This window comes from Podarcis cretensis (assembly GCF_951804945.1).
Source record: "Podarcis cretensis genome assembly, chromosome: 11".
Classification (NCBI taxonomy): domain Eukaryota; kingdom Metazoa; phylum Chordata; class Lepidosauria; order Squamata; family Lacertidae; genus Podarcis; species Podarcis cretensis.
Window position 1 is genome coordinate 28463141 of NC_137180.1, and position 144179 is coordinate 28607319.

The 144179-nt window shown below is 43.2% G+C and overlaps 2 protein-coding genes across 10 annotated transcripts; one reads left to right on the forward strand and one right to left on the reverse strand.

Moving 5' to 3' along the window:
• Positions 1-20351: 20351 nt before the first annotated feature.
• On the forward strand, positions 20352-42901 carry ERAP1 (endoplasmic reticulum aminopeptidase 1). Of its 3 annotated transcripts, none has more exons than XM_079995413.1 (20): positions 20352-20486; positions 22204-22767; positions 23166-23304; positions 23737-23871; positions 25280-25400; positions 26534-26688; positions 26821-26934; positions 28820-28951; positions 29352-29483; positions 29631-29708; positions 30997-31154; positions 31786-31865; positions 32194-32377; positions 34213-34369; positions 35076-35260; positions 36359-36520; positions 37838-37978; positions 38071-38152; positions 38663-38848; positions 42766-42901. In XM_079995413.1, exons 2-19 carry the CDS (start codon positions 22283-22285, stop codon positions 38822-38824), a joined length of 2802 nt encoding a protein of 933 aa, XP_079851539.1. In that variant the 5' UTR covers positions 20352-20486; positions 22204-22282; the 3' UTR covers positions 38825-38848; positions 42766-42901. The 3 variants fall into 3 exon arrangements, with proteins under 3 accessions (XP_079851539.1, XP_079851538.1, XP_079851540.1); XM_079995412.1 differs by lacking the exon at positions 20352-20486 and adding an exon at positions 20522-20822; XM_079995414.1 differs by lacking the exon at positions 20352-20486 and adding an exon at positions 20542-20781.
• On the reverse strand, positions 39966-101272 carry CAST (calpastatin). 7 transcript variants are annotated; one of them, XM_079995431.1, is made up of 33 exons: positions 101050-101272; positions 88675-88734; positions 83634-83705; positions 72593-72652; positions 67954-68019; positions 66809-66859; positions 65609-65665; positions 65406-65519; positions 64774-64875; positions 64633-64695; positions 64215-64313; positions 62767-62847; positions 62626-62679; positions 61181-61279; positions 60984-61079; positions 59211-59312; positions 57624-57707; positions 56107-56154; positions 54764-54868; positions 54225-54323; positions 52842-52943; positions 51661-51762; positions 51152-51235; positions 50422-50469; positions 50109-50204; positions 49365-49475; positions 48453-48554; positions 47487-47579; positions 46878-46922; positions 46181-46270; positions 44063-44134; positions 42733-42793; positions 39966-41265 (listed from the first exon to the last, which is right to left on the reverse strand). In XM_079995431.1, exons 1-32 carry the CDS (start codon positions 101098-101100, stop codon positions 42743-42745), a joined length of 2559 nt encoding a protein of 852 aa, XP_079851557.1. In that variant the 5' UTR covers positions 101101-101272; the 3' UTR covers positions 39966-41265; positions 42733-42742. The 7 variants fall into 7 exon arrangements, with proteins under 7 accessions (XP_079851557.1, XP_079851556.1, XP_079851555.1 ...); XM_079995430.1 differs by having other exon boundaries at positions 54225-54326; positions 60984-61076; positions 101050-101269; XM_079995429.1 differs by having other exon boundaries at positions 54225-54326; positions 101050-101264.
• Between the last annotated feature and the right edge of the window lie 42907 nt (positions 101273-144179).

The following is a 144179-nucleotide window of genomic DNA, read 5'->3' on the forward strand; positions in this document are numbered from 1 at the left end:
TGTATTTCTAGGGTTTCCAAATCTTCTAACATTTACAGAAGCAGCATCACTACATCAGAATAAGCAGCATGGAGATGAGCTGTCTGCTGGTCCAGGAAAGCTCTTTTCCAGAAAAGTGCTGTCCTGGCATGGCATCCATTCTCAATAAGACCGGTCTCAGAGGTGACTCTAAACCTCAGGATGTGAGTGTGCTTACTACTAAATGTACTTCTTTATTGTAATGTAAGTGAACCCTTGACCTTCTCCTGTGGGCTCCCCCATGGATAATACACAGCCATAATAATATATAATAATAATAATTTATTATTTGTACCCCGCCCATCTGGCTGGGTTTCCCCAGCCACTCTGGGCGGCTTCCAACAGAGATGAAAAATACACTAAAATGTCACATATTAAAAACTTCCCTGAACAGGGCTGCCTTCAGATGTTTTCTGAATGTCAGGTAGTTGTTCATCGCCTTGACATCCGATGGGAGGGCATTCCACAGGGCGGGCGCCACCACCGAGAAGGCCCTCTGCCTGGTTCCCTGCAACTTGGCCTCTCGCAGTGAGGGAACCGCCAGAAGGCCCTCGGAGCTGGACCTCAGTGTCCGGGCAGACTGATGGGGGAGGAGACGCTCCTTCAGATATACTGGACCGAGGCCATTTAGGGCTTTAAAGGTCAGCACCAACACTTTGAATTGTGCTCGGAAACGTACTGGGAGCCAATGTAGGTCTTTCAAGACCGGTGTTATATGGTCTCGGCGGCCGCTCCCAGTCACCAGTCTAGCTGCCGCATTCTGGATTAGTTGTAGTTTCCGGGTCACCTTCAAAGGTAGCCCCACGTAGAGCGCATTGCAGTAGTCCAAGCGGGAGATAACCAGAGCATGTACCACTCTGGCGAGACAGTCTGCAGGCAGATAGGGTCTCAGCCTACGTACCAGATGGAGCTGGTAAACAGCTGCCCTGGATACAGATTTGACCTGTGCCTCCATGGACAGCTGTGAGTCCAAAATGACTCCCAGGCTGCGCACCTGGTCCTTCAGGGGCACAGTTACCCCATTCAGGACCAGGGAATCCTCCACACCTGCCCGCCTCCTGTCCCCCAAAAACAGTACTTCTGTCTTGTCAGGATTCAACCTCAATCTGTTAGCCGCCATCCATCCTCCAACCGCTTCCAGACACTCACACAGGACCTTTACCGCCTTCACTGGTTCTGATTTAAAAGAGAGGTAGAGCTGGGTATCATCTGCATACTGATGAACACCCAGCCCAAACCTCCTGATGATCCCTCCCAGCGGCTGCATGTAGATGTTGAAAAGCATGGGGGAGAGGACAGAACCCTGAGGCACCCCACAAGTGAGAGCCCAGGGGTCTGAACACTCATCCCCCACCACCACTTTCTGAACACGGCCCAGGAGGAAGGAGCGGAACCACTGTATGACAGTGCCCCCAGCTCCCAGCCCCTCAAGACGGTCCAGAAGGATGTCATGGTCGATGGTATCAAACGCCGCTGAGAGATCCAGCAGAACTAGGAAACAGCTCTCACCTTTGTCCCTAGCCTGCCGGAGATCATCAACCAGTGCAACCAAGGCAGTTTCAGTCCCATGATGAGGCCTGAATCCCGACTGGAAGGGATCCAAATGGTCCGCTTCTTCCAGGCGTGCCTGGAGTTGTTCAGCAACCACTCGCTCAATCACCTTGCCCAAGAATGGAAGGTTTGAGACTGGGCGATAATTGGCCATCGTGGCCGCATCTAGAGATGGTTTTTTAAGAAGCGGTTTAATAACCGCCTCTTTCAGCGGGTCTGGGAAGGCTCCCTCACGGAGGGAAGCATTCACCACCCCACGAAGCCCATCGCCCAGTCCTTCCCGGCTAGCTTTTATAAGCCAGGATGGGCAAGGATCCAGGAGACAGGTGGTTGGCTTCACTCGTCCAAGCAGCCTGTCCACATCCTCGGAGGTAACAGATTGGAATTGATCCCACACAACTTGACCAGACAGGACTCTAGCACTCTCCCGCCCCGGCCCTGCTCCCACGGTGGAGTCTACTTCTTCCCGAATCTGAGCGATTTTATCTGCAAAAAAATTTGCAAAATCATTGCAGGAGAACATGTGGCCCGTACTGGGCCCCGATGTTACAGGTGGTTCCGCTAAATTGTGAACCACCTGAAAGAGTCTCCTGCTGTTGTTTTCTGCAGATGCAATAGAGGCGGTGAAGAAAGTCTTCTTCGCCGTCGCTATCGCCACTTGGTAGGCTCGACGTTGAGCTCTAACCTGTGTCCGGTCAGATTCAGAATGGGTTATCCGCCACCGGCGCTCTAGCCGTCTCAACGATTGTTTCATTGCCCTCAGATCTGTGGAAAACCACGGGGCTCTCCGGGCTCCATGCAATCGGAGAGGGCGCTTCGGAGCCAAACAGTCAATAGCCCTGGTTAACTCCACATTCCAGCGGGCCACCAGGGAATCGGCTGAAAGGCCATCAACATGGGATAAAGCATCCCCTACCACTCTCTGGAAACCATTTGGATCCATTAAGTGGCGGGGGCGGACCATCCGAATCGGTCCCACCTCCCTGCAGAGGGGATGGGTCGCAGAGAAGTCCAGTTGCACCAGGAAGTGGTCTGACCATGGCACTTCTTTCGTTTCACTTTTACTTAGTGTCAGATCACCAACATCCGTAGAGGTAAACACCAGGTCCAAGGCATGTCCGCGGCTATGGGTTGGGCCAGACTTATTCAGGGACAGCCCCATGGAGGCCATGCTTTCCACGAAGTCCCGAGCGGCCCCTTGTAAGGTCGTGTCGGCATGGATGTTAAAATCCCCTAGGACGACCAAGCTAGGTGTCTCCAGGAGAACATCCGCCACGACCTGAAGCAGCTCGGGCAGGGAATCCTTGGTGCAGCGGGGAGGTCGGTACACCAAAAGGAATCCTGTACTGCCCCTATTGCCCAACTTCCAGAACATGCACTCAGAAAACTGGGTCTTCCCAATAGGACGCCTGGTGCAAACTAATGACTTCCTAAAAATCACTGCAACCCCCCCTCCCCGCCCACATGACCTGGGTTGCTGTGCGTAAGAGAAACCTGGTGGACAAGCAGCGGCAAGGACAGGCCCATCTGCTTCATCCAACCAAGTCTCTGTTACACATGCCAGGTCAAGTCCTCCATCCATGATCAAGTCATGGATGGCAGTGGTCTTATGAATCATTGACCTGGCATTGCACAGCAACACTTTCAGGTCATGTGGGTATCCCTTGCTGATTCTAGTATTCATCCGGTCAGGGCCAGACCCGGAGGCAGGGATAGTCCTCAGACAACGACTAAACCTGCCTCCTCTGTAATGACATGGTCTGGTCTTAGCGTAACTCCTCCTCCTACCCGTGATCACTGAGATCGGTTGTCCCACTGCATTCCCCCCCGTGAAACATATCCCAGCCATTTTGTGGGCTGGGGCCCATTCCCCGGCAGCCCTGACCCCTCCCCTTAAGAACAAAATAACCCCTTTAAAAAACAACAAAAAAAAACAACAACACAATTAAAACAATACAAACAAAAAACAATAAAAATTATAAAAATTACAAAAACATAAAATCGAACAAATTCCCAGGCCCAATAAACATCCACCCCACCCCACCCCACCCCACATACAAAAAATTCAAAATAAAAATTTTAAAACATTTTAAAAGCACTCTGCACCCCTCCAGCAGTAACAGCAACTGTCCTAGTGAGGCCCGTCAGGCCCTGCCCTGGGCCAGGTGGTAAGTGGCAGGAAGGAGCAGGGCCCTCAGACACCCACACAGGAGAGTCCTCCTGGGCAGCAGAGTCCAGCAGTCCTTTATGAGGCTTCAGGCCCCGCCCCAGGCCAGATGGTGAGTGGCAGGAAGGAGCAGGGCCCTCAGACACCCACACAGGAGAGTCCTCCTGGGCAGCAGAGTCCAGCAGTCCTTTATGAGGCTAGTAGCCATTGATAGCAGTCCTTTATAATAGCTAGTAGCCATTGATAGACTTATCCATGAATCATGATGACTCATGAATCATAACCTTAAGAAGAGCCCTGATGAAGGCCCATCTAGTCTAGCATCCTGTTCTCACAATGGCCAACCAGATGTTCATGTGAAGCCTGGTCACAACAGTACAGTCGTACCTTGGATCCCGAACGCCACAAACCCAGAAGTGATTGTTCCAGTTTGCAAATGTTCTTTTGGAACCCAAACATCCGATGGGGCTTCCATGGCTTCAGCTTGGCTGCAGGAGCTTCCTGCAGCCAATCAGAAGCAGCAATTTGTTTTTCAAAAAATTTGGAAGTTGAATGGACTTCCAGAACGGATTCCGTTCGACTTCCAAGGTATGGTTGTACTCTCCCCATTTGTGTCCCATCAACTGAGAATCATCTACCTTTTATAAGAGCTGTTTAACTGGATCACGAAAATGGCCAGTCCAGTGTAGTAACGTGAGGCTGCTTAAAAAATCATTGTAAACAATTAAAATTATTATTAGGATTGGAATGATGCTTGTAGTTAAAAGTTGGACTATGGTTATATTGAAGATTTAATAGAATTGGATTAACAGAGAAGAGGCAAGAGGAAAAGTTAACATGAGGAACCACAAAAGGGGAGGGAAGTCAAAGGGAACTTCTGGAAATTGTCTTAGTTTGTAAACCTGAAAATCTAAATAAATTTTTAAAAATGAGATGATACACACCAGAACTGGTTAATTGATACCAAATTAGTTTGGTGCTATTGTTTCAAATCTTGTATTATCAGCTGCCAGTTTTTAACTCTGAATTTCTTCAGTACCCCAAGATCACCAGCGACAGACATGGAAACTTTTTATGTAGGTTATAACATGTAACTCACGTTCATGGTAAAAAATATACACAGCGAAACCATGGGCGTAGCTAGAATTTATTTTAGGGCGGGCAGGCTTTATGTTGTGGAGACAGAACCAATTCATCTGTAATGCAATTGGTCAGTTAGTTAAGCGTTTTTATTTATTTACTTCATTTAGGAGGGACAGTTGCTCCCCTTGCAACCCCATGGCTATGCCCATGAGTGAAACAAGCATCTAGTACTAGCACAGTAGAACAAACATTGCAAGGAAGGCAAACAATTTCACCAAGAAGATAGTTAACACAAATACAATAGATAACTAGTTTCACAGTGATCGTGTTTGCTTTACAAACAGGTGAAGATAGCATATTGCAGTGGGGATCCAAAGTCCTTCATGCAGAAACAGGAAACATATCACACATACCTGGGGACAGAAGCAGTATTGTGCCTCACAGGGTGGTCCTCTGGTGCCCTCCTGACCAGAACAGGCTATGAAGGGCTTCTAATAGATAATGGAAGTTGAAGAGAGCTACTGCCATGAGCAGGTTAGAACAGCAAGCATGGCGCTTTGGAGATCGGCCTTAAGAAAGTCACAAACATTTTAGCTGTAGCTAAATATTTGGAAGTAACTACAGTAATGACAATTACTTCTTCATTTATAGCTTCAGGACTGCTTTGGGGGATATTGAGCTTTCGTGGCACTTTGCAGAAATACCGTACTTTGGTCTTGGTTTGGCATTTAGCAATCCAGGAAAGGCAACTGCCAGTTCCAGACACCACCATTCCATCCATGCTTGCAGGATGTTAGAGCAAACAGGATTTTATTCTTCTCTGGGCTGCCCATCTACCTACCGCGTGTGTAGATAATTCTGCCCTGCTTGAACAGAGCACGGAGATGTTAATAGATGTGACGAAAAGCCACAACATCGGAGATTGAGGAGGAAGGAGAAATATTATTCCTATCAAAATAATCTATACCTTTCAGTCTGTAAAGCAATCCCATGCTATCTTCACCATTCTGGAGACTGATTTCACAGGAAATTCATGCTAATATGTGACCCACAGTGCAGACTGGAGCAATTACTGGTGCAGTTGTGAGGTTAGGTTGTACACTATGTCTGGAATGATGTTGGCACCTGCCAGTGCATCCCAACAATATTGTTCCTGATTTAAATTATTTAAGGAGTACAGCAACCCTTCATCCCATATACAACTCCCAGGAAGCACTACTTTATGTCTGTGCACCAGTGTGCATACAATCACACTCTTTCTTGACATCATATTTCCTCTCGTTACACTGACACTAACAGTATCCCTACTAAGCAGTGAGAAAATGGATTATTTAAAACCCAAGAGGGATTTTAGGATGACAGGACAGATAAAATTTTAACACCAAATATTTTATGAAGGCTAAACATTGTGGAATAAAGCGGAGAGAAATTGTCACTTGCTGCAAATCTGCATGCTAACGTTACCAACTGGTAGCAAAACCAGGAAGCGGTTTTTGTAAATATATGGTTAATGGAAATTTAACTGTTACCTATTTAGTGGCCCAATTTATATATGCAGCAGGCTGCAAGGGCAGCAGCTTGTACTGTAGTTCATGTTGGTTTCTGCTCTCTTCACTGTGCAGCGAAGTGCTTGTCACGAGACAGGTGTTTACATTCCACAGTCTGTGCTGTTGGGTTTTCCCACGGGAAAGGGAGACTGGATGTGACGTACACTGGTTTCCTGTTTTTCGCAGTGTTCTCTCCGTGCTTTAGAGGAGAGAGGATGCTTTCTCTGCTCCGGCAGAGGCAAGATGTTTTTCTGTAATCTACCAGCTTTGAAGTGTAAATAAAGTACTATAGAGTATGTGGCACGTACTCCTCATCATTCCGCTGTGCTTGGGACACTGCAAATTCAACATTCCTGGTTATCGGCCCAGAAAGACGCAGTCATCTGAATGCCGGCAAAAGGATCGGAATGCAGAGGGACGGATCGGACGGTATCTGCTCTGCGCGTCAAGATGATTGATGAGGTATGTGCTCATGCTCCGGGCAGCCTACCAGCTTCTAATTAATGGCTTTATGGCTGGACTCTGAACTTTTATGGCCATTTTGCCGGGCACAGGCAAAGGCTCAAAGGCACAAGCTCCTAGGCTTGGGGGAAACCGAAAGTACCTTTTAAAAGTGCCTTTGGAATGAGGTTTTGAAGCAGCAGAGACGCAGCTTGTATAAAGCAGCTTGTTTAAAGCAGCAGAGATGATGCAGAAGGCTAATGCCAGAGTCATGATGGCTAGCTGCAGAAGGCTGGCTGATGCTTGTGGCACTCAGATTGCTGTTCATGATACTGCTCAGCTCACAGTAGCCCATGATACTGCCATGATTCAGAATGAAGCAGACCGCCAGGGTGATAGCTGCATGGGTAAGGGGGAGTCTTCACAGACGTCATCCCAGAGTGCAGTGGAACCACCAGGTGGCGCCAAAGCTTTGAAGGCAGTGAAATGCTACTCGTGTGGACGTCTAGGCCATATGAAGAGGGAATGCAAATATCCCAGGGCCAAGACAGAGCAGCACAGCGAAAGCTCATCGCGTGGAAAAGGCCAGAGCAAAGGCAAAGGTCCGGTGTCCAGGACAACGCAGCACAAGGCAATGGTCTCACGCTTCACTCCAAACGTTGCAAAGGTCCAGAAGACGTCTAGATCTTTCTTCGTTGTTGATTCGGCTGCAACGCACCACATGTGCAACGATAAGCGACTGTTCGTGTCTTTTACACCGAAGGAAGGTGTGATTCACCAGGCGGATGACCACACAATCCCCAGTAAAGGCTACGGAACTGTTGTTCTTCACAGTTTGGACTTATCGATAAAAGATGTACTTTATGTACCAGATGCCAAACATAATCTGCTCAGCGTTGGACAGCTGAATGAGCGGAAAATTGACGTTTCCTTTAAGAACAAAAAGTGCATCATCACAAAGAAAAATGATTATGTATTGCATGCTGAATATGTTGATCGTTTGTATGTTTTGTATTATGATGATGTTGTGCAGGATGACACTTGTTGCATTGCAGGTTCTAACAAAAGTTAACATGCAGAATGTATTCATGATTTTCACCGAAAATTTGGTCATTTGAATTTTGAGGCAGTATCTAAAATGCCTGTCTTGGTTGAAGGTATGACTATTAAACCCTGCAGGTACCACATGAAGTGCAAGGCATGCGCAGCAAACAAGGTGAAAATGGCTGCGAAAGGTAAGGTGTCTAGTAGGCAAGCTACAGAACCATACCAGGTTGTTCATGCTGATTTGGTTAGACCACTAGCGCCCTCTTTGGGTGGAAACAAGTACTTCATGGTTCTCATTGATGCATTTTCCAGGTATATTTATGTGTACAATCTCAAGCAGAAATCAGAGGCTTTTCCAAGGTTCAAGGAATTCTGTGCTTGGTTGAAAAATGTGCATGGTAAGAAGATAAAAATTCTTTTCACTGATCACGGGGGGGAATTCACTTCTCAGCAGTTTGAAGCTTTTCTGACTGAGAAAGGAATTCAACACGATTTGTCTAGTCCTCGCTCGCCATGGCAGAATGGACTTTGCGAGAGGGCAAATCAAACATTGCTTCAAGGGTTAAAAACCTTGCTGCATGATGCCAATCTTCCAGAGAGTTATTGGGCCGAATCTCTCTCGTGTTTTGTTTACAGTTATAATCGCAGGTTATCTTCAGCGATTGGTTGTATTCAAAGTATCCTTTCAGTGGCTTACACCATGCTATTATTAATTGCTTAAACCAAGCTATTTCCAGGTTCAAAATGTAGTCTTTAAGTTGCTTAATTCGTTCAATTAGATGTTTCCCTTAACCCAACACAACAAGCCATTTTCCCAAAGCCGTAGTATGGGGAAATATTTTCCCCAAAGCCTTGGTACAGGGAAATATTTCCCCCAAAATCACCCTAACAAAGTGTATGGAAGAAGAAGAAAATGCACACCACTCAATTTTCCCAAGTCACACCACACATTAGCTAGTTCAACATTTATTATCCTTTGACTCCAGATCGTACATGGGCCCATCCTCAAACTTACTCTCCTGCACTATCAAGTTTAAAATCAGTCTGTTTAACCCATTTTCTGACTATAAGCCATAGAACCTACTGCCCCCACCAATTTCTCATTCTCATGGTGAATTCAGTCAATGGTCTCCCTTCCTTGGAGGTTTATAAGCAGAGTTTGGATGGCTATGTGCCATGGATGCTTCAGATTCCTGCAGGGGGTTGGAATAGATGACCCTTGGGCTCGCTTCCAGCTCTACAATTCTATGATCCTTAATGACTGTTGCCCTATAATATTCTGAAAGTTCCCCCCCCAAAAAAAGCTTCTCTTGAATTCACAGTACCCGAGTTCTGAAAAATAAATCACACCCAATCCATTTAGAATGTTTTCTAAAAACCATTTTGACAAACTGTTTTCTGAAACTATTGTCACCAAACTTAAAAGGGGCATTTTTACCCCCAGCAGCACTTCTACCAGTATAAGTAGTACAATTTTGTTTTGTTTTCTTTTTCTAAGACAACAGGCCTTCGGGGACATGCTTTGACTTGCTGTGTTTTAGTAAAGCATTTGAGTGCTACTGTTCTCGAAGCTACTAACATGAGTTTGACAAAACTGCGGGAGGCAGTGGAAGACAGGAATGCCTGGCATGCTCTGGTCCATGGGGTCACAAAGAGTCAGACACAACTAAACAACAACAACATACAAATAAGTGGGTATGAAAATGAAGAAACAACTTCACTTCAGCCGTGAAATTTATTGCATCTTTATTGTAAACACCCCGGCACAGGAAAGATGTGCAAGGAAATGGTATATAAAAATTAACCTTGCACGGAAATATTATGATGTATCTGCTTATTTTACACTTGCTTCAAATTTTATTAAAAATGCAAATTGAGGATTTAAACATGTGATATGTTTCTGATATGTCGCAGAGCAGTTCCGATTTGAGGTGTCCAAAGTATACATTTTATACTAACCAAAGTTTCCAGATTGTCTGCAGAGCTGCCCTTGAAGACAATTCAGTTGGACATATTTCAGAATATAAACAAGCTGTGGCTAGGGCAAAACTGTCCACAACCACCACTAACACAATGATCTTAACTGGTGAGAAGTACTTCAACGATGCAAGATCTAATTTAAGATGGTAAGATTTTGTTACTTTAGTTTATTGTGCTTCAGAAGCATACAGAATGACTTTCTGTGAATAAGCCGGCTGTTATCTCAGTTACACTGATAGGGGATGAAGGATGAGAGACAGCAAGTCATTCAAGGTTATCAGGCAAGGTTGTGGATGAGGAGGCATTTATAGCATTCTCTCCTAGAACTTGTCTGAGCTGCCACCACTCGCCATTCAGTTAGAAAGGGTTTATTTATTAAATTTATATCCTGCACTCCCTCCCAAAGGGTGGCAAACAACAAGAGTTAAAGCAACAAAAACATCTTAAAAACAATTCCAATACAGATGTAGACTGTACTGGGGAAGATCTCAACTTAAACTGTTTGTTGAAAGATGGATGTATTCAGCAGGAACTGAAAAGAAAAGAGAGATAGTGTCTATCTCTCATATTCAAGTGACAGGAATTCTTCAGGGCAGATTCCACAACATTAAAGCCCTCACCTCCAAAAGAGGTCCAGAGGGTGCTGAACGGGCCTTTTCTGTGGTCGTTCCCCATTTGTGGAATGTTCTCCACAGGGAGGTTTGCCTAATGCCTTCGTTATATCTTTAGGTGCCATCTTAAAACATCCCTCTTTCAACCAGGCCTTTGGCTGTTAATCTGTTGGGGGTATTGAGTCCCCCTCTCTTTTACTATTATGCATTTTGTGTTTTATGTTGCCACCTGCCTTGTGGTCTCTTGAGGAAGGGAGGTATATAAATTTAATAAATAATAAATGCCCAATTCATAGAATCAGAGTTGGAAGGGACTCAAAGTGTCATCTAATCCAACCCACTGCAGTGCAGGAATCTCAACTAAACCATCCATGACAGATGGCCATCCAAACCCTGCTGAAAAACCTCCAGTGATAGAAAGTCCACAATCTCCTGAGGGCCAATGTTCCACTGTCAAACAGCTCCTACTATCAGAAAGTTCCGCCTGATGTTTAATCAGAATCCCTTTTCTTGTAGCTTGAAGCCATTGGTTCAGGTCCTAGCCTCTGGAGCAGGAGAAAACAAGCTTGCTCCATCTTCCACGTGTGAGTCCTTTAGATATTAGAAGATGGCTACCACATCAGCTCTCAGTCTCCTCTTATCTAGGATAAACACACCCAACTCTCTCAACCATTCCTTATAAGGCTTGGTTTTCAGACTCTTGATCATCTTGGATGCCGTAAGCTACAAAAGTTCCAGCTTATCAATATCCTTCTTATATTGTGGCACCCAGAAGTGGATACAGTGCTCCAGGTGTGGTCTAACCATGGCAGAATAAAGTAGTACCGCTACTTCCCTTGATCAGGACACTATACTTCTGTTGATGCAGCCTAGAATATTAGCTTTCTTATTTTTTGCTGCTGCTGCAGCATCATCATACTGTTCATTCATGCTACACTTGAGGTCCACTAAGACCCCATTTCCTTTTCGCATGTACTGCTAGTAAGCCTTACATTTGTTCCCACTGAAATTTGTTCCTACACTCTGCAGAAAGGATATCCTGACCATGCAGAGCACAGTGATCGAGTGAGTATATACATGGTGTGAGATTATCTTTCAGGTATGACCACTTATTTAGGTTCCGAGATAGCATCTGATTTAAAAGCAATTGCAAAAATTCAAGTATTTTTCAAAGCGCTTCCATATAAAGGTTTTATCTGAAGATCCCAGAAACTACAACAGGGCCATGGGCACGGGGCAGTATGCTTACTATCACACTGATGCTATAAAGTTAAAACATTTTAACTAGATTTACAATTTAATAATGCCTTACTGCCACAGAAGCCTTTTTTGATCCTTCCAAATAACCTGTAAGCAGACAGCCAGAGGTGAAAGTATTTAAATCAGTAATCAAGTCCAAATGGCTGCAAGGTTTAACCAAAGGGTACTCTGATTCTACTCATTCCTTTGGAACAATCATAATTGCTTTCAAATGGTGACAGACAGACAGACAGCTCCCAGATGGAAGGGTCTTGAGAGCTCTGAACATATTTTGCCTTCTTCCCTGGAAAAGATTAATGTCAGGTAATTGACAGGCCCACACTATAAAGCTATTTCAGAATAATAATGTTTAATGAAGCCTTGGTGCATGAGTGATCCCCTTTGAAATTCATGAACGTTCTGACCTTCTCACTTCAGGAAATAGTTCTCTGGAAAAGGTACTTTAATCTCTGTACTTCATTGCACACATTTTAAATGAAAAACACCCGTACAGAGAAGACAATATTCCTTGACTTCATAAGAATCTCTGATCTTGGCCTCCCAGAGATGCATACACATTGTACAAATGGATGGAGAATGACGTCTCTTGAAAACAACAAAAACACCAAATGACATATCTTGCCTTGATCTAGAGACCCTTGTGGAAACAGCAGGCTGTGTAACTACTGCTACACGCAAATATATCCCCTGCCACTATCAGCAAAAGCACCAATCATTTGCTTGGCAGGGTGTAGTAGCACTAGAATAACAGAATAGTAAAGTTGGAAGGGACTCCAAGGGTCATCTAGTCCAACCCTCTGCAATACAAGCATCTCAACTAAAGCATCCATACTATACAGGGCAGCATGCATTTTTGCGTGGACAGGCGGAGTCCCCAGGCGCGCCCCCACTCAAAGGTCGCCCTCCGTTTTATGCGGGGAGCGGTCATTGTAGCATAATCTATCCATCCATCCATCCATCTGGTATCAGCCTACTTCAGACACACCAGCTAGTGTCTAAGTCAGGCATAGGCATACTTGGCCCTCCAGATGTTTTGGGACTACAATTCCCACCATCCCTGACCACTGGTTCTGTTGGCTAGGGATAGGAGTTGCAATCCCAAAACATCTGGAGGGCCAAGTTTGCCTATGCCTGGTCTAAGTCACAGTCCTGACCCCCCCCCCACATTCATTAGAAGATTGGATCTTAAGATTACAACTGTAAAATTTAAAATATTTGAACTCTTCCATTCCCCTTTTCTGGTTTCTGATTTAGCACTACGCAGATACTGTATTCCAGCTCAGTTAAAACCAGTTTTAAATTATTCGTGTACCTACCTCATCACCATCACTGCTATCAAACATTTATTTGGTTCCAGAAGTGAGCATTTCGGTTCTCGAATTTTTTTTAGAAGTCAAATGTGTCCTGAGTCCCCAGCTTCAATTTTTAGTGTCGCGCCAGCTGAGCCGCTTTGATGAGAGATCAAGAGAGATTGAAAGATTGCACTGATTGGAGTGGTGGGGGAAGCGTTTTAGGGGTGGTGTTTCAAACAGCCTAGAATGGATTAATCCGTTTTGCATTACTTTCTATGGGAAAGCATGTCTTGGTTTTGGAAGGTTTTGGTTTTGGATCGGACTTCCAGAATGGATTAAGTTCGAGGACCAAGGTAACACTGTACTGTCCTTGCCTGGAAGCCTTATGATGTGTTAGTATTATAGGATAAGAACAGATACTTGGGACGAGGGAAACAACTGTGAACGTAAGAGCCTGTTGTTTCCATTTAATAATTAACTTACTGATACTGCATGAAATATACTCAGAGTCGCAAAGTGATTTCATGCTCTTTATTCAGCTCATAGTGGTGAGGAGGAATGAATGTCCCCTCAAAGTATCTGCTTTATATACATTATTTACACAATGGGCTGGACATGATTGGCTAATTCCGGAATTCTACTGTAAGCCAATCAGGTTGTGGATTCACTTCAATCTGGAGCATGACTGGGTGGTTCCTGCCAACCAATCATACTGCTGCATTGTTCTAGGACCAATCAGACTGCTGCATTCTGAATCCTATTGTTCTAGGACCAATCAGACTGCTGCAGTTTGGATCCTATTTGACTCAGTACATAACACCCCTCCCCTCTAAGTTCCAGTCCTGCCCGGGAGGTCGCATTCATAGTCCTCAAGGTACGCTGGCGGCCTACGTGTGCGTTGCGGCCTGGGGTGTTCCCTGGTCCGGGGTTCAGGTTCTGGCTCGTGTTCCAAGGATGCTGGCTGTGATGGGGCTGTTTGGTCTGGCGCAACCGGCTTGCTCAGTCGTGGTTCTGGTTCCGGTGTCCTTTCAGCCTCACGGGTCCTCTCTGTATTTACTGATTCTGCCTCTCCTGCTGGCCCCTGCTGCTCTATGGGCCTCACTGCCCCACTGTTCCCTTGGGACTCCTCTGACCTGTCCTCCTCCTCCTGGTTTTCTCCCGGGAATCGTCGGCGTATCTGGTCGCAGTGGCGGCGCCAGCATTGCCCCCCATCTGTTAGCACCTCGTACGACACAGGGCCAGTCACCCTGGTGACTGTGGCGGGTACCCATGCAGGGCCTGCCCCAAAATTCTTTGCGTACACTGGGTCCTGGGCCTCGAAGGTCCGGGGGTTCCTGCCTTCCCCCACCACTACCTCATCCTGAGCTCTATCGGGGTGAAGGCGGTCCAATCTGATTGCAAGGCGCCGAGCCATTAGTAGTTCAGCGGGGCTCCTGCCAGTTGTTGAGCTCGGGGTGCTGTGCTGTGCTAGAAGGAATGTGGCAAGGTGGTACTCCCAATCCCCTTGCATCATGCGGCAAAGGGTGTCCTTGGTGGTCCGCACCATGCGTTCTGCTTGGCCATTGGTGGCAGGGTGGAATGGCGCCGAACGGATGTGGCGGATGGCGTTCTGCGCTGTGAAGGTTTGGAATTCTCCTGACGTAAATGCAGTCCCGTTGTCTGAGACGAGAGTGTCAGGGAGCCCGTGGGTAGCAAACAGCCTGCGTAGTACCCGGATGGCTGCGGACGTAGAAGTGGACGGTACCAGTGCGACTTCCAGCCATTTGGTGTAGGAGTCCACCACTATGAAGAATGTTTTCCCCTGAAAGGGGCCAGCGAAGTCCACATGCAGTCGTGACCATGGTGCTCGGGCGGGCTCCCAGGACTGAACTGGGGCCCTTGGGGGATCTGGGCGGGATTCTTGGCAGGCCTGGCAGTGTTTGACCCAGGCCTCTATCTCTCCGTCGATCCCCGGCCACCACACATAACTCCTGGCAAGGGCCTTCATTCTTACTACCCCAGGGTGTGTCTCGTGTAGGGCTGTGAGGACCCTTTTTCGGAGGGGCTGGGGAACAACGACCCTGCTTCCCAATAACAGGCACCCCTTGTGGGCCGACAGTTCATGTTTGCGGGTTGTGTAGCCGGCGAATTCTGGCCCGGGGCTGCTGCTGGGCCATCCCCTCCACACCCAGTCCAGGACCCGGGAGATGACCCTATCTTTCTTGGAATGGTGTGCAACTTCTTGTGCCTGAATGGGGCGGTCAGGAAGCAGCTCCAGGCTCATAACCTCTTGTGCAGGTGCTGGGTCAGGGCCTGTTTCCGGTAGTGGCAGCCTGCTGAGGGCGTCTGCATGGCCCATCGCCTTCTCAGGGCGGTGAATCAGTGCATACTGGTAGCTGGTAAGGAAAATTGACCACCTGAGGACGCGAGGAGACAGCACTTGGGGGGTCTGCTTTTCGGGGGCAAACAAGCCAAGCAACGGTTTGTGGTCAGTCACCACGGTGAAGGGCCGCCCGTACAAGAAATCATGGAATTTTTTAACTCCCTTCACGATTGCCAGTCCCTCCTTGTCGATTTGTGAGTAGTTCCGCTCGGTTGCGTTGAGTGTCTGGGAAAAGTATGCCACCGGTACCTCTCTTCCATCTGGGAGTTGGTGTCCCAGGACAGCGCCAATGCCATAGGGCGAGGCGTCGCATGCTAGCACCACCGGCAGCCTCTCGTCGAAGTGTGCCAAGACCGAGTTTGAGACAAGCAAGTCCTTGACTGCCTGGAATGCGGCCTCCTGGCGCTGGCCCCACACCCAAGGGGCCCGCTTGTCCAGGAGTCTGTGTAGGGGCTCCGCTACCGCCGCCTTGTGGGGAAGGAAGGAATGGTAAAAGTTCAATAGTCCCAAGAAGGCCTGAAGTTCAGTCTTGTTCTTGGGCGCTGGGGCATCACAAATGGCCCGTACCTTGTCCCCAGTCGGGTGGACCCCTTCTGCGTCCACCATAAATCCCAGAAAGTCCACCTGGGGCACTCCTAGTAGACATTTTTCCCGCTTCACCTTGAGACCTGCTGTCTGGAAACGGTGCAGAACGGTGCGGAGGCGGTCCTCAAATTCCTCTGGTGTGGGCCCGGCAATCAACACATCATCAAAGAAGGGGGTGACGCCAGGAATCCCTTTAAGGAGAGAGTCCATTAGATTCTGGAATATGCCTGGTGCCACGCTGACACCGAATTGCAGCCGCTTTACCCTGAATGCTCCTCTGTGCGTCACAATCGTCTGTGCCTCTGCTGTGGCCTCATCTACTGGCAGCTGTTGATATGCTTGGGCCAAGTCCAGCTTGCCAAAAATTTTCGACCCAGCCAGGGTGGCAAGGACATGGCTGACCACTGGCACTGGGTATGCATGGGCCGTGAGGGCCTCGTTTATGGTACATTTGTAGTCTGCGCAGATGCGGACTGAACCATTAGGCTTGACAGGTGTGACGATTGGGGTTTCCCAGGGGGCATTAGGCACCGGTTCCAGCACTCCTTGCTCCATGAGCCGGTCCAATTCCTCGTCTATACGGGGTTTCAGGGCGAACAGGACCCGGCGGGCCTTGAGCCTGACCGGTCGTACTGCGGGGTCAAGCTGTAGAGCAATGGGGGGGGGGGCCGTATACTGTCCCAATTTCCCATCGAAAACCCCCGGAAATTCCTTGCATATGGCGTCCACGTCCACTTGTAAGCTAGTGTGGTTCACCCCGGTGACAGCTAGCCCCAGTGGTCCAAACCATGACAATCCCAGTAGGCTAATGTAGGGGCCCTTGACCACAAGTAAGTCCAGTTGCCGCGTCCGCCCTCGGTATTGCACCCTGAAGGTCCCCACCCCCATTGTGGGGACCTTACGTTTCTGGAAGTCCCGGAGGGTGAATGGGGCCGGCCTGAGTTTGGGACCCCCAGTAGGACACAGTTTCCTTAAGGTCCTTGCCGAGATTATGGATAGAGTTGAACCCGTGTCAAGCTCCATGCGGCATGGGGCCTCCTCTATCTGTACCTCTACATAAATTTTCTCTACATTGGGGTGGGGCAACTGGTATACCTGGAAGTCCGTGAGCTCCGTCGAGTTGCCTTGGTGCGTTGGGCCCTGGGACCTGGGGTTCTTGGATTGGTCATCTGATGCCTGGCGTCGGGTGGGCCGAGCCCGACACACCCGGGCGATGTGTCCCACTTTTCTGCACTGCCTGCACTCTGCGTTGCGGAAACGGCAGGTCCTCCTCTCGTGACTTTCTCCACAGCTTACGCAGTTCCCTCCTTCTCGTCGAGGCAGCTGTGGTATGTGGGCTGCTTGAGTGTGCTGCTGTACTCGGTGCACCTCCTCCCTGTTGGATCCTGAGTCGTCGGTGAGGTCTTCATGGTGGACCCTCGGTTGGGATGGCTGGCTCGGCTGTGCCTCTTGCGTCGACCTCTCGGCAGCTTCCGTTGCCAGGGCCTCCTCCAGAGCGACCTGGAACGTTAAGTCCTTCTTAGCGTAGAGGCGTCGTTGCAGCTTCTCATCCCTCAGGCCACCGACGAGGCGGTCACGAAGCATGTTCTCCAGCTCTGAGAAGTTGCAGAACCGGGCGGCTTGGCGGAGAGAGGTCACAAACCCAGTTATGGTTTCCCCAGGGGCTTGCCGCTTTGCGTAGAAGGCATTTCGACGAGCCACCACTGAGGGCTGCGGCGAAAAGTGCCCCTTCAGCTGTTCCATTATTGTTTTATATGGAACAGTAGCGACGTCTTCAGGCGCAAGGAGAGCCCGGGCGATTTCAAACGTCTCCTCTCCGCAGACGCTGAAGAATATTGCCCTCTTCTTGGCGTCTTCTTCATCGGTGACCCCTTTGGCTTCTAGGAGGAAGGTGAAACGGGAGGCGTATGCTTCCCAGTCTCCAGATGCTGGGTTGAACGGTGAAAAGCTGCTGTTGGTTGCCATTCTGAGTTCCTTGTGTCCCGGAGCTGAAGCCTGGATACACGGTGCGAGGCAGCGGTGCGGCAGGTGGCGGTGCTGCGGTGCTGTGTGTGGCAGTCAGCTCAGCAGGATCCCACCTTCGTCGCCAGTGAAATATACTCAGAGTCGCAAAGTGATTTCATGCTCTTTATTCAGCTCATAGTGGTGAGGAGGAATGAATGTCCCCTCAAAGTATCTGCTTTATATACATTATTTACACAATGGGCTGCACATGATTGGCTAATTCCAGAATTCTACTGTAAGCCAATCAGGTTGTGGATTCACTTCAATCTGGAGCATGACTGGGTGGTTCCTGCCAACCAATCATACTGCTGCATTGTTCTAGGACCAATCAGACTGCTGCATTCTGAATCCTATTGTTCTAGGACCAATCAGACTGCTGCAGTTTGGATCCTATTTGACTCAGTACATAACACTGCAGCATCTTTAATTTTTGAAATCATGCATTTATTTCCTTAACTTGTAATATATGCCTGCCTATTTCAGTTACAATAGCAGGAAGTGAAAGAATAGTTGGCTGTTTTGTTCTTTTACGCTACTGTACATTTTCTTCCTAATTCATTAACTTCATGACTCCATCGTAAGAATAGGAAAAGAGCCACCTCTGGTGGCAACAAGCTGAAAGGTACTATGTGAATATCCTACAATACAGAAACTAATCTGCATGGCTATTCAAATGTACACCTCACTACTATCTCAGAAAGGAATTACAGTACATTACAAAAACATTCCTTTTTTTCCTGACTGTTGTCTAATTAAACAATCTGGGACCTTTTAAACTCTGAATGTGGGAGGTGGGGGCGGGAAAGCTGTATTTGTTTGTTACCATGTTATGTATTTTTGTGTTTTTTATGTTGTAAAGCGCCCTGTGATTCTTGGATGAAGGATGATATAGAAATTTAATAAATAAATAAATAAATTTCTTGTTTGGGTATCTTGTGGAATCCTGACAGATATTTCAACACACAAGAGGGAGTGGTAGAGCTGTGGTTGCTTCCAAATGTCCTATTTATTGAGCATTCATCCCAATTTGTTTGCTCAAAGTTGGCAGGAGTTTTCTATGTTCACTGCTTTTTGAGGATTCATTCTTAACCAAAAATAAAAAAATAAAAATCTGCTTTTGGAGAGCAGATTTGTTGTGCAACAATGTCAAATCCACTTTAAATACTGCCCACAAAATAGTAACAGTCTCAAAGCAGCCTTTGCTGACTTCTCAGCTTCTGAAGAGTTTGCAGTCATGCAAGAAGCTGGAGCATAGGGGTTTATGGCTCTGTACTGCAGATACACCCCATTTCAGCTCCCAGTGCCAGTGAAAAACACTAGGAGGGACGGAGAAGGTTCAAATGCACTTTGTTTCTCTCTCTGCACTCACCCCACCACCTTCAAATGTTGGAATTATTATTATTATTATTATTTCATTATTTATACCCCACCAATCCGGCTGGTTTTCCCCAGCCACTCTTGGTGGCATTAACTTGGTTTGAAGGAAAATAGCAGCCTTTTGCCCATTTGCGGACTCCCTAACATTTTAATTGTGCTAGAGCCAATTTAAAACTAATGGGCGCTAAAGAGCCAGTATGATGTATTAGCTTGTGTCAGAGTAGGACAGTAAAGATCCAGGTTCAAATCCTTACTCGTGAAGCTCCAAGCGACCTGGTCCTAGTTGCGCTATTTCTCAGCATTGGCTGTCACAGGATTATTGTGATAAAATAGGAAGGGGGAGAGCCACGTACAGTCTTGAGCTCATCGGAAGAAAATAGAAATGTGATCAAGAACTACAAAATAGAGTCACCATATCCCATTCACTGCTGGATATTCAGAATAATAGTATCCAGTGCTTTTTCTTATGGGGGTACTCAAGGGTGCAAAGTACCAGCACAGTTTTTTCAAATGTTAGAAGTATGGCACTTACTGACTTTTAGAAGACATCTGAAGGCAGCCCTGTTTGGGGAAGTTATTAATGTTTGATGTTTTATTGTGTTTTTAATATTCTGTTGGGAGCAGCCCAGGGTGGCTGGGAAAACCAACCCATTTAGGCAGGGCATAAATAATAAGTTGTTGTAGTAGTAGTTGTTGTTGTTATAAGTTGTTGTTGTTGTGGTTGTTATATTATGTAACAACTTCATGGTAAGTACCAAAACCTTTCCCTTTTTTCCCTGAAAACACTGCTTATAGCTTACTTTTCTCCCAAATGTATCCAGGGCAAACAGCCTGATCATAAAACCATGCAATACAATTGAACCATTTCAAACTGCTTAAGGAACTGCTTACAGCTTAAGGAACATACTGTACGTCCAACACTGGACCACGACAAAACTAATCATAGGCTCTCTACAAATAAGGGACTATCTTAAGGCTGCAGCTGTGAACGCAAAAAAAAATGGGAGAGAGAGAGAGAGAAAAGCAGCAACAAGCGCTTTGCTTGGGTACATTTCTCCCCCCCCCTTTTTTTTTTTTTTGAAACTCAAAATCTGCTCGAGCAGGAAGCTGATCTTCCGCCAGCCAAGGTTGTAACGTTGGGACGATATGCTTCAGAAGCAGGTGCACCGACGCGGACAAAATAGAATTGCTTCCTCGACGCCGTAGTTAGTAATATATATAAATTAACGGTGTGCAGCGGGGCTTGCAGACGCCGCTTCCTCGCCCTGGTGCAAAGGCTCGTGCCGCTGGGCGCAAAAGGGCGCAAAAGGCGGAGATCCACTCAAGTCCCCGCGACACCGAGACGCGTAGCGAGGGGAGAAATTCGCTTTCGCTTTCGCTCCCGCGGCTCTGAGGGAGAAGAAGAGGCAGGGGTTGCGGCGGCGGAGGCCTCCTCACGCTTCCTTCCTCCGAATAGGTACGGGGGCCGCGCCAGCGCTGCGGGAGCCGGGAGAGTAGGTACCGCTCGCGGGATAAGGGAGGGGAGCGCAGCGGAGGCGGAGGCCTCTCCGCCGAAGGGGCCTAGCTTTGGCGCGCACCTCTTTTCGCAGTAGGAGCAAGAACGCTCCACTGCGCATGCTCACCCTCAGCAGGCCGCCGCCTCGCCCCCTTTTTTGAGGCCCAGGCCGGGTTTGGGGGCAAGGTGTCGGAGGGGCCTGGCCGCGTGCGTCGCCCCTACCCCACCCCTGTACCTTTCGCCGTCATAGTCAGTCCAGGGATTCGCCCGCAGCCCGCAACACATGTTTTCTCCCCAACGGAATCATGGGAATTGTAGTTTGCCCCTTCACAGGGAGCCATGTTTTCCCAGCACCTTGAAACTACAGTTCCCAGGAATCTTGAGGGGGTGGTGAGGGGGAAGCTCAGGCGTTTGAGCTGTGGAATAAGTAGGCAGCCGCAACGACAAAAATGGCCGAAAATTAAAACTCTACCTGGAGTTGAGGAAAAGTTGCTTCTCCTCCACCCCACCCCCCATCGTGCTAAAAGTCCAGCTCGCTTTGGTGGAATTAGTTGGCAGTAAAATGAGGACAGACCAAGAACTACTGGCTTCTAGCCTGCCCCAAGGGGGTTCCATGTGTATCCCTGGGACTGAGTGCTTGGCATATGGGGCTGCAGAAACAAGCCTTAGACTTGTGCACCTACCTGCTGTGCATATTTTATTTATTTCGAAAGTTTTACAGATTAGCACAACGTTTTGTGTGGTCTATGTGAAAATCTGTAAAAACTTTTTTTTAACGAACATAAGATGACTTAGGCTGTGCACACACCAAACTTTGAAAGCAAATTCATAGCCCATGTCTTCCCCCAAAGAATCTTGGGAATTGTTGTTTACCCCTCAAAGCTGCAATTCCCAGCAGCTTAGCAAACTACAGTTCTTAGAATTTGGGGTGCAGTGGTGCTTTCCATTATTGTTTCTTAAATGTACAGTATGGGGTATACACAGTGCTAGTTACATATCTGGGTAGGCTTGCTAAAATGAAAAGTTTTCCGTAGACATCTGAAATAATGTAGCAAAGGCACCTGCCTCTACTATCAATAGGCAGGGAGTATCAAAGTATAGGTGCCACCACACTAGAAGTTCAGTTCCTTGCACATGCAGAACAGACATCATCATGGCATTTGTAGAAGGGCAAGTTCTGCAGATCAGAGCAGTTGAATAAGACATGTATGATGCAATGGAAGTGCTCCTTCAGTCTCCACTTTATAAATCCAAAGTGCATGGAATTCTGCACTGTTGATGTTTTTCTGACACAAAAGATTGCATTGCTAGGGAAAGCCATAGGTGGTAGTCAAAGAGGTTTTAAAAGGTTTTTCTATTAATTTAATAATGTTTCTTTATTAGATTTGTCACTGGATACAATAACAACCTGACACTGAGATTGCTGCTTCCAGATTATACAGTTGCCTTGAAGAAGCTGAAAATGTTTCTATTGCTAGTCATTTTAAGTCTTGTTCCATTTTTGAGCTGTAATCTCAATAGCCAAACAACAGATTCAAGCACTGGAGGTGGAAGTAATCAATTTCCCTGGAATAAAAGTAGGCTTCCCAAGCATGTCGTCCCAGTTCATTATGATCTTCTTATTCATCCAAATCTCACCACTTTAACTTTTACTGGACTGGCCAAAATAGAGATTATGGTAATTGAACAAACTAGCTCAGTCATCCTGCACAGCAAATATCTCCAGATCACCAAAGCTACCATCCAAGGAGCAACAGGATCCCCTGAGGCTGATAAAGAAGTGACTGTTTTAGAATACCCACCATATGAACAGATTGCACTCGTTGCTACTGAACCACTGCAAATTGAGCACAAGTACATTATTAGCATTGAGTATTCTGCTAATCTCTCAGACAGTTTTCATGGATTCTATAAAAGCTCATATAGAACTCCAGAAGGAGACGTAAGGTAAGTCTATTTTCATTTAGATTTGTATGTATCTTTTTGACCTTCCTGTTTCCTATGATTCATTGCTTCTGTGTTTATAAAGTTCGTGTCATATAGAACACACGCAAAAAACTTGCATATGTGAGGAGCTCCAATCCCACCTTAAAAACCTGTCTGGAAGCACCTTTAGGTTGCAGTCATATGCATATTTATATCAAAGTAAATTTCATTAGCATAATGGAATCTGCTTCTTAATACACTGTTAAAAGTTTTTAAAATATCTCTTTCTTCAATGAAGAAATGAAAGCTGATTTCTATTCATTAGGTGAAATGTTCATCTTTGAATATTTTTACTGTACTACTATGTACTGTACTGCTAACAAAACATATATGTCATGTATTCTTTTTCTTAATTCCAGGGTGCTTGCAGCAACACAGTTTGAACCAACAGCTGCACGTATGGCTTTCCCTTGCTTTGATGAGCCTGCATTCAAAGCTAAATTTTCTATTAAGATCATAAGAGAACCGAAACATCTTGCACTATCCAATATGCCCATTGTAGGTGTATACTTTGTATTCTTTGATCTGCCTAGTTGAGCAAGATAAAGCAAAGTAACGTAGAAAACATTACCGTTGTACACTATAAACCACATCTCATAGGAGTTTATGCTCAAGTTGTGTTCACTTTTGGTGCTCACATAAGAAAGCAAAGCAGAATTTAAAAATGAATATATTCATGTGCTGGAAAAGTGTAAATCTGTTGAGTAGGGCTAGAAATAGGGGGCAATTCCCTCCTGCTAGGTTTCCCTTCTTAACTGACCTGTTTCTAGCTTCTTAGATGTAGGTTTGCAACTGTGAAATGGAGAAAGCATTTAAAAGAGCTATGAGGGAGATAATATATAGTGTATGTGTGTGCGCGCGCGCAAGACCAGAAGTAATGAATGTACTTCAGAGCTAGAGCTGAAATGTAATAGTTTTTACATTTTTTAGGTGGAATCCGTAAACATCGGAGGGCAGCTCATTGAAGACCGTTTTGATGTCAGTGTAAAGATGAGCACTTACCTAGTGGCCTTCATTGTTTCAGATTTCAAATCCGTTTCCAAGATGACTTCCCGTGGAATTAAGGTAAACTTTTCATATCAACGGAAGTGTTGTATATTGATATTTTAAAATTGTAGCAGTTTCAATTTTTAAAGTAATTAGAGCCTAGAAAGGTTTTAAAGAAATTATTATGGGTTAGAGCTAGACTTAGTCATACTTAGAGTAGATCCATTGAAATCAATGGTGCTTAAATTGGTTGTGACTAACTCTGGATCCAACCCTATAGAATTTGGAATATTTTTTCAGTAGTTCTCAAAATGTCTATTGCAATGCTATAAGAAGCAAAAGTTTAGACTTGCACTGGTCGTGCTCCATTTGTTAAGCATCAGTTATATGGATAGCAGCCATTTCACAGCTGTTTACATTTGTTGGTAGAAATGTGTACCAGTAATGCTTAATTTTCTAAACTGCTGGGATAAAAATTAAAAAGCTTGAGTACATGCAGTTGCAAAAAAGACTGAGCACCTGGATAATGAGATAATGTGCCTTTAAATTAAAAAATAATAATAAAGGCAGTCACAGGGCACTTCATCTTTCCTAGTTAGACTTTCAGTTTATCTGCGCTAAAACACCATGAGGTAGCTTAGTATGAGATACAAACAGCCACTGCCCCAGGGTAATCCTGTGTACTTCATTTCTAAGCAAACATTTGAACTTGGTCCCTGTCCAAATTCAACTCTACCCACCACAGTGGCTCTTCCCTATAGAATCATGGAATTGTTAATTTGGAAAGTGCCTTGAGGGCATGGGCATAGACAAGAATTTTGTTAGGGAGTGGCACGACTTTGTTAGGGGGGCAGGACTTGGGGGGCAGGTTAGAACCAATATAATTGGTCAGTATTTCTATTGTTTTCCTTGATCTAGGGGAGCCAACTGCTCCTCTGCCCCCACTTGGCCACGGCCATGCCTGAGAGTCATCTAGCTCAACTTTCTGCAGTTGATAGCCACCCAACCTAGGCTTAAAAACCTCTAAGGAAGGAGAGCGCATCACCTCCCGAGGGAGACCATTCCACTGTTGAACAGCTCTTACCGTCAGAAAGTTCTGCCTGATCCTTAGTCAGAATCTCCACAAGCAACCTCCACAAAATAAAATTTTCTTGATTCCAGGGTTTGACAAGGTTAAAAAGGTTATATAAGATATAGATACTTTCACTGCCATTGTTAGTGTATTTTTTGCTAAATTAAGATCCACCTTCGGAGTCCTTTAATTTGAATGGATCAGGACTATGTCTTCCTAAGAAACATATCCTCTGCCATTGGTTTTTACAGGAGTTTACCTATGCACAGAAGGTAGGCAAAGCTAAATCAAATGTTGGATACCTTTCAACTTTACTCTCATTTTAAGGTGTTAACAAATTAATTATCTTTTATATTTTCTTAAGTTGGAGTTCAGAATTCATCAATGTTTGTGTTTTGTTGTTGGTGATTTTAGGTTTCAGTATATGCTGTACCACATGTGATCAACCAACTGGATTATGCCTTGGATGCAGCAGTAAAACTGTTAGACTTCTATGAGGGATATTTTAGCATTCCATATCCTCTGCCTAAGCAAGGTAAACTCGCTACTTTACTTTTGATAGAAATGTTGGTCTAAATTACACATACATGCAAACGAAACCTACCTATGTATACCATATTTTTCGCTCTATAGGACGCACTTTTTCCCCTCCAAAAATGAAGGGGAAATGTGTGTGTGTCCTATGGAGCGAATGCAGGCTCCTTGGCTTCGCCCCGACGCGCCTGTCCTGGAAGCGGAGGAGGAACAGAAGGGTCTCCTGTTCCTCCTCCCGCTTCGCAGCGACGCGCCTGTCAGCGAAGCGGGAGGAGGAACAGAAGGGTCTCCTTCTGTTCTTTCTCCAGCTTCCCTGAAGGGTGCTGCCCCTTCTCCCTCTCTGCGCAGCGCCTCTCCTGTGAAGGAGAGGCGCTGCGCAGAGAGAGAGAGAAGGTGCAGCGCCCCTTGAGCAACGCGCCTATCAAGCGAAGCCAGAGGAGGAACAGAAGGGTCTCCTGTTCCTCCTCCTGCTTCGCAGCGACGCGCCTGTCCTGGAAGCCGGAGGAGGAACAGAAGAGTCTCCTTCTGTTCCTTCTCCAGCTTCGCTGAAGGGCGCTGCCCCTTCTCCCTCTCTGCGCAGTGCCTCTCCTGTGAAGGAGAGGCGCTGCGCAGAGAGAGAGAGAGAAGGCGCAGCGCCCCTTGAGCAACGCGCCTGTCCAGCGAAGCCCGAGGAGGAACAGAAGGAGACCCTTCTCCAGCTTCCCTGAAGGGCGCTACCCCTTCTCCCTCTCTGCGCAGCACCTCTCCTGTGAAGGAGGGGCGCTGCGCAGAGAGAGAGAGAAGGCGCAGTGCCCCTTGAGCAACGCATCTGTCCTGGCTTCTGCTTTAGCCCTGCGCAGCCTCTTTGGGCAGGGGGAGCCTTCATTCCGCTGCCCTGAAGAGGCTTGGCGCGGTTACCCCAGAAGCCAGAACAGCCACACGGTATCCCGGAAGCCAGATCCCTCTTGCTGTTCTGGCTTCTGGGGTTCAGAATATTTTTTTCTTGTTTTCCGTCTCCCAAAACTATGTGCGCCCTATGGTCCGGTGCGCCCTATGGTGCGAAAAATACGGTATGTTTACTTTCAAAGTTGACTTGTGAATTTATAAATGGAGTGAGCAGGTATGAGGGACAACTTTTTCAAAATGTATTTGCAGACCTTGCAGCTATTCCCGATTTTCAGTCTGGTGCAATGGAAAATTGGGGATTGATTACATACAGGGAATCTGCTTTGTTATACGATCCTGAAAAATCCTCAGCGTCAAGTAGACTTGGAATTACCTTGGTTATAGCCCATGAACTTGCTCATCAGGTAAGTTATCACTAATTTTATACATGAACTTGATAGCTGCGCTAGTCAGTGGATTCTTCAGTGTAATGAAGGCACCAGAGGATTAATTTAAAACAGTTGAAAATCTCTGCTATCAGATGTTTTCTCTTGCAGTGGTTTGGAAATCTAGTCACCATGGAATGGTGGAATGATCTCTGGCTCAATGAAGGATTTGCAAATTTTATGGAATTTGTGTCTGTAAATGTTACCCACCCAGAACTGAAAGTTGTGAGTATTAACATTCCAGTTTTTATAATACTAAAATGTTTCTTAAAATCAATGTTGATTGCTCGCTGAAGATTATAGAACAATTATTATTATTATTGGAAATAAGTCAAACCAACAACAATCACCTGAAAAGATTCTTGTCCATAACTCCAGACACCCTGGACCACAAGTCGTATACTGCTATTCATGTATATGGGGTGGGGCATGGGGGCAGCATGAGTTTCAGGGCTGGGAGACTGATAAAGGACATGTCCCTCTTGGGCAAATAAGCATCCTGGCATTGGTAAACTAATTTGAGATAAAAGCTGCTACCTTGTTTCAGGTGACAGGTGAAATAACATTCTTAATAGGGTAGCACTTCAGTCACCAGAATTGAGATAACATGTAATTATCCCACTACAACTGACAATTAGTTTGCCAATGTCAGGATGTGTGTGCTGTCATCAACGCTGATGTGTGAACGGCCTATAATTGTTTAACAAAAATACATCACTTTAATGGTTTTACATCCACTTTAACATAAGTGTCACTGTCAATATTTTTCACATTTCATTTCCCCCTGACTTCACTGCTTACATTTTTCCTCTCTCTATATATATATTACACGTGTATGTGTATATTCCTGCCAATTTAGGATAACACTTCATGCACTTATAAAGCAGGGGTCCTCAAAATATGGTTCGCGGGCCAGATCTGGCTGCCAGGGTCCTGAACCCGGCCCAACCCGGCAGTTACAGAATCCACCGCTGTCTTAACGGATCTATGGCCTCGGAGGGCAGCACCACCACCCCTAGCACAGAGGAGGCGGGGGAAAGGGTGTGAGGGTCTCCTTGGCCCTCCTCCCTGTTCAGCGCTCCCTTACTCGCTCTAGGCCAGGAGCTGGCAAGGCTTACATTGCCTGGGCTGGTTCACTGCCTCAGAGCCCCCTCCGTGGGTTGGATCATTTTCTGCGTCTGAGCAGACTCAATTTTCTGCATCTGTGTCGATATCCATCTAACAACCATCTCATTAGCCAAAGGCAGGCCCATACTTCCCATTGAAATACTTTTAAGTTTATGTTGATTAAAATCACAAATAAAATATGTGCAGTGTGCATAGGAATTCATTCATATTTTTTTCAAACTATAGCCCTCCCCTCAACAGTGTCTGAGGGACCGTGAACTGGCCCCCTGTTTAAAAAGTTTGAGGACCCCGTTATAAAGGGAACTCTAGCACAAAAAAGCCTATGGTATAATAAGTATTAATCTTTAAGGTGCCACAAAACTCCTTCTTTTTTGTGAAACAGACTAACAAATTTACCCCCTCTGAAAATCAGTCAGGTAATTTGGGGGGGGGGGTTCAAAATTTATTTTTCTTTTAATTCACAAACTTGCATGCTTAGGTACATTGTATGTTTCAAAATCAAAAAGCAGTTGCCAAATGATGGAAAGGCAGGATATCAATCTGCTAATTAATTAATAAAGAGTACAAATATTTTTGTCATAGAAATTAAGTAAAAACACTGATAGCTTTTCAGCTATACTTTTAAATGACACACTAAAACAGCTAACACACAAGTTAAGACTTGCAAGAACAGTAAAACACAAGGACACTTGCTAGAGAGTGGTGGAACTTAATTGCCTTTACAAATTCACCAGAAAACAGAAGACCAGTTCCTAAGTCTTTCATGATACCCATTCTCCCTCCACCCCAAATTTATACAAATGACTACCATTATAATGTGTGAATTGTTATTATTACAAAGGTGATGGTATCTCCTGAGTTGATAATTGTAGTTCTTTGGTTTTGTTAACTTTATGTAAAACCTCTGAAAAATGACAATAAGTAATTTTTAAAAGTGACCTTCAAACCCTATTAAACAAGTACTTTGTTTTTCTTTTATTAGGAAGATCATTTTTTAGGCAATTATTTCTCTGCTATGGAGGTAGACGCCTTAAATTCTTCACATCCTATATCGACCCCTGTTGAAAATCCATCTCAGATTCTAGAAATGTTTGATAGTGTTTCCTATGAGAAGGTAAAATTTTTAAAAATTTCTTATTTATGTATTCTTTCCTTAGTTCTGATGAGATTCTTATAAGCTCTCAGGGGCTCCATGTGCCCTAATATTTTGAGGATATCGACCCACCTTTTTGCCCTTATGCACAGTTCATTACACTATTTATTTTATTCTGTGTAAATGCACTCCTTCCCTCAACCATCAAATACATAATGAATATGTTCTGTAGCATTTGTTTTAATTTATATGGACAAAAATCTAATGTAAAAGCCAGAACCCAAAGATGAGAACGTTATGAAAGATTAGGGCTTAGGAGTGTCCTTATCAGAGCACCTGAACATCTTTTTGCTCCAGATGTAGATAAGCAGACATTGAAAAAGCAAGTGTAGAATTTATCGTTTCACTCCCCTCTTTTCAGGGTGCTTGTCTTCTAAATATGCTACTGCATTATATCAGCCCAGAAGTGTTTAGAGCTGGAATTACAAAATATCTGTCACAATTCAGCTATCAGAACACAGAAAACAAAGATTTGTGGAACAGCTTGTCAGGTGTAAGTATTTTTGCACGTTTTCTACCAGAATACCTAGTGAGCAATGTCATAATTATCAAAGCATTGCTAGCCAGAATTGCTCTTTGAGCGGTATTGTTGCACATGTTTTGAAGCCTTAGGTACCTAATTTCTGAGTTTTGTTGCTAGGTTTGCCCTGCAGAAGCAGCAGGTCAAGGACAAAATGATGGGGTTTGTAGCAGAAGCCAGGAGACAGTCTCAACTTCCGTGAGTTTGTGTTTTATTGCGTACTGTATTTCTGTTTAGAAATTTATAAATTTCATACTAAAGAGGGAGTAGCCACCCTTTCCACGAGTGAGGGTGCATAACACTTAACTGATATTCAGAGCCCAAGGAATCTGTTACTTAGGAGAAAGCATCAGCACCTCATGCTCTACATTAATGGTTTCCTTCTACATGAACAAGTTATGATGAGCATCTGGCTCCCTTTCATGCCTATGAGGAAGAGATTGGAATCTTTTTCTGCTGATTTTAAGCAATCTGCAATTCTCAGTTAAATCCAGATACAGTGAGCTGTAGTTTATTTAAACTATGGTTAGGAAGAAGTCATGGTTGAACACTGGTTTGAGATAGGTTGTTCTAAAACTATACTTTAAACCAGTGGTGGCCAAACTTGGCTCTCCAGCTGTTTTGGGACTACAGTTCCCATCATCCCTGACCACTGTTCCTGTTAGCTAGGGATGATGGGAGTTGTAGTCCAAAAACAGCTGGAGGGCCAAGTTTGGCCACTACTGCTTTAAACAAACCACAGTTTGTCAGCTTCAGACGTCATGCAGAACTGCTTAGTTTAAAACCGGAAGTGGGAGTTCTCCATGATCTTGCACATGTGAAAGAAGGGAAAAAAGGATCTCTGCAACTCATAGATATAGCCAGAAACTATGGTTTCTTATCATAGCTGAACCTTGCAATCTTTCTGAATTGTTAGAAACCAGTACTTCAGTGGAAATCAGATCCCACCTCCAACCAACTTTATTCTTTGTGTGGTTAGCATTGATGCAAAATGGAACTGGTTTTTGTCACCATTTTAATGTTACAGGAAACCATATACTTTCATTCTTAAATGTTTCTCTGCCATACGTCAAAAATGTCACCCCGCACTACAGTGGTGCCTCTCAAAACGAAATTAATTCGTTCCGCGAGTCTCTTCGTCTTGCGGTTTTTTCGTCTTGCGAAGCACCCCTATTAGCGGCTTAGCGGATTAGCGCTATTAGCGGCTTAGCGGCTATTAGCGGCTTAGCGGCTTAGAAAAGGGGGGGGGAGGGAAAAAACTCGCAAGACTCGCAAGACGTTTTCGTTTTGCGAAGCAAGCCCATGGGGAAATTCGTCTTGCAAAGCACCTCAAAAGACAGAAAACCCTTTCGTCTAGCGAGTTTTTCGTCTTGCGAGGCATTCGTCTTACTATGGAAAGTAATACAGATAAGATAGATTTGTAATTTTTATCTGCTACTGCCCAATGAGCAGCATCTCAGTTCATATTTTTGTCCCTGATTTATAGCACTGGACCCAAAATGGGCTTCATGATGTGAAGACCATGATGGACACTTGGACACTGCAGAAAGGATTCCCAGTGGTAACTGTGACATTAGAAGGGAAGAAAGTCCACGTAGACCAAGAGCACTATGTGAAGGCTTCTAGTTCTTCTGCACCAACCGGGTAATGGCAAAGGAGCAAGTGAAGCTCCACCACTGGCTAACATTTAATTATAAAAATATATAAATAATGCAGATTGCACTGTGATTTCTTAACTAGTTAGTATTTAGGGAAGTTTTTAATGTCTGACATTTTAATGTATTTTTAAATCTTTGTTGGCTGGGGAAACCCAGCCAGATGGGCAGGGTATAAATTATTATTATTATTTGAAAAATCATATTGAATATTCTTTTACATCATACAAATGAATCAGCTGAGGGCATGCTAGACTTTCTAAATGAGAAAAAGTTACAATCTCTAAACTGGAGACTGGTTTAATTCTGTCCTGTAGGGAATTTCACTTGTTACATTTCTTTGAGAGCACATGTGACTCATGTCAAAGCCTTAAGGAAACAAAAGCATTTTCTTAAAGATAGGTACTCATAGTAGAGAGTTAATATGGCAGGAATCATTAACCATCTCTGGAAATGCAGGTTTGCTTTTAAGTGTGTGAAAACAGACCTTGCAGCCGTAGAACTCTCAACAAGAAACCCCTCTTTACATCCCCCCAGTCATGCAGCTGAGTGGTCAGCTTAGATATGTGCTTATATAGGCTGTTGAAACAATCAGCTAATCATCATTGATTTTACTGTAGGAATCTGTGGCATGTTCCATTAACGTATATTACCAGTAAATGTGCTGAAGTTCAGAAGTTTTTGCTGACAACTAAAACAGGTATGTTTGACTTAATTCAAATGGGTAAGATGCACAATTATGTTTTCAAGTTTAAGTCATTTTATTATGGAAGTTTATAAGAATTAAGAAGATACAGATGTTCCAGGCTATCCTTTCTCTGTGAAAGGGACTAAAGTTTTAAAAGGGACTAAAGGGACACAGAAGTTTTTATCCACAAAGCAACTGTGTAGTAGACATTAAGGCTAGGTTTTTAAGCAATTTTAACTATTACTAATCAGTTATTTATCTGTGGCTGATAACTGTAAATGAAATGAGTCAAGTACTGCTGGGCAGAAAAATACAAGGTTGTGATATATTTTGTCTGTAGATGACATCATTCTCCCAGAAGAAGTGGAGTGGATAAAATTTAATGTTGGAATGAATGGTTATTATATTGTGCACTATGGAGATGACGGATGGGATGCCCTAATTCGTCTTTTGAAAGAAAACCATCAAGCAATTAGCAGCAATGATAGAGCAAGTCTCATCAATAGTGTATTCCAGATGGTGAGGTAAAGTATGATAGTACACACTAAATATCTCTTTGGTCAGCAATGTGCCATTTTTGTTCTATACAACAGTAATACAGATAACACTACTTCATCACATAATAAAATGAGAGAGACACTCCTGTATCATTTGCAAAATTAGAAATCCAGAACTTCCCCAGTGACGTTGCTTAGGCCATTCCTGCATGAATAATGGGAGAGTTGTGGTAGTATTAAGACAGTGAGAGTTAGAAAAGATAAGAGCTTGAGATCTCCCACCAGATGTCAAAGAGAACAACAACTACCAGACTTTTAGAAGACATCTGAAGGCAGCCCTGTTTAGGGAAGCTTTTAATGTTTGATGGATTACAGTATTTTAATATTTTTTTGGAAGCTGCCCAGAGTGGGCGGGGTATAAATATATTATTATTATTATTATTATTATTATTATTATTATTATTATTATTAATAATTTATTTATCATCATCATCATCATCATCTCAGAATTAAATACTGCTTCCTGTTCCAATAAAATATAATAGCTCTCCTAGTTCTTGCCCATTGACACAATGTCGTCTTGAACCAATCTTTTACAGACGTCACTACATTTTTTGCTAGCATAAGGAATGAGCACATACGTGTTTATAGCCTTCTTAGACACAGGCCTTTTCCCTAGAAATTGGCCTCATGATTTTTGGCACAGCCATTACAAGAGATTTATAGGATGTTCCCATCCTACTTAGGGGGAGTATATTGCAGAAATACAGCAAGCTCACAACTTTGGTGGTGGTTACATTCCTAAAGCCGAAATTGTGTGTAGTCAAAATGCATTGGGTTCAATGGCAGGTGGCATTTCCAAAGTCATTTTCCCTGGAGCGCCACCCCTCTTCTAACCCCTTTCTATTTTTTTGCCTTGTGCGTAAAGCTTGAATGCACACAAGTTCAATGTGCACAAGTTGTGGGCTTACTGTATAGATCTTGTAATGAATATGTTGTGTCAGCTAACGTACACAGCTGATGTACGTCTCTGAGACAGCACATGATAATGAACTGCAGCAGGGAAGGTGCCTATTTAGCAAAGTAATTTGGTCCCTGTTCCGGCGGCAGCCCTTGGTTGAGGTCCCAGAGCTGAGGATATATGATATAGCCAACTTGCTTTGCTAAGCAGGGCTGCGTCTAGTCAGTGTCTGGATGGGAGACTGTACTGAGAGCCTTATGTATACCAACTTCAGTTCCATGTTGGAAGAAAAGTGGGGTATAAATGTACTAAAAAAAATACATAGCCAGAGACAGGAACTATTGTTGGTTAAGAAGGGGGCTGGCTTTCATGAGAGAGAGAGAGAGAGAGAGAGAGAGAGAGAGAGAGTGTGCATGCATGCAGATCAGTACTGTTCTGATGACCTGTGGGCAGGATTACAAACCTGGGTTAATTCAGGAAGACCACAAAACCTGGTAAAAAGCACGAATAAATCTAGGATGTATAGGATAGAGTAGGAAGTATGCAAGACAGAGAAGCCTGGCAAGACAGATAATAAGCAACGTTGCTGCTGAAACTGCTGCTGGCAGTTTTAATGTATTATCATATTGCTACACTTTCCTGAACTCAGTGTATATAACACAACATGCGGACAGCTGCAGAAGTTCAACACTCCAAACCATGTTTTGCTTTTGCACAATTTGCCATTGCGGTGGGCAAAAATTCAGGAAGGTTTCATTCATAACATTAGCTGTTAAAAAGGAAAACACTAAGATTAGTGTTGCTAATATGTATTAAAAATGAAAAAACTCTATACACTGAATGATTCAGCCTCTTTAACAAATATTTTAATGTGTTATTACTGACACTTTGTTTCCCACAGTGCTGAAAAGCTGTCGATTACTAAAGCTCTTGATTTAACAATATACCTACAACATGAAACTGAAATTACTCCCGTGCTTGAAGGATTGGATGAGCTGATACCTTTGTACAAACTTACGGAGAAGAGGGACATGAGAGACATAGATAATCAATTAAAGGTAAGAAGGGGAAGACTGAAAAATAGCCGCCAACACTTGCAGGCTGTCAGCTCACATACTGAGGTTATTGGCAATAATTTTATGAATGTATATGTGTTGTACTGTAGAATGAAAGCAAGCTGCTTTATTATTTTGATTCTCACGGGATGCGAGAGTCAGTAGGGGCAGCATCCATCACAATATAGAGTGTACGACCAGCATATCATTAATGGAAAGAAGCCAAACAATAACTGTTAGTATTTAAAGAAACAGCAAACACTACCTGCTTAAAGCAATTGGAAATTAGATAAGGTTAATATGTTATGATTTTATTTTAATATGATGCATGCTTCTTTTTTAAAAGAAAAAGTTCATCATGATGCAAGGGAGCAGGGTTTCCATTTATGTAGGTTGTTGTTTTTCTGGAACATAGATACGAAGCTGCCTTGAAACCATTAGCTCCTGTGTGCATGTGTTTTATAATCAGAATTTCAGGTGGTTAATTATGATACCTACTTAAATCATTTATTGTTCCATTGTGTTTCAGTTTGGTTATTAAACAACTGCTTCCTTCAGCCATGGAAGTACATTTGTGTGTGTGTGTGTGTGTGTGTGTGTGTGTGTAATTGCCTTTCCCATTCTGCTTATATATACAGTTTTTAACAGATTTGGTTAAAAAATTGATTTCACGTGTATGTTTTTTTGTATGTTTGTGAAATCACTCTAGGGATACATAGTCAATCTAATGAAAAATATGATTGACAAACAGTCTTGGGACGATGCTGGGACAGTGTCTGAGCGACTACTTCGGAGCAGTCTTCTGGGGTTTGCTTGCGTACGAAAGTACCAACCGTGTGTGGACAAAGCAAAAGAGTTCTATACAAAGTGGAAGGACTCCGATGGAAATTTCCAGTACGTGTTTCTCTTCTGTAAGCAGCATAGCATCTTCAGGCTTCACAGGGCAAAAACATGCATCGTGGCAACTTAAATGCTGTAACACCACCCCAGTTTAGCATACAAAACCAGGGAAATAAAAAAAAATCCTTCCAGTAATTTTTTAAATTTTATTTTGACTACAGCAGACCAACACAGCTACCTACCTGTAACTAAAACCAGGGAAGTCGCTGTGTTGTGGCTGCTCAGTCCAGCTGGGTGGGAGAGCATGAAATCACTGGTTAGAGGAAATTTGCTATTACCTGTGAATTTGCCTTTTCAGTGATTCTTGAGATGAGGCAGTCTGACTTGAGTAGTAATTTGCAATTGAATCCAGACATGGAATAATAGAATCGCAGAGTTGGAAGGGATTGCAAGGGTCTGTGGCAATCACACAGGGTTCCCGGACGTTTCACCGTCTATTGATCCCTGTGCCACCACTTTATTTCTCGCTGCCACCACCCAGGCCCTACTGGTAAAATACTGAGTCCAGTCAGGGTTAAATTGGAACATAAACTTCTGTTTATTTATTGCAGTTTAACAAGCATGTGGTTTCATAAACAATCTCAGTCAATTACAATCATGGGGTGCCTAGCCAGACCTATATCTTCCGCTACTTGCTCTCACTCACTAAACCACCTCTCAGATATTTACTTGTCTTGCCAGGTCCTAACTGTTCCTGACTCAGCTTATTTCGCTACACTAACTCAACCTACCCACAGACTCTATCCTAATTCACTCCCACTCCAACCAACTCTCAACCAACTCCCCCTTTGCCCCTCCCAGAGCTGGTTTTATAGTCCCTCTGACTCCACCCCCCTGGGTTCTGATTGGTTAACCTGTTTAACTTTTTCACCTCCAGCACTCTCATATGTTAATGTCACAGCATCATCTAGTCCAACCCCCTGCAATGCAGATATCTCAGCTAAAGCACCCAAAAGAGGTAGTCCTCCAAGCTCTTCTTATAAGCCTCCATTGAAAGAGAGTCCACAACCTCCTGAGAGAGTCCATTCCACATAAGAAACCAACACCAAGAGATGCATGTCAGAACTAACCTGAAGCCTCCATTTGTTGCAGTTTGCCCAATGACATCAAGTTTGCGGTATATGCTGTTGGAGCACAGACGGATGAAGGCTGGGACTTCCTTTTCAGCAAACACAAGCTGCCCGAATTTAATACTGAGAAAAGGATAATTGAATCTGTTCTCAGCCTAAGCCCAAATAAGAAGAAGCTTGAATGGTGAGTACAGTGGAACCTTGAGTTGCGGACATAATCTGTCCCGGAAGCACATCAAAGTGTTCGCATCCAGAAGTGTCGCGTCTGCGCGCAGCACAGTTTAGCACTTCTGTGCCTGTGCGAGTGGCGAAACCCAGAAGTAACCATTTTGGTACTTCCGGGTTGCTGCGGGACGCAACTTGAAAAGACATAACCTGAAGCAGACGCAACATGAGGTATGACTGTATTCTCTGTAAACATGAACGGCTTTAAATTAAAAGAGAGATGTTGTAAATGCAAGGCCACAGCCACCCGTATTTTCATCATCTCTTAACCATTGCAATGCAACAAGAAACAACAACATTGTAGCATTGGATTTGAACGAAGTGTCTCACAGTTAAAGGTCAGTGCACACACCAATTGCACATTTTGTTCATGTGCACTGGCTTGAAGCATATAAATGCTGTTTCACATTGTGGCTGTTCCTATGGAATTAGAAGCTGGAACGGGGTAAGGCAGGGCAGATCAGATTTTTAGGTGAGGTGCAGGAGACAAAGGTGAATAAGTGGTGTCTTATCTTCAGCTGCAGGCCAGCTTTTTCATTCTTTTAGGTCTGGGTGCGTTCTGAGCGTTCTGTCTCCCACTGCTCGTCTTCGCCAAAGATTTCAAAGAGAAGGAACCCTTCCCCACAGCACAGATGAGATTAATCTGAATAGTTAATTTCCCCCTTTGATACAGATTTCCCCCATTTCAGCTTTTCAATCAAACTTCTCTATGGCCCCTAGGCTCTTCCACATTTTGTAACTAGGGAAGAAACAGCGTCAGCCCACTATACCCCCATCTTTCAGCCCGAAATCTACCTTCGAAGGCCTTCTGGTGGTTCCCTCAGTGCGAGAAGTGAGGTTACAGGGAACCAGGCAGAGAGCCTTCTCAGTAATCGTGCCTGCCTTGTCAGATGTCAAGGAAATAAACATCTGAAGGCAGCCCTGCATCTGGAGGTTTTTGATGTTTGATGTTTTATTGTGGTTTTGTAATTTGTTGGAAGCCACCCAGAGTGGCCGAGGCAACCCAGTCAGATGAGCGACATACAGAATTTATTATTATTATTATTATTCCTGCGTGTGGCACAGTACCCCCTTTCAGCACCTTTTCTTCTTTCCATGCTGACTATATGAGAGGATGCTTGGGGGAAATGAAGAATAATCTCTCTGCAGCGAAAGCTAAGGGTATGAAATCAAATAGCCATTACACTGTGTACCATTTATTCGTACTCGAGTTTTCCTGTTCCTATTAAGGTAATAATATTCTTTTCTCACACTGAGGTTTCTTTTCTTTGTTTAGGTTAATGGAGCAAGGTTTACAGGATGACTTAATAAAAATGCAGGATCTTCCGTATATTGTTCTCTCTGTTGGAAGGAACCCTGAGGGTTATCAGTTAGCCTGGAAGTTTCTAAAGCAGAATTGGCAGACATTTGTAAAAAAGTAAGTTTTAAATATTATCGCTCCTTGTACTCCTGTTTATTTTCTTTCTAATATAAAAATATTTACTTCATGCACTTCTTCTGTTTGCATAGGTTTGAACTTGGTTCGAATACCGTTGCACACCTGGTTACTAGATTGACAAATAAATATTCCACAAAGGAACAACTTGAAGAAGTAAGCATATCTCGCAACCTGCATTATATGTCCATGAGACTCCATGATTTCATTTTTTAAAAATTAATTGCTTTTCACACATGCATCTCAAGGCAAAGTGCAGCAGCAGTTGTTGTTTAAAGCAAAATGGACATCCATGGCAAACTGACAAGTTGTATTATTATAGCTTCTTGGAACCCAACATATAAATGCATGAGACATTTATGATACTTAACTGCTCATATGCTGTTCTGCTTCCATTTATATTATCTCTTTGTAAATCTGAAGCAAAAGGCCTTTGAAAACACTTGTAATTCATGTACAATTTGGACGACAGGCACATTTCTTTTCTTTATGCCTCCATGACTGAGAATCTCTTATGACTAAATCCAGGCTGTACAGTTAGTGGCATTGGTACAGGAAGAATAGGATGCAGTCTCCTACAACGTTTTTTCTTTTTTCAAATCCCATTGAAGATAATGGGAATAGTACAAGAATTTATTGTGGTATTTATTTATTTTTACTCAACAGGTAAAAAGTTTCTTCAACTCCCAAGGCAAAAAAGTTTCAGAGCTCCGTGCTGTCTACCAAGCAATAGAAACCATTGAAGAAAATATTCAGTGGATGGATAAGAACCTTGAAAAAATCAAGGAATGGTTACACACCAATAGCGGAATGTGGAACTCTGCATGAAGCACGATTTCAGAATGAAGAATGGTAAGTTCTTGAAAAGATATTAAAAATGCTACTTTCGTAAACGTAAGTTTTTATAAAATTCTAAAAACTGGAACACTGATTAGTACATATATTTGAGCTTATTCTAATGACAGAGGTTGGAAAATATGAAATATACTTCCAAAGTGGAGGAAATAGCATTAAGGCCTTGCATGCATGTCAAGTTATGCATTTACAACAGGAGTGGTGAAAATTGGACCTGTCTTAGACCAGGTCTTTATGCCTCTCTAACTAGAGTCTGGGACTCCTCCTAGGCAATTCCCTTCTCAAATGCTTGTGTGTGACTGAAACATGTCCTAGAACTGATTATGCCTCTTGCTTGCGTGGATGGAGGAAGGAGAGATATCTGTGTGTTGGGATGTAGAAAATCTGACTTTTCCATAGCTGGAATGTTGCCAACTATACTGTAGCAAGTAACATACATTACTTCACCTACAGAGGATCAGGACCTTTTGATTCCATAGGTCCACTTTTGCATTATTTCTGAACTCAGATAAGGTATGGTTAACTCTTAACTGCAGTTTATGCAGCTGTCCGTTTCAGACCACAGTCTCAGATAATACTGCACAGTATTTAACTGAAACAAGTACTTCTGATCTGATGACTGCCCCCAGAGGAGACAGTGGATGTGAGTGGGAGCATGCAAGCCTAAGGCTTGCCGCCTTAATGAGAAGCCATTCTTCCAGACGCAGCCATAAACTACAAGATCCAGTAAAATAAATTGCACTATGTTCGAGAGCTCATTCCCAGCTCTGCTGAACATACGTGAAATTTTAAAGCACCCAATAGTTCAGTGATCGAGAAAAGAGCTTAAGACTCTTAATTCCAGTGTTGTGGGTTTGAGCCCCCTGTTGGGTGAAAGATCCCTGCATTGCAGGAGGTTGAACCAGACGCCCCTTGTAGCCCCTTCCAACTCTACAATTCTGTATCAAGGGTCTGATCCAATAACTGAGTGTGCAGCACTGCTGCATTGGGATAGAAAAGGTCTTTTGGTTTGGTGGAAACCTGTAAAAGGTACCTTCTTCTAGCCACAGCCAGTGTTCTTGTCTCACAATGGCAATAATAAGGACACAGTTCACAAATACAATTTACAAGGTAATACATTCTAAAACTTTATTAGTGTGACAGGCAATCTTAATACAGACTTTCAAAAACAGTCCGGTATTAACATTAGATTGTCAAGGACAGTCAAAATTCTGATGTCCCCAGAGGAACATCTCCTGCGCTTGCTCCTTTTGAAGTAAGTAAGAGCGATGGCAGAAAGTGGCCACGCTCCTGTGTAACTCCCATGCAGTTCAAAGGGCCTTGCACAGTTGATATTCCTCGCAGGCTGCGGCTTATATAATTTGACCATGGTAGTCTAGAGAACTAGCTACCTGGAAGCAGACTTGACCAAACCAGGAGTAGCACCTTACTCCAAAAGTCAATAAAAAAATTGCTACTCATAATGAAAAGCATATCAGAACCTGCTGTTGGAGCCATAGCTTTTCTCACTGCAAGGAATACCAAAAAGGGGGGTGGGGAATAAAACATGGAAGTTGAGCAAGCATTGCATCCAAATTAGTTCACAAAGCACCTCTGTATTCAGCTGTGATGTGAATTTATACATCAGAAACAAGCTGTGTAATCTGGATTCTGGGGGTGGGGTGGGGGGAGCTATACCAGTGTAACTTATAGGAACATATTGGAGTCCTATGTGCATCCTTTCTGGAGTACCCCTATGCAATAGCAATTCAGATGCAATATTATGCCCTTTCTGCAAGCCACTGACAGGCGGTCACAATCAGAACTCAAGGTTTCAAATGAAAATACTAGCGGCACTGTTCATATTGAATACTATGTTATTAGAAGCCAAAGACTGAGAAACAATTGCTTCTACTCTTCTCCCACGTTTAAATCTTAGCAACTGATTACTCACTTCTCACTAACTATTCTTCAAAAGGAATACCCGCAGGCAGATGATAGCCAAAACACATTATATTCCAGAATATTTAGAGCATTCATTATACTAAAAAACCAAAAACCAAACCACAGCTTTTCTGAACACTGCTGAGATTTTCAGGCACTATGTGTAGATTATGTGCAAAATTTGCAGACTTTTTTTCTTTTTGCATTGCTATTAAATCCGTAGAAATACTTTTCTTACAAATATAAAGCGTCCGTTCCCTCTCATAACTGAAGAAAATTACAAAATAAGAGACAGTAAAATAAATGGAAAAAGGTCATCCTTGAAAATAGTAAGATTCATGCCTCTCTTGCCATTATATCCAAATACCATGATACAAAAACCACCCAGGAGACTATCTTGCTTCTGCAAAATAGCTTCTTCTCTTTTTTTTTGTTCAAGTGCAGCTATCCACCAGCAAAACAAAGACTTTTTTGCATTAGCGATGAAAAGCCTAGACAGAGAGGAAAGGAGAGCACATTATTTAGCCAGTAAGGGGAGGAAACGTTATCTCATAAAACAAAATTCAGCAGGTTCCCAACAAAAAATAAATATGCAAGTTGAAGCCACCAGCATGGTCTATCTGTGGACTCATGCAAACTTCCTTGCAATTTGTTCTGATTCAGTGGTAATCGGCAGATTTTCCTGGGAAAGCAGGAGGACAAAAAAAAAAACCCCGCTCAGACGCAGACTTAGAAAGTGCAGACTTGTGCCTGGAAAGCACATTGCAAAAGGAAGTCTGGATGAGCCCTGTGTGTTGGTATTTATGTGTCCGGTACAAGTATCGGATCCCCTTGCCTGCCCTATGCAATGTAATTTGCTCACTCTGATGGTGGTTGCTTGCCTCAAGCGGAAAACAGGTGCTGCCAAAGCAAGAAACTTCTCTCTCTCTCTCAAAAAAGGAGAGGCACTAGAGGCTGCAACTGAAGCACACAGTAGCAATTCTGTATACAAGCATGAAATAGGTGAAGGATCTTCCAAGGACCCATAGGATGTTCTCTGAGAGAGGTCTCAAAGCCCCTCAGAGCTGCCATGAAAGCCTCTGCAGCAGTAAGAGGAAAAGAGAGGGATGTGCAGGATCCAAAGCCAACTTTGATCCAGATTCAACTCACTTGACATGACCGTGAAATGCAATAAAACTTACATTTTTAGACCCTTGTTTTTTAGAGCAGGTATTTTAATTTTCAGAGCTCTTGGGAAAATTAATACCAATTGATAGAATTCCTGCTACTTAACAGTATGTGAAATCTCATGCATTTATTTTTCAAAAAGTATTTCAATAATAAATGCTGGTGTCCTTTTTCTGGAGCCATTCCAGCATTTTAAAGGTACTTTACAAAGATGCTTTACCCATATATAATGCATATTTCACATTAAAGATGCATGTTTCTCACGTTTTGCTAAATGCAAAAGTAATTTTAAATATACTGTTTGAAGGAGAATTTAGCATGCCAGGTGCAGTGTAAAACACAAGCATACTCAGAGCTTTTACTAATCTAAAGTGCAACCAACCAATAGTCAGTAGGTTTCTTGGTTGAACTGCACTTAGACTATTCTATGTAGAAAACAGCTCTGCACATGCAGTATATAAATACTGTGGGTCAGTCCACACATTAGGAGTTTGGTAGATGTGAAGCCTCATAAACAAGCTATCTCAGCCTATACTGACTGCAGGAATAAGGGATGGGGTACCTTAGAGCTAAACAGGCAACTGTAACCTGAAACAGTTTCTAACCCTCTTACAGGGCAGTGTTGCCAGTGGGTCTGGGGAAGAACCCAAAGGTGGAGGAACCAAAATGCACAAATCTCTGCTGGGTGCACAATGGAAGGGAGTGGAAACACGTATTTTCAGAAAAATCAATTCATTCTTCATGCATAAGTGTGCACACAAATTTGCATGATTAAGTCTAACAGTTCTTACCTGGTAACATTTAACTCTTTTTCTGTTTCTCAGATTTTGCGCTGGAAGACTGCTCCTTTGCCTTAACGGGAAAAAGCAACAACATGTTATTGGCTGGAATGCTGAGGTCACGTAACAAACACTGTGAATAAACATTTGAAATAAAACACAGCCATTTAAGTAAAACAAAGCTTGAAATCAAAGTGTTTATCATGAATAAGGAAGTGGAGAGACACACATTTGAGAGGGCTAAAAACTACACATGAATGGCTTTTCTGAAGTTTTGTTTTTATTTTCATGCATCCCTGGAGAGAGCCAGCATTTGATCATAACAGTGGCACAGGGGAGCTGAACGCTCCCTTCCTTCAATTGTTTCTGATTAAAGCACTACCTCCCTGTGAAAGATGCTGTCAGTTTGAGAGAGAGAGGGGGAATGCAGGTATAAGTATTTCTACACACAAATGCACACTAACCACCCACCAGGAGGCCCACAATTCTAGATTGGGGGAAATGCAGGGAGGGAGAAAGAGTTGCGCATCCCAATCTTCCTCTGTGCCACAAATGTTGGACACCCTATATAACACATAGTTTGACATTTAAAATGAATGGCTACATTCATGATCACTGTGCAGTGATTATAGTCATAAGATGACTTACATGATCTTTGATGGTTATTTGTGGCATACATCGTTCAATGTAGCCTCGAGTACAACTGCATGTGTAACTGGCCTTCAAATTGGGTGTTTATTTCCACTATTCAATCACATTTTTTTTACACTTGAACACAGCTCTGATCATTAATCAGTTAGGATTAACAAAGGTGAAACAGGGTGCATAATCATGTTGTACATCACTGTACAAGAGCCTAACACAGGACAGCAGGCAGTTTACATTTACAGTGAAATAACAGTGGATCTAAGGTCCTGCAAAACAGATGCTTTGTGGCTAAAATGCCACAGATTAGAGGGAAGTCATAGAAATCTTGGTCCTCAGTTTGGCACTCGCACAACATACAGTGAGAGAGTTGGAATATACCATGAGGATATGTGCTCTATACCTCTTAGGACAGAACATGCCTACCCAGAATTCTCCTACCGATGTTCCCACCTCTCTTCATTCCCTCCCCTATTCTCAAATCCTTCCAAGAGTGCACAACAACAGCTTTGTGAAGATTTCTATTCCAGTGATGGTGGAAAAGGAGGACAAGCCTCCTGGCTTGCAGTAGATGCAGAAGACAAGTGTTGAGGAATTGTGCAGAGTGTCTCAGAAATGCCTGAAATTTATAAAATGGGCCGTGGCTGGTCTAACTACACTCTGCAAAAATTCATCTTTCTAATCAACAATTTCTTACCTTTCTGGATTTGGATTTCTTTTCATCTTTTCTAGCTGGTTTTGATGTGGCAGCATCTTTTGTTTTTTCATCCTATACCAGAGAGAAAAACCTCATGAATATTTGAATTAAAACACACCTGAGTCTGAAAGAGTTTGGTAAAAGATTTTTCGAGCAAAGTGTTACTTCTGCAAGAGCCACACAAAGTGGATCAATTGGGATGACATGAATAATCTGGAAAAGCTGCACACCCAGGCAGCAGTAAGCATGGTGGGGTAACCACCCTAAAACTAGCCACTCTTTAAGGGCAAAACAAGGGATGCGGGTGGCGCTGTGGGTTAAACCACAGAGCCTAGGACTTGCTGATCAGAAGGTCGGCGGTTTGAATCCCCACGACGGGGTGAGCTCCCATTGCTCGGTCCCTGCTCCTGCCAACCTAGCAGTTCGAAAGCATGTCAAAGTGCAAGTAGATAAATAGGTACCGCTCAGGCGGGAAGGTAAACGGTGTTTCCGTGCGCTGCTCTGGTTCGCCAGAAGTGGCTTAGTCATACTGGCCACATGACCCGGAAGTGTCTCCAGACAGCGCTGGCCCCCGGCCTCTTAAGCGAGATGAGCGCCGCAACCCCAGAGTCGGTCACGACTGGACCTAATGGTCAGGGGTCCCTTTACCTTTACTTTTAAAACTGTGTGTTCCATATAGTTCCATGGTTCTTTTAAGGAGACACTATCTTTCTTTTATACAGCTACTGAGACTGTAATCACAACTGGAAAACAGTCTGAGGAGAAAGTAACTTATTCTCCACCCCCTTGTACCCTACACACTCTTTCCCAATTAAAATTGCCCATCACACCAAAGCTGGTTTTATTCCTGCCAAAAAAGATAATGAGACTTTCTGCCAGTTCAACATACAGAGTAGGTAGATGATACCATTTCATATATACTGTTCATGGGATAAATTCATCTTACACTATGGAATAAGGTCTAGTCGTTTCAATGGATGGGCACAGAAAAAGACACCTGGAGGAATTATGCATATTCACCATTGTGTTGGAGACAAACAGGCTGCCTTCTACAAAAAAACAACAACTGGCCCTTTGAGTGGTAAGAGAGGCAGCTCCATAAATATGTCCATGCTTCAGACAGCTTTATTGTGAGAAAAGGTCTTTAAATGTCACAAGAGTTTACCGTTTTAGCAAGCATAAGATATGTGCCAGAAAGGGTAGAGGGAAATGTGAAATAGAGCCAACCATTATTTTTGGGGGTCCAATGGAGAGATGGAAACTTCAACAGGAGGAGTTCTAGGATTCACGTTCAAGTGGTTGATGAGTGCCAATAAAACTCAGGTTTAAACCCAAGACATAAAATAATTATCTGCATGGATGTAATTAAGGGGCATTTAACACTTTCATTATATTGGCCTTTAAGAAACTCCAGCTAATGCTCCAAGGAGGGTAACCTCCATGAAATGAATAAGCTGATTATTTCTGAAATCTTTGGATAAAAGCAGCATAAAGTCTCCCTTTTCTAAAGAAACTCTTTACATTACATTCAAAGCCTTATAAACCCAAGTGGAATCAACCTCAGAACAACCTCTTTGTGGCAGTCCTGTTAAGAGCAAGGGCAAGGCTGCCAACAGAAGTAGCAATGCTGAATGAGTCAAAAGAGTTTCTGCCTGTAGAAACACAGACCAGTTTTAAGATGTAATAAAGTGAGCCTTCCTAAAGGAGGCCAAAGCCCAAACTCCTGAAACAACAAGGCAGTGGGAAAGTAAAATTCTGCAAGACAGAAAAGAAAATGCAAGAGCATCTACAGGTAGATGTCACTCTTGAGCAAAGTGATATGCAGAAAGTGGAAATGAGAAGGGGTGACTATATTTTTTAAAACAATGTATTAACCAGGCTAATCAATACTGTGCATCTTCAGAGCAGCGCCAGAACTATTTTGCTCAGAGCAATTGAACTGCAAATAAAAAAGCAGGAATCTCAGTTGCCTATTTACAACCAGTTGGGGTTTTAGTAGCATGCATAAAAGCCTGTTGGTTGTTGTTGCAATCTTTGCCTTCACCTATGCTTACTTGGTGATTTAAGGAGCATCTTAAAAATGAGAAACACTAGTTTTAGCAAAATGGGCCTCCTCACCTTTGTTGAAGGCTGAGAAACAGGAGGTTTCCCACAATGATCAAAGTCCCCTGAAAGGGCATCAATAGCTGCCGAGTCATCAGCTGGCTTCTGCAATAAAAAATAATAGTTTAAAAATGTGAGTATTTAGTGATATGGAAAATAAGTGCCTTACTTAAACATAGCCTCCCATTTCCAATGTTTAAATTGTTGGTTCTACGCCCAAAAAAGAATTTTAAGCTTCTACTATAAGTGCCACCAAATCAGCAGGTGCCATTAAAATAAGGAACCTTTTCTGAATTATCATTGTACAGCTCTCTTTTTTTGAGGTCTATGTTAGTCCCTCATTGGCCACAAGTAGAATGAATTGAGTTAGAACAACAGCGTGGAGCAGAGGGACAGGTATAAAGGTGGGCTACTTCATCTGCTTTTCTGAAAAACCATTTCATTTGGTTTTCATTCAAGTTGCCATTATAAGAAATTTGTAACTTTAAAAATTAGGGCTCAAGTTTTCTTTCCTCTCCTCTCCCAGTCTTCTTTCCTTTTGTGTTTTGCCTTTTAGCTGGTAATCCTGCTCGTGGGGATTATCTTGTTTGATACTCATTTTATGTAAGCCACTCTGGGAGCCTTTATAGCGGAGCAGCCCTCTTCCAAAAAGCTACGTAAATGCAACCCACAGGCAAGTAATAGCATTTAGCTAAGAGCAGGTCCTTCTTACCTTTTGCTCTTTGGGTTTCTCAGCATCCTTGCCTGTTGGCTTCCCCTTCAACAACAAAAAGCAGCATTTATTTATTTATTTATTTATTTAAGGATTTGCATCCTACAAAATTTAAAATTACCTATAAAATGAGATAAACATCTTACGTTAAACCAGTTAGCCTAAACCTTTTCAAAATAAAGCCAGTTTTTAAAATGTGCATTATAAAATGTATCATTGTTGATTTTACTGACTTTATTTTATAAGGCACATTAAAAGAACATGGGGACTTGACTACATAAGATCCATTGGTTCCTCACTTATGTTATGGTAAAATGTGGCCCTCAACATATATTTTATATTGTAAACCACCCTGGGTTCTTTGAATGAAGAGCATAGATGAAATATGATATGGTATATGACATGACATGATAAATATATATGTGCAAAATCTATCAATATAGATTAGGGGTGGGGAACCGCTGACTCTCCAGATGTTGTTGGACTCCATCTCCCATCACCCCGAACAAGAATGGCCAAAGGTGGGAGATAAGACTCAAAACCGTCAGGAGGACCACAGGTCCCCCACCCTGGTATAGATGAATTTGGATTCAGAAAGGATTATCTTACCTTCTCATTCGAGTCAAGAAGATGCCTATAATCAGGAGGGATTGTTTCATCTTTCTCTCCAAGTTTGTCTCTATGCTCAGATTTAGCCTTTTCCTGTAAAAGCAACAACAGGAGGTCATGTTCTTAATTTTTCTGGAAAGCTCAACCCAAAGAACACACTATCTAAACTTGTCCTCAAATTGTAGAAAATACAAAAAAAAAAGTTGCCATAAATTTTGAAAAACAACAACCATGAAACAAACCCCCAAATGAACACAATTATCACACCAAATATTGTAAAAAGTAACATAGTCCATTAGATCTTCCCTATGAGAACTAAACACAAAATAGCAATTTGTGTAGTAACAACTTATTTTTTACATTTTATCATTGCAATGTTTGCTGCCCTGGGCTACCTCAGAAGGAAGGGCTGATATAAATTGAATACATAATAATGATTCCCCCCCCCCCGCCTCCCTGCTTATTTGTGAACAGGCTGCACTTTATGAAAAACAATCGAAAGACAGAAAGAGCGCTGCAAAAATAGAGGTTTATTATATTTACACACGTCCTTTGGCAATTAAAAAAATACTTGTCACACTAACAGAAAGCAAATTCAGTTCAACTGAAGCCACGAAACACTTTCCATGAAAGGGGACCTCCTGAAATGCAAAAAATACCCTGCATAGACCCCTGCTTTCGTAGCTAAATATACCTTGTACAATATTCAGAAATCAGAAGACCCTCACTCTGCCCTCAAGTGTTGCAAAAGACAAGGGAGGTAGTATGGTGGGCTAGCAATGGTGAGGGGGTGACCTTGAAAGCCATAGACTGAACCCCTAGCCCCCAAAGCAAACAAACCAAAACCACCACCACCACCACCCGGCTCAGTTCTTTCAGCTTCCTGCAGATTTGGGAGATGAATATGGTACCCACAACCATGTCAAGGCAGCTGTACTGCGGGGGGGGAACAAACACTTTTCTCACCTTTATTTTATCAACAAGTGGTTTGTTTTCATCTGGGTCAGGTTCTCTTTGCCCCAATGAATCTGCGAGAAGATCTGCAGCATCATCGAGTTCTTTCCTACCCTAACAAATTTGAGAAGAGCAAAAACAAAATATGCCACACGCAATCTCAGAAATAAAAAACGTCGAAGGTATCAGAGTTGCTTTAGTCAGCATGATAGAAAGTTAACTTTAGAGGACTCAAAAAACTTTGGAAAGTTACAAAATATGCATAGCCAGGCAAAAAAACCAAACCATTCAGCTGCAAGCAAGCAACTTTGGCTTCCAGTGTACCTCAACCCATAACTGTTTTATAACTCTCTGTAAAACAAATTTGATTAGCCTCAAACTATGATTCAACATTACTGAAAGCAGTTAAGAGGCTAGCCACTCTACCTTAAAATGGAAAAATAGCATCCCATATAAAAATGACAATTTTTGTTCCAAAGGTGGTTATATGCACAGATCTTTCCAAAGACATTTTGAACTCCAAAATACAATTGAGGGACATGGCTGCACCTTTACATGCACAAGGTCTCAGATTCAATCCTTGAAATCTCCAGGTAGGGTTGGAAAGACTGTCTGAATCCCTGGAGAGTTTTTGTCTGTCACTGAAGACTAGTCTCCATCAACCTGGTGCTTTCCAGCGATTTTGGACCACAACTCCCATGACTGTAGTCCAAAACATCTTAAAGGCACCAAGTTGGTTAAGGCTGCTGTAGACCACACTGAACTTGCTGGACCAATGATCTGACTTGGAATAAGGCAGCTCCTACGTTCCTATAATCAACAAGCCCCTTTAAGCGATAAGGAGGCTAAGCATTTTTAAAGGGAAAATAAACTGTGGTTTTGGTCACAGAAACTAATGCAGGTAGGAAATATTATTCTGCTTACTGGGGTAGCTGCTGGTGGTGGAGGAGCCGATGAATGGACTGCAGAAGCAGAAGCAGAAGAGATCACTTCTTCAGTAGGTGCAACAGCAGGTTTGCCAGCACCTGTAGGTTTCTACAATAAAAACAATGGGTTCATAAACACGTGCCAGAAGACAGTGAAGGATAATCAGATGGCAGGAACCAGGTATCTGTTTCACACTGTGTCCACATCATTTTGGGCTACAGTCAGCTCACTGCCATGTGCCCTGCATCCCATACAGTTTGCTCAGATCGGTATTCTGAAACCACTCTGCACTGCGTCTACAGCACACCTTCATAGAAGCTTGCCACGTGTCAGGTGTGTTTCTTCTCCTTACAGGCATCACCAACCTCCTAAGTATTGGGTGCAAAGAGAAGAGACCTTCCAGGATAGTCAAAGTCATTTTGTGAGAATATCTACCACTGGTGGTTTTGACAAGCGTAATTAAATAACAGCAAAGCAAGAATGTGTGTGCATTGCTTACAATGAGTGTATCAGGAAGAACTTTCTGACAGTAAACCCTGTTTGGAAGGCACTCAGAAGGTGGTGGAGGTTTTTAAACATAGGGTGGATCGCCATCTGTCATGGATGGTTTAGTTCAGATTCCTGTATTGCAGGGGGCTGGACTAGATGTCTCAACAATTCTATGATTCTTTGTATGTAACTGTCTCTCACTATGTCTGAAAGTTAAATAAAGTCTTTTTTACACAGAGACACATGACTTACCTGAGGTGCAGCTGTTGGGGCAGCCTTTGACGTTGGTGCTGAAGAACTAGAAAACCCTTCTGACAGAGCATCAATAAGTTCACTTTCACTCAAGGGCTAGAAATAAATATATATATTAGAACAAATGTTTCATTTTATTCTTGAAAACTAACTGGAAACCAAACACTTTATTACTTTTTCTCAGTTTTTTGTTGGAAACATAGAAGGAATATGCCAACCATTTGTCCATTCTCTGGTTGTAATAAATTTTGTGCTTCGTAAACTTTATTTAAAAAAATGTAAAATAGCCTGTTAGAAGCATTTTTTTACCAACCTGAGGTTTTTCTTGAGGTTTTGGTAAAAGTGGCTTCCCATCTTTATCCTGCAGAGAAAATATGACACTGGTTAACTACTACAAATGAGCTATGACAGGTGACAATTTGATGCAGTACCATTATGTATAAAATGCAACACTAACCGATCGGAACAGTAGAAATCCTGAAAGTGTTTTTGGACTCTTATGTTTTTTGATAAGCATGTTCCTGCACTTTTAACCAACTGCCTGTCCTAGATAGGACCCACTCATCATGAATAGAGGGGTTCTTGCTACACTGCTCCATTCTTTTGTAACCTCCAAGCAGCTTTGTAACACTCATATCGTGTGTGATTTAGCAGTGCTGCCTCTGAAGTTGATGGCGGAGCTTCAGTTACAGTAAAATGCAGCTGTCTGCCTACTTATGAATATTAGATGGATCAACTGCACTGCCCCCAATCATGGGTGTGCCCTCCATGGCCTAGGGCTGTATATTTAATTCCTGCTTCATCCAAGCATGACAATCTCTGTTGCTAAGAGAATAGACTAGAGTAGGGCTGGGACTTTGCTGATTATTCTATGAACAATTTCCTGAAAAACTGAACACCACGCTCGCCCCCCCCCCTCACTCATTGACACAAAATGTTTTGTATCTTGTACCTAAGGTGTACAATTACATGCAATTATTGGGATGCTGCTCATCCAATTAATTTGACTTAAAAGATCATGCAACAAGTGAAAAATCAATCACCTTTGCTTCAGTTAATCTATAATCAGGAGGAATGGTTTCTTCATCTTCTCCAAGTTTCTCACGTTCCTCTTGTTTTGCTTTCTCCTGGATGAGCAGGGGGAAATGAAAGCTCTCAACATGTATAAAGAGAGACTGCCCCCAGTCATTTGGTTTCATAATAGTACATGTAGCATAGAAGCATATGAAAGTGTATACGCCAATTTATTTATTTATTTATGTATAATTAAAGTTTCAATCAACTAAAACACAGCTTATTGGAACTGCCCACTTACTCTACTTACTGGTATTCCAAAAAATTAGTTGTAAGTCCAGTTTGCATTCTGTGGACTTCCTATTTCCTGCCATGAGAAATGACTGCCTCCTATGAGATCAGACCCCCAGGAGTGCCAGAAATTCAGGGTTCTTTAACAATTTGGTACCCTCCCCCAAGAGAAAGTAAGAGAGACCCAATAGTTACACACAGATAGATAGATGTTTGATACGCCCCTGGACTCTGATCATTTTATTACCTTCACTTTATCCACGGCAGGCTTCTTTTCTTCTGGTTGAGGCTCCACTTTTCCTAGACTGCCAGATAAGGCTTCCAGGGCTTCATCAGGTACCTGTGAAGTCTAGAAATAATATTATTTTAAATCAGCTTAGTGCTTTGGAAAACAATGTTTGAAGCAATATTCTTAAGAGTGCAAACGATGGAGCGGCTGACAAATACATTTATTAAAACTTAACCACCCAAGTATTAGTTTTATGGGAGGTGATTCACTTATTTGTTTGTTTGTTTGTTTGGTTGGTTGGTTGTTGTTGTTGTTTTGTATACCATCCTATGCCCATAGATCTCAGGACAGTTCACAACATAAAATTACAATATAAAAACCACAAAATACATAATACAAACAAGAACAAACCAATAATCCCACCCTTCCACAACCAAAGGTCTGGTTAAAGAGGAATGTCTTCACCTGGCACCCAAAGGTGTATAATGAAGGCACTAGCTGAACTTCCCTGGGGACAGCATTCTACAAAGCAGTATTAATATGATTAACTGACTGCAGGAGTGGCCCATGTGGTTGTGTGGAGCCACAGAACCACCTTCTTGATACCAGCTTACATGGACAGGACTGGGTTGGGACTGTGCAAGTACACCGGTGGAGCCAGACCAGTTTCCCCTCTCCATTGGACTGACAGAGCTCTACCCTTGTCATCATATTCCCCCTGTCCCAGCACCATCCAAGTCAACAGGGTGGCTTTGCCTGACAGCACGGACTGCTATTGAGTAACTGTCTGCTTAGGATAGCCTAAGTACCTTAGTGCAGAACCTTTTCATAATTTTTAAATTAGTTTTCTGTTATGTGCACTGGCAAAATCCACATGGAATCTTTGCTAGCTTGGCCCACTTAAAATGAAGATCTACTTTCACACAAGGTTCTTTTAAGTTCATTGGGACTTTAAGAGTTCCCATTAGCAGGCTGCACTCATAATAGTTAAACACATCCAACAGTAATTGAGCAAAAGGAGAGAAAATCTACAATCTAAATATCCCAAATAAAAGTAAGTAATGGCAAACAATTTTGTACCAACACTTTTAAGCAATGTGCAGTGCATATGTGTTAAGAAATCCCTGCAAAATAAGCCATTCTAATTTTTATGTAAGTGGCACTTGAACCTTTGTTGACCTTCACAAATGGTTACTCACTGGAGAAGTTACTGAGGGAGCTGAAGATGCCACAGAAGGAGCAGCAGCAGCGGACACCACTTCTTCTGTAGAAATCTTTTTGGATTCAGCTGCTGAGGGCTTCTGAAATAAGATAGCAGGAACAAGATGAGTCTAAAAAGCCCAGGACACATATTTGCACAGCCCCGTAGCGGCTATGGTAGCTCATTTACCAGAAGTGATGTATTTAGCATTAACCAAACTAAGCCTCCTAGAGCAAAATATACATCAGAATCAAGTACTGTATACAGTGGTACCTCGGGTTAAGAATTCATTCTGCAGGTCTGTTCTTAACCTGAAACTGTTCTTAACCTGAGGCACCACTTTAGCTAATGGGGCCTCCTGCCGCTGCTGCACGATTTATGTTCTCATCCTGAAGCCAAGTTCTTAACCCGAGGTACTATTTTTGGGTTAGTGGAGTCTGTAACCTGAAGCATCTGTAACCTGAAGCATCTGTACCACTGTATACTGGTCATATTGGTCAGAATCAAGTATATACTGCCAGAGTTAATGCTAAATACGTTACATCTGGTACATGAGCCACCATAGCTGCTAGAGGGCTGCACAAATTTGATAAACATCCCCTCAATTCCTACATCCAAGTTGTTTATAAAGATGTTGAACAACAGGCCCAGGACAGAACCCTGTGCCATCCCACTAGTCACATTTTTCCAGGATGATGAGGAACCCCATTAATGAGTATGCTATGGGTTCAGACAGTCAACCAGCTACAAATCCACCGAACAGTTACTTCATTCAACCCACATTTTACCAGCTACCTCACTAAGTATCCCTAGATCAGGGTTTCCCAAAATTGGGTCACTAGCTGGTTTTGGACTACAATTCCCATCATCCCTGACTATTGGGTCCTGCTAGCTAGGGATGAGGGGAGTTGTAGTCCAAAAACAGCTAGTGACCCAAGTTTGGGAAACCCTGCCCTAGACTATGAACTTCCTCCTTCAAAGGAAGTGTGACTTCAGAACAGGCAAATGGTCAGTTTCCTGGACCTGAAAGCCACCCACCCACAGGGCATCTGTCTTGGTAGGATTCAGTTCCAGTTTAGTGGCCCCCGGCTAGCCCAAAACTGCATCCAGATGATAGCTCAGGACTTGCACATCCAGGCCTGTTACATGGAAATCAAGCCCTGCTTCATCAATATACTGTAGATCTCATGCTTCAAATCTCCCAACAGATTCATTTAGCTGTTAAAAAGCATTGGGGACCAAACAGTGCTCTGTAGCACCTCAAAACATAACTTCCACAAGGCAGACACAGAGTCATTCAGTGCTACAGAGTGACATGTACAGGCATGGTTGGTGCCCCCAAAATATGGGCTTGGCTTTGGATCCAGAAGAAGCTACTCACTGTAGAAACTCCTGATGGAGCTGAAGGTTGCACTGAAGGAACTGCAGGGGATGTGGCCACATTTTCTTTGGGAGTTTTGGGGGGCTCAGCAGCTTCTGGCTTCTGAAAGAAAACAGCAACTAATGGATTTTGAAAACTGGTATCTATTATTGGCTTGAGAACAGCAGAAATTGTAGCACCTAAACCTCTGTTCCCAATGAGTAGGTGGGCTTCACAGGAGACCACAGAATGGATGGCCCACCCACCTGCCATCTTTGTGCACACCTCCCATGGCCTTATATTAAGCAGCTGATATAACTCTCAACCCTTGAGTGGCTTTGCAGACCACCAGCCCTGGCCCCTGGTATGTTCCCAACCCACAGCTTCACCTTGCCCTCATGCTAAGTACACAAGTGACACATGGGGAGGAATATGAGGGAGGAAAGGAGGAACGGAAATGCTATACCTGAATTAAGCTTATTTCACCTGCAATTCTCTGCATCCAATGCAATGAAAGATTCTGAATTTTAAGGCAGGTTTTCTAAGCAAAGTAAACTCACCTTAGGCACATCAGCAGGTGTAGATGGCTTGGGTATTTCTGCGGGAGGAGTGGGACAGGCAAAATCTTTTGAAAATTCATCAGCTAGGTCAGAATCGCTAAGAGGCTGTAAAAACAAAAACAAAAAATGAGAGGAAGACCGGAACTGTGTTGCTGATAAAATAAAGAACAGACATAAGAAGTGGCATTTATCAATTATCAGAGGGCCTTCTCGGTAGTGGCAGCCACTCTGTGGAATGCCCTCCCATCAGATGTCAAGGAAATAAACAACTATTTGACTTTTAGAAGACATCTGGAGACGGCCCTGTTTAGGGAATTTTTTAATGTTTGATGTTTTATTGTGTTTTTACTATTCTATTGGGAGCCACCCAGAGTGGCTTGGGAAACCCAACCAGATGGACGGGATATAAATAATAAATTTGTTGTTGTTGTTGTTGTTGTTAGAATACAATAGAGGAAACTTGAGATGAAGAAAATGGTGGTTGGGCAGCTGGAACTCAGATTACAGGGCCTCCATGGCATGCTTGCACTTCATTTACAATGGATTTGAATCTGCATACACAGCAGAAATAGCAGGAGGTCAGTGTGATACTGACCACCTGGAATTGTAGGGAGAAAGATGGAATCTTGGCCCTCCTCTCTCTGGGGATTCAGTCCACCCCCTAAACAGGTTAGCTAACACTGCACAAGCTGGCAGAAAAGATCACCTGATAAAGTTAGGAGCATAAAGGCTGCTGCAGCATGTGTGCATGTATATAATGTTTGCAGAAAAAGCACCCAACCTTTGATTTGACTCAGCTGCATTAGAACTATTTTATATCTATGAAACACAAAACAGGAGTATGCCTGCATAATTATACCGCAAAACAGGAGTCACCAACATGGCACCCTTCAGATGTTGTTGGGACTCAAATTCCGATCAGCTGCAGCCAACATAAAGGTAAAGGTGGGAGTTGTAGTCTAACAACATCTTAAGGACACTGCATTGGATACTCCCGCCATAAAGCAAAGTAAGTGTTTAAACACTGAGACAAAGATAAATGGCTGAATTGTCTTCAGTAATTGAGCAATAGGCATTTGTGCCACAATGCTAAAATAGCAAAAGAGGAATCAATTTAAACCAACACAAAATGTGCCTCTGAATTCAAATATTCATTTTGCACTGATCCCAAATATTAAGTAAACCATCTGTGTTAGAAACTGCCTTTTGAAGTTTACTATGCTTCCTTCTAAAACATCTCAGGCATTATGAAATCACAGAAAAATAATATGTAAAAGTTCAGCTTCATCATTTATTTACAATACAGGTGAAGGAAAGTAAAACTAATAGAAACACTTAAGAACCTTTGGCTTTTCTTCAGGCTTTGGCAACAAGGGCTTCCCATCTTTATCCTAAAAATAAACAGGCAGAATTATGGTTAACTTTGCCATTTATACTGCACCAAATTTAAGATACTCTACATTGTTGTTGTTTTATTTATATTCTCAATATATAGTTTTACTCCAGAGGGATCCAAATAGTCCCCGCAATGGGGGGGAAATATCCCCAGAGTTTCTCCACTGAACGTATTTCATTTTGGAATTCCACTTACAAGACTAGCTAAGAATGCTAAGCCAAAAGAATAATTCAGGCTGAAGGAAGAGAAGAAACTACATACACTAGTGATTATTTGTGGTTTCACATTTCCTTGGCTACCTTTTGAAAATAACTGTAAGGCGTAGCTAAGAAATCATCACTCTTCTGATGTGAAAATGATCAGATGCTTCTATCCTCACCTCTCCCAGACACACACAATTGCAGGGTCCAGGTAGGTTCATATGGGGGAAAGCACTCTCTAAGGCAGTGGTTTTCAACCAGTGTGCCATGGCATCCTTGGATGATGGTCATGGAAGCCCACTGGCAACCATGGCCTCTGTACTTCTTTCCTTCCCTCCCTCCTCTGATGCCCTCTCGCATCTCTGCCTCCCAAAGGCTCGCACAGCTGTTTGTTGCAGCAGCCGTAGCTACAAGCTACCCAGGCAAAATGGTGCCTCTGGGGCTGGTCAGGGGGTGCTGGTTGCCAAGAGCTGAGGCAACCTCGGAGCAAACAACCAAGTGGGTAAGGGGGCCCTGTCCACCTGTCCACCAGCCTTTGCTGTTGGAAATAGACTGATAGTCCCAGGCCCTTATGGGGCAGTGTGAGGAGGCACCTCTCTTTGGGGCAGAGGGGCAGCTCAGAGACCAGGGGTAGCAGCAATGGCTGCCCAGAGAGGGCTCCCAAGGAGAGGGGAGAGGAGGCGGCGGCTGAGGGAACACTCCACAAGGGAGGGTGTTTGAAAAAGGGTGAGAGGCTGCCAGCTCTGCAGGCAAGGGGTGACGTAACTGGGCTCCTGAGCCCCACAGGGGTGCTGCAGAAAGAATATAGTTTGTCAAGGGAGCTGTGGACTTAAAAAGGTTGAAAATCTCTGCCCTAAGGTATTAGGGTCCTAAGCTGAAGAAGGCTGTAGAAATCATAACTGTGAATTGATAGCAGAAACTGATAGCTGAATTAGCTAGGATAGAATCAGTTTTATGCATTCAGACTATCTGGTCTCAGTCAACCATCTGCACATGGGATTCTGCATTAGTTGCAGTTTCTAAACTGCCTTCAAAAGCATTCACTTGCAATACTCTGATCTGCAGGTGGACAACAGAAGATACATTTAAATAATTGGAGGAGGGGGCTTTCTAGCTCTAGCTTGCTGCTGTTGGATCATAGCCAGCAGGGAGTTCAGAGTGCTGAAAGAGCTGTTGTTTTTCTATTTTTCTTAACGTGGGCTCAGTATGGTAAAATCTGGGATTTTATAGCACATGCAATGAAAAGTAGAGATGAGAACTTTACCAATTCTGGTTTTAATCTGTACTCAGGAGGGATTGTGTCGTCGCGTTCACCAGGTTTCTTCTCCTTCCTTTCTTTGGCCTTTGGCTGAATAGAAAGAATCACAACATGTCAACCCTTGAATTGCATTGCTGGATCTTTTGCAGGCAAGTTGGAAGTCAGGGTGATTGTGCCATAGAAACGTGTTAAATTTTAAACATATTTCTATGCATACACACACCTCCACCTCATATTTGGCATATTTCTGCTTCCTCCAATCTCCATTTCTCCTGCAGGGAACTCATAATTTTTGAACCTATATTTTCCCTTTTTCCTAAACTAAATAAAATAGCATGCATACATATTACAGATGCAAAAGAACTGTTATAGGTACTGTATTTGTAACATTTATTCGGGGGCAGAGGTGGAGGATCCTGAAAGTACTATTAAAAAACACATTTTATCTGAAGTGGCCCAATACATTTCTAGCCTTGTCAGCTCTGTTTCTCAAGATTAACTAAGAAAGAACTCTTATTTCTTTTATAGGAACTATAAAAGCTTGAAGAAATAACTAGGCAAAACTTAAAATGCATTGGGCAATTTCTGTGAATTAAAGTATTCCTTTATAGCACTTTTTGCATATTTCCTGTTGCTTTTGCTACACATCTGAAAAGCGTAATCCAGCCAAAATTAAGCATTTTTCAGCTGAATTACTATCACCAGCAACATTTTCATCATGCATTTAACACATTGAAGTCAATGGGGCACAGAATCCTACAATTGTAGCGTTGGAAGGGACCCCAAGGGTCATCCACAATTTATGCATGTCTACATAGTTTCAAGGGACGCGGGTGGCGCTGTGGGTAAAACCTCAGCGCCTAGGACTTGCTGATCGTATGGTCGGCGGTTCGAATCCCCGTGGCAGGGTGTGCTCCCGTCTTTCGGTCCCAGCTCCTGCCCACCTAGCAATTCGAAAGCACCCCTAAGTGCAAGTAGATAAATAGGTACCGCTTTATAGCGGGAAGGTAAACGGCATTTCCGTATGCTGCGCTGGTGCTGGCTCACCAGAGCAGCTTTGTTACGCTGGCCACGTGATCTGGAAGTGTCTCCAGACAGCGCTGGCCCCCGGCCTCTTAAGTGAGATGGGCGCACAACCCTAGAGTCAGACACGACTGGCCCGTACGGGCAGGGGTACCTTTACCTTTTGCCTTACATAGTTTCAAGACTTTAAGTGGTATCAATCATGTACTAATTATTTATACAGCAATTGATTCACTTGCAACCCAATCCTATTGTATTTACTCAGGAGCAAGTCTTGCCTTGCCCAGCTGGGCTCGTTCCCAATTAGATGTGTGCAAGATTGCAGTCTTGGGAGTGTTTTGTTTTTTTAAAAGGTCATACAGTACTGCAAAACTGCTTCTTAACAGAAGTCTTCCCAGTCATTCTCACACATTCCCACATTGATGAAGCTACATTGTAGTTCAGCAGAGAAGCAGGCCACTAGCTACTACTACCATAGAATTCAAAGCGCTTTCAAACGTTTCTGCTAGCAGCAGACAAAGCAGCATTTTTTCTGGCTTGTTTTGCAAGATTTTGCAGTGTAAACAATACCTCTTCCACTTCCACAATGGAGCTAAGGTCTACTTCCGGTTCCGGTTCTGGCATGCCAAGCGTATCCACAAGAGCATCCAAGGCGCTGTCACTAAGGGCTACCTGCATCGCAAAGTGATAAAAATGACCATGGGCTATAAAAACAGCATATGTCTCACAATAGATGCAATATATACTGAGATTATTAGGACTCCAGTTACGGCAGTACACTGATGAATCTGGCATCCTTAAACAGCAGGATACTGTAATCTAGACACTCTGTCTAAAACATTGCAGTGTAGGAGGGTAAACTGTGTATTCTTCAGCTATTGGGCAACATGTCAGGCCACTTCAAGCACGATATCTGTAGGAATCTAGCTTTTCTGTAGCAGAAGCTAAATTGTAAGTGAACCAGAATGGCTGAGGCTTGTGCATTTTGCCACTACTAAATCCATCTCTGGGTCTTGAAACTTGATCCAAGTATTTTATTTGTGGTCCAAGAACAGTGAACTCAGACAAAGAAAATGACACTATATGGAGAAAGCCCACTGATATAAATTCCCATTTACCTAAATCACTTATAGGTTGTTGGACTGCTGTCTAACTTCAGGTAAATAAAATGACTGGGTGTTATTTCCAGCTACTTAATGCTTAATATTCTCCAATATCTGGAGGCAGCAGGTGAATGTGGCTTTTTAAAATGCATATATGAGAAATAAAATGTATTTTGTTTGTTTGGCTTCTGCAAACCACCTCAAGGAAGTTTTAACCTTTGAAGGCAGGATAACAGTATTTCAAAACAAATACTATAGTGTTAAGCTCATCCAATATCCTTAATATTAGAAGGCAATGGAAAGGCTATATACAATGATACCTTACTCAAGCAGAAAGTAAAAACAGAAGCCAAGCCAGCACCCAGGAGAAGCAAGGGAGCATTCATTTGTCAGAAAGGAAAAACCACCTCTTAGAGCAGGCACCGCCAACCTGCAGCCCTGTTTTGGCCTACAACTCCCATGATCCCTAGCTAACAGGACCAGTGGTCAGGGATGATGGGAATTGTAGTCCAAAACATCTGGAGGGCCGAAAGTTGTGGATGCCTGTCTTAGAGCAACAAAGGAAGTTAAATCACATCCTGACTCAAACAGCCAATACAGTATAGGTAACATTTTGAATCCCTAGCTGTCACATCGGTTCAAAAGGCTACTTATGGCCACAATGAGGGTTATATTTCGTGTTTGCAGTATATTTTAGTTTGAAACCTTTCTACTACAGATTCAGGCTGCGTACCCAAAGGTTCAAAAGCTTCTAACCTGCACTGTTCCAAGTGATTTCACAATAGCAGCCAAACTGAAGTTATTTCAGAATGAGTAATTGATTCGTAAAAAGGTGAAATTTTTAAATCCACAACTGTTTGCAATCCACAAGTGTGTGCACACCTGGAATCTTCTGCACAAACGCACCATCATCATCCCCCAGATTTTAAAGGCATCTTGGCCATTGGACAAAGGGGGATGCTGAAGTAAAGAAGGGGGATGCAGGCAGGCAGGTGGTTTCTTAATAGAAATGTACCTTCTTCCAATAGGTTGCAGCCCAGTCTTCAAAAGCTTAAATACCTTTTTACTAAACAACAAGATTTAGCACTGACTCTTATATTACAGTTTGAGCATATATAATTTATGTGGAGCCCAGGGAGTCTTTGCATGCTCTCTCTATAACTTTGTAATACTATTTTAGGATAGCAGGTTCTGTGTGGTTATTTCAGTGGGGTAGGGGATCAGAGTACTTAATTTATACCTCTTCCACTCTGGCTTTCTTTTCTTTCGGAGGAGCTGAACTGCTGATCGAACTTGCAGACTGTGCTTGTAGGAGTTCACCTTCTTCTGCAGGCTTCTTTTAAAACATGAAACAATTTAAATGTGTTGAGTTTTTCACAGGAGTCAGATTGTATGTCTAATAAAGAGGCCCTTTCAAAAAGATAGCAAAATCGGTACCTCTTTTGGCAAGTCTTTCTTCTCTCCAGCAGATGTTACAGCACTGCAAGTAAAATCAGATGACAGAGCATCTGCAAGGTCATCATCTGTCATTGTTGGCTAAATGAAAACACAAACTGGGTTACACTTTTAACCATTTGCCCAACAGCAGCTTATAGTTTGCGGGCATTTGCACATTTATGGATGCAGAGCTGTGCTGTAGTGTTGTCAAATCCTGAGCTAAATACACCACCTCTTACTTTGGCAACTCTGTGGAAGTTACAGTGGCTTATTTTCCCAGTCCTGAAGTAGCAGCAGAAAGGGAAATGGGGCAGAAGAACAGACACTGGAGTGAGAATCACTCTACTCACATATATATTTATGCCCTGGAGTTTTTAGAAAAACAGGTTGCCATCTCCGGTCAAGAGCTGACAATCTACCTCTTGATGGGGAGACTGCTTATAGAAACAGGAGGATTTTGCAGATGATTTGTGTCTGCAACCCACAATCTGCTAAGGGAACTGCAGAATTACAAACTATTCTGAATGACTATTCTAAACTGACTCTATCAGTTGTTTGCAATTCTGCCCTGTGGCAGTCTGCATCAGCAATGGACAAATAGCAGATTATGATCTGGATCCAGATATTGATCCCTTGATTCAGGGACTGACGGGGTGAACTCCCATTGCTTAGTCCCTGCTCCTGCCAACCTAGCAGTTCGAAAGCACGTCAAAGTGCAAGTAGATAAATAGGTACCGCTCTGACGGGAAGGTAAACGGCGTTTCCGTGCACTGCTCTGGTTCGCCAGAAGTGGCTTAGTCATGCTGGCCACATGACCCGGAAGCTGTACGCCAGCTCCCTCGGCCAGTAAAGCGAGATGAATGCCGCAACCCCAGAGTTGGCCACGACTGGACCTGATGGTCAGGGGTCCCACATGTTGTGGTGAATCAACTAGCATAAATATCTATTGCATGCAACATCTATCAATTTCTAGATTCTAGCTACTGACTTTAGCATAAATCAAATGAAGAGATTTTAGCATTGGCCATACTAAACATAGTAAACAGCTGTTTACTAGAAGCCAATTAAGCCTGCACAGTTGTAGTTAAACCATTTAAACCTTTATATATCAACAATACCAAGACTATTCAAGTGCAACAGCACAGCACACAATGTGTTGGAGGTATCCAGTCTCATTGACACATGTAGGTCATTACTAACTGATTTCAATGGGACTAAGGCATAAGTAATTTAGGGTGATATTCAGCTAGGTTTTTCTCAGAATTGACCCAATGAAATTAATTAACATGGCTAAGTTCAGTCTGTTAACAGGTCTACTCTGAGTAAAACCACCATCCATCCATCCATTGATTACAATGCAAAGTTTATAAAGAACTAGGCATATCTTCAAAAACCAGTAATATATTTTCCATTTTCACACTTTGTGACAAATAAATAAACCATACCTGAGATTCACTGACCGCCACTGGCGGGGGAACTACTTTACCATCTCCTTTACCCTGAAAAACAAAGTTTTGTGAATGAGTACTGCAACTAATGTGCAGTAGAGAAAGCATCCAAGGCACAGTTTTGGTTTTACTACTTACCTCTAGGAGTTTTCTGTACTCTGGAGGAATTGTGCTCTCCCGTTTACCCAGCTCTTCTATATATAAGGAAGACATTGGGTCCTGCATCATGTAAAAAATATTGTTGACTCTTTAAATCAATGACTAATGTATAAATATATACAATTCATTCATATAAGATTATGATTTACTACAAAAAACAGAGAGCAATAACATTCAAATATTTAATATTTGTTAACCACCTAAACTTACTAGTTGCTGCAAAAAACAACAACAATTCATTCAAAACATGGTTAAAAATATAAACCATGCAGGTTCACAAGCAGTGAACCATAGTTTAGATCAGCTTTCCCCAAGCTGGTGCCCTCAAGAAGTTTTGGATTACAATTCCCAGTCATGCCTGACCATTGGCCATGCTGGTTGAGGATGATGGGAATTATAATCCAAAACATCTGGGAAGCACAAGGATGGGGATAACTGGTTTAGATTACCACGAACAAGATTGCAGGAGTCTCAAGCTCACACATTCCCTCCTCAGTGGGAATAAAGAGTTACACTTCCCCTCTATACCCAATCTGGAAAATTATCAGGTCCCAAGCCAGCTACTGCTAGTGTATTTTAAAAAACAAAAAACAACAACTGCATGTTAAATCCCAATATGTGTTTTCAAGTTTGGCCCTAACTGGGTTCCCTCAATTCAGATGCTTTTTAAAAAATTGCTGAAAGGACTTCTACAAAGTCTTGCTGTTTTTGCAAACACATTACGTATTTTCCTAAATTTAGAAGTTGGAAAATGGAGAGATCCAGTGATAATCTAGGCTTCGAGCCCAGTTTATGGTGAGGATGAAGATAACATAATTCTCAACAACAGGAAAAGAAAGGGAGAGGTCCAGTCCAGGCAACCATCCATCCATTCTAAACTGCGTTTTAGATGTTTTCGAATAAGACGGCATGAGACTCAGGCTTGTATGCGTCTCCTTCACCACTTTTCCATGTGTGCGAGAAGGAGAGGAAGAGAGCTTCTGCTTTCACTTTAGAACAAATTGTAGTTCCCTGCTAAGGATAAGCTCAGAGCTGTTGTTCATTCATAGGTATCCCCTGCCTTTCAACAGTGGAGGTTGAACATAAGACATCATGGCTAGCAGCGGGGCTTCTTTTCTAGCCAGAGCTCACTGTAGCTCAATTCCAGCACCTCTCAGGTGGGTGCCATTACCATTCTAAGAGAACAAGGGAGAAGTTCATGGTGAGCTCCAGCACCTCTTTTTCTACAAAAATAGCAGCGGCTAATAGCCACTTGTAGCCTTGTCCTCCGTGAATCTGTCTAATCCTATAATGTACAATTCAGATCAAGTTCACTAATGATTTGAAGTACAAATTCATATACAAAAAAGGCTACTGCTACCAAAACAAATAAGCTCACAAACACAGGCCTAATAAATAAGACTGTTTAAATACAGGAGATCTTATACCGAAACTGTTGGTCCAGTATATTCAGGAGTAGGTGGCTCGTTTTCTTCGGGACCTCCAAGGGTATCAATTAGATCATCTAAGGCAGCATCTATGTCAGACTAGAAAAAAAGATTTTTATGAAGTACATGGCACTTCAGATAACTTATAGATTTCCCTCACAAATTCAGCAAAAAATATTCCTGCATTGCAAGGGTTACAGGACACTCGTGGTCCCTCCCAACTCTATGATTCTGTGAAATGATCTAACTCAGTGAAGGCCAAACTTGGCCCTCCAGCTGTTTTAGGACTACAACTCCCATCACCCCTACCTAACAGGACCAGTGGTCAGGGATGATGGGAATTGTAGTCCCAAAACAGCTGGAAGGCCAAGTTTGGCCATCACTGATCTAACTAGACAGCCAATGAACTGTGACTTACCTTTTCAGCTGGTTTATTTTCTGCAGCAGCTGGGGCTGGGGCTGGCAATTTGCCTTCTTTAGTCTGCAAATAAGAATGCATTTCTGAGAACTAAGCATAGGATTACATTTGCATCTGATTAATGCCAAACACTAAACTTACCTCTGCAGCTGCAACAGTCAAGCCTGCAGCTGCTACTGCTCCAGCTGTGCCAGCAGCTGCAACAGCTGCCTTGGTGGGCAATGACTTGTCATCAGGTTTAGCCTTAAGTGGAGAAAAGTCAGAGGGGTCCAGTTGAAACTTTGCCATTAATATTTTAAGGCAACCCAACTATAACCTACACAAAAATGTGTTGCAGCATGGACATAATGTTTTCCCTTCCTGGAGTTTTAATTGCATGACAGCTGGGAAGCTGAACATGGGAAAGCACACATGTAGCCAGACATTACGAAGTCAGCCTTGAAGAAAAAAATTATCTATAAGAAATCACATTTTATTCAACACTTACAGGGAACTATATTAATGTTCTGTAATTATTTTACTGCAAAGAAAAACAAAAACATCCAGGTGTATTTACAGTATATTAATTTATAACTAGAAAAAAGCAGGAAAAATGCAAATAATTTATTCAACTTATTTATGTTGATAAAATGGTATTAAGCTTTGCATTGGTCCAGTTAAAGTTGGGTTTTAGTCAATTTTGTCCCATCCTTTGGGGCAAACACTTTAGATACCTAACCTTGGGAGTGCCACTCAAAAGCTTTCTGAAGAAGGTTTTTCTGCTTATATTTTACCTTCGGTTCTTCTTTGGATGTCAGCTGTGTTGTTGTCTTGTCAATCTGACCAGAGGGTACTTTTCCAGTACTTGGTTGCTTAGGTTCCACTACAGGTTTGCTTTGGCTTTTTGCCTACATGTACACACATAAAAAGATGAATGTCCTTACATAAATTTGCATTGTATAGAATTATATCTCCTAGTAAGTAAAATAAAAATTACCCCTCCAGGTTCTTTTTGCTTCTCTTCTGATGATCGTTTAGACTGAGAATCATCTGGCTGTGTGAAAAGAGATAGCAATATAATTGATCAAATTTAAATGTAAACAAACAGTTACAGATAAAATGTAAACAAACTAGTCTGCACAACAAAGAAAGTAATAGTCAAAAGTATTTTCGCTGTGACGGAACAATACAAGCCTGAACGTTGTCCAAAAATCGTATTTGTATCACATGTCTATGAGCACAACTGCATGAAAATTAGGGGTCCTTGGTGAAGTAAACACCCCATCTGAATGTCAAAATCTGAATGAATCTGGGATGGGCACAGCCCCTGCAAGCAAGCCTTCAACTGAATCTGCACTGACTTGCAGTCCACCTTTCCTTCATCTGACAAGTCTTCCTGAAGGATCAAAATACACTCACGGGAATCATAGGATAGGCTGCCTCTGTCTCATTATTTCTAGGCAGAAGTGATATGTGCAGGTTTCATCAAGGTTTTAAGTGATACTGTGCAACTCATTTTGTGCCCAGTAACTATGGGATTTGTATTCTAACTATTCATTCCCCGAGTGCGGGGAGGGTCTTTGCATCATTTGCTCTCCTGGTGCTGCTGTCTTCCCCCCTTACTGACATCCTTGTGGACATGAATTTGCACAGGCAATGTTCCTAAAAACTAACAGCAACTGTGCTAATGCAAGCTCATTTACTGATACATAGTTTACAAACCATATTTGTTTATACCAGATTAAGTGCATAATGGAAGCTATTTATTCCTCTTGTTTTGTATCCTGCTTTTCCCTAAGAGCTCATTTACTCTTATTAAAATGCATCTAGGAACTAAGTGTAATCTCCACTGATTTCAGTGCAACTTAATTTCAGGCTGCTTTCCTTTGACACTGTGTGGAAATGGGAAATGGGCAGGGATAGTCAACTGTGCAAGCTGCTACTATCAGAAAGCCACTATTCTCTTTTTCAGAGTTATTGCAGAATAGTCATTACAACATCCCACTGGAAGAAACCTAATAGACTGATAAAACATTCAGAAGGCCCTGAATTAAACCTTATAGATTATGAAACCCAGAACTTTTGTTTAAAACAAATAATGATTAGTCAAACAAGCGAGCTTCATCACATATGTAAATGCTTATGAGATATTAGTTCAGGGCACAGCAATTCAAAACATAAATGTATGTTACCTTACCTTAGCTAACTGTGCTGCTTTTTCAGCTTCTGCTTTGGCTTTTTGGGCTGCCTACAATATGGACAATGTCAAACGAAAAAGCCAATTATTACATTAAAAATAAATTGATATTCCTTAGAATGCAACAATATTTACAAGCAGAAATAGCATGAACAGAAGTTGATGAAATGGACTTTCCTCCTCTGGAACATTCATTGGCTACAGCAGAACAAACCCCTGAGAGCTGTTACTGATAGGGATTGAAATATTTTGAACCGATAGCTAAGGAGTAAAAAACAAACAAACCTATGACTCCCATGAGGCTTTTTTGAAAGCCATATTTTAATTGACCAATGAATTCTTAACTCTTGTGTGGCACAAGATTGCTTATTAACCGTGAAGCCAGCAGAATGAAATGAAGCAGAGCATAAAGACAGGCAGACAGTTAAGGAATTATAAAATCCAAGTGTTGAGGAATTATGTGGGGAGAGCAATTTAAGGGGTGGATTAGAATGGAAAGAGAGGGGAGAGAATTCCCAGTCAGGAGAGAGAATTTATAGCAAGTGATACCTCGGAAGCAGCTTTACTATCATTGAACCAACAAGCGCTTTTTAAAGCTCTCAAAGAACACAAGCAACACAGCTGTAAATTGCTCACTTCAACTCAAGTGTTACATGTTGTACTCTGGATTAGCCATCATTCTAAAATTTGACTTGAAGCATTTGTCTAGTGCCTATATATATATATACACACACAAGCCACACAGGCACACATTTTATAAGTACGAAAGTCCATTATAAACACAAAGAGCAGGAAATCCTAGGTTTTCTGTTTGTCTTGTAGCCCAAACAAGTCTGCTATAGCTGTATCCATATAGTTCTCCAATAGTGAAGTTTGACCACTACATAGATATTAGCCACCACGCGTCTCTAGCTAGTAGTTGGCATACTGTCATGCCACAAGAACAAGGACACAAATGAAATCACGTTTGGTGGTTTATTTCCATGGCGGACTGTATGCTTTGGAAAAGATTGCAGCGTAACTATATGCAACTAAAGACAGACACAAAATGAAGTTTATTAGTTCAAGACTGATGAATGTGCACATGCTGCTGGTATAGCTGGTGTTATTTTCAAACGCACACACAAAAACCAATCTCTTTTCACCTGCTTCTTGTTTCGTTTTCTTTTGTGGGATTCTACTCCACTGGCCTTTTGCTGGCTTGAAGAAGCCTAATATTGAGAGCACAAACTCAGGATGCTTACAGAAATTGTGTAAAGCATGCCAAGGAAATGTGTTTCAAAAACAGGGGGAGGCCGTTTTAGAGCATAAAGCACTGAAAAGAAATTTCCCTTTCCTTTTTAAAGGCTTTCTGAGGAACCGTTTTATTTTACGAAAGGTTGAATTTTTAAACACGACATTTTCAGTAATAAGAGCTTCCGTGCCAACATGTGTTCCACCCTCGTTTCCAGCACAGGTGCACGTTACAGGAATTAGCAGGTGCATGTCTGAACACCATATGTACCCATGCATTCCTTGTAATGGTGAAAACTTTCCCCTTTGGTGAAAGGCTTATTGGTAGGACACAGCCTTGCCATACAAAAATTCCCAGGTTCAGTTCCTGGCATCTGCAGAGAGGGTTGGGAGAGACTCCTGCCTAAAATCCTGGAGAGCTACAGTCAATCTTATTTAACAATACTGAGCTAGATGGACTAATTGTCTGAGTTAGCTTCCTACTGAGCTTTAGCCATATTCTTTAAAAGTCACACTGACCTGGAGAGACTTCTCTTGGAAAGCTATGGAAACACATGGCAGGGCTATGCCTCTGTTCACCTCTCCCCAACTCTCTTTCCCCCCAGAACATACAGGTAACCGGCATCCAAAAAATTAACAACTGCCAACAGTTGTGAAGGTCAAGTAAGTGTTGCGCTTGCATTAAAAGTAACACTGAACTTAGGTACCAATTAGAACAATGTCTTTTCCAGCTTCCTGTTCTGCACAGAAGGTTTACAGCCATAAAACACATCAAAGCAAGAGAAGAAAACAATGGAACTGAATTGAGCATAGCCTTTCCTGCAGCGTTTATGCTGCATCACTAGCCTGAGTTATTAGGTTGCAATGCTCTGCACACTTACTAGAAAGAGACTATGTTCCAGGAAACTAAACAGGACTTCTGGGTAAACAGGATAATACTGTTAGAGAACAGGGCATATGCTGACTGATTGTTTTATGTAATATTATGCATTGCAAGAGCTGAGCTGTGAAAAGAGAATAATTAATAATAAATAATAATAATAATAATAATAATAATAATAATAATAATAATTTATTATTTATACCCCACCCATCTGGCTGAGTTTCCCCAGCCACTCTGGGCGGCTCCCAATCAAGTGTTAAAAACAATACAACATTAAATATTAAAAACTTCCCTAAACAGGGCTGCCTTCAGATGTCTTTTAAAGATAGGATAGCTGCTTATTTCCTTCACATCTGAAAGGAGGGTGTTCCACAGGGTGAGAGCCACTACTGAGAAGACCCTCTGTCTGGTTCCCTGTAACCTCACTTCTCGCAATGAGGGAACCACCAGAAGGCCCTCAGAGCTAGACCTCAGTGTCCAGGCTGAACAATGGGGGTGGAGACGCTCCTTCAGGTATACAGGACCGAGGCCAAGATATTCAACAGATGATCCTTCAGCTGGATTTGCAGCTTCTTTTTGTCGCTTCCCATCCTCATTCTCTTTTCTGTTCTACTAAGCTGCCTCTTTCTGAACTCAGTTGCACTAATGCCCTTCACTTCTTAGCCAACCAGCACAAATCCCGCCTTAAAGCTACAGGAGCAGAGGGAGTGGGGTAAAGTGGGGGTACCCTTTTTTTACTGCCAGAGGCCGTGTGGGCATTGCTCCAAAGTGCGGCACCCATTTGAAGAGGATGGGAGAGATCCCCTTGCTTTATCCAATGTAGCTGTCCTGGAAGCCAAGTCTATTCTTTTTCCAGCCCTTGTTGTGTTGTGTAAGTAATGCTAAGAGATTGTCAATATAATTGTGAATGGAAGCCAAGTTTAAAATTCAGAAAGGATCCACCTCATGGAGAAAAGAAATGGGTTGAGTGGGAAAGACAGAAGAAGAATAGGACTGGGAATAGGCCAATGGTACTTGCAGTCTGAGGACAGAAAGGGTCCCATTTTAACATAAAATCTGCTCACAATTTTATGTGCTTCTGTACCTGAGCCATGAGGATAAAAATGGAAAATGTACCTGAAAATTATATATATATAGTGGCTCAGATTAAGAGATCTCTTTTAAGTACACCCAAGGGGCTAGAAGATTTCCAGTGGGATCAATGACTTTTTTTCCTTTTGAAAAGGAGACCACTGTGCCATATCAATAAGTTTCCCTTCAATTTTCAAAGTGGTTTTATGGCATGGGAAGCTGCTGTTTGATAATAGCAAATGGCAGCTTCCTATACATTTTCTTCATGCCGTTCATGTACCACTTCACTGTAAAAGAGACCCACTTCTGGGTTAGGCAGAAAAGCAATTCCTGAAACATCTAGCAGCAGAGAAGCAAAAGGATTAATGCTCTCTCTTCCTGCAATCAAGGAAGCTAGAGCAGTTAAGAATGATTTTCAACCACTTCTTCTCCAACAAGCGTTGATAACCTCCTAATCTAAAGTCCTGCTCTTTAGTAAGGCAACTCCCCATCAGGTAGATCAAGGCAAAAGGAATATGAGGAAAAGGCACACCCCTTTTTTGTTTCAACAAGTTTCGGAGGTATGAAAGCCAGAGATCTAAGTAGTAAGCAGATATCCCTCATTCCAAATTGCAACACTACCCTAAGCAGAATGCAGAGAACTTTAGTTTTACCATGTAATTTCAAACGTGACTGGGTGATTTAAATTTTGCAGAAATTATTATTAATAGGCGCTTTGAAGGCCTGACTCAACCACCTCAATATTCCTCTGTGACTCCTCTTCTTGCTACATTAAGCAACTTCTACAAATCAAAGGTATCACACAGGTACAATTCACACATAGGAAACAGGAAGATTGATCCTTTATTTTGTTCACAAGAGAAGACCAGAACATTTCTAGTCTGATCTAAATTGTGTGCAAAAACAGGCTCTGCATTTCTAGAGCTGGGTTTTTGGCGCCCTCTCTAACAAGGTAAGGAACGTGCCAAGTGCTTCTAGTAGTCATTTGAATCTATAAATAGGATGCCCACTCTGCCTATTTATATGAGCACTTGAGTGCCAGTCCCATGAAGGTGAACACCAGAGCGCAAGAACAGATCTCTCAGAGTTTGGCTTACACTGACAAGTCATGACACACCTGCCTTAACAGAAACATGATTTACAACTGCCAAGTAAGCAAGTTAATAGAAGCTAAATACTCTAGACCAGGAGCAGGGGACCTTTTTCAGCTGGAGGGCTGCATCCCCTTGTACAGAAGCTTTTAGGAGCCGCATGCTGGTGGAGGGTGCAATCAAAGGCAAAACCAGATAGATCAAGTAAGCTCTCCCTCTTGCTGTGCTGGCTTCAGCGATAGCTGCGCAGCCTGCATTCGCTCCATAAGACACACACACATTCCCCTTACTTTTTAAGAGGAAAAAGGTGTGTCTTATGGAGCGAAAAGTATGGTAGTTTACTGCACCAACAATGGGACTGATTACATAACAGGCAGAATGAGATAGACTTGTTTTTATGAGGTTAGCCTGCTGTAGGATTTGATGAAGTCAGAAAATGAGAAATTTAGGAATCAAGGTTCTGGGGATGAGGAAGTAAAATAGAGCATGCAATTTTACATGGTCAATAACTGACCTACCTGGGAAAGTTTTTCCCCTCTTAAAGGTAAAGGTAAAGGTACCCCTGCCCGTACGGGCCAGTCTTGACAGACTCTGGGGTTGTGCGCCCATCTCACTTAAGAGGCCAGGGGCCAGCGCTGTCCGGAGACACTTCCGGGTCACGTGGCCAGCGTGACATCGCTGCTCTGGCGAGCCAGAGCCGCACACGGAAACGCCGTTTACCTTCCCGCTGGTAAGCGGTCCCTATTTATCTACTTGCACCCGGAGGTGCTTTCGAACTGCTAGGTTGGCAGGCGCTGGGACCGAGCAGCGGGAGCGCACCCCGCCGCAGGGATTCGAACCACCGACCTTTCGATCAGCAAGTCCTAGGCGCTGAGGCTTTAACCCACAGCGCCACCTGCGTCCCTTTTCCCCTCTTAAGCAATGACAATTTCAGCTCACTACTATCCTCTCTCAAAAGAAGGAATGTTGTCTAGGGAGTTGCATATATGACTAAACACTATTAGTTGCAAAGGAATAAAGATTGCCTGTCAGTTATGCACATATGAGCAAATTGAAACATATAATTTCACCTGACACATAAAACAAAGATTAGCATCACCTATATGCTGCTGTTGTTTTATAGAAACTGATTGTGGACATTCCATTCAAATCCTAGCACTGAAACCATATCAGTAGGAATTGGTTGAATAAGTGGTACAATTTCTATACAGCCAATGATATGTGATCACAACAGAATTGTTCTCCACAACAGTTCTTAAGCACTGTTAACATTTATTACTTGCTCATATAAACCATGGGGATTAACACTGATAGTATACCAGTAGTGTTAAACTCTTGTGTTAAACCCTACTTCTTGGGTCAGTCAGCAACTTGCACTCACTTATAAGTGCTCAGAGATGGAAAAAGATCACATAGCAATTTCTTATAATAACAGCTGCTGTAAAAATAGCACAGAATCAGACTGGTATAAATGGACACTTGCTTATCCTTTTTCAGAAGACATACCTTTGTTTCAGAAGGCTTCATAGTGGGTGCCTTTGAGGAAACTGTGGAAGAAGACTGAGCCTACAATGTGCAAAAAAAAAAAAAAGATGTGAATTAATTGCCCACCAATGGGAGTTAACTATTTTTATATATTTTAGAATTCCATCCCAATACAGCAAGTTGCAAATCTGTATCCCAAAGCTCTCATTGATCTTGGATGTTCATTGATAGATGTGAACGCTGACCCTTTCCACCACAAATTGCACAGAGCATATAATGAATGGGGAGTTGCATTTAAATACACAAATAACCAAAATTCCATAGACTCGTTACAAGATTAAACAAGATATAACAAACTCATTCATTAGTGGTAGGACTGAACTAAAGTGCAAAGGTTTTTTTGGGGGGATGTGCTATAAACAAGTAGAAGCTTGAATAGTCAGAATAACCTGGAGTGCTTATATCAGACACAGATGTTTTTTATTAGCCATGTTTGGTTTCCTTCTGGAATGAAAAGTGGGTTACAGATAACCAATAGAATGAAATGAAATTGATAATACTAAGCAAGTTGTTCAAGGGTGGATTACATTTTGATAATCTCTTAATAGGGGCAAACTAACATTGCTAGACTTAAGAAAAATGCAAGGACACAGGAGAAATGAAAGGGCACAGAAGAGCAATTATTACAGGCTGCTTACAAAACCAATTAATGTTAAGATATTAACCTTCCCTTCCACCTTTCTTCAATATGAAGGTTAATGATGTACTGAAACCAAAGATGTATTTGTGCTTATAATTATCTTTTTAAGAGTCATTAGACTGCCAAAATTATTTATTGAAAACAACCAGGCTAACAATCCCATCTTAATCCAAGCTTTCCAGAGCTGGCCCGAAGAAAACATTAAAACTCAGAATTACAGAACTGTAGAGTTGGAAGGAACCACAAGGATCATCTAGTCCAAACCCCGGCAGTGCCAGAATCTTTTAACTAACATGGGGCTCATGCTCTACTAACTGAGCTATCATTTGAAATAAGTGATTGTAAGCTCTGGCAAGTCCAAACTCAGAGTTTTACATTTACATAGGAGCCACATGGAACAGGTCCCTTATTTAAATTTTCTGTTTTACCAAATTCGAAAAACCATTTTCTTTTGCACCCTCATTGCATAAAGTATGTCAAGCAGATATTCTATTGTTAACTACATGTCTTCAGTGATGGACTCAACTTCAATAGATTCTGAATGGCATGCCAAAAGGCTTTCACTATGTAATTTGACTATATTATCCACCTATATTTTTCCAACAAGTAAATGCTAGGCAATGAAGTCATACTTTCATTCTACAGTAAGGCACCTTCACATAATCAAGTTACTTGTACAAAGTCTTCCTCCTCCTGGATACAGAACAAGTATCTGTTCCAAGCCTCTCTAAAATGAGTCACATTCATTATTGTCATGGAGTAAACATGCATCTGGAAGAGGCTGCCACCACCCTTGCCTTATAAGCAAGTCCCATACCTACCCTACTCAAACTGCCAGATTTGAGGCAATTGGATTCCAGGACTTGGGGAAGCAAACTGTCAGTCCCCAAGTGGGTGTGAAACAGCCCTGTGGTTCCAGAGCAGCAAATAAACATCGGAGGGACCATAGGCAAGTGTGAAGTAAAAATAAAAAAAAAGAGCAAGTGAGGAGTTGAGATCAAAGCAGTAATCATGGAAAGAGAACAGCAGCTCATGGCAAACTCTTTAGACTGGAGATGAGATACTCAGGGAGAACAATATAATAGGCTAAGACTTCTTAAGCATGGAGGAGGACAATTTTAATCCCAGTCATAACTGGGGGAGAAAAGATAAACCTTCCCCTCTATGTGTGTGACGGTCTACATAACAATCTTAAGCTTGCACACACCTGTAAAGACTCACAGGAGGTTTGATGGGATCAGTAGCTATATTATGTATCATTTCTTCAACTGGACTATAAACAGAGCAGGTTTGAAACTGAACATGAAACTAGAGGGAGCTTTTTATTTAAACTGAGAATGGTCACAATTTAGTTTTTCAGCACCACGTGTAATAAAACCCTTAGGAAGAAATGGCAAGAGTGTGGCCAAGGGATATTTAATCTGTCACAAAGACTGCAAGGAGACAATAATAACATTTACATTGTACACATCTAATGCTGCAGTGATGTCTTTCTTCATCGCAACTCTACAGAATGTTATTTGTTTCCTCTGCTGTTTTCCTTTCAAATATTTATCAAGCAGCCATTAAAAAATAAAAAAGCTTTTTACCACTATCTGAGTTCATAAACAAGCAAAGTTTTGCCACTGATGAACCATGTGAATACATATGTTGGGCTTGGAAACAAATATGAAAAGAGTTGCTTGGTAACCGGTAATAACTGTATGATTCATAGCTAAACAGAACTTGGGAGAGATTGTAGCGTGTTTGACCAGAGGCACACCCAGTTTATAATACAAGAATTGTGAACTAACTGGTGAACTGAATAAATCTGGCTCTACTGGAAAAGGAAGAGCGAGAAATTTCAGATTTCAAAAACACAGCAGGAACAAAACCACAGTGTGGATATTTTAATGATAAAATCAGAGCACCACTATAGAATATTAAAATAGCTGTTAGTAAAGAATAAAAAAATGCTTCACAGTATAGGTAGGGCAGGCATAAGTCACACCTGAATCTAGACCTGGAGGCTTTATCTCTACCTTAGCTTCCTAGAGACAGTATTATATACTTAGATATATAAGCTAGATGCCAAATGGTTCCTTACACCAAGGTTGAAGGCACAAAAATGGAATGTCTAGTTGCATTTTTGGGCAAGATGGCTCTAAATTCTTATTTTTCAAATGGCTCTAAAGTCTTATTCTTCAAATGGGGGACTGACATCTTGTGAGTTCAGATGGCAACCTTGAGCTAGCTTAAGAGCTTTGAGAAGTTAAAGAAGAAAAGTCACTTGATCCAGGGGCAGTCCACATATAAAGGTAAAGGTAAAGGTACCCCTGCCCATACGGGCCAGTCTTGACAGACTCTGGGGTTGTGCGCCCATCTCACTTAAGAGGCCAGGGGCCAGCGCTGTCCGGAGACACTTCCGGGTCACGTGGCCAGCGTGACATCGCTGCTCTGGCCAGAGCCAGAGCCAGAGCCGCACACGGAAACGCCGTTTACCTTCCCGCTGGTAAGCGGTCCCTATTTATCTACTTGCACCCGGAGGTGCTTTCGAACTGCTAGGTTGGCAGGCGCTGGGACCGAGCAGCGGGAGCGCACCCCGCCGCAGGGATTCGAACCGCCGACCTTTCGATCGGCAAGTCCTAGGCGCTGAGGCTTTAACCCACAGCGCCACCTGCGTCCCACCCAGTCCACATATACAATGGCCTATTCTGACCTCTTTTTCTTAATGGTGACTGCTCCTGCTCAGGCTGCACAGAAAAACCATTTTGGTTCCAGAAATTCATTCTCATTGTGCAGATAAAATATAACTTATAGAATTCTACAGGATGGTGTACTGGTGTGAGAAAACAGTCCAGATCCAATGATCCCCAGATGGTAAAGATGTTAGGTGCCACCCTGGCACCCAGGCATCTTCACTTGGTCAGAAGCAGTTGAAAAGCAGATACAAAATGTGCCTGGCATCTGGCTAATTTTGAACACTGCCTAGAGATCAGAGTCTTGAGCTGAAGTAGGAGCCTAAAGAGTAGCAAGCAAAAGGTATTACTGTGTTGATCAAGAGGCAGGAGAAGATCAGGCTCCTACTATTTAGACCAAATCTGACCAATCCAGAGGCTTATTACTGCCTGTCGGTCTTTGGTGCGATGCCCCAGATTGAATATGCCTACTACGTCTGAAGAGGGGCCCAAGAGCGTGGTACACAGACCATGGACTATGGCCCAGCATAAAAGTAGTGTGGTTCCCAGTTCAGGCCATCAACTCCCTAACATGTCCTATTTGCTAAACACCCAAAGCGCATAATCAACATGCACTCAAAGATTCGGGCAAATGACAGCTACCATGTGGTGTCAAGGTCATCACCACAAAGATAACTGGAGGAAATAGCCAAATTATCACTGAAGAACTTTGGGTTTGCCCTCTACCCATGCTCTGGAGCTAGTTATCCAAAAAGCACATATTCAAAACCTCCAAGTTTCATGAAGCTATTTGGCCCACAGGAAAATGGGCATTTCCCATAACTTGGTGTAGGGAGATAAGGGAAAAATTAAAGCAAGAGTCATTTTTGAAGGAGGGCAGGGGCGTAACATTTACAAGAGAGATATGATAAAGGTAAAGGTAAAGGTACCCCTGCCCGTACGGGCCAGTCTTGACAGACTCTGGGGTTGTGCACCCATCTCACTTAAGAGGCCAGGGGCCAGCGCTGTCCGGAGACACTTCCGGGTCACGTGGCTAGCGTGACATCGCTGCTCTGGCCAGAGCCAGAGCCGCACACGGAAACGCCGTTTACCTTCCCGCTGGTAAGCGGTCCCTATTTATCTACTTGCACCCGGAGGTGCTTTCGAACTGCTAGGTTGGCAGGCGCTGGGACCGAGCAGCGGGAGCGCACCCCGCCGCAGGGATTCGAACCGCCGACCTTTCGATCGGCAAGTCCTAGGCGCTGAGGCTTTAACCCACAGCGCCACCTGCGTCCCTTAGAGATATGATAGCCATATTCAAATATCCAAAGGGCTGCCACGTGGAAGATGGAGCCAGCTTGTTTTCTCCTGCTCCAGAAGGTAAGACCTGAACCAACGGATTCAAGTTACAAGAAGGGAGCTTCTGACTAAACATCAGGAAGTACTTTCTGATGGTGGGAGATGTTTGACAGTAGAACGGATTACCTCAGGAGGTTGTGGGCCTTCTTTCATGGGAGGGTTTTAAGCAGAAGTTGGCTGGTCATCCGTCATGGCTTTAGTTCAGACTTCTGCATCATCATCAACAACAAAGTAATAATAATAATTTATTACTTATACCCCACCCATCTGGCCGGGCCTCCCCAGCCACTCTGGGCAGCTCCCAACAGAACATTAAAAACACGATATAGCATGAAACATTAACAACTTCCCTAAACAGGGCTGCCTTCAGATGTCTTTTAAAAGTCAGATAGTTGTTTATTTCCTTGGTATCTGATGGGAGGCCACTACCAAGAAGGCCCTCTGCCTGGTTCCTTGTAACCTCACTTCTCGCAGTGAGGAAGGCACTCAGAACTGGACCTCAGTGTCTGGGCTGAACATGGGGGGGGGGGGGAGATTCCTTCAGGTATACCGCATTACAGCAGGTTGGACTAGATGACACTTGGCATCCCTTCCATCTCTACAGTTCTATGATTATAAGAGGTGGCAGCAGAGGATTTTCTTCCCTGCTGCCTTTCCTTAAACAAGAGAGCTTTTCCACTGCTAAAATGGTGGTGGAACTGTGAAGAGAGCACAGAAAATGATGCCATTTCAATGGATTTCTTGCCCCCCCTTGTTGCCACACACATTGACAGGTGTGATTTGAGTGAAAGAGTGATGATTAGTAGAGTACATGATTAGTGGTAGTGATGATTAGTAGAGTACATGATAAGCTAGATCCCAGCTTGGACGGGGTTGGTTCATAATACATAAATGGGCATACTCAAGCCTGCCATTACAAGCCTCCTAATTTCAACCTTCAACGTCATGGAAGAAATCACTTCCTGAAGCAGAGACATCATATAGAAAGTTTCAGCTTCAACATTCTACTGAGTTGAGCGGGACCTATTCCCAGGTAAGAATGCTTAGGATTGAAGTTTAACTCAGCCAATTAACTCCAAACCCCAAAACTGAAAATAATTGTTTTCTAAAACATTAGGGGGGGGGATTGTTTATAATTTCAGGGGTCGGGCGGAAACATTTTCCTACTATTGCTAGCTTAGCAACAGCTTTAGTCATTCAGCTTCATTGTTATGGAATAATCTACATATAATATAAAGTAAACACCACCTTTGGGTTGGTAGAGACAATAGTTACCTGGACATGCCTGAACAGAGAGAGATATCCTGTACAGATCACCACACCCTGAATTACACAGGTTCCAAATATACACTGAATAGACAGTCAGCAATGACACACCAAATTTGTAAGACACCATTGTGAGCTTATGACAGTCAATTCAGGGGGTTTTTAATTTTAAAAAAAAAAGATTATGAATCATTAGATCTATAGCCATAAAGATCTTACTCTCGAGATTTTGTTAAGATCTTACAAGTCACTGCTTTCACAACAACCTTTCTGATAAAAACACGCCTGATAGTCAGCAGCCCCTTGCAGAAAAGCCTATTCTTCTCAGGGCTAGAAAGCAAGAGTAAGAGATGTAAAACTCTGCGACTCCAGAAATAAAATGCTCCAGCCCACTTACTAAGCACAACACTAACTAATTCAGCAGTTCATGTTCTGCAGTAAAGAGCACTGCAGGCTTGGAGAAGCAGAAGAAAGCAGGAAGTACGTAACGCAGTTAGACCGCAGTACTGACAGTAGCAAAAAAATCATCCCGGAAAAAGAGTACTCACTCCAGGCAGCTGGTATGTTCCTTCCCAAGCTCTAAGTAAACAGACCACACCGGATCCTTATCGCAAGCTTGCTTTCATTTCAGTTTGTATCAGTTCTAGACATGGTTTCAATTTTAACACAGCCCCTGGAACAAACCCATGCCAGTGAAGATGGGACGACCAATCCGAACAGCACAAGCAGACACACTCAGTCTGCAGGCTCAGTTGCTCCACCTCCTATGAATATTCAAATAAACTTGAGCGATCCTCACAAGGAAGGTGGGGCAGGCAGCAGCTAGGCTTTGCCAAAATGGAACAGGAATTGCTGCCAAAGTCAAATGCGGTTGTTTTACTTATGTGGCTTGTAGTTAAGAGAAGACAGTAGACAAAATTGAATCACCAAGTTTTATTGAGGCTTCTGAATTTTCTGAATATATATATATATATTTAAAAGCTACCAAAGGCACAAGGAAGCTTGAAGTGGGAGTACTAATAACCTACCGGCAGGGGATTTTGTTTTACCAAACTGGGAAAGGCATATAGCAGGCACCCCCAGACTCAGCCCTCCAGATGGGACTACAACTCCCATCATCCCTGACCACTGGTCCTGTTAGCTAGGGATGATGGGAGTTGTAGTCTCAAAACATCAGGAGGGCTGAGTTTGGGGATGCCTGGCATATAGCCTGAAGTTAAGGCAGCCTGAAATTAAGGCATATAGCCTGAAGTTAAGGCAGCCCTTTCACTGCTCTTGTTTATTCACCAGGAAGAATGTGTGGGCACAAAAATCTTTGAAACTCTTCATAATATGATTCTAGCTTGATTTCTAAATAAATATTCAGCATGTTAACACTGTTATATGAAAACATCAACAACAATGTATCACATATCTTTTGAAACTATTCTGAATATTTTTAAAAAACAAATTATTTGCATATTGAAATTTGTTTGGCAATTTCTCTTAATCCAGAATACAGAGAGGAAGAGAACTATATTTTCAAAATGTTGTTTTTGAATTCTATATAGCAATAAAGCCTTTTTAGTGTGCACTGTATAAAACATGTAACATTCTCTTTATCAGACAATATTTTATTGCTGCACATAAAACTGTTAGAGCCAGGGAACAAATTAAAAGCTTACACAAGAACAACAGCTTATAGGAGCTGTAGTGCTTCAGGTTTTCTTTACTATATGCATTATATATAGATGGGGACAAACCATAGCACACTTGCAGAGTGCATACTTCACGTGCAGAAGCTTCCATAGTCCACCCCAGACATTCCACTTAAAATGATCTGAGCTAGAAGAGCAGGCAAAACCCGCAATCTGGAGAGCTGCTAGCAGTCAGGGTGGAAAATAACAGAAAAGGTAGATCCAATATGATAGTTTCCTATGGGTATTTCGCCACCACTCTAAAAATAAATATTTCCTCTTATAACACAATATCTGTGAAATAGATAAACACTGAACAAGTTGCATTAATGGCTCAGCTAAACTTCTGGAAATCTCATCCATTAGGAAAGTGCCTGTCTGGTGTTGACACCAATTTGTCCGCATAACCCCAGCCTTGCCACCACCCTGCCCTGACACAATCCAGGTAAGTGGTAGCCTGCTTCACCAACCCCTCCCAACCAAGTCAACTCACAATAATTAAAATCAGGTGAGCACAACTCAGAGACAACAAAAACTCAAAACAGAACACAGCCTTCAGCAAAATCACTTCAGTCTGGCAAATTAAAAAAGTCTTCATGAATTACAAGAAAACACTCAGAAGGAGGCCATTTGAACCTCATTGGGCAAACCCTTCTACTGTATAATGTTGGTGCAGCCACTGAGAAAGCCACCTTCCTTGGCCCACCCAACAGCGCTTCCACTATGACCTTCCTCCTTGAGTTTAGTGAGCAGGTAAGCAGACATGGGAGGAGGCTTACTACCAAGACTTTGTGAGCCATCTAATCATAAGCCTGCATTTTTATCAAAGCTTATATTTTTTGATCAGGGCCTGTATCTTAAAATGAGCTTAAAGATTTTCAAATGTTCATGCCAGGCAGAAGAGCAGCTGCCTAAGAACCTTGGCAAAATGTTTTTACTCCTAGACAAGGGGGCCCCCTGATTTATAGCAGAAAACAATTCTCAAAGTCGTAAAAAGGGAATTACAGGCTGAGAGCCAAGGTTACACTGACCCTACAAATTAAGGGTTGATAAATAGTAAAATGAGCCATATCTTCTTCCTAAGGTTGAAAGGTCAAGAGCAGTGAAAAAGGCAACTGGCTTGGCTGGAGAAGATAGGTTTTCTTTCTTTCTATTTTTGAGGCTGAGAAACAAGAGAAGAAGAGCTGGCAGAAAGAAAGAGAGCATTTTTGGGAAGTCTTTTCTAAAGCTGTTTCTTTCTTAAACTAAGATCCTTTTAAGATTTCTTTTCCTTTTAAAAGGTTATTTATGTATTAAATATATTAGCTTAAATATAATTATGCAAAGGATTTAAGAAATGCTAGATTCTTATTTCATATAGTTGTAAGAGTTGTAACTATCCTGAAATTAAGTCAGCCACCAGCCCAGCCTCCTGTCAGACAGGAGATGCCATCGAGCACTCCTGATATATGGTTGTCAGGCCTTTTGTTTAGAAACCTTCAAATGAAGGAGATCTCTCAATGTTGATGTGAACTCAAAATCCTTGACATATGTTTAAGATAAAAATTCAAGATTAACCATCTGTTTTGGAAGGCAATAGGGCAAGGAGGGCAAGAGGTGAGCTGGTAATTAAGATTCCTTGTTGAGACACATGTAAGATATATTACTACTTATTTGTCATTTATAGATAGAAGAATATATAGCTTTTTGATTCCCATAAAAGGACAAAAGGAAATGGGTGTATCTTTTGTGATTGGTTCTAGCAAACAGCCAATAGGAATTTCAACCAGGCTGATTGGACAGAGGCAGCCACAGGAGGAGCAAGGGGGCTGGATTAAGGAAATATAAGTGCTGGCCAGAATGGCAGGAGGCCAGGCCAGAGCTTGGTAACCATATACCACTGTGCCTCATATTTATTTGTCTGACAAATAAATTATTATTTTAATTTCTCTATTGCTGTGTTGAATATTTCATTCCAGCTAAGTGTTAACCACAAGCAGGGTGCTACATTTGAACTGTGCCTGGAAACCAATAGGTAAAACATAGTTGCACATGCATGAATGTTTTATGATTATCTCAATGCAGGACATTTTAAGGGATTAACAGGATGCTAGCTTCCTCACAGTGCTGTGAAATACCCAGAACCCATCATAGCACCTCAGAATTTAACACAAAAGTCTGCAGTTTTCATTCAGATATTTTATACATATATGAAATTGGTGTACGTCAGCCACATGATTTCATTTGGACCCTGATTTGGAGCTTTCGTCAAAGCACTTTCTAGGTGCCTGATTCATCTCAGGGTCTGCCCAAGTCCACGCTGTCTTCCACATTGCTATTGGGAAATTCAGCAATGGTTATAACCATTTTTTTCTTCTGACATGCATGCATTAAATCTGCAGGCATATTTTCCTCTCCAGAGTCAATAAAGCCTACCAAATTACGGACAGATAGATCAAGGCACTTTTGTGTTAGATACCTTTGATTTATTTTATTTTTTAAGGAAATGTCTAAAACCCTTTTTATTTTGGGGTGAATTTTGATGAAATTTGCAGGTAAGGTCACACCTTCCAGAGGCATAAATCCTCACGGCAGACATCATTCTGTAATTTGTCATTTTCCCACAGGGACAGCCATTACAGTTTTGGAAGGGGGGAAAAAGAAAAGAAAAAGAAAAAAAGACTCGTTTAATCTTCACTAGTGTTTCATGGGCAATATGACAGAAAATCTCCACTCTGGTGTTTGCTCGCCCTTCTCCCATTGCTTCACCATCATTATGGCAAATTTAAGAGACATTACTTTTGGTTTCAGCAGAAGCTTGTCTGCAGCCTTTTGTGGGGAGTGGGGAAGGGGTGACATCTGTATTGTCAAGGCATCACAACTCACTTCAGGGGCCACTGTTTTAGCTTCTGTGCTCCTTCCAGAGATTCTGCTTTGCCTCTGATATGTCAAATATCTGCAAGGCCCTCCTACTCATTCTGTTGAATAGGGCACTGATTTTAGTAACTTGACTACAGCATTTTTAAATCATTGTTGGATTGACTTGTACAGATCCTGATTCACCTCAGGGAGGCAGAAGATCCCTCTGAGGCATTTCATTACACTTCAGGATTCATATGAATCCAATGCACATAGCCTTAAAATGCACACTTAAAGTGGATGGATCACTGACAACATTGAAGTTTCAGTTGACTGATATATCACTCATCTATATTATTAATTTAAAATATGTATGAGCCACATTTTAGGTTCAAACCCTCCAAAGTCAGCTTCCAACAATCTGTCAACAATATAAGAACCCACAGTCAATTTAACCCACAGACAGATGACACCAGCATAAACATTCAAGATTAGATAATTAGTAAAGCATTTGCCGGTCATGCTTCCAGGAATATGACGAACAGTTCTCTAACTACTCAAGTTACCTTACTGATGGAAGATGTCCCACTTGTTTGTGTTTTAGGAGATTCAGTAAGGCTAGCACTTTCAGGTTTCTTCTACAAGACAAAAAAATAATAATGAAATATTAATTTAAAAGTAAAACACTAATGCTGTAGGGAAAATCTTCAGTAAAGATAGATGTGGCATCCTATTTTCAAAGCTTTTTTTCTTGCCATGTTGATGATATACTGATTTGCAGTCAGCAGTTTACTAAAGTGCAATTACTTTAATTCACTCACTAGCAATCTTTGGGTACTATGTGAAAGTATGAATATGAATAGGAACATAGAAAACTGCCTTAAACTGAATCAGACCATTGGTCCTTCTAATTAGCGCCTAGGGCTTGCCGATCGAAAGGTCGGCGGTTCGAATCCCTGCGGCGGGGTGCGCTCCCACTGCTCGGTCCCAGCGCCTGTCAACCTAGCAGTTCGAAAGCACCTCCGGGTGCAAGTAGATAAATAGGGACCGCTTACCAGCGGGAAGGTAAACGGCGTTTCCGTGTGCGGCTCTGGCTCTGGCTCTGGCTCTGGCCAGAGCAGCGATGTCACGCTGGCCACGTGACCCGGAAGTGTCTCCGGACAGCGCTGGCCCCTGGCCTCTTAAGTGAGATGGGCGCACAACCCCAGAGTCTGTCAAGACTGGCCCGTACGGGCAGGGGTACCTTTACCTTTTTTACACCAACTGACAGTGACTCTCCAGGCGGGGAACATTCCCAGTCCTACCAGGAGATACTAGGGATTGAACATGGGACCTTCTACAGGCAAAGCAGATGCCCTACCACTGAGCTATGTCCCTTCCTGAGCTATGTCCCTCTGTTGTTATCCTGGATAAAGACTTTCCCTGGGAAGGGATGCAAAGATTTGTGCTCTGCTCACCATATAGTCAGCTTAAACGGGTGATGTACAGACTCAATTCAAGACTGTGAATGAGCTGTGTCCTCCCCTTTCAATTTCCTTTCAGTATTAACCAAGGGTTTGTCATAATTGAAAAAAATTAGCAAACCAAAGCAGGTGACAGATTGAAAACGATGGTTGGAAGCAGGTTTCCAATTTACATCTAAAGGGAAAATTTATTAATAAAACAGGATGGATTGAATGATAAAAACTAAGAATGCAGCAAAAAGTCAATGCAAACATAGTTAATTAATTGCTCTTCTCTGTCAAAGTTCCAGCATCTTAATAGTAAAACAGGCAGGCAGATCTACAGACCTCTGACACACATGTAGGCAATTTATCCTCTGGTCACAATATTTCTTAAACTCTTCTCTCCCACTCTCATCCAACCTGCATGAAAACCTTGGCGTCACTTAGTTACTATCTCATTCAAGACCTCAAACATGTCAATGAGACTAGGCTGAGCTGGTGGTTTTTCACACTGGGTGTCAAGTTAACACACAGAGTTGCCCTTCTCCAAACATTTCCATGATATTCATATTGGTCCCTAGCTCATGAAGAGTCTCCTCAAGATGTATATTTTTAGGACACACCCTATTTTTGTGGTTGTAAGTTGCTTTAAATTGTTTTTAATCTTCTATTTCAAACTGTTGTGACCCATACTGAGACCTTAGGGTGAATAAATCAAATTAATAACAAGGCAGCCCTGCATCGGGAAGTTTTTAATGCTTGATGTTTTATGTTTTTAGATATGCTGTAAGCTGCCCAGAATGGCTGAGGAAACCCAGCCAGATGGGCAGAGTAATAATAATAATAATAATAATAATAATAATAATAATAATAATACCTGCCAAACAATTTCCATCCAAACCTAGTGTGAAACAGCCTTAAGAAATCCACTTAACCCAGCAATGCTTGGAACCTATCCCAAAAATAGTAAATAATATACTAACACTGTAACAACATCAAACATCCCAGATGATGTTTTAGTGTGTAACAAAAACAGCTGAAACATGTCCGTGACTTGTGCTTCCAATCTGAATTGGAGATTTTCCAAGTTGCTCTAGTCAAGTGAGACAGTAGACAGCACATCACCCATGGCCTCCTTCAGGAAAGATAGCACCACTCCCTCAAAGAGGCATTCATGATCTCTTTAACCAGTGCAGGTAGTCATTCCCAGCTTAGAAGTGCTTAGCATTGGCTGGACCATATATTACGCATTACATAAATTATTTATATATATATATAAATTCATTGCTGCACTGACTTCCGTGTAAGATTGCATATACAGTCATACATAATGTTACGGATGCTTCAGGTTACGTGTTTTTGGGTTGCGGACCGCGGGAAACCCGGAAGTACCGGAATAGGTTACTTCCGGGTTTCAACGCTCACGCATGCGCAGAAGCACCAAATTGTGCCTGCGCAGATGCGGCACTTCAGGATGCTAATGCTGCGGGTTGTTGATGTGCCTCCGTCACGGATAACGTCTGCAACCCGAGGTTCCACTGTATCAGAAAAACATCTAACACACTACAAGCAGCGTCACAAAAATGATGTAGCACCCATTCTCCTAGCATCTTATAGTTGAGGACTGTGTCTATTGATGATGTGATGGATGATGCCACAACAATATGAAGCTCTCTGGGTAATCTTGGGCCAGTCAAGGTCTCAGCCTAACGTACCACAAAGGGTGGTTGGAATTAAATGGAGATAGATCCATGTAGGCCACCTTGAGTTCCTTGGATGAAAAGGTGGGATATAAACAAATAAACTAATTGTCCAGTAACCAACAGATGCTAACTCCAAAAAGACATCTCTTATGCAAGCCACTCTGTGCATTTCTATTGAAAGGTGATATATTAACTGCTATAATACTAAAAACAAAAAAAATTCCTTCCAGTAGCACCTTAAAGACCAACTAAGTTAGTTCTTGGTATGAGCTTTCGTGTGCATGCACAATACTGTTATGATTTTTTTGGGGGGGCAGATTCCCCATAATCCTAAATTTAGTAATGGGGTAGAATTTAGTCAATTTTGGGAGTATGAGGGGAAGATGCCAGGCCAGTGAAACATACAGGCTGAACGAGTTGTCCTGTTCAGGAGACTGCTGAGTGATGCCATGGATACATAACCCTGCAAACATAGGTGCCAGCTCCCTGGGGCCCTGGGTGCCTGAACACCCACAAAATTCCCCATGAAGAGGCTGGGCACCCAGAAATTTCAGTGCCAGGGCCATGCACACTGCATGGTACCCATGGTCTCAGGGCCAAGCTGGCACTCCTGCCTGTAAATGCTAGCTTAGGATGCTAGTCCTTCAGGTATAGGGCGGCATAGAAATTAAATAAATAATAATAATAATAATAGTCATTGATTCAAAGTTTGACATTTTAAGAGAATAGCAAATTGCACAGAAATAATATTATGAATGCACACCTTCCTAGAAGAACTGGGCTCAAATTTCTTTTTAAATGGGAACACTCATGCTGGCCTTTCAGCAAGGGCCCTGGAATAGAAATGTTCCAACCAGAATTGTTTTGCCCTCTTACTCCCACCACCATTACCACAAATTGTGCAGTTTCCAAATCAAGGAGTAAAAATTGGCATGAAGCAGGGAAGATTGGTTCAGGAGGCAAAAACATAGCACTGCCAATGTTATTCAGACAAGTAGTTAGTGCCAAACTCCTCCTTGAAAGTAAGCAATGTACAAGGCAAAGCATTCAAAACTTGACACAGAAAAGGAAGTACCTACAGTGCATGTATATTACTGCTACTCTGTGCACATACCACCTACCAGTGGATTATCCACTTTGACAGTGCAGAATGAGGAGATAGAAAAGGTAGACAGAAATGGCTAAGTTAGAAAGATGCTGAATGTGCCCATTCCTTAACCGAGAACACTAATCTCAACTTAGAGCAGGGAGTGGAAGGTCTCCAGTGGCTGTGTAGCCTCTTACTGTTGTCTCTCCTCCCTGGACTGGGGCCAGTAATGATTCCTAGTAATGTTTGATAGCTTTTTTATACTTATGTATGTTCAATACAATGTAAATGCAAGTGTGTCAAGTTGTTTTCATAATTAAGCTCTCAGGATTTTCTTCTTTGAAAGTACAATACAATGGCTGATCCATGATATGCCAACATAATAGTCATATCCACCTAAGTCATACACTGGGTAGATCCATTGAAATCAGTGGACTTGCAAATCAGTGGACTTGACTTAGCTGGAAACATAGAACCTATTTACGCCAGACTCAACTAATGAGTACTGCAACAAAAGTCCACACAAGAACTTCCAATAGTGCAATGGGATTTCTGCTCGGCAAGTTAAAATGCTTACACTGACGGAAATATTGCCATAGCCCTACATTCAATTCCACCCACTGTCTATAAACAGTTATTCATGCATTTCCAGTTTCTGTGTCTTCAGGAACTCGGAATTCAACACAGCACAACACCCTGCTTTATGCAGGTAGGCTGAAAAAAAAACTTAGACGATGAAAGGATTGAGTTGACAAAGTCAGAGGAGATGCATTACAGCAGCCCTTGTTCTTCAGGCAATACAATATCTACTCATCTGTCTAATGAAAGGCAGAAGAGATCACGTTACAAGCAAATTGCCATTTAGTCAGGAAGTCTCAGAGATTTAGGTGACATGATGGCTGGTGTGGCTGAAATGTCAGATTGCTGCTCTTCTGAATCAAGAGAATCCTGTTACAGCGCTCTAGGTAGGAATCATTAAACAAAGCAGTTTGCTCTGTTGTACCTCTCAGCTTCCTCGCTCTCCCCCACACTATGTTTCCTTCCCACACTATTGAAATTACAACTGGGTTCAGTTACAGATATTGGGCTGCAAATATTTATGTAGTGCTTCATCACTCCTTTCATCCTCTAAATTATGGCAAACAAAGCAATATTACTTTTTGCTATTTTCAAATCATGAAATCTAAGCAAACAGTGCACTGTGAGAACCTTCACCAGTAAACGTTTTTTAAAATAGCAATTGCACACAGGAAAATAGGAATTATTTATGCATTTTGAGTTTGTTAGCTGCCTTGACTAGCACAATAATTTTGGTCAAAATTCATTACTGTAACATAATCCTAGTAATAAAAACATAATGCTTTATAGTTACCTCCACTGCTTCTGCTCCTTTTTTATCTCCCGATGATCCACTTGCATTTTTAGGCCCACGCTGTAGGAAACATAAAGACAAACTGTAAATTAAAGCAAACAAATGATACAGCCAAGATATTGACCGTGACCCATGAAGTACAAACCTATTTCTCTCCACACCCACTAAAACTTTGGACTTCTATTTCTTGCAGAGAAATATCCCTTTCTATACCATGTGAATCCAAAGCCTATGATCACTATGTTTTGAACAAGTCAGGATCTGAAAATACAGTTTTTAATTTGTTTAAGATCCAAATTCACTCAAAATCCTGGTACCCCTAGTCTCCTAGGTGGGAAATAACAGGAAACTGTAGTTAGTTTAAAATTATTCAGTCATGGTGTGCCAAAAAGGGAGGAGTGCAGGGATGGTGTGAAGGCACTGCACAAACCACTGGTCATGACCCCTAGAGGCTTACATCACTGATGATGGGGAATTGTAGTTCTGCATGGCCAGAGGTCAGGAATGATGACAGTTGTGTGTCTCCAAAAGTTGTTGAGCCACAACTCCCCATCATCCCTGATCACCGTCCATGCAGGTTGAGGCTGATGCAAGTTGAAGGCCCAACAACTTCTGGAGAACCTCAGGCTCCCTATTCGTGACTTATATGGCATGGGACCAGGATACTTGAAAGGTCCTCTTAACCTGTATGAGGAAGCTCACACATTAAGATAATCAACAGGCACATAGCTTGCCAAGAAATGTACATCCTAACTAAGCAGGCACATCCACTGTGTGACCCAGAGGTGATGCACAGGGGAGGCACCGTGTGGCACTGCTGCTTGCTCACCTGGAGAGGGATGGGACAGGTGCAGTGGCAGCAAGATTAAAGAAGAGTTAAGTTGGTAGCAGCCCAGTGGTGTGTGCATACCAGCATGGCCTCTGCTGCCAACCTTGGATCTTCCCCCCCAATTTTACCTCTTCTTCATCTCATCCCTACTGAATGAAAGGTGCTGCTGCTCTACCCCATTGCGCATCCTTAGTGATGTAGCTTCATGTGAATAAAGAGGCTACCTGACAGCAAAAACAATCATACTAATCTACCATAATAAATCTACTATATCAGCTCAACAAACTGCAGTTCTACAAAAAATTGTACTGTACACTTTACACGTGTACCATTTGCAACCTTGCAAATAAATTGCACTGTGTTTGCCTGTAACTGTTCTGGTGCTGAGAATGATATAGGATACAGAGTATAAGATGCAGCATTTCTATAATACAAAACGTATAACCACAGAGGGCTTTATATTGTGTCACTTCAACAGTCCTGTGCATATAATGGAGACTTCATCCCACAGGAGATAGTATCTCCCCTTGCATGAATGCTTTTCCTGCGAAGCACACATTTCAGGAATTATGTGCTTAACTCTCTAATCAGCTAAACCAGCACCTAATGCTCTAATTAAAAGGAGGAAATAGCTTGCAGCATGTGTACGCCTCTATAAAGCACACTATTTTAGGTATTAATATTTCACAAGGTGTTTCCATTTGCTTTTGAACTAGCACTTTTAAAACTTTGTGAAATCATGCCATAAACATACTTGATCTTCTGCACGCACACAAACCCATCCAACCACCAATAATTCCAGTTGGTATATCCAAGACCTATGCCATCCATTGATGCTGCTTCTATATACACCTACATCTTGTTTTATTGCATATATACCCAACAAGCACAATACGGTGTATATGATCCCTACAGCTTTATCCTCACTACATCAGTGGAATATATTGCCTGACTTTGGGCAAGCTGCTCCAGTAAGTTTCATGGTTGATCCAGAATTTGAACCTTGGTCTTCCTTGTACTGGTCTTACAGTATAATCACAATGCTACATTGGCTCTTACGTGAGAAACATATTCACTTCCTCTTCCAGTGCATCATGCTTCCCTAGAGAGCTTTTCATTTAAGGAACTATTTTCTGAGGCTTGTTCACATATACACCACTTGATATGTTATCATTTGATGCCTCTAAACGAGACAACTGAATTATCTCCATTGGACAGTAATAAACTTAGAGTGAACCTTAGGTGATGGGTCTATTATTGGTGATGAGTCTGTGGTGGCTCATTCATAAATCCAAGTCATTGCATGACGCTACAGTCAATAACTGCTGGAGATGCATGTGTAAACTAGCCCTAAGTCAGTCATTCTACATCACTATGATCCAGCTATAAAAATTCTAAAGAGTCATAAATTGTCACAGATGTAACACAGCTTTCCCACCAATGTAAGTAAGATTTCTATCTAAAGAGCAGCATACAGCTATAGGAATGTGCTGCATTCAGTCACAGAATTTTGAATCTTGAACCTGTATTTTCTTTGGGTGGGGAATCAATGCAAAGGCGGCGGCACAAATCCAAAGTCCAACATTTATCTGGCTATTGATGTTATTACTGTACCAAAAGTAGTACCTGGTGTTTAACTAGAACCACACTTTCTTAACATACCCAAATAAATGGAGAGCTATTAACAACAGTCTAAGGAGTACAAGTAATTTCTTAGCTTGTAAAACCACAGCAAATCAAAAGAAAACTTTGAGAGGCTAAAGTTGGATAGCTATTGAACACGACATTCCAGTGAACAGTGTTTTCAAGTTTCTTCACAAGCATGAACAATAGCGTTCAATGAAGCAGACTGAAATGCCATAAAAGCATGTTCTTTCATGGCCACACCTGTCAGCTCTGACTCCTTGATCAGTCAAGGTAAGCCTCATAAACTGGAAGGCACAGACCTCCGTAAAGACAGAAGCTAAAATGTATTTGGAACACGTTCAAGATTTCTCTCATTGACTTCTATTATCTTTGGAGCAGACACATGAAGACTTCCCTGGTGATGGGATGTTAACAACAACAACAACAACAACAACAACAACAACAACAACAGATTTATAAATCACTTCCTATGAGGCATCGGGGCGGGGGGGAATCACACATAAAACATTGACAATATAAAGCAACAAAAACAATAACTGCATATAAAAAATAACTTTCCAATCCAATACAGATGCCAAATGGGAAAACAAACTCAACTTTGAAGGTGTGTTGAAAGAGAAGTGTCCCACAGCAAGAGATGAAGGAAAGTTCAAATGTCAGTAGACACTGTACATAAAGTATTACCTCATCCACATAGCTGAACATCTTTATCAGAACTTGGGTCCATGGACAGCCTTCCCATTCCACAAAATCTGCATTTGCTTCTGATGGCAGGAGCATCCCAAGTAGAGTTTCACTTACACGATGCTCCTGCCAGTGGAAGCAGGGGGGCTTCCTTCGGGCACTTATACCCCCTAAAAATCTGCTCCAAAGAGTTGGGGGACCCTCTGGAGCAGAACAAGCAGTGCTACTGGAGGGAATCAATGTCTCTCCCATACACTGCTATAGATGAATTTGTTTCCTGTTCATAGAAGCCTAATTACAGAACATTGGCTTGGATCCTCACAAAATATTTTATTCTCTGTATTTTGAGCCCCAGTAAATATATATAAAAAAATTGTGGTTAGATTGGAAAATTTGGAGGGAGGAATCAAAAGGGAGCTATTAAATAAATAAATAAAAGCAGTATTGTTAAATGTGCATATGTACATTTAAATGTAATATTGTTACAAAGTTGCTTGCAAAGTAACAGAAGGCACAAAAATGCAATTTTGTATCATTTAGTGGACTACAAAGAAACATTGCTATTAGTATGGTGCATACCACAACTGTTCATGCCAGTCCTTCACTTTTTTCATGACTGAGTTCATCCTTTGTTGACTTGTATGTAGCAATAATTTTCAGATACTGAGGCATTTGGTATAGCACACATTTGCCATTATGTAGCCATGCAATGTTTCTATTTGGCCAGGATATAACACACAGCAATTTATAAATACAAGATACAGTAGTATGTTCTTAGCTCACAAGATACATACATACGATTGCAACTTGCCCTTTGCACAAGAGGATGCCGGAAATGTTGCAACCACAAGAGAAAATCCCAAGAGATCACTGAAGGCACCTAGGCAGCCTTCCCTCTTTAAAACATGCAGGAAGACACACCTGCTATTTCAATGAGATTTGCATCCAGTTTCTGGAAGCAAATAAATAATTGTTATGCCGTGCTTCATCCGCTGTGCATGAGCACATATGTGCAATATCACATACTCCAGATTCTGAAAATTATCGCTGTGTATTAGCCCACAAATGGTATCAGTTTGAAGCTTTGCTGATAAAAGCACACAACTGGTTGGCAATCTGACTGCCCTGTTTATAAGAGAGATGAAGAATCTGTGGCCTTTCCAATATTGCTGACTTCCAGTTCCCATCATCCCCTACCATTGACTATGCTGGCTGTGACTGATGAGAGCTGAAGCTCAACAACTTCTGGAGAACCACAGATTCCTTTATATGCAACATGAGAGTTCGGGTCTTCTGCCCTGGAAAAAGGGGTATCTTATCTTGTTCATTTTATCACTTTTGCATTTAATAAGTCACTTAAAACCAATCAAAATGGCCTACGTGTATATCTGTCACAACCCTTTTAGTATGTGTAGAAGAAGAAGAAGAGTTTGGATTTGATATCCCACTTTATCACTACCCGAAGGAGTCTCAAAGCGGCTAACATTCTCCTTTCCCTTCCTCCCCCACAAGAAACACTCTGTGAGGTGAGTGGGGCTGAGAGACTTCAAAGAAGTGGGACTGGCCCAAGGTCACCCAGCAGCTGCATGTGGAGGAGCGGGGATGCAAACCCGGTTCCCCAGATTACGAGACTACCGCTCTTAACCACTACATCACACTGTCTAGTATGTGTGGTTGTTTAACACACAAACCATATGTGCAGCAGGGCCATCCCAAGACTATGATGCTGCCCAATGAAAACAACATTGGTGTGTCTTCATTCAGTATAGAGGTGCCAACTGCACTTGCATGTGAGTGGCAATGGGATACCATACTCCACCATGCTAGAGGGCAACAGGTTGGTTGGCGAAACGTGCAGGACAGCCATGTGACACATACAAACACAGCATCCTGGTATGCCCCACAGAGGAACTTACGATCTTCAAATAAAAACACCTTGAGGGTCCCAGGCCTCAGAGAGGTTAGGCTGGCCTCAACTAGAGCCAGGGCTTTTTCGGCTGCGGCTCCAACCTGGGGGAACGCTCTGTCACAAGAGACAAGGGCCCTGCAGGACTTGACATCTTTCCGCAGGGCCTGCAAGACAGAGCTGTTCCACCTGGCATTTGGTCAGGGCGCAGCCTGACCCCCTCCTCTGGCAATCTTTACAAAGCTTTAGTTTATGGTTGCCATCAATTTTGATTTTAATTCATTTTTATAATGTTTTATAATGTCATACTGTTTTAATGTTGTTAGCCGCCCTGAGCCCAGCTTCGGCTGGGGAGGGCGGGATATAAATAAAATTTATTATTATTATTATTATTATCAGCCACATGAGAGAGCCACCCTACCCTACCTAACAGCAGGAATGGCCCTGTATTGGCCTACATTTAGTCCCTGCAATTAACATTATGCTGCTGAAGTAGATTTAGGCACAAGATCTTAATACAATCTTGAGCACCCATGATTACCTGACTTTGATGGCCTTGCCAGACACTTTAGTGTTCATTTACCTGTGGATTGCTGGCACAATGTTTGGTTTTCAGTGGTATCACTGGTAGCCAGTTAGGACTCAAGAGATCTTTGTTTTACACACTAGGCTGCTAAACTTGCAAGTTATGTCATTTCTCATAACCGAGGCACAAGTGAGATAAAGAGGTTGACTGGAGGTCTATGGCAAAGTTGCAGGCCAGCCACATTTTGCCAAGCCTTGGAGATTTGTCTGTACACAAACACATAATGTGTGATTTTGAAAAGGACTGTGTATTCTTACTGTTTCATTTAAGGACATACTGACTGCAAAACTAGAAGCCCAAAGTTTATACCTCGTTCCTGGAAAAAATAATACTCCAGAACATGCAAGAAAAATGATTGTTTACTTCAGGCATCTGCCTGGAGAATTTAGAGCTAACAAGAGGCGTTGGGTTCAACTCATTTTATGCACAAAGACTCCCTGGGTGGTTCTTACCATCAACGTGCCCATAAGCACAATCTGTATATGACAATCCACAGCTGCTTCATTATGCCTCTACTTGAATTCCCAAGTCTAATTAAGAATACCAACTACCTTTCATCTACACCTGCTAATAGAAGCTAATTGATTCAGATGTAAAGATAAAACAGGAACTGAGAAAGAAAATTAATATTAATTGAATTAAAAGTATGCATATCCTAATCAATTCCCTCTAGCAATGGGTGATCCTTTTTTCTATCCTCTTAGTACATTCCGAACTGAATGTGTGGGTCAGTCCTGCTATAAGCCATCGGTATTGCCAAGGAGGGGGGCAGCTGCCCCCACTAAATAAAAATCAATAAAAATACTTAACTGAGGTTTTCCTCCCCCTAACAAAAGCCTGCCCTCCCCAACCAAAATCCTGGCTACGCCCATGCTATAAGCCAGAGATTTCTTTCAAAGCTCCCTTCAGGTGGGAGGCTGTCCAATGCTGAGTTGCCGCCTGGTTTGTTTCAAAGCATCAACTGGGCCAGATGTTAGCCAATCTGGTCTCTGCTTTCAAATGCATCCTTTCTCAGGAGGGAGGCTGGCCAACCTACCACCTGAGGAGAGATTTGAAAGTACAAACTGGGCTAGCAGATAGCTGGCCAATTCTGCGTTTCCAAAGATGGAAACCGAAGTCCAGATAAAATTAAGCAATGGGCCAGATATAGCTTGTGGGTCATGGGAACCCTCCCAAAAACACTCTGTGGAAGTCAGTATTTGAATATTTTGCACGAATCGGATAAAGTTACTAAATCTGCAGTCCTATCCCAAATTATCTTAATCAGCAGGACTTGTAATCAAATCCTAAACATGTCTTCTCACAAGTAAGTCCTACAGAATTCATCGGGGCTTGCTCCCAGGTAAAGGAGGTTAAGGCTGCAGTCTTGATCCAGAAATGGGATTAAGCCCCAACTGAATTGAATAGGTCTTACTTCTGAGGGAGAACTGTGCTACAAATGCATCTGTGTTGAGTAATGCAGTTAGTTGCTTTTATTTCTCAATTATGGCACCAATGCTGGGCACATATTTTGTTCTCCAACCTAAGCAACCCCCACTGTAGCCTCTTACATGTGGCCACAAGTCACCTGCAGCAGTGCACAGCCAGTTTGTTTAGAATATTTATACCACCACATTTCCTTATATTGAGTTTAGTGGCCCTAGTGCATTTCTATCAAGACATTGACATACTGTCAGTCAATTGGGATCCAGATAACTATCACTGTATGAATGTAGCTACCTGCTTCTGCCCACAGATCTCTCAGGGTGTATTATTCCATCACCACCCCTTTTCTGCAATTTTACAACGATCCACTAGAATTTTCAAGGTCAGCAAATTGAAGGGATGGCTGTTTTGGTTTCTTTTCTTTTTTAGTAATTGCAGGTTTACTTGAGATGATCTTGTGTGATGGGAACTGTCAAAACTTCAAACAGTTGTGATTTATTTTAGGAGGTGCCCTCAAGCCAGAAATACCATTAAAAAAGTAAAGCTCTTAAAGCCAGGAGCTTTTTTTTTTTAAGTGAAATGCTAAACTCTTTCCCAATAATGCAGTAAAGCCTACTGCTGTCATTTTAGCATCAGAAAAACGAACCTTTCCCAATTAAATTCCTTTTCCAATTAAAAACATTACTGAGGGTGGGGGAAGAAAACTGATTTTTTAAGCAATCTATAAAACTTTGCAATAATACAGCCCAAAAGTTCCACTACAATTCTAACCATGTCTACTCAGAAGAACATCCAACTGAATTCAGTGGCATTTACACTCAGGTAAGTGGGCTTAGGACAGCATGCTTAGAAGACCTGTCATTAATTTTAATTAGCTGTGGGTTGTATGTCTAGTCTCCATAATAAGAAGGAATATTAAAGCCTGACTTGTCACAATATCAGCACACATCAAAAACCCCGAAACTACCAATAATTTCCTAAAAGATTCACATGCCATTCTCTCAAACCATCCAATGTCATGAGTGCCAACCGATCATTCTTGACAAGCATGAGGAAGTATTGTACTAAACAAATTGTCCACGGTCTACTTTACTACATTCCAGGCAAAAAAAACCAAAACCAAAAACCATGCACAAAAGATTTATTCCCCAGGTCTTCCGAACCACTTCCACTTTCCCTCTGTTGTGACGCCCCAAAAGCTCCCCACGTTTTAAAGTGGAAAATGCTGCAATGGAATCCTGCGAGCTACTCTCCTCCGCATACCATAAGTGGGTGAAGCTTCCTGTTCTGTGGGAAAATGCATACCTGGCGTAACCTGCGCATAGGTGTGCACTTAAGCTCTCCAGCTGAGCTTTCCTCTCCATTCACCCTTTATCTACACAATTGCCCATGATGACTGACACTCCCTGACAAGATCTATACACAGTCAGCAGCGTGAAGACCAAAAAGAAACAGCACAAAACCCACAGCAAACAATCAGAGTACATCCCTCTTATTTACCGTCGCATACCACCAGCTTGCAAAAGCCATCCTGGGTTCCTGCTTCCTCCTCTCCGATCGATCCCTCCAAACTTCAGGTTCAGTAGCACCAACTGCGCGCTCACAAACTCAGCTACGAGTGGCTGGATTGCATTGCTTCCTCTACTAGGGCGGGGCAGGTTGGCGGAGGGGAAAAGGGGGCGTGGCCTGGTCCTTGTTGCCACCGGCCCCGCCCCTCCGCAGGCGGTGAAGCCAGAAAGGGCGAGGCCGGGGTGGGGTGGGGGTGCTTGCGCCTGTTGCGGCTGCTCCTTTGGGTTTGGCGGCAGTGGCACAAAGTTAACCCATTTCGGGGGGAGAGGGAAGATCTGCGGCTAGTGACGAGCAAGGGCGTGCTCTGTTCGCCTTCAGGGTACAGAACCTGTAGTGGGACCTCCCTGGTGCTGGCTGTGCTGCCTGAGCCCTGGGCTATGTACAAACCATACATCTCCCCCCCCTCCCCGCAACAATAGATTTTATTCATATTTAAACACGACAAAATAAAGCAACAGATGCCAAATAAAACGAAGCAGAAGTACTGTACAGAGAGCCAAACAGACCAAATCACACCACACATTTGAAGCACACATCCCCAAATCACAGGAACTGTAGTTCGTTAAACTGTAGTTTGTAGTTGTAAGCTACAGATCCCGAAGTTTTGGAAGTGGGCACTTTCAATGTATGGTGTGAACTGTAAATGTTGAGTGTGGCTTGAGGTAGGATTTCATCCCCCCCCCCCCCCGCCTAATTCATAGTGGGCAGGCAGGTCCCAAAGGTTTCTGTTCCTTTCCCCAAACCGATTTCTTTCAGGAGGAAGGAAATGGCTCTGTCCTTTTCTCCTACAACTACCAGGGAGAGCTTCCCCTATTCTGCTTCCCAGTTGGATGGGATGATGTTGGCAGCCCACAACTAAGGAAAGGCACTCTGCACATGGCCAGACGCATGAGTGTAGCCAGGGGAGTGGGGGGGGGCATCTACCCTCCCCCAAATCAATAATCAAATAAAAAATCAATAATAAAAATACTTAAAGAAAGATCGGTTCTGTCCCCTCTAACATAAATCCTGCCACCACCACCCCCCAATAAATCCTGGCTAAGTCCATGATCAGAGGTAAATGAAATGCTTTTTGTGTATGTGGAGGGAGAGTTTTTATATCATTCAGGTCCTCTTTGAGGGAGAAGGGACAGGTCACTTACTCTAGAGTAGGTTGGGTTTAACCTCACTGCAACATTGTCCCCAAGTGCTTTATTCCACCCACCCACCCACACGGGGTGAGGGGGGAATTGCAGCTAATAATATGGACAAAATGAAGGAGGGGGCATTATGAGAAAGAGAAGGGTTGTTCACACCAGCTGGCAACTGCAGAACTCAGTAGCGGACTTGGTCACGGGGAAAGTTGGCAGAGACGGGGAATGCTGAGGATTGGCTTTATTGCAGACAGGGAAGGGCTGGGACTGAGCTGTGGCTTTAGACACTGGTCTCAAATTAAACACTGAACTGAGCTACGCCAGGCTGCCATCTGCTGTTCTACAGAAACACAAGCAGCTGCCTTGCTTATTTTTCTAAAAAAAAGTTATTTAACAGAATTTATGTACGACTTGATTGCAATAAAGCCACTAGGTGGTTTAAAAAGAAATAATAAAATTATAAATAAACACAGTTAAAGACCATTAGAACAGTTTTAAAATAATTAAAAATAAGGGTAAAAAAAAGATCGAAGAAAATCAGCTTGTCTGAATAGGCTTGCCTTAACAATAATGTTCTAAGCAGGCTCTGACTCAGACTATTGGTCCATGCAGCTCAGCACTGTTGGCAGAACCTCTTCAGGGTCTTAACCAGTGCTACCGAGGGATTGAACCTGGAACCTTCTACATCAGGCATAGGCAAACTCGGCCCTCCAGATGTTTTGGGACTACAATTCCCATCATCCCTGACCACTGGGCCTGTTAGCTAGGGATCATGGGAGTTGTAGTCCCAAAACATCTGGAGGGTTGAGTTGGCCTATGCCTGTTCTACATGCAAAGCCAGATGTTCTACCCCTGAGCTACAGGCCTTCCTTGGTTATAGGAGCAGCAGCTCTAAACTTTACAGTCTCCCTAATTGTTTTGAAAGTGAAGAGTTATTGCCCAAGACATATCATTTCCCCTTATTTCTTGGAGAAAATGCCCTGGACAATCTCTTGCCCCAACTCCTTAGGCCTCGAGTGGATTGCTGTCTCTCCCACTTTAGGGACTCCTCCAGATCACTTATTTATTGAACGTTCACCCTGATCTGCTTTCACAAAACTTTTGCGGCACTTGGACTATACCAGGTTTTTTTTACTGAGCATTCATTCTGATTTGTTTGTGCAGAGGTTTCATGATAATGAACATCCATCCTGATTTGCTTGTGGAGGATTTCTTCCTGTTAATCATTCCACACATTTCAGTTCAGTTCATTGTAGTACCCTATCAGTTTCCTAACCTCAGAAACTTCTTGTTTAATAGTACTTTTGTTGCACTAGGACAAGGGGGACATTCAATCTACTTTAATTGCCACAACTTAAATTTCACATTATGATGTCTGAATCTCTTGAATGTGCTTGAATGCAAAATACATATGGTCTGGAGGGATCCTAGAAAGCTGCTTACATCACCCATCATAGATTTGTAGAGTTGGGACCACAAGGATCATCTAGTCCAACTCCCTGCAATACAGGAATCTTTCACCCAACGTGGGATTCGAACCCACAACCCTGAGATTAAAGAGTCTCATGCTCTACCTACTGAGCTTGCTTACAGCCAGCAACACATTTTCAGGGCCCATGGTTGGTCCTGGAATGCATGATGTGTTGATGACAAATGCCTCTGAGCACATACAGAGTGCCTCCCAACAGAGGAGCCAGAGGGAGCCTGCTTGCGCCTGGGATTAGTAGGCAAAACTTCCAATTCCAAAAGCAGGGCCTTGGGGCAAGCCTGACCCCTTCAGTTTACCAACTGCAGAGAAGAACCAGCACATCTTGTGCCATTTTAAAGACTAACATTTTGGTGTGGCATAAACTTTCAGGGACTGGAACCGAATTGTTCCTTTTTATTTATTTATTTTAAAAAATGGCACAGTACAGCCATTGTCACCGCCTCAACAGACTAACAAGGGCTACCCTCTCTGGAATTTGTCCAGAAATGGTTAGTCACCGAGCGAGCCTCACACACCCAGAGCCTAAGGGAGGCGCCCTGAGCTTTAATCTCCACCCGCCATGATACAACAGGGGAGGAAGACCGCTCACTCGCTCCCCACAATCCCTCGCGGGGGACAACTCTGCCGAGCTCTGCCCGGACCTCTAGTCCCGAGTCGAGAGACACGCGTTGCGTCTCTTCCTGGGGCCGGAGCGAGAATGTTAGCCGTCTGTTGGTGGGCGGCCCTCTCCGAAATACGCCCCACTAGGAAGGAGGGGAACTGTCACCTTCTCTCAGGACTGCCATGTTCCTGGGGGCGAGTATGGGGCAGACTCCCTGGCCTACCCTCTCCCTCAGGGGCTGCGTCTGAAGGGGTAACGGGCCAGTTGCTCCAATCTTGCGCGCGCGTACAAAGCTCCCTCACTTGCGCCGCTGCCCTCGCCCCACCCAGCCCCACCCACTGCTCTCGCTTGTCTCCTTTCCTTCTGCCTCAGCCCCACAGGGCGCCGGGGGGCACATTCCTCAGCCCGCCCCCCAGCCCGCTTCTCTCCCTCAGCCTCTTGCCCCGCGGCAAAAAAAACCCACACCAATAAAAACAGCCTTCCTCTCCGCCCGCGCCGCTACTTACGGATCTGCCTTCTTTGGCGGGAGTTTTCTTGCCTTTCTGCGGCTGGGACATGTTGACAGGCGGGTGTGTTTGTTTCCCCCCTCACGTCCTCTGTGGCGCGAGGACGAGGCAATAATAACTCCCGCCAGAGGGAAGGCGAGCCAAGCGGGCAGGGTCCGGACGGCTATGAAGCAGCTTTTCCGACGGCCACCCCCCCCCCCCGGTGGTGCCAAAAGCCAGGCACCGCTAGGTCCCTCCTCTTCCTGCAGCCGCCGCTTTAGCAACAAGCAACCGACAAAAAGCTCTCGGCTTCGGTTGTTTGTGGAGAAGGGAGGGGAGCGAGGCTCGGCAAAAGAGACTCGGTGGCGAGTTTGTTTTGTTTCGTTCGCTGGCTAAGACGTTCAGCTGAGACTCCTGACCCGGCTGGGCGAGGCTACATTTTTATCTTGTTTGAACTGAGCGCAGTTCTCTCAGGCAGACGGGGCGCTGAGCGAGGAAGGAGACGATCCCACTTTCTTGCTACTTTGGAGAGACTTTGTTTCTGGCAGGCAAAACAGGAACGTTCGAAGGTTGTCGAGGGCCTAGTTGCTACTGGATTGTTTAAGAGGGCATGTAAATGGTGGTGTATTAGCCAGAGCATTTGGGTGGTCCCTAGTTTGTCCATTCTCCCCCCTTTTCTTCCTAACTGAACACTGTATGTAACGCTAATGTCTCGCAACAAACGAAACTGATCTGTAGAAAACGCAACTTGGAAAAAGAGACAATCCACTTATTTTTGTAAACTAAGAAATCTTTAATAAAAACTTTTGTAAGAAAAGAAAAAAGAACAGGAAAGTTCCCCAGCCACTTCTTGAAAGGGGCAATGGTAACAAACTGCAAAGCAACTTTCAAAGAGCCCAGAAGATGGAAATCATAGGCCAAAACATCTGGGGGTTGAACTTCTAGCCCAGCCAGTACTCCTCCTACATGATAAGACTTGGCTCAGTTCAAACAAGATAAAAATGTGCCTCACCCACCAGAAGCTTAATATTTTTCAGCAGAATAAAACCTACCAGATATGTTTGCACAAATAAAGGAAACCACTGCTTCCTGAAGGCACACAAGTCTGGACCAGATGGGTGCCTGGATGGGGGAGTGCACACCCTCCAACATTTCTCTGATAAAAATAGGGATGTCCTATTTCATCAACATCATAATTTTATTATTTATACCCCACCAATCTGACTGGGATAATTATTAATAATAATAATAATAATACCCCACCCATCTGGCTGGGTTTCCCCAGCCACTCTGGGCAGCTTCTAACCAAATATTAAAACACAATATAGCATCAAACATTAAAAACTTCCCTAAACAGGGCTGCCTTCAGATGTCTTTTAAAAGTAAGTTAGTTGCTTATTGCCTTGACATCTGCTGGGAAAGCATTCCACAGGGCAGGTGCCACTACCAAGAAGGCCCTCTGCCTGGTTCCCTGTAATCTCACTTCTCGCAGTGAGGGAACCGCCAGAAGGCCCTCGGTGCTGGATCTCAGTGTCCGGGCTGAGCGATGGGGGTGGAGATACTCCTTTATGTATACAGGACCAAGGCCATTTAGGGCTTTAAAGGTCAGCACCAACACTTTGAATTGTGCTCAGAAACGTGCTGGGAGCCAATGCAGATCTCTCAGGACCGGTGTTACATTGTCTCGGCGGCCGCTCCCAGTCACCAGTCTAGCTGCTGCATTCTGGATTAATTGCAGTTTCCGGGTCACCTTCAAAGGTAGCCCCATGTAGAGTGCATTGCAGTAGTCCAAGCGGGAGATAACTAGAGCATGCACCACTCTGGCAAGACAGTCTGTGGGCAGGTAGGGTCTCAGCCTGCATACCAGATGGAGCGTACCCTGGGTGGCTTCCAACATATATAACAACATAATTAAACATTTATAAAAACTTTCCTATGCAGGGCTGCGCCTTCTGAAGGTTGCGTAGTTACTTTTCTCCTTGGCTTGGGGGTTCACATAACTCCATACCCTCCAACATTTCTCTGATGCAAATAGGGACGTCCTAAGGAAAAGCAGGACATTCTGGGGTCAAATCAGAAACCGGGATGGCTTCTGTAAATCTGGGGCTATCCCTGGAAAATAGGGGCACTTGCAGGATCTGGGAGTGAAGTCCTGTGTATGCCACCACAGTAAAGGAAGAATATAAGAAGAAAGGGCCAAAATCTTAGTGTACACACCTGGGAATAAGCCCTGTTGAACTCAGTGGGACTTGCTCCTGAGTAGACATGCGTAGGATTTTGTTTTAAGTGCAATTTCAACCCAAATGTATGCTTGTTTAGAACATTTTTTTTTATAATAGATATTTATTAGATTTTCCAATTTAGCACATAATACAGAGATACAAAAATACAAAAATACAAAGGTACATAATCAAAAAAGAGAAAACAAAACAAAACAAAACAAATATAATTTCCAAAGCTTATTTCTATTACCTTATTTCTCGAACCTCCTCTCACCTCCCCCTTTTGTATTCCCATTCGAATCTTAGTTCAGCAAATCCTTATATAACTTGTTTATAACTTATTTTCGCTTATTACTCCACTTTTACTTTACAGCTGGTAACCACTTAATTTCTGTCCAACAACATTCTAACATTCATTAATTTTGCAATATTTCTGCAAGTAATCTTTAAATTTCCTCCAATCTTCTTCCGCCGACTCTTTTCCCTGGTCTCGAATTCTGCCGGTCATTTCTGCCAGTCCCATATAGTCGATCATCTTCATCTGCCATTCTTCCAGAGTGGGTAGATCTTGTGTCTTCCAATGTTTCGCAATCAGTATTCTTGCTGCTGTTGTTGCATACATAAAGAAGGTTCTGTCCTTCTTTGGCACCAATTGGCCGACCATGCCCAGAAGAAAGGTCTCTGGTTTCTTCAAGAAAGTGTACTTAAGTACTTTTTTCAATTCATTATATATCATTTCCCAGAAGGCCTTAATCCTTGGGCAAGTCCACCAAAGGTGAAAGAATGTACCTTCGGTTTCTTTACACTTCCAACATTTGTTATCAGGCAAATGATAAATTTTTGCAAGCTTGACTGGAGTTATGTACCACCTATAAATCATTTTCATAACATTCTCTCTTAAGGCATTACAAGCCGTAAATTTCAAACCGGTGTACCATAACTGTTCCCAGTCAGCAAACATCTTGTTTAGAACATTTCAGTACTGTTGTCAAAATAGGTTGAACTTGGGCATAAATAAATAAAAAAGCTGCTAGTAAAAGAAAGTGAAATGTACAAATCTGTCCAGATATAAACCTAATAAACCATGGAAATGTGAGCCTACAGCATTAAATAATCTGTGAGATTAAAATATCATGCTCGCTAATGGATCCACCTATAAAACTGGTGGTAGGATTCTGATCTTTTTACTCCCTCACAACATGGTGTGGCATTAAAATGTTAGCTGCCGAGAGCCAGAATTGCTTGATTACACATTTATTTGCTTTTGAGTGTTTAACTTGCCCTTGTGCCTTGACTATGCCATCTGTGCCTTAACTAAGTACTTAGCCCAGAATTTCACCACTAATATGGAAAGTGAGCCCAAGCAATCACCACTTCAGGCATGGTTAAACACAAGGCCCCTCCAGATATCCTTTTTATTGTGCCATTTTCATTTCTTTTTGCACCTGCAAAAGTTTTGCGGCAGACCTGCAGCTTCATTTCTTTTACCTTCTTTTTTTAAAAAAAAAAACCACAGGTGTTTCGGTTTATTTATTTTATTGCCTTGGTTGTGCTATAGTGCAAGAGTGGCAATAATGCAGTAGCACCAAAGAGGCATTGCAGAACAACTGAACAACTAATAAAGCATAATGATGTATGAATGGTCCACCCTAATGCAATATTATTGTTTCAATGACATGCTGAAGAATACATTTGGGAAGGGGTGTGTGTGTCAGTCTGGAGGGGCTCACAATAATGACGATGATTACACCAAATATGACACACACTAATACGGTTCCAGTGTTGACACAAATCCTACTTGGCCACTGCAGAATTCAGAGAGAAGGCACCCGGAAAAAGGATGAAGAGCACTGAACATAATGCCTGCATAACAACAGTCATGCTATCACAAATCACAAGATAGCTGGTTTAGATGCCAGGGCTGTAGCTGCCCTTTGCACACATTGTTCAATTGCAAGAGTCAGAGAGTTTTGTCTAGCATGAAACAGGATGGTAACCGGCTTGTGCGGCCCCTGCACTGACGAGAAAGTCCACACATATGAGTCCAAAACTGTGAAATGCAGCAAGCTATCCTTTCCCTGCTAACTCCCATAAAGAGGCTCTCTATATTGTATGTTGCCTTTATTTTATTTTTACAAACCCATCTCCACCAAATGTGTCCCAATGTGTCTCTCGAGCGCAGAGGGTGCCTGTCCCATTTGTAGCAACTTCCAATGTGTGTCACATGTATCATATCCACCTTGTAAGGTAAACCATTATTATTATTATAACCAGATTACACCCATTATTATATCTAATTTGCAGCCTTTTCAGTGGTGAAGCCCTGCTGTTGAAATACTCTCCCTGGAGAAGTTTGACATATTTTGGTGTCAAGTGATAGCCTTCATATTTCCCCAAGTATTTTAGATTTGATTAAAAAAAACAATAACCCTCTGGTTGCTTCCAGATGGATCTGTTTATTGAGCATTCAACCTGATTTTTATTTTTATTTTTTTGCTGGACAGTTAGGCAACATTTCTTATTTATGGAGTGGTTTGCAGGAAGGTTACATAGCATTGTATCAAGCATTTGATACAATCAAGCATTGTATCAAAAAGTTCCTGTCTTTTTTCTTATTGCAAAAGATCAGTTTTAGAGGAAAGTGGGTTTGTTGCGCAAGAGCACTAAATCATCTTTAAGTCTGCAACCTGAATTTACCAGTATGTGATTAAAAAGCTGTTTAATTCATGGGTTTTAATTGTTGTAAGCCTCTCTGAAAATCCTCTGGATTGAAAAGCAGAGCAGAAAATGAAAGAAAGAAAGAAAGAAAGAAAGAAAGAAAGAAAGAAAGAAAGAGAAAAAGGTGGAACCTGCTACTCTGAGTTTGTGGTTCTGATCTGAAGTGGGGACTTTCAGCTCATAGCTCATGCACTTAACATGTGTTCAGAAAGTAAGTAAAGAGAATGCAACAAAAGAAAGGGTGTGTCTTATTCGAAACATAAATGATCTTTATGTAATTCTCCGAATAGGTATGCCTTTTAATTGTAAGCAACAGCTGAGCATCAGCAGCCAACAGGTCTAACAGACTGCACTGCATTCCTGAGGGTTCAACATGATGGATCCTACTCCCTGTTATAAATGCTGCAATAGAATCAAGCATTCTTTTCATTGCGCTTTTCTGGAAGAACCAAGGAATTAAACACACACACACACTTAATAACAGATCTCAGACAAAGGATCCCAAATTCTTCATTTTAGGTCATTTTAGTTGAACACTGCATTTTTCTAATCACAGTTCACTGAAACAAATTTAAACATTTTCCAGAATGTTAGCCATACCCTCCAAAACAGGGACGACCCGTTCCCTAATGATAATTTTACTATTTATACTCCACACATCTTACTGGGTTGCCCCAGCCACTCTGGGCAGATTGCAACATATATAAAAACATATATAAAACATTAAACTTTAAAAAAAAAAAAAAAAAACTTTCCTATACAGGATTGCCTTTAGATGGCTTGGGGGTCAGATAACTCCATACCCTCCAACATTTCTCCAAGGAAAATAGGGACATCCTAAGGAAAAGTGGGACATTCTAGGATCAATCCTGCACCCACTTACCTGGGAATAAACCCCTCTAAAATTAATGGCTTCTGAGTAGACATAGATGGGATTGTACTGTTATAATGGTATAAGGTTTTTGCACCAAATTCTGCCCAATCTCACATAGCCAACTAGCAATGAAATGCAAAAAGTATTTAAGTATATAGCTAATTAGGCTCTTAAGCAATCTCAGGCAATCTTTATCATTACAGCATTAGCTTCGGTGTGGTTTTGATGGAGCACAAGCAGGACCAAAACTGGGGCAGGGACACTTTGCTCTGGGTGCCAAAATCAAGATTAACATTATGCACATTATTTACAAAAAATAAGATTAATTTTAATCATGTGAATACTGGTTAGAAAGAATTAAGTCTACAGTGTAAAAGGAAGTTAAATATGACAAGCTGGGTGTTGCCTGTTTGAATTCCAGGCATTACAACCTGGAGGGAGTGCCTGACCACTTTCTAAGGGCTCCCCAGCCACTTCCATATCAAGCTAATTGCTTTGAGATAAATTAATGAGCCTGAAGGAGCAACCTCCGTGATCCACCACCTTAAAATAGACTATGGACTGAAGCAGAATCACTGATAAATACCAGGTGTCCACTGCGAATGTGAAAAATAGAAAGAAGAAATAAATGGAACCTGCAACAAAACTGCTGCCTTTACAGACCCCTATTTTCCAGGGACAGCCCTGGATTTACAGAAGCCATCCCGATGCAATGTCCCACTTTTCTTTAAAGATAAAGGGACCCCTGACCATTAGGTCCAGTCATGGCTGACTCTGGGGTTGCAGTGCTCATCTCGCTTTTTTGGCTGAGGGAGCCGGCGTACAGCTTACGGGTCATGTGGCCAGCATGACTAAGCCGCTTCTAGTGGACCAGAACAGCGCACGGAAACGCCGTTTACCTTCCCGCCGGAGCAGTACCTATTTATCTACTTGCACGTTGATGTGCTTTCAAACTGCTAGGTTGGCAGGAGCTGGGACAGAGAAATGGGAGCTCACCCCGTCGTGGGGATTCGAACCGCTGACCTTCTGATCAGCAAGTCCTAGGCTCTGTGGTTTAACCCACAGCGCTACCCGCATATTTTCATCGGAGAAATTTTGGAGGGTATGGGGTTATGTGACTCCTGAGCCAAGGAGATACAGTGGTACCAGGTTACATACGTTTCAGGTTACACACTCCACTAAGCCAGAAATAGTGCTTCAGGTTAAGAATTTTGCTTCAGGATAAGAACAGAAATTGGGCTCTGGCGGTGCGGCAGCAGCAGGAGGCCCCATTAGCTAAAGTGGTGATTCAGGTTAAGAACAGTTTCAGGTTAAGTATGGACCTCCGGAATGAATTAAGTACTTAACCCGAAGTACCAGTGTAATTAACTATACAATCTCTAGGAGACATCTGAAGGCAGCCCTGTATAGGGTATTTTTAAAAATGTTTAATCTTTTCTAATGTTTTTATATTTGTTGGAAGCCACCCAGAGTGGCTGGGGAAACCCAGTCAGATGGGTGGGGTACAAATATAACAATAATAATAATTTAGGATGACCCTATTTCCACCACTTAAATGTTGGAGGGTATACCTTTACATTACAGAACAATCGCCTTTTCATAAACAGCATTCGGTTCCTGCAAACGATGAGTCAGCAAGCATGTGGCAAATTGACAATGTTTGTGACATCCCAGCCCCCTTTGAAGAATTAGTAGAAGAAAGTTTGCTGGCTCTTCTTTTTTCTTTTAACCTTCAAGTAGCTGAGCCTCAAATCTAGCTTCTGTAGTATTCTTCAACGGTATTCTTCTACTCCTCCTTTTCCCAGGCCTTTAATCTCATAGAGTGAATTGGCTGTTTCGTTTTGTTTTCTAAAATACGGAAAATCATCTGGTGGCAGAGATTCCAGTTGCGAGTATCCTGACTTAGCTCACTTACTTTATTCAATTCAATGCTTGGTTTTCCTGTCAGCAAAAGCAGGAATTGTTGCTTCTCCATGGGGTGATTTTAAAAGCCAGTTGCTCCCCCTCCCTTAGGCTGTGATTTCAGAAGCGATGAGTCATGCCATAGCTCTCCTCTGAATCATCAGCAAACAGTCTGGTGAAATATGCTTGGCTTGCCTCTCGAAAAGCCAGAGGCTGATTAAAAAGGGGTTTTTTTAAAAAATTATGAACAATAATCAGAAAATGATAATGCTTCTATAAGACATCTAGCAGGCTTTAGCACCCCCTTGTGAAAAAAGTCATAAAAGCAGACTTTAGAAAACATACAGTGGTACCTCAGGTTACATACGCTTCAGGTTACATACGCTTCAGGTTACACACTCCGCTAACCCAGAAATAGTGCTTCAGGTTAAGAACTTTGCTTCAGGATAAGAACAGAAATCGGGCTCCGGCGGTAGGGCAGCAGTAGGAGGTCCCATTAGCTAAAGTGGTGCTTCAGGTTAAGAACAGTTTCAGGTTAAGAACGGACCTCCAGAACGAATTAAGTACTTAACCTGAGGTACCACTGTATTCCCATTTAAAACTGCAATTCAATTTTCAATTTTTGCCTGATTGTGGTTTTCTTTCATGACACTGACTTGCTCTGTCCTCAAGAATAAAAATATGGAAGCTTTTCATCAAACTGACAGGGTTGGGTTATTGTAACCAAATAATTGCTTTATTTCTTCCAACTTTCTCTTTGTAAACCATGCCTTGTTTTCTCTATGCAGTTGCATTTGCCAGGAATTCTTAAAAATAATTTTAAAAAGTTACAGTACTGTCTATCAAGGAACAGTTGCCAGGAGTGCCTTTTATCAGCTGGTTGGCTGATAGCATTCATGTCAACAGAAAATAGACCTTGCAACAGTCACTCAAGCCCTAACTACATCCAGATGAGACTCCTTGTACCACACTCTATGTGGGACTCCCTTCAAGACTGCTTGGAAGCTTCAGCTGGTGTAGCAAGCGGCTCCTTGGTTCCTTGCGAACATACAGCACCAATTCTGTTGGTGTTGGTGTTCTGCATTTCAGGTACCAGTTTAAAATGCAGCTAATTATATGTAAGGCCCTAAATGGCACCTGTATGAATCTGCCTGGGGCCTATGATGTAGACCAGGGCTTTTTTTTCCAGCTAGAAAAATAGCTCTGATGGAGACAATTTTCAAGGACCTGTAAGTAAGGTTCATGAGGCTGGTGGGCACAAGGCACAGGGCCTTTTCAGTGATGCTCATTCTTATGGACTTTTCTTTTAAGGCTTTAAATGCTTGGATGCTTCAGTCCACTCTTAACTGAGCAATGATGCTGATCTAGAAGACATAATTTTAATGGGTGTAGATTTGGGGGGCTGCTTCTGGTCTATGATCATAATAAACTGATTGGTTGACTGATATTTTTGGTTTATATTTGAAATTGAATATTGATGCTGGTGCTTCTGTTATTTTATTATTATTTATTTGTACATTGCCTTGAAAGTGTGTGTGTGTGTGTGTGCGTTTTATTCTCTTTGGTTTTCTGCTGTTATGTATCTTGTTTCAGTTGCCAAGACAGGAAGAACTGGGAAGGACGATTTGCTTCCTTCTAGTATTTCAAGCGCTGCTACATTTCATCTACTTGGCACAGGTGGGTGACAGATGGAACACACATAGGAATTCTCTGGCAGTGGGAAGACAGTCGGTTTGAGAAAGTAGCTGCAACCCTGCAGTGTAGCACATTGGTAAATATTGCAGAGGAGAGGTAGGACTCATGAGACCAATGTTTTTGTTGGAAGCCTTCTCCACATGCTGCAGACCCAATTCTGTGGCCCCCTCCCAATCGACAGCAAGTATTTAAAGGGTGGTGTATAATTATATACACACACACACACACACACACACACACACACACACATCTTTTTTATTTGATTTTACAAATATAAATTTAAAACCATACCAAATGTACATCCATATAAAGAGATTACTCTGAATCTTGAGACTTTCCCCCATCCCCTCCATGGGTCCTATTGTCAACATTTTCAACTGCATATTATTTCATAATCTATATTTTATATCTATCCATATTGTCCATAGTGTTTGTTATCTTACAAGTGAGGTTTAAATCCTGCTAATGTTTTCACCTGCTTACAGTCGTCTCCTAGATAGATTATAAACTTTTCCCATTCTTTCTTGAATTTCTTGTCTTCTTGGTCCCTGAGCTTTCCAGTCGGTAGCTGCTTATGTGCAATTAATGCTGTATCTTGGTTTGTTTATTTATTTAGCACATTTATATACCACTTTTCCCTCCAAGGAGCTCTGGGTGGTGTACGTGGCTCTCCCCCCCCCCCATTTTGTCCTCAAAACAGCCCTGTGAGGTAGGTCAGGCTGAGGGACTGTGACTGGTCCAAAGTCACTCAGTGAGCTTTGTGGCTGAGTGGGGATTCGGACCCTAGTCTCCCAATTCTAAACACTGCACCAGAATTGCTCTTTTTAGGGGACAAATCAAAGTGCCCCATCTTCATTGGTTCATGAATTGCAACTGGGGGTTTGGCTGTGTATCTTCCAGACTCCTCCATTCATGTCAGATGTATGATTAACAGCACAATCCTACTCGTGTCTAAACAGAAGGAAGTCCTATCCAGTTCATAAGCTTTACTCTCAGTCTCTTTGCGTATAAGACTGCAGCCTAAGAACCTTACTGAGGGAAGAACCCAAAAGGATTCGATTGGGTTTAAAAAGAAAGATGTCACATGAACTGTATTCCTTTTGGCTTAATCCTGTCAAGTCTCATGTTTCACCAGTTTCCAGCATGCAGAAAGGGAAGGGCAATTATTTGCTATTTTGGGCCTGGCAAACTTCCCAACATGGTATGTGCAAGTTCACTTAACAAGGGCCTGATGGTGATGTCTTTTGGCTGATATTTTTTCCTGTTTTATTCATTGCCATTCTCCATATAACTGTATTCCAAGGCTATGGTTTCTCTTGACAGATTAATTGCTTTCATGCTCATCAGTAAGGCATTTTCCTGCAAACTGAGATGGACAGGTAATATTGTGACTTATGGATGCTGCCTATAACATGTCAATTGATTTGATGGGTATTCTAATTGTCCCTTCTCAGAAACATCCAGTATACAATAATATTAAAAAGACCAGACTTATATGTTGAGAAGGATTTCCCCCACCTTCACACAACCTTTCCGTTTAAATTACACTTTTAAGTAGTTTGATATGGAAGATCCTTTCGAAGAAGAAGAAGAAGAAGAAGAAGAAGAAGAAGAAGAAGAAGAAGAAGAAGAAGAAGCAGCAGCAGCAGCAGCCTGTTGGACTTGACCAGTACTTTTGAGTTTCTTTGGGCAGAGAAGGCTTTCCAAAATAATGTCTCTACTGAGGAACGCCTGAGCATCTGTAGTGGAACCAAGGGAATCAGCTTTCTGATGCTGGAATGTTTTGAACTTTAAGGAACTGGGAACTAGAAGTCAGCTTCAGCATAGTCTCCAGGGATCCAGTCACTTCTAGGATAAAGAAGCAATCAAACAGTGGCGGATCCTCAACATGTTATACCAGCAAAAACGGCATTTCAGAATGTGCTGATAGTATGTGCTGATCACTATGCAACTGTCCTGGAACCTTATCTGTGCATTACAGGATAGCATTAGAGGCAGCTGTGCTGAAATGTGATTCCCTTTGTCCCCTGAATCTGTGAGTCATTTATTTACCGTCAGCTCTGCCGCTAGCCATTTCTTTCAGTTTTCTTCTGTGTACTACTAGGAAAGATTACCTACCATAAAGGCAGCCTCTTTTTGTTAGTGACCCTGACTACTGGGTTCTCTAGCCAATTCAGAAGCTGGAATAGTACTAAGGGCTGTGCCGTTAGAAATCAGCCTTCTACTCAACGGTAGTAGGGCGGACATGGATGCATAAATTCATGGGACATTAAAGATTATGCTAATAGTGTGGCACCACTGTTAATCAGAAGCGCCAAAAGGGAAGTAAAATAAAAATAACCTTCAGTAACAGAATGCATATCTTCCCCGCCAGACAAAACTGGGAAGTTGCTAATTAAAGCGAAATAATGGATTCTGGTGCCATCTGCTGGCTGTTTGCATGCTGCTTAGAGAAGTTCCAAAATAAAATTTCCCTTATTATGTACACTCTAACGCTATTTGTTAAATATGCTTCCCTGTCAAAAAATACCACAAAACCAACAAAACAGCCTTTAGAATAGCAACAATATGTAATATGGTTATTATTTTCACTCTACTATTCTTCTGCTTATTGTTATGCTACGCCTTTTTTATTTGCTGTGTTTGATGAATGTTGTTTTATTATGCTGTAATCCATCTTGCAATTTCTTTGATGTGGAAGGTGGTACAGTGGTACCTCTGGTTACATATGCTTCAAGTTACAGACTCTGCTAACCCAGACATAGTACCTCGGGTTAAGAACTTTGCTTCAGGATGGGAACCGAAATCTTGCTCCGGCGGCGCAGCGGCAGCAGGAGGCCCCATTAGCTAAAGTGGTGCTTCAGGTTAAGAACAGTTTCAGGTTAAGAACGGACCTCCAGAACGAATTAAGTATGTAACCAGAGGTACCACTGTACACAAATATTTTTAATAAATGAATGAACAAAATCCTCCAATTCTGGGTAGGAGATTCACCCAGACATTTTAAACCATGGTCTCCAAACTTTAGAATTCAGCTGCAGTCACACAGCGCCATTTATCTTGTCACTTAGGATTCAAACTGTTTACTTCCACTTTTTATTTACTTTTTTATTTTAAAAGCCCAATTAATTCATGCAAGATGGTTTCATTCCAGCTTCACCTGATATACTTTTAATCCTTCAGCAAAAAGCAAGTGCCTTGCTGCCCCCTGTTGTCACTTAATATATGGTTATGGCCTCTGATCATTTTGGATCAGGGGTCAGCAATCTTTTTCAGCTGTGGGCCGGCCCACCATCCCTCAGACCATGTGGTAGGCCAGACTATATTTTTTTTGGGGGGGGGGGGAATGAACGAATTCCTATGCCCCACAAATAACCCAGAGATGTATTTTAAATAAAAGCACACATTCTACTCCTGTAAAAACACACTGATTCCTAGACCATCCGCAGGCTGGATTGAGAAGGCGATTGGGCTGCATCTGGCCCCCAGGCCTTAGGTTGCCTACCCCTGTTTTGGATGGACATATTTTTAAAGTATTTTCTACCTAAATCCAGAGTACAGCCCCAATTTCTTTTGTGAAACAGAGAAACTGTTCAGTCACCAGGGTGAAAGGCAAAGCCAGCAGGTGGCTGGATTAGCTTGATATGTTCTACAGAGAAAGTAGCAATACAGTGGTACCTCAGACTCCGCTTACCTAGAAATAGTAACTCAGGTTAAGAACTTTGCTTCAGGATGAGAACAGAAATCGTGCTCCGGCGGTGTGACAGCAGCAGGAGGCCCTATTAGCTAATGTGGTATCTCAGGTTAAGAACAGTTTCAGGTTAAGAACAGACCTCCAGAACAAATTAAGTACTTAACCAGAGGTACCACTGTAATTTCCAGGAATCCTATTGTATCAATCAGGGTGCTGTAATATTCAGCAGAAGATGGTACAATTCACGATAGCAGTCTTATCCTTCGCCATCCTGAAATATTTTGACCCTGAATGGAAATTCACTGTCAGAAAATGTTTCCTGATATTTAGTTGGAATTCGCCTTTCTTGGCTTCAAGTTACAAGAAAGGAGATTCTGACTAAACATCAGGGGAAACTTTCTGACAGTAAGACTTGTTGAATAGTGGAATGGTCTCCTCTAGGAGGTTGTGGGCTCTTCTTCCTTGGAGGGTTTTAAGCAGAGGCTAGATGGCCATCTATCACGGATGCTTTAGCTGAGATTCCTGCACTGCAAGAGGTTGGACTAGATGACCCCTAGTGTCCCTTCCAGCTCCATAATTCTATGATTCTATTATTCTACTGTCAACAAGCGAAGATGCATCTAGGACACAGGCAGTCAATATTGGTGTTGGACTCCAACAACCTTCCATCACAGCCAACATGGCTGAGGTTCCAGGCTAGTAAGATTTGGAGTCCACAACGCCACAATGGCTACCCTTGGTCTAGGGAGTTTCATCTGGGTCCAATGTTATAGAATAAAACGGGTATTGAAGGAAAAGGTTTCTAGTAAATTGAAGGTTTTTTAGCCAGGAATGAGGCTGACCAACAGCAGAGAATGATTGGATGCCAAACTCGAGCGACCTTGATCCAAAATATCTACTGGAGTTTGAACGCTTCGTGACCCAAGTTCGCTTGTGGTTTCTACATTGAAGTCAGACAAGTTTCACAAATTCTGATGTTTAGCAAGACAGGAAAATGTTATTCCTCCTTTAGGAGGAAGCAGCTATTCTGTTAAAGACGCAATGTGACTTGCAAAACAATAAATCATTCATTCGGAGAGAGGTCACCACAGCATCTCATGCCTATGCAGAGCGTAGTACAGACTGCAACAATTTCACAAGTTCTCAAACTGTGTCCCTTACAGTTTATTGCAGAAAAGGTTATGACTTGTTAGAGCAGCCATCTTTGACCTTGAGTCCTCAGTTGTTGGACTCATCAACCTCTGCCAGCTTAGGCAAGGGGCATGGATGATTAGGAACTGTAGTTCAACAGTATATGGAGCCCAAAGACTGAAAAAGGCTGCGTTAGTGGAAATTGACTGAACATGACATGCTGGCAATTTTCTGCATCAAGGAATCCTTTTTACGTGAGAATTTTCAGAGGGGCAGCCATGTTAGTTGATTTCACAGAAAACCAACAAAGGCTACATACCATAAGCACCACATTTGGAAGAACATTGAGGGGGCCCAACACAATGTCCTGATGTTGTACATCAGGATCCTGACATCGCTCTATGCCTGGCCTGAACAATGGAGGGACCCCGCTCCCTCAAAAAAAAGTTGAGGGGCCCCAAAGAGCCTTGGCCCCTTGGAGCCAGTGCCTATGCTACATAAGCAACATATATTTAAGGCAAATGGCTCCCCTCCCCAAGAATCCTGGGAACTGTAGTTTATCCCTCAGAGCCACGATTCCCAGAGCCGTTAACAAACTAAAGTTCCCATGATTCTTTGAGAGCAATGATGTGCTTTAAACATATGGTGTGTATGCCGCCGCTGAAACTTGTGTCAACTAATAACTAATATATTATGGCATAAACTTTCATGGACTGGAGAGTCTACTTCATCTCAGATGTCAAATGTGGCATCCTGAGTTACAGTAATATATATACATGATTTGGCTGGGGGCTGCAAACAGTGACAGGGGGGGGTCTTCACATGGGGCGAGATGCAGTTGTGTGAGAGCTCACCTGCAGTCTGAGGTGACACTGCCCAGGCAAATATTTCCTGCCTCAGTGAGAACTAGGCCACAGCTAACATGGTGATGATACGAGTGAGAAGTTGCCATAGCTACCAGCTGAGTCATTTATGAAAAATGAAACGCTGATCTATGGCTAGGCTGACATTCTCTGACATTCTCTTATTTTAGTTTAATTCATAACGGTATCTTTTGTGGATCTGATTGGAAAGGAAGCTATGATCCATTTGTTAAATATGCAGCCTATTTGACAGTTTCCAACTCAACACTTATCAAATTTGAATTATTACATGAAAGTTATTAGGCTTTGAGGGGAATAGCTATCAGTTTCACAATTTATATTATTTTAAAATAAGCCACTGTTGTCATGTTCTGTAGCTTACATGCTTTGGGATGAACAAGAAAAGTGATCTATTTCACTGCAGCCATGTTTTTCGGGTAAGAGTTTGCAAGCTTTCAAGTCTGCAGCCTACGGCAAAATCTGCTTTGATTTTTTTCTTCAAGCACATTACTTAGCCTGCTTTATGGTAAACGTAGTTTCATCTTACATGGTTACTGCTGAAAACTTCAATGCTGACAGCAGTTTATATGATTATTTACCCAGTGGCGTAGCCCCCTAACCCGTGGATTTGCGCCCCCTAACCCGTGGATTTGCCCTAACCCCAGATGTTGCGCCCGGTGCGGCCGGCCCCCCCTGCACCCCCACGCTACGCCACTGTATTTACCCCCCCCCATATACTTTTAAAAAAATATTCTGCTTAAGGAGCATCAGGGCACTTGGCGTGTACAAGTTATGTGAGCATGCCACGTGAAATGCTTGCATCATGCACATACGTCACAGCTGAATATTGAGGTGGCCCTCCTTGAAAAAATTGGGGTGCCCTTGACCCCTCAGCCCCACCACCAAGATGGTGTCCCTGACTGAGACTGAATTGAGAAGGAAATTTGCTTGACATGGGAAGAGCTATTGAGCAGCAACTGTCTGATCTGCTATGCCTTCCAGACAAAAGATAAGCCATTTTGTGTTATCCGAGAGTAAGAAAGCCTCAGCTTCTGTAGCAGAAGAATGCTATGGTCAGCCACATTGCCTCAAAGACCATTGCATTGATCCAAGTTGCAGCACCAGAATTCCAAAGCATTTTATCACCTACAGCAGTTACAGCTTTCTTTTTGCCAATCACCCATGAACTGATGTTTGCCACAGCAAACATTCCCCAATCTTGTGCCCTCCAGATGTTCTGTATACTGTTTTGTAAACAAAACCTCTAAGCAATTTATAAAGAATATAAAACATACATTGAAAATGTCAACAAAGGTTTTTTAAAAATCAGAATGGAGATAAAATGACCCAATATCCCTGAAGGAGTGTCTCCACCCCCATTGTTCTGCCTGGACACTGAGGTCCAGCACTGAGGACCTTCTGGTGGTTCCCTCACTGCAAGAAGTGAGGTACAGGGAACCAGGCAGAGGGCCTTCTCGGTAGTGGCACCCGCCCTGTGGAACACCCTCCCATCAGATGTCAAGGAAATTAACAACTATTTGACTTTTAGAAGACATCTGAAGGCAGCCCTGTTTAGGGAAGTTTTTAATGTTTGGTGTTTTTAGTATTCTGTTGGGAGCTGGCCAGAGTGTCTGGGGAAAAATCCAACCAGATGGGCGGGGTATAAATATATTATTATTATTATTATTATTATTATTATTATTATTATTATTTCAATTGTTACTAGAAATTGAATCAATTATAATTGCAGATTATAATATATGTCAGCTTTATGGGAGTTCCAAAGTGCAGGAGCTGCCGCAGGAAAAGGTCCATTTCTTACAAATGTGGAATGAACATTATGTTGCTCTTGTTAAAGTGCCCATTCCGTAGATTGAAGAGTGGAGGCCACTAATGATATGGAAAGTAAGTGCATTTACTTAAGCATGATTTATTTTAACAATGTAATTTGTCTAATTGTAGAAGCTGAGAGTCCTCCATATGTGGAACCAGACAGCCCTAACCTCACCATTGCCCCACTCCATCCTCTCTTATTGGTAAGCAGCAGAGACACTGGTGTCAAGGGGTAGGGGCAGTTCCATGGCTCTGTCCCACCACACACACACATGATTGGGGAAAAGTTACCTCATGATGCCTTTAACTGAAGTATGGGCACCCAAGGAGCCTGCAGGGTGGAGACTGCAGATGAGATTATTTGTACAATGCAAAAAAGGACACTCACAAACACCCCTCAGTCACCTCAAAAGGAAGGTAAATAGGACAAAATTCCTGTGCCCTACATCCATTTAACAGTTTTTGAATGCAAATTCTTTTCTCATCTACAGAGAATGATGGTGGTTGTTTTGTTTTTTAAAAATCCCCTCACTTTTACAACTTCTGTAAAACAGAGATGTAGCTACCAATATTGTCCTGTGGTGCTTCACAATTTCCAAGGCCTTAGACTATTGATCCTATCCATTTTTGAGGTAGGTCTTCTGAAGAAGCCACAAACTGGGTACCTCACTGTGGAGAATTTGCAGGGATGCTAATTGCGTTACCCAATCTGACCTGAAGGTGATGTGATTAGCTCCAAAAGTGTATGTAAATCACAGAAGCCAATTATTTCAGAATTAATGCACCACCCTTGAATTTGAGTCTGATGATGAGCAAATTGCTTGTTTGTTGGAAAAGAGGCAGCTGTGTTTGTCTCTCTCTCATTATGTGCCTAACCAACTGTCTGTAAATAAATCAGACAGACCCAGAGGACTTTACAGACCAGCAATTGCAATGAGCAGTATTACTACATCCACAATTTTACTGTGCTCATCAAGGCCAAATGTAAGCAGGCAATACGCCATTCAACCACAACTTCAGTTTCATAAATACAAATCAAGGAAACGTGAGTTCACATGGAGTTTTCCCTATATGGGTGCAACACAGATACAGCGCAGAAAAGTGTATTTCACTAGATCCTATGGCCTTCTGTGTTCACAAGTCTGTGCCATTAGCCAACCCACTGTCCAAATGATCACCATTCTTTCCAATGTTTGCTGTTCTTACGCTTATTTCCCCAGGTGCTTGGAGTTTTTGAATCAGGCAGCTTCCCAGAGTCCACGCAGGGGTAGCCAACATGAAGCACCCTATATGGTACCCACGAGAGTTGTTGAACTCCAGCTCGCATCAGCCCCATGGCCAATGGTCAGGGATGACGAGCGTTGTAGCCCAAAATATCTGTAAGGTACCCCTGCCCGTACGGGCCAGTCTTGCCAGACTCTAGGGTTGTGAGCTCATCTCACTCTAGAGGCCGGGAGCCAGCGCTGTCCGCAGACACTTCCGGGTCACGTGGCCAGCATGGCAAGCTGCATCTGGCGAGCCAGCGCAGCACACGGAACGCCGTTTACCTTCCCGCTAGTAAGCGGTCCCTATTTATCTACTTGCACCCGAGGGTGCTTTCGAACTGCTAGGTTGGCAGGCGCTGGAACCGAGCGATGGGAGTGCACCCCGCTGCAGGGATTCGAACCGCCAACCTTTCGATCGGCAAGTCCTAGGCACTGAGGCTTTAACCCACAGTGCCACCCGCGTCAAATATCTGTAGTGATGTGCAAATATTGCTATACTTGAATTTTAGTTTACTGAGATGACCTTCTGTCCTATGCACTTATGTGTAATTTCTCTGATGACATTTACGGTACTTTCTGCTGATGCCAAATGATTTCCTTCCCTTTCCGAAGCTTTTCAGTTTACATGCACAATGAATCTCCCATTGTCCCCCTTATTCCATTTTCCTTAAGTGATGCTGTGCTCTTTCTCTCCGAGCTGCAGGGACCTAATGTACTTTCAGACGTCGCTTCCCCCCACTGCCAGAGTGGACTCAACCACCTGCCCACACCTGATTGTGCAGCTGCTTCCTGTTGATGATGGGGCAACTGTTGACACAGACGTCATGAAGTGATTCAGAGCACCCTTACGCTGGGATGCAGATGGGTACTATTCCAGTACGCCGATAAGTACTTCTAATAATAAAGAAGGCTTACATAAATCTAGATGGGAAATGGAAAAATATCAGAGCACCAAAGGCAGGCAGCTCAGTTCTATGAAGGAATAGTATTTTAGCATTAAAGAAGGAATCAGGACTATCTCAAAAATGCGAACTGAGGAAAAATATGTTCAAGCGAACATTTAATTGAAAAAGGAAGCAGAGTTTATTGCATCTGTGATTTCTGTGGAACTTAGGTCCAAGTAACAGCACTTGGATTGTGGTTGTAAGAGGATAAGCTACAAACTACCTGGTGCACAGGATCAACTGATGAATGGCATCTCAGTGAATCGCAGTGAGTCTGTGGTCACAAGCAGAGGTATACTTAGGGTCCTTTGCATCCTTGGCAGGGAGCTGTATGGCACCACCCCTGAAAAATCACTTTACCACAATAGCCACATTAGAAATTACTACATTCTGCACACCCCAAGTACTCAGAAGTGTCTGGAATGAGGGCGAGATGAGGAGGAAGGGTGAAAAAATCCGCAAGTCTTTGTGCTGCGGTGTGAGAAGGCCCACATTTGACCTTGCCACAATAGTGGCTGTGTGCCACCACACACAAAATATGCCATAGTCTGATAGGTGTTATTTGTGCCTTCCCCCAGGCCTGCACCTCAGATTGGGGGGGGGGGGTGGTTCTGCCAACCTTTAGGGATAATGTTTTGTAAACTCAGGTTTTTTGAAAACTTAGGTAGAAGCAAGGTAGGGTGATTTCTGATCCCAGCTGAGATTCTATACCTGACCCATACTTTAGGGCCATTACCAAGAAGCTTACCTAGCTATTTCAACCATAGAATCTCCCAAACTCACAACAATACATTAAGAATAATATTGGAAGGGGGAGGGAGGACGAGAGTGAGAGTGCATTAATTCTAGGATTTTTCATGGCCATCAGGTGGTGCAGTGAGCTACCATAAGACTTATTAGAAATGCACAGCAATTCTAATCTATGGGTTTAGATGTATTTGTCCCAATCTGAGTGTCCCCATCCCTGGCACATCACTCTGAGCACTGAGACAGATGAACTGAAGGGGGCTTCCAAGTGTATGCAGTGTTTCAATGTCTCCAAACACCTGGGAACTGACAGCACAGGGTTCACCTGAATGCAATAGAAGCTGCCTCAGACCTCCATGCTCAGCACGCAAAGGTCTCCTGTGATGATAGGGTCGTTGGAAGGAGAGCCTGTGTGCATTACCCGGCTAAAGCTCTTTATGCATTCAGTTTGAACACCTGAGAAGAGCTTTGCTGCATTGCATATGTCAAATGCAACAAGTTGCTTCCCTTAAGCATCCAGGAATTCTGCACTGTCAGTTCACGAGACCATGAAAACAACAACAACCATTATCACATCAAGAGGAAAAATAAACCCGTTACTGAAAAGCATTCAAAACTGTCAAGCCAAAGAGCCTGCAATAGCAAAAAGAGTCCTGATCCTCTCTTCCAAAGCTCTCGGAATAGAAGTTGCCATGATTTTGCATTTGCGATTACTATAAAACTCTTGTGGAAAGGGAAAGATCATCAGTTGCTCTGACTCATTGTTCATTAGCAGCATATTGAGACACAACTTGGGTTTTCCAGAAGGCAAATTTACGTCAGCAAGTGAGAAGATAATCACTGCTATAAATCTTAGATCACGTCCTCGACTGCTGGTTTGTTTTATGAAAAAAGTAAAAAAATCAAATCTGTTAAGGCAATATTTCATAGCTTAACCAAATGCAGAAACAAGATGTCACAGGGTGCAAGTGATGACTTAGTTCCAGTGTCATAGATCTTTACAGGCAGTCTATCAAGAAGCCAGGTCATCGCACAACTACCACCTCAATACTTGACCATTATGTTCTGAGAAACTGGAACGCACACAATAGTTTACTAGTTTCTTCCAAAACTGCCCCCTTCCTTTCAGAGATCCATTCCATGAACATCAGAAATACTGTGGCAGATCACTTAACAGTTCTATTGAAAAATCACAGATGCTGTAAACTCCACAGAGCTGTGTGCTGAAAAAAGGCTGTATCTTACACAGCAGTCCTTTTGCATGTCTCCTCAGAAGCAAGCACCACAGAGCTCAGCAAGACTTGGTCCAATTAAGTGTGTGCAGAATTGCATCCAAAGAAGTAAATATATATAATTTTTTTTTACACAGAGCAGGTGGCCAGAACCACAGCAGAACAAAGTACTACAGTGGTACCTTGGGTTAAGAACCCAATTCGTTCCGGAGGTCCGTTCTTAACCTGAAACTGTTCTTAACCTGAAGCACCACTTTAGCTAATGGGGCCTCCTGCTGCTGCCATGCCGCCGGAGCATGATTTCTGTTCTCATCCTGAAGCAGAGTTCTTAACACGAGGTACTATTTCTGGGTTAGCGGAGTCTGTAAACTGAAGCGTCTGTAACCTGAGGTATCACTGTATACAGTTGAACCGAGGATTGTCTAAACCTGGCAAGTCTCTAAATGAACCAAGGAATTCAGGGTACAATGAGATCACATGGATCTTTCATTTCCTGCTTTCAGGAAGGAGGTGAAGATAATTTAACTTAAGTGGGCTTTCTTCAGGATTCTGATCTTCTGTTTGCTGCTATATATACATTCACCCTTTCTTAGAACTGATGATATCTCCTCAAACAGTGACTCACAATTGAATTGGGGGAATTGTGTCCTTTGAAAAATACTGTTCTTGGCATGACATGAGGCAATTTTAAAACTCCATTTGGTGATATTTGATATGTGGCAGCTGTTAGACCCATGTAGGTAACATCACAGTCCTATGTATGTGTTTGTGTGAATGTCTGCGGACTTAAAGTGCGAATCGTGCTGAGAGTGAAGGGTATGCAGGGATGATCTAACTGTGTTCAGAGCTAAATGCTTCCACCTATGGAAACTCTGTGCTTTCAGGATTTTCCGATGCATGCATTCATATTAATGCACTTAGAATCCTTCTTCAGATTTTTGCACCAGAGCTTGCTGAGATACTGGAGGCAGAGATTTTGCATGTACCTCCACCCTCTCCCCACTGTAAGCCCACCTGGGTTCACTCTGAATGAATGAATGAATGAATAGGACTGTTGCAATCTGCAAGTTAAAAACATGCACAGGTGAATTCACCCTTAGTTGTCCATAGATGGATTGCAACACACCAGCTCAATGAACCTTCTGAAACCTGTAATACTACATGAGAGCGATAGCACTATTGTAAGCATCTTAACTTTGAAATAAATCCCACAGGGGTCAGCAGTAGTTTCTTCCTTTCTGGTACATGGAATCATAGAATTATGGAGCTGGAAGGGACACTAGGGGTCATCTAGTCCAACCTCTTGCAGTGTAGGAATCTCTGTCCAACCTCTCCTTATAAACGTCCAAGGAAGGAGAGTCCACAACCTCCAGAGGGACACCATTCCACTGAGAACAGCTCTTACTGTCATAAAGTATTTCCGCATGTTTAGACAGAATCTCCTTTCTTGTAACTTGATTCCATTGTTTTGGGTCCTACCCTCTGGAGCAGGAGGAACAAGCTTCCTCCCTCTCCCATCTGACAGCTATTTAGATATTTGAAGATGGCCATAATATCTCCTCTCAGTCTCTTTTCCATGCCAAACATATATACAGTGGTACCTCAGGTTACATACGCTTCAATTTACAGATGCTTCAGGTTACAGACTCTGCTAATCAGGAAGTAGTACCTTGGGTTAAGAACTTTGCTTCAGGATGAGAACAGAAATTGTGCAGCGGCAGCGGGAGGCCCCATTAGCTAAAGTGGTCTTCAGGTTAAGAACAGTTTCAGGTTAAGAACGGACCTCCGGAATGAATTAAGTACTTAACTTGAGGTTAAGTACTTAGGACTGCAGCCTTCAGCCTTGAGGTTAAGTACTTAGGACTGCAGCCTTCATAAAAACTGCCATGAGAGGAAAAGTCTGTTTTATGTTTTACGTAAAACTTACGGTATATACAATTAGTGACAGTTATCTGATTGATTGCTACTATGGAGTCATGAGAGGAAAGTATGTCACAAAGCTTTTTTTACTCCCTCTAGGATACTCACTAGAAGCTGTCAATTCCCTGTCTGCTATGTCTTCCATTTTCCTTTTTGTTCCCCACCCCAAACTGTTCTCTAAGATTCCATGTCCCAACAGCTCCCAGCCATAGACTTAAGTGATAAGAGTCACACCTTCCCTCTCCAGCTGTGATCCCAGTGAAAATCCCCCTCCCCATTTACAGTGGTACGTCCTGTTACAGACGCTTCAGGTTACTGATGCTTCAGGTTACAGATGCTTCAGGTTACAGACTCCTCTAACCCAGGAATAATACCTCAGGTTAAGAACTTTGCTTCAGGATGAGAACAGAAATTGCACGGCGGTGGCATAGCAGCAGCGGGAGGCCCCATTAGCTAAAATGGTGCTTCAGGTTAAGAACAGTTTCAGGTTAAGAACGGACCTCCAGAACGAATTAAGTTCTTAACCTGAGGTACCACTGTATAGCAATCTGCATTAGAAACCAAGCTCCCATTGGTGCCCCTCATATTGAAGCAATTTTTCATTGATATTTTTGCCAGCAATTTGTTAAAATTCCCCACATGTGAAGTCCCAAGGAAAATCACTAACCACATCTGATAATACCCAAGACATGGCTGCTATCTAGGCAAGAACATCTAGTTAGATCCCTCGTAAAGAATGTGGAGATGGAGATCTTCAGCTCCCTCCCCTTTCTACATGTACTTGCTGCAATCATTGCATGTGACGTGTTAAACTTTTAATAAAATATCTATTTTTGCAATCATAACCGTTTGCTAACGACTGAGACTTCCTTAACCAGACCCTATCACTTTCCTTTGAGTCACGTCTTACAACACATCGGTAGAAAAGAAATGATTTCTGTGTCATTTATTGGGTATGATCCATGAAGCAAATTGCCTCATTAAATTTACAGTGGGTGGCTTGCTTATTATTTTATGCCCAACCTTATAAAGGAACAAGTCAGGCAACTTCCATTCACTCATTCGCACCATGGTGCATTCAGATTACATACTGAAATGGACGGGAAGGGAAAATGGAAGAAGCCCAAGAGATTATGCATGCTGTTCTGTATGTTACTTTTAGTATTTCTCTTGATCGAGCTACAACCTTTTGCAAATGTCAGGCCTGGTTGTCCCAAACTTCACACATTCAGCCAGCCCAACCAGACTTTTTGTAAATGCACCTTAAAATGGCTTGCAAAAAAGCTTTAGTAATTACATATTTAAGACGTCCAAAAGGAAAATAGAATACAGTTAATAAAACCAGCACTAAAATACATAATTTCAAGCTAATCAATTTATATTTATTGTCATGGGGTTTGGGGTAAGTCTGAATGATGCCTGTGGATCGCTTCCAGGGCTGTGATTCTGCATCCAGTGAGGTTTAGAATCCAGTAGAAAAGGCTACTGAACCAGTCAGACAATTTTCTTTGTTAAGGTAATGGCTTTTGGCCAGTTAAGTGCTCTCATCAGCATCTCAAAAAAGGGAGCTATGTAGCCATAATGACAACTAAGTGATGGCACTTTCCAAGAAGGCAGCCAGCATTTTCCCCAATCACAATCCCTCACCTGGCTGGATGTCACATCATCCTAAATAGGGAACAATAAGTCAAGGAGAGAGAGAGAGAGAGATGAAAGCAGAAGCTGGAGAAACAGAGGCATGTCTGCTCTGTGATGGACCCAAGGGTATGAAGTGGGGCTTCCTTGGAAACACTAATGGATGAGCAAGATCTTTTGTGGTGGTAAGGCTATGAGCCCCTCCCACCACCCCTCAAATCCTATGCTTGAGTGGTATATATGTGTAAATAAAACCACATATCCTAAAGACACCACAGTTTCCATTGACCTTCATTCCAAGGAAACCAAAAACCCTGGGTAAGCACAGGCTTCTTATTGCTCGGAGACTGGGAGTGTGCAATACCTTGTCTGCTGTTTGGTAACCCTGTAGCTCAGCAGAAACCCCATAGCTCAGTGATAAGAGCATTTGCACTGCTGAAAGAAACCTCTGCCTGAAACCTTGGAGAGCCACTGCCAGTTAGCACAAGACAATACTGCGCTAGAGGCAGAAATGGTCTGACTGGGTGGAATGGACTTCCTATGTTAGGCAAGAGCTGTAGCTCAGTGGTAGCACGTCTACTTCACATGCAGGCTCACTATTTTTTTGCTGTGTATTAAACCTCTTGCTGGCACCTTGTACATGCTCGCATCATGTCTGCATATTTTATCTTACAAGCTCCTCGGTTCAAGAAGCCAGCTTCACATCTTTTATGCCAAATGAATGCACCCATCACAAAAGACAGGTAACACCCTGACATAACTGGAATAGCTCCATGTGTCAATCTCTGTGCGCAACATAATGAAATCACAGTGTGTTTTGCCACTGCCAAAGCCCTTAGCTCGTAATTTGCATCTATGGGTCACTAATAATAACAGTAACAGACTTAAAAAAACCATATCTGGGTCACTCTGTTCTAGCAATATCGGGCCTACAAAGACTCCATGAGTGGAAAATCCACAGAGCTATGATTTGGTTCGTGTCAAACCTAATGCAACAATTTTCCATAATATTCAGTGCCAAATATAGTGCATTCATCGGAAGAGTTCAGAACATATTAGTTACATTAAAAAAGGTAACGGACCCCTGACAGTTAAGTCCAATTGCATTACTGTACATTATTTGTTACACTACAACAGAATGTTGTGGTGTAGAGTGCTCCTGTTCAGGATTCCTGCTATTCCATCCAATTCTCCCACTCCGGTTTTCTATTCCTACTCCCACAACAGGTCCGTGATCATTCACCTTTAGTTCAACCGCTGATTATAGGAACTACTTTCATGTGTAGTTCGGAGATTTTTGGTCAACTATGTTCAACTGAACTAGTTCGTTCCAAGCACAGGGGAGCAATGCAGGAGGAATTCAAGGCTCACTGTAGCTGACACATGCAACATTGAAACACACTGGCCTTCTTCATAGAATCATCCCTTTTCCTGCACTCTCTATATTTTTTTTAAAAAAAACACCAATTTTTTATTGGTTTTTAAACAAACAAATACAATAACCAATGACCAACAACCAACAACCAATTATCCAGCAGTACATCTAGCGGTGTTTGTTTTAACCATTGTCTCTAGACATATACTTACACATTCAACATTGAAACATATTACTATATATAACCTCTCCACTGAAAATATTGAATGGTTGGTATAAGAAGATCTTGATTTTGGTTATATTGTGGTTAGGTGATGCACTGCTTGACAACCCCTTGCCTTTCCCCATCTATTTCTTTCTTAGAAGAGCATGTTAATAAAGATGCTTTAATTGATGTTTTCCCTAGTTGATACCTGTGTGTTTGCAAGATGAAGCAATCTTTTTTTGTACCTTAGTGTATGCACTAGACACAGGAAGGCTAGTGTGAGTTTACTTTCATTCAAATGGTCCAATAACTTGCTATATATGAAATAAATAAATAAAAACAAAAAAATTGTCCAGTAGCACCTTAGAGACCAACTAAATTTGTTCTGGGTATAAGCTTTCATGCGCATGCACACTTCTGCATGCACACAAAAGCTTACTGTATAGCCAGAACAAACTTAGTTGGTCTCTAAGGTGCTACTGGACTATTTTTTTATTTATTTCGACTGCGTCAGACCAACACGGCTACCTACCTGTTGCTCTGTATGGGATGCTACATTTGAAATCATTCTTACAATTTAACAACAACATCAAACCATAAAATACTAGAACAAATTTTTCAAATTGCAGCATTTATGTTAAAAAAGAAAAGGCAACATTTCCCATTGTTGACATTTACAAACATTATGTTTAAAAAGACAGGTAAAACTGTGTCCTGGTTGGGTGCATATATTATTTTTTATCACTGGAATGAGGCAATTGCTGAAACTGGCATACTTTCTCTCTGTCTGCAGAACATCAGAAGAGCTGAAATTAAATCAGTATGAAACCCACACACTATTAATCTGATGAAAACAGGAAATACGATCTGAGCAACGGCCAGAATTCCTAGACCTGTCTTTGTTGCTAAACATGAAGCTCATCTCCCAGTGACCATAGTTAGTTTTTTTAAAAATAAATCTATGTGCTTCCTACAAGCCATGATCAAAGTCTCTGAAAAAGTTGTCATCCATCCATATAGGTGCCAGTACTCACCATGAAGTTGTTATAGTAAGTGCCAGACTTTTAACATTTGGGGGGAATGATGCTGGTACTGCATATGCTTGAGTACCCTCGGGGGGGGGAACTGGTCCTTTGAGTTAGTAGAGCATAAGACTCTTAAAGCTTAGGGTTGTGGGTTCGAGTCCCACCTTGGACTAAAGATTCCTGCATTGCAAGGAATTGGGCTAGATGACACTTTTGGTCCCTTCCAACTCTACAGTTCTGTGACTCTATGAATCCCACAGCAGCCACTAACAATCCTTATGAAAGAATCAGTGACCTTGATTAATGGCAGACATTGAGATTCCACACATGACCCGTGTGACAAGGACTCGTAATACAGTACAATACAATCTCATACCATTATCTTGATAGGTTGTGCGTGTTTCAACCACAGGCAAGTGAATCAGGAAGGATAACATTACAATAGTGGGCAAAACCTCTATGGCACAACATACTTGCTGTTAGCAAAATATTGAGGAAAGGCAATGCAGACTACTTTATGGTACTTGATCTCCAAGGACACAAAGACACAGTTTGGCCAGAGGCTGCAAAGGAGGACCTCAGGGAGTTTAGCTGTGTCCCTTTGTTTTGGACAGATGGGGAAGTTCATAGTTCAGGGGCAGGGAATATTTCCATATTTCCAGGGAGTGAGTTAGAAACATCTGCTCTGCCACTCACTGTGGCCCCAAACCCTGTTCTGCATGTCTGCTTGTTCCCTGAACACCTCTAGCTCCTGAGAAACAGAGAAAGAGAGAGATATTGGCTAAGATGAGATTGCAGCAGAGAGAGTTGCTAGGGGTTAAGCTGAGCATCTCAAATGCAGCCCCTCCAGTGAAATAGGTATGTGTCCTGCCAAAGGATAATGAGGCACCTAAATTCTTCTCCAGGGTCTGCTCTTCTACCTAGAAGCAGCCAGTTGTTGGCTACTATGGGAAGAATGCTGGACTCAATGTATACCCTCCAACATCTTCTCACCCAAATCCAGGACACACCCACCCCGTGCACCATGCCACCCCTTCCCCTGACTGCCACTGCTGCCCCCTGCTGCCACGCCCCCCACCTGCCACTGCCTTACCTTTGCCATGTCTCTCTCCTCCTTCTCCACTGCCGCTCCCTTGGCCTCCTTGCGGCCTCCTCGATCTTGCTGCGGCCACCGGAAGTGGTGTGTCCGCTTCTGGAAGTGTGCTTCCAGATGTGCTCTGCCCACTTCCTTCCAGGAGTATGGCAGGGCTGGCAAAGGCCACGTGGTGGAGGCCATGGTGGAGGAGGCTTCCAAGGAGGAGGGAGAGGAGGAGGAACCGGGACATCTGGAATTTCAAACAGAAGCCGGGGGGCATCTGTAACTGCAGGATGTCCCGCTCAAAGTGGGACAGTTGGGTGGTATGTCAGTGGCCTGATCTGGTAGGTCTTTTCTCATGTCCCTTTGGATGATGATTGAAATATACTCGGAGTTGAGAGTGGATTTCATGTTCTTTACTCAGCTCATAGTGGTGATGAAGAATGGAAGCTCCCCCAGAATGTCTGCTTAAATACATTATTTACACAATAGGCCCCACGTGATTGGCTAATTCTGGGTTTCACCTGTAGGCCAATCAGGTTGTGGATTCACTTCCACCTGGAGCTGGATTGGGTGGCTCCTGTGGACCAAACAGACTGCTGCATTCTGAATTCTATTGTTCTAGGACCAATCAGACTGCTGCATTCTGGACCCTATTGTTCTAGGACCAATCAGACTGCTGCATTCTGAATCCTATTGTTCTAGGACCAATCAGACTGCTGCCTTTTGGATCCTATTCAACTCAGTACATAACAATGATGATGACGATCCCACCTTCCCTCCAAGGAACTCAAGATGCTGTACATATTTCTCCCTCTCTCTTCCTTTTATCCTCCCAACAACCCTGTGAAGTATGTTAGTCTAGACCAGTGATCGCCAAACTTGGCCCTCCAGCTCTTTTGGGACTACAACTCCCATCATCCCTAGCTAACAGGACCAGTGGTCAGGGATGATGGGAACTGTAGTCCCAAAACAGCTGGAGGGCCAAGACTGGTCTAGACAGTGACTGGTGCCAAGTCTTCCAGTGAGATTTGTGGCTGAGTAGGGATTTGAACTCTGGAGTTCTGAGTTCCAACACTCTAACCACTACACCATCCTGGTTATATTCCCCCTACTCCATAATGCACTGGTGCGTTGAGCATCTCTTTCCTCTTGTAACTGAGTGCCTGAAGATAGGCTGACAATACAGAGCAGCGTGTTTTGCCATGTGTTTACAGTTCCTTGGCAAGTTGGAGGCAAGTCTCCTTTTTTCATCCTGGATCTGTTTCATCAGCTGATATAAAAATATTATACAGAGGGTAAGTACAGAGGATGGTGCCTCTCAGTACAAAGGCAACAAAAGTAAACACAAACGGATATACTACATTAACTTAATTGAGTCTAAAGGAGCAACAGCTATTATTTGTCACCACTGGCCTAGCTCTAGCTGTTGGCACAGCTCCAGAGAGCAACTATTATGCAAGTATATATTGTTTGTGACATAAGGTGCCATGTTCAGGGAATTCAATATATATTAAAAATCCACTTACCCTTGCAATGATTACAAACTGAGCAAGTTGAGATGAAAATATCAAAAAATATTGCAGCCATGAAACAACCATGCATCACACAGCTGTGAGCATAGACCACCTCTATAAAAGCACTTTGCCTTTTAGCTAGTCCTGTCAAACTTATTTGAGACAGGGCAGATGGCATTTCACCTGAGACCCCCATATCATCTGCCTCTTTCAGAGACATGTAATTTCCTTTTATTTACAAATACTGCTTTGAGCAGTTGTTCTTTCTAACTGAAAAGATGAAGGCAAATTTTCATAATCCCATTTGGGCAGGATGATCAATGTCGGTTACACTTTGAGCCACAGTGACATTTCGCAATGCCAACCTTTTAAAGAACTCTGTATGTACCATTTCCCTTTGCATACAAGGGAGGAGACTTCAAACTGAAGTGCCAGACTGTCATTGAAAGAAGATTGCAGAGGCTGCTTTTGCTTAGTGTAGGAGACTGGGGGTCAAGCAGGGCTGTGGTTGTTGTCTTTAACAAAACTCCTAACTTTGGGCCTCCACATATTTTGCCAAAGAAAGGTTATCTGTGCCAAAACCCCCAAATGCACTAATAACCATTAATGCTCAATAATTAATATGTTCAGAGTTAGTAAAGGTAAAGGTACCCCTGCCCGTACGGGCCAGTCATGTCCGACTCTAGGGTTGTGCGCCCATCTCACTTAAGAGGCCGGGGGCCAGCGCTGTCCGGAGACACTTCCGGGTCACGTGGCCAGCGTGACGAAGCTGCTCTGGCGAGCCAGCACCAGCACAGCACACGGAAACACCGTTTACCTTCCCGCTAGAAAGCGGTACCTATTTATCTACTTGCACTTTTAGGGGTGCTTTCGAACTGCTAGGTGGGCAGGAGCTGGGACCGCAGACGGGAGCTCACCCCACCGCGGGGATTCGAACCGCCGACCATGTGATCGGCAAGCCCTAGGCGCTGAGGATTTACTAATAGTTCAGAGTTAGGCCCCACCTAAATTTAAAGCAGAATCATGCCACTCTGAATAGTCTTGGCTTCTCCAGCAAAATTCTAGGAACTATAGTTTGTTAAGGGTGCTGAGAGTCATTAGGAGACCCCTATTTCTCCCTGAGAACTACATTTCCTAGAAATCATTGGGAAGATGGATGGATTGTTAAACCACTGTAGCGCTCTGTGTAGAATAGGGGTTATCTAACAACTCTCAGCACCGTTAACAGATGTCAGATTGTGACCTAGTACTGGGTTCCAATGCATGTGCTGAAGACCAATGGTTTAACACTCTGCCCCCTCTGCAAAACAGTAGAGAGCAGTGTCCCCCCCAAAAGAATATCATCTACTTCCTGCACATATTTGGCTGGTGCCACTATTCTTAGACAGTTGTTGGCAAAGCACATCATGCACTCTTGCCATCTCATCCCCTTCAATTTAACCTTCCCAGTTCCAGGTAATTTATGTTTTCAACAATGCCTCAGAAGTTGGGCTGACATCTGGAATACTATGTGGGAGCAGGAATCTAACATGCTTCAAAGGCATAGTGTGTTTGGGGAAATGACCACTACTACAAAAAAAAAAAAAAACCCAGCAACCAGGTGCATTGCCCCACTAACCTCATCCTACCCTCAGCCAGTCCCCACCTGTCTGCCTTCTTCATTACAACCAGCCCATGGTCGTCAACTTCCTTCTCCTTAGTCAGAATTCAGCAGAGGGGAGATTGGAGACAAAATAAGGAGGAGCTGGCTTGGCTTGCCATTAATTTTGCCTCCATCGATTGTTTGGGTCCCTTTCCTTCCACCCTACCAGCCTCAATGGGTACTAAACACCACTAGGTGGCTGCCATGTTTTTCCTTTTCCCATACAATGCCCCAGAGGTTGACTCAAAATCTTGGGCAGAGTGGAGGGAAAACATGGTCTCTTGGGGTTCTGCCATCTGAGGTGACTGCTATTAATAATAATAATAATAATAATAATAATAATAATAATAATAATAATAAATAATATAATAATAATAATAATAATAATAATAATAATAATAATAATAATTTATTATTTATACCCCGCCCATCTGGCTGAGTTTCCCCAGCCACTCTGGGCGGCTCCCAATCAGTGTTAAAAACAATACAGCATTACATATTAAAAACTTCCCTGAACAGGGCTGCCTTAAGATGTCTTCTGAATGTCAGGTAGTTCTTTATCTCTTTGACATCTGATGGGAGGGCGTTCCACAGGTCGGGCGCCACTACCGAGAAGGCCCTCTGCCTGGTTCCCTGTAGCCTCACTTCTCGCAATGAGGGAACCGCCAGAAGGCCCTCGGCGCTGGATCTCAGTGTCCGGGCTGAATGATGGGGGTGGAGATGCTCCTTCAGGTATACAGGACCGAGGCCGTTTAGGGCTTTAAAGGTCAGCACCAACACTTTGAATCGTGCTCGGAAACGTACTGGGAGCCAGTGCAGATCTCTCAGAACCGGTGTTATGTGGTCCCGGCGGCCACTCCCAGTCACCAGTCTAGCTGCCGCATTCTGGATTAATTGCAGTTTCCGGGTCACCTTCAAAGGTAGCCCCACGTAGAGCGCGTTGCAGTAGTCCAAGCGTGAGATAACCAGAGCATGCACCACTCTGGCGAGACAGTCCGCGGGAAGGTAGGGTCTTAGCCTGCGTACCAGGTGGAGCTGGTAGACAGCTGCCCTGGACACAGAGTTAACCTGCGCCTCCATGGACAGCTGTGAGTCCAAAATGACTCCCAGGCTGCGCACCTGGTCCTTCAGGGGCACAGTTACCCCATTCAGGACCAGGGAATCCTCCACACCTGCCCGCCTCCTGTCCCCCAAAAACAGTACTTCTGTCTTGTCAGGATTCAACCTCAATCTGTTAGCCGCCATCCAACCTCCAACCGCCTCCAGGCACTCACACAGGACCTTCACCGCCTTCACTGGTTCTGATTTAAAGGAGAGGTAGAGCTGGGTGTCATCTGCATACTGATGAACACCCAGTCCAAACCCCCTGATGATCTCTCCCAGCGGCTTCATATAGATGTTAAAAAGCATGGGGGAGAGGACGGAACCCTGAGGTACCCCACAAGTGAGGGCCCAAGGGTCTGAACACTCATCCCCCACCACCACTTTCTGAACACGGCCCAGGAGGAAGGAGCGGAACCACTGTATAACAGTGCCCCCAGCTCCCAGCCCCTCTAGACGGTCCAGAAGGATGTTATGGTCGATGGTGTCAAAGGCCGCTGAGAGATCCAGCAGAACTAGGAAACAGCTCTCACCTTTGTCCCTAGCCCGCCGGAGATCATCAACCAGCGCGACCAAGGCAGTTTCAGTCCCATGGTGAGGCCTGAATCCCGATTGGAAGGGATCCAAATGGTCCGTTTCCTCCAGGCGTGCTTGGAGTTGTTCAGCAACCACCCGCTCAATCACCTTGCCCAAGAATGGCAGATTTGAGACTGGGCGATAGTTGGCCAAATTGGCCGGGTCTAAAGATGTTTTTTTAAGAAGCGGTTTAATGACCGCCTCTTTTAGCGGGTCTGGGAAGGCTCCCTCACAGAGGGAAGCATTCACCACCCCGCAAAGCCCATCGCCCAGCCCTTCCCGGCTCGCTTTTATCAGCCAGGATGGGCAAGGATCCAGGAGACAGGTGGTCGGTTTCACTCGTCCAAGCATCCTGTCCACATCCTCGGAGGTAACAGATTGGAATTGATCCCATATAACAGGACCAGACAGAACTCTAGCACTCTCCCGCCCTGGCCCTGCTCCCACTGTGGAGTCTACTTCCTTCTGAATCTGAGCGATTTTATCTGCAAAAAACTTTGCAAAAGCATTGCAGGAGATCTTGGGGTCCCTACCAGGCCCCGGTGGTACAGGTGGTTCCGATAAACTGCGAACCACCTGAAAAAGTCTCCTGCTGCTGTTTTCTGCAGATGCAATGGAGGCGGCGAAGAAGGCCCTCTTCGCCGTCGCCATTGCCACTTGGTAGGCTCGACGTTGAGCTCTAACCCGTGTCCGGTCTGATTCAGAATGAGTTTTCCGCCACCGGCGCTCTAGCCGTCTCAACGATTGTTTCATCACCCTCAGCTCCGGGGAGAACCACGGGGCTGTCCGGGCTCCATGCAATCGGAGAGGGCGCTTCGGAGCCAGACAGTCAATAGCCCTGGTTAACTCCGCATTCCAGCGTGCCACCAGGGAATCAGCTGAAAGGCCATCAACTTGGGATAAAGCATCCCCTACCACTCTCTGGAAGCCAATTGGATCCATTAAGTGGCGGGGGCGGACCATCCGAATCGGTCCCACCTCCCTGCGGAGGGGAAGGGTTGCGGAGAAGTCCAGTTGCACCAGGAAGTGATCTGACCATGGCACTTCTTTTGTTTCGCTTTTAGTTAATGTCAGATCACCAACATCCGTAGAGGTAAACACCAAGTCTAAGGCATGTCCGTGGCTATGAGTTGGGCCAGACTTATTCAGGGACAGCCCCATGGAGGCCATGCTTTCCACGAAGTCCCGAGCTGCCCCTTGTAAGGTCGTGTCGGCATGGATGTTAAAATCCCCCAGGACAACCAAGCTAGGTGTCTCCAGGAGCATATCCGCCACGACCTGAAGCAGCTCGGGCAGGGAATCCTTGGTGCAGCGGGGAGGTCGGTACACCAGTAGGAATCCTGTACTGCCCCTATTGCCCAACTTCCAGAACATGCACTCAGAAAACTGGGTCTTCCCAATAGGACGCCTGGTGCAGACTAATGACTTCCTAAAAATCACTGCAACCCCCCCTCCCCGCCCACATGACCTGGGTTGCTGTGCGTAAGAGAAACCTGGTGGGCAAGCAGCGGCAAGGACAGGCCCATCTGCCTCATCCAACCAGGTCTCTGTCACACAAGCCAGGTCAAATCCTCCATCCACAATCAGGTCGTGGATGGCAGTGGTTTTATTCATCATTGACCTGGCATTGCACAGCAACACTTTCAGGTCATGTGGGTTTCCCTTGCTGATTACTGTATCCTTCCGGTCAGGACCAGACCTGGAGGCAGGGATAGTCCTCAAACAACGACTAAACCTGCCTCCTCGGTAATGACATGGTCTGGTCTTAGCATAACTCCTCCTCCTGCCCGTGATCACTGAGATCGGGTGTCCCAATACATCTCCCCCTGTGGAACCTGCCCCACCCAATCTATTGGCTGAGGCCCACTCCCAGGCAGCCATGACCCTCCCCCTTAAAAGGCAAAATACAAACTATATAATAATTTAACAGAATAATAATAATAATAAAACAAAACAGAACAAAACAAAACAAAGCAAAACAAGGAACAATAGTGCTGACTCAGTGCTTACCCCACCCCAAGCAAAAATAAAATAATGAGATAATATAATATTATAAAAAACAACAACCAACAGTTAAAGTGCTGCAAATTAAAAGCGATTAAAACATTTAAAACCATTTTGTCCATTGCTGCCGGTAGCTGCTCGGGCCTCTTATGCTGTGGCAGTGAGTGCAGGCCCCGCCCCCTAGGCCGGATGGAGTTGGCAGGAGAGGGAGCGGTCTTCCCAACACTCACGCAAGCAGCAGCAGCAGCAGTCGTGTCCCGGAGGCCTCTCTCAGGCCTCTTATGCTGTGGCAGTGAGTGCAGGCCCCGCCCCCTAGGCCGGATGGAGTTGGCAGGAGAGGGAGCGGTCCTCCCAACACTCACGCAGGCAGCAGCAGCAGCAGCCGTGTCCCGGAGGCCTCTCTCAGGCCTCTTATGCTGTGGGTGCGAGTGCAGGCCCCGCCCCCTAGGCCGGATGGAGTTGGCAGGAGAGGGAGCGGTCTTCCCAACACTCACGCAAGCAGCAGCAGCAGCAGCAGCAGCAGTCGTGTCCCGGAAGCCTCTCTCAGGCCTCTTATGCTGTGGGTGCGAGTGCAGGCCCCACCCCCTAAGCCGGATGGAGTTGGCAGGAGAGGGAACGGTCCTCCCAACATTCACGCAAGCAGCAGCAGCAGCAGCAGCAGCAGCCGTGTCCCGGAGGCCTCTCTCAGGCCTCTTATGCTGTGGGTGCGAGTGCAGGCCCCGCCCCCTAGGCCGGATGGAGTTGGCAGGAGAGGGAGCGGTCCTCCCAACACTCACGCAGGCAGCAGCAGCAGCAGTCGTGTCCCGGAGGCCTCTCTCAGGCCTCTTATGCTGTGGGTGCGAGTGCAGGCCCCGCCCCCTAGGCCGGATGGAGTTGGCAGGAGAGGGAGCGGTCCTCCCAACACTCACGCAAGCAGCAGCAGCAGCAGTCGTGTCCCGGAGGCCTCTCTCAGGCCTCTTATGCTGTGGCAGTGAGTGCAGGCCCCGCCCCCTAGGCCGGATGGAGATGGCAGGAGAGGGAGCGGTCCTCCCAACACTCACGCAAGCAGCAGCAGCAGCAGCAGCAGTCGTGTCCCGGAGGCCTCTCTCAGGCCTCTTATGCTGTGGCAGTGAGTGCAGGCCCCGCCCCCTAGGCCGGATGGAGTTGGCAGGAGAGGGAGCGGTCCTCCCAACACTCACGCAGGCAGCAGCAGCAGCAGTCGTGTCCCGGAGGCCTCTCTCAGGCCTCTTAGACTGCTCACCTCATGGACTCTCAGACTGCTCACCTCATGGATAGGCCAGCCCTGCTTCAATGTAAGATGTGAAGCTTGCCAAATGCTGGTTGAACCCTGCCCTGGTTGGCTGTCACATAAAGCTGATGAACTGCATTTTGATGCAAACCATCTGGAGATAAAATAGATAAAAGTCCTTAAAGGCCAAGGATATGAGACAGAAATGATGTGAGTAACAGATAAATAAATACTTGGCTCCCACACCTCACCCCGATGATTATATGAAGGCTGGCTCTCTTCTCCCTCCTCCAATTGGGCTGCAGCAATAACTATTTGCCCATCAATCTTCCCTTTCCTCCTGAGCGTCAGTTTGCTGTTTTCTGTCATGCTTGAAAGTGCTGTAGGCACCCAAGATCACACTGATATTTTTAGCAAAATGGAAAATAAGATCTCGAGAAAGGTCACTCCTTTCGCAGTGCTAATTATATTGCTCTAGAAGGAGATTACAGCACATTGGTGACCAGGAATAATAGCTGGAATAGCTTATAAATCTTCAGCAGGTAGTTCTCATTAAAGCAGACCTTTTTTTCTGCCACTGAGTCACTCAACAGCCGAGGTTTATTTTCTTTTATCTTCATGCCTCAGTGGAGCACCAAAACTCTTTTGAAAACTAATTTCTATGCATTTCTGTTTTCTTAAGAAATAAACTCGACGTTGAATACTGAATTCTTTAGAAATAAAATTCAGACTCGAAAGAGGATTGTGTTAAATGGGTCATTTAATAATGGTCACTATTGTGGCTTTCCATATTTCATCATAAAAAGGAGCCTTCACAGTGGTTTTCATCTAGCTGTTTACGGTTCCCTCACACCAGTTTTCTCCACCTCCTTTATACGTGTCCCTTTGGTTCTGCACAGGGTCCACAAAACTCTTACCTATCTAGTCAAAGTTTGCCTGAGCTACTTTGGTTCAGCTATAGCATATGCTACTTGTAGTGGGAGATTAGCAGCCAAATCTAACTGCATATTCTTGCTAGCTAGCATGACAAATACTCAGACCATAGAGTGGTAGAGTGGGCTCTGTGCAATGTCATTTCCCCTCTTCTCCTGAAGAGGAAGGAGCATAGAGTATTTAATGTTCCTCTTTTCCTTTGACAAGCGAAGGAAGGAGAAATGTCTCCACTTGCACCAGCTCAGGCAAATGCCTGAGGCTTGTAAATATAAGTATTTTGCCTGAATAGTTTTTACTGCTACTGTTGCTGTGAGACAATGAATGATTATGAGGCATCTGATCAAGGCCTGTATTTTAAAATGAGCTTAAAGATTTGCAAATGTTTCATGCCAGGCAGAAAAGCAGCTGGCTAAGTACTTTGGCAGTTGTTTATCCTCCTGGACAAGGGCCCCCCTGATTTATAGCAGAAGCAGGAGACAAGTTTCTCAAAGATGTAAAAAGGGAAATACAGGCTGGGAGCAAAGGTTACACTGACCCTACATATTACAGAATACAATCAAGCTGCAAAAACACTAATTAAGAGTTGGTAAATAGTAAGATCTCTGTTTAGATAGAACTTAATACCACAAGCCATTTGTTTTAGCCATTTGTTTTGGAATGCAGGGGCAACAGGGGCAAAAGGTGATCTGGTAATTAAGGTGCCTTGTCGAGGCAAATGTAAGATATATGGCTACTTGTCTGCCATTTATGGATAGAAGGAAATATAGCTCTTTGTCTCCCATAAAAGGTAATAGGAAATAGGTGTATCTTTTATGATTGGTTCTAGCAAACAGCCAATAGGAATTTCAGCCAGGCTGATTGGACAGAGGCAGCCAAAGGAGGAGCAAGGGGGCTGGGTTGAGGAAATATAAATGCTGGCCATCAGGGCTGGAGGGCAGGCAGAGCTTTGGTAACCATATACCACTGTGCCTATCATTTATTTGTCTGACAAATAAATTATTATTTTAATTTCTCTATTGCTGCGTTGAATATTTCATTCCAGCTAAGCGTTAACCACAAGCAGGGTGCTACAATTATAAAGCAGGTAAATATTATTTTTAAAGTTACTTTACAAATAGTTTCCTGATTCTTTGTTAAGCGGGGTAAGAATGGGGGGCAGCTTATTTCATTATAAAACAAGCTTTCATAGCCTAATTCCTATGCTTTTAATTTTGCTGCCATGGGCGGGATTTTGAAACTGTTCACCTCACAAATGTGGGTGCCTGGAGGAATAAATTGCAATTAATATGTCATCTCATACCCATTAAGACCCACCCCACAGCTGTCACCAAAATAATCTGAAAAGATTCCCTAAATTGGCTCACCTCTTGATTGGTACTGGAGTTGTCTTCCACCTTTCTTGTTGCCTGTGTGTGTTCTGGTTTGCAAACACTTTTTTGGAAGCCAAATGTCCAACATGGCTTCCGTGGCTTTCGATTGAGTGCAGGAAGCTCCTGCAGCCAATCAGAAGCAGCGCCTTGGTTTTCAAATGTTTTCGGAAGTCAAACGGACTTCCGGAAGGGACTCCATTCGAGAACCAACGTACAACTGTATTTATATGTACTGCATTTAATAAATAAATATAGCTCCTGATCAGTTAATCTGGAACATCTTTTTAAGTCAATTCAAAAAATTTAATTGATTCATCTAACTTATTCATCAGCTAAACATTTCAGTCCTGCATGTAATCACTTAAAAATGGGCGTCCAAAAGAATGCAACCCTCAGCCATAAATTCCCTCCTGAATTTAATTCTTGTTGTTAAAAAAACATAATTCTTGACAGAGATTACTCATTCGTATTCCAGAAGTATGCTAAAGACGTCTTTCCACACTGGTTTTTGCAAACAACTCCAAGTCAGACAACAGGAGATACAAAGAAGTTGATGTATTCAGACAACACGTTCTGAATACTAAGTTCAGTGAAAATGACAATTCCTTTTCAATACTTTTTGCTTGGCAATTAGAGCTATATGTAAATTGGCTGCTTCTATGTACATTTCATGCATATTGTTCTGTCTTTAGAGATTTCATCAGATTATGTAATGAGACAGCTGGCCTGGCCTTGGTACCGCAGAGTAAATAAAATATTGCTGTGGAGATCATGGCTATTAAATATTACTGTGATGAGTATTGAGTCTCATTTATAAAAGGACAGAGGTGGCGGTAGCTGAATTAAGTCCACCTAATAAGAAGCATAGAGTGGATGAAATGACACTATGAACCAAGCCCTGCAAAATGGCTTCATAGAAGCAAGCTTTCTGATGCCATTCCTCAACAGCATAGCAACCCCCAGTGGGAGAACCGAAGTTGTTGAGCCCAACAACCACCGTAACACCACCATGACACCCTACAGACCCCGCTGCTGCCCTACACCCTGCTGCCGCTACCCCTGCCTAGCTATGCTACTGCCATTGAATCAGCTCTCCATCCCCTAAAAAACACCAATTGGAATTCCATATGCCTGTGAATGTGGGAATAATAGGTGTCACTACACAGAGAAAGAAGGGGGCATATTCTGAGTTCGGTATTTCTACTCCTCCAGATGTTTGCTCAGTATTCATCCTGATTTTCATGCACAAATCTTAGGGAGTAGTTAGATTATAACTGGTCTTTATTGAACATTCATTCTGATTTGTTTATGCAACAATGAGATTCATCCTGATTTGCTTGAGGGAAACTGACAGTCTTGCCAACAGTCCACAGGTGGAAAACCTATGCCCCCGTGGTCCAATTTTGGCTCACCAGGGGGTCCAAGTTGGCCCACAGGGCAATGTCCCCAAACCACCCCCACCTGTCCATCACCTGACATCAGTGAATGGTATCAGCTGATGATGGGCTTGGTGGCAGGGTTCAATCCTGTTTCACTGGCATGTTCCTGTATAGGGAACATACCAGCAAAGCAGACCACTGCAGCCAGCATGATTGCATTTTGTACTCATCAGCTGATGAGCAGAAGGTTCAGTCCTGCTGGGTTCTGCTCCACCAGTGTGTTCTCTGTGGGTAACATGCTGGAGAAGCAGATCCTTCTCCCCATCCCACAGGTCAACTTTGGACAGGTTTGCCCAACTAACAGTCATCTGACACCATCATGACATCAGATCATGATGTCAAAGCTGCTAGTGGTGGGAAGATACCTTCCCAGGTGGGTGAGCCCCATTTGCCCCTCGCTTCCCTTTATGTCATGTGCATAAACTACCATCTTGAACCTACTATTGGTGTTATCCACTCAATCTGCTTGAGCCTGTCTTCACTGAGGGTTGGAGTCCCATTGGCTACCCTCACCTAGCTTATCCTACACTTTTCAGTGCATTTCCCATCATTTTTCAAACTGCAAAAATAAATCTGGGTTTTTAAAAAGTGTATTTGTTGCATACTGGTGATACTGGATTAAAGTGTTCTGTCGCCATAGTACAACAAATCCACTAGTGCAAGCATAAAGTTCCAAAATACTGATAGCTTGGAGGCACTCATAAATTGCAAGGTTTATGGATAAGCCTGGAAATTTCTCTGCTTTAGAGGGCAGGTGCCCTCCCCACGCCCGCCAATCTAAACAAGTCTCTATTTGACATCCCCTGTTTTTCACTGAGTGCCAAGTTCAGAAAGCAAAAGGTCAAGGGCATTCAAGGTGAAATCTTAAATATGAGATGAAGAATGGACGGTTCTTTTTAAATTAGAAAAGCAGAATACAAACTGTCACATGCATCTTGTGCCTTGTTTTTAAAAGTATGCTAGCAAGTTCAGAAGGGAGTCTTCACTCGAAATGTCAAAAAGAGCTCTGAGCTCTGAAGGTTGTTTGGTAGGGCAACAACTTGAAAAGGACAAGGAGCTACCTGGTAAGGTCACAGAATGAAGAACATACACTGTGTTTTTAAGGCTGTCATCTTGCTACCCTAAAAAGAAAATACTTCTAAGGGGGGGGCAGGGGGAGTCACTCCAATTTATTTAACTTGCAAGTTGTGCCTTCTGTTCCATAATAGTAAGTATACTCCCATTTGAACCCTGCCCTTCTCACAAAGAGATCATCCCCCTCAATTCACAACAAGCCATGGAAGAATGCAGGGGCACCAATGCCTGGGGGCCCAACCCTCCCCCCCAATATTTTGAGGAGCAGGCCCCCAATGCTCAAAAAAGTCAGGGGCAAGCATGGAGCCAAGCATGGTGTGACTTCAGTGTCCGGCTCCTTCTTCTCCTCCTGCCATGGGGGGGGAAGGAGGGGGGAAGCAGCCATTGGCCACTGAAACTGCACTGCCACCATATTTGGCTCTGCCGCCTAGCTTCTCTGAGGTCCAAACAGAACACCAGCACTTCACACACACGATGTTGGCACCCCCAGTTTCCCTCACAAGTTGGAAAGCCACCTTCTTGCATATACACCTGTCCAGATTTTGAGGTCATTGGGTGATTCCCCTCTTACAGTGTCAAAGTTCTCTGATGCATAGCATGTGGTGATTTGTGAGGGGGCATTCTCAATAGCAGCATCCTAGCTCTGAAATGTTCTCCCCTCTCAGGTGCAACCAGCACCCACACTAATGACATTTTGATGCCTGCTGAAAATGTGGCTATTCAGCCCAGGCTTTGATGAAGGTATACTCACTTGACTGATGTAGTTATGCTGATTGTATATTGTTTGATTTTATATGAAGCTGCATTTAAGTAAGATGTCGCTCCATTGCATAATGACGTTCTTCATTTTGGAATTGTGTGAACAGCGATGAGTGGGTTATAGATAATCTGAAGAAATAAGTAGCCAGGGTTCATGCAACAAATTTTGTACCTGGGTCTGAACCCATGCAATGCCACTACACAGGGCAGCATATTACCAATGTCCGTCCCTGAGTGAAGAAATACCCCATTAGCTTCAGATGTGTTATTTTCCCCAGGTTCACTGCTAGAAAAGTCCCCTATCAAGCTTTCCCATGATAACTACAACTTTCTTTGCCATCTTGAACATGACACTTTGCCTCTTTACTTGTGATTCAATAGGTGCCAAGCACATTCTCTGATAGGGCAAGCATTTGTTCCCATGGGGGTGATTGTAGTCATTGCAATCTGCTTTCTGCGGGTGAGTGCAAATAGGAATTTGCAGCCATTGAATGCTCAGCCTGCTTCTGAAATAACTTTCATCCATAAGGCTTTATGAATTAATCATCGGCTTAATCCATAGAAAAGCCGTACTTTGATATCTTTGCTCCATCACCTGCTACTACTCTTGGGAGATTAAGGTTTCTATTGAGGAAACGAGGATATTATTTCCATATAGGTGGGGGGTTTGGAGGGGAGCATTGCAGAATAAGAAGTATGCCGTAGTAAATTTGGAAGCGAGAAGTGTTTGTTAAGGATCATCCACCTTAGCTAGTTGTGTGAGAAATTTGTGCAACACACGCACGCATAAACACATGCTTGGTTCCAATCTATGCATAGGCACTAGTTTCATACATATATACTAAAGTAAAGGTAGCCCTGCTATCCCATAAGAAGAAGAAAAAACCCAAAGCCTTTACTAGGCCATCCAAAGCATCACAAAATAGTGTGCAGACTTCTGAGTTTGTCAGACCTCTTCATCAGGCTAGAGAGTAAACCGAATGCAGGTTCCATGACATCATCATCAACCACCTTTTCCCTCGCCCCCTCAATCCTTCCTTGCTCTCTCTGTTGGGCAAACACTGTAGCTTAATGGTAGAGCATCTCCTTGGCATAGAGAAAAGGTAGTACCTATGGAGGTGGACATGCTGTGCTCCTTCTGGGGTAGTTGGTC

Bases quoted from the DNA above. Each gene is read 5' to 3' on its own strand.
- ERAP1 (XM_079995413.1), top strand. From the start codon at position 22,283: ATGTTTCTATTGCTAGTCATTTTAAGTCTTGTTCCATTTTTGAGCTGT. The intron at 26,689-26,820 runs GTAAGTTATCAC...TTTCTCTTGCAG, and splicing joins CCCATGAACTTGCTCATCAG to TGGTTTGGAAATCTAGTCAC. The intron at 35,261-36,358 runs GTACGTGTTTCT...CATTTGTTGCAG, and splicing joins GACTCCGATGGAAATTTCCA to TTTGCCCAATGACATCAAGT.
- CAST (XM_079995429.1), bottom strand. From the start codon at position 101,100: ATGTCCCAGCCGCAGAAAGGCAAGAAAACTCCCGCCAAAGAAGGCAGA. The intron at 61,080-61,180 runs GTACCGATTTTG...ATGTTTTAAAAG, and splicing joins AGAAAGACTTGCCAAAAGAG to AAGCCTGCAGAAGAAGGTGA. The intron at 50,205-50,421 runs GTTGGTAAAAAA...ATTTATTTCTAG, and splicing joins AACCTCAAGAAAAACCTCAG to CCCTTGAGTGAAAGTGAACT.